At 42.4% G+C, this 144,179-nt stretch overlaps 1 protein-coding gene across 4 annotated transcripts; it reads left to right on the forward strand.

The window, feature by feature from the left end:
- The first annotated feature begins 48,006 nt into the window (after window positions 1–48,006).
- Window positions 48,007–97,229, forward strand: LOC121277420 (SWI/SNF-related matrix-associated actin-dependent regulator of chromatin subfamily E member 1-related-like). Of its 4 annotated transcripts, none has more exons than XM_041186857.1 (10): window positions 48,007–48,115; window positions 51,035–51,116; window positions 53,865–53,988; window positions 57,023–57,232; window positions 70,039–70,159; window positions 70,413–70,450; window positions 71,181–71,262; window positions 75,772–75,987; window positions 90,215–90,350; window positions 91,710–97,229. In XM_041186857.1, the coding sequence occupies exons 2-10, from the start codon at window positions 51,094–51,096 to the stop codon at window positions 91,720–91,722; spliced, it is 963 nt and encodes a 320-aa protein (XP_041042791.1). In that variant the 5' UTR covers window positions 48,007–48,115; window positions 51,035–51,093; the 3' UTR covers window positions 91,723–97,229. The 4 variants fall into 4 exon arrangements, with proteins under 4 accessions (XP_041042791.1, XP_041042793.1, XP_041042792.1 ...); XM_041186859.1 differs by having other exon boundaries at window positions 91,802–97,229; XM_041186858.1 differs by having other exon boundaries at window positions 57,026–57,232.
- Window positions 97,230–144,179: the final 46,950 nt, after the last annotated feature.

A 144,179-nucleotide genomic window follows, 5' to 3' on the forward strand; every position in this document is an offset into this window, starting at 1 on the left:
TTCTTTTCAGAAATCAAGGTTGATTTCCCCTAGCCAATTTCACCTCAGAAGGCTTGGTCCTCTGCCTCTCAATGCCAACATTGGTAGCTTTGCCAATTGGCTTCCATAATGGACAGTTACTCTGCTTATGCCGCTTACTTGAATGTCTTCACCCATATATGTTTTTAGGTTGGCATCTGTTTCTTCTAAACTTAATTGATGTTCACCATCATTCAAATATCTGATGGTATGTTCCCCAATTACTATAGTGGAAGTTCTCATGTCCTCTTCCATTCTAACAGGTTTGCCATTTACTTTCACTGTAACAAACATTGGTTATGTTTTTCCAACTTTCAGATTAAACAATAAGTAAATGTCTGAATTTGTTGTTTCAGGCTCTTCTACCTTGTAGATTTCATTGGGCTTCTTCTTTTGTTTACAAGCCTGCTTTAAACTTTCCTTACAGTGCTTCATCATATGTCAATTTCCATGACAATAGTAGCATTCGATTTTTTTAAACTGCCAATTGCTAAAAGACTGATTGTTTCCATCTCTATTAAAATTATTCTTCTATTTTGCTGCTAATTTATTTTTCTTTAATCTTCGGCTAGTGGGGCTGTTTTGCGCTTCTCGGCAGGGTCTCGCTTTTTCGCACCTTTTTCAGCTATAGTTTCCTGCCTGATGTGGAGGACGGCACCATATTGCACACTCTGTATTGCTTTTGAATCTCTTACTGTGCTTCCCATGGCCAGTGCTATCTCTAGCATCTTCTTGAAATCCAGATTCACTTCAGATGATAATCTTTTCTGAAAAGTATCCTCTTTCACACCATACACCAAACGATCTCTGAGTATGTCATTCAGAGTTGTACCAGACTCACAATGTTCCGTTAGCTGCTTCAAATTTGCCACATAGCAAGCGACTGTTTCACCCGGGGCTGTATTTCATGAATTAAACCTAAACCTCTGCATCGTGACTAAGGGTTTGGGTTGAAAATGACCCTTTACGAGGTCCACCAATTCATCGAAATTCTTCGAATCTTGAGCACTGGGTGCCTTCAAACTTCGAATCAAACCATATGTTTTGCTCCCACAAGTACTCAAGAGGATCGCTCGCCTCTTCTCTTCCCCCATAACAGCATGCACTTGAAAAAGAACATGAGGCATTCTATGTATTGAGACCAATCATCTATGGCAGGTTCAAAAGGATCGATTCTCCAAAATTGTGGATTTTTGAGAGGGGATAAGTTCTTCAATTCAAATGGAGCTTGGTACTTACAGTCACTGGGTGAGGTACAGTGCCAATTTCTTTCTAGCTTGATTTCTCCTGTTCAATCCTGTTTTATCCTCATCACCAGTTTGTTGTAGGGTGGCTGACTTACACTATTAATGAAAGAGTTGATCAGCAGACACCCCTTAGGTGGGAACATTAAGTTTATTTACATTATACCCAGTAGCAATGACACATGTGCTTTCAACTCAAACTCTATCTCGACACTGACTGCTGAGGAAGCCTGCGCTACTCTCCTATTGGTTATTACAGATCATGTGATCTTCCTTAATAAGCATTATTCTTAAATGTACATTACACACTAAATAAAACCATAATTACCACAGGACCATTGCTTGTAGCACAGAATTTGAGTATTGGTGAAAAAAGAGACATGTTCTCATGTCCACACTTTGCGTCTTTTCCAACCAAACAAATGCTTAGGGAAGAGTCATTCCTGGGTTCATTCCCCAGTGCAATGCATTGACTGATCAGAGTTGACCTGCCTGGTTTGAGTTTGAACAAAGCTGGGCAGTTAACTGTTCCATGCTGCATTCTCCATGGCAACGCCTCCACCAATCAGACTCCACTTGCCAACTAATCAGCATTCTCCTCTCCTGCATTGTAAATTGTTGCTTCCCTGTTAAAATTGGTAAATTCTTGTGACCTATCCTCTTGAGTGCAATACAAAAGGTTTTGATGTCTCTTTTTCAGCATTACTCAAAGATACAGATGAGTTCTTACCTGTTCAAAGCCTTTGCAGAAATCTTTTGCCCACTGCCCACAGCTCTCATTTACCAGCAAATAATTATCATAGCCAATTTAAAGTTGTTGTAATTCCAGCATAGCTCCACATTTCTTTAAACATTGTGTAATATAAAAATCCTGAAGGTATGTAACACAAAGCAAGGTTCTACTCCAGGTTCTTAATGACCCTATAGCAAATACCACAACTGCACACAAGGAATTAGTGGATTGTAATTGGAATTTGGATAACTTTTAAAATATTTTTCATGGGATGTGGACATCACTGGCAAGGCCAGCATTTATTGCCCATCCATAATTGCCCTTGAGAAGGTGGCGGTGAGCTGCCTTCTTGAACCGCTGTAGTCCATGTGGTTTAGGTACCCCCACAGTGCTGTTGGAGAGGGAGTTCCAGTATTTTGACCTAATGGCAATGAAGGAATGGCGATATGTTTCCAAGTCAGGATGGTGAGTGGCTTGGAGGGGAACTTGCAGGTGATGGTGTCCCCATGTGTCAGCTGCCCGTGTACTTCTAGATGGCAGTTGTTGTGGGTTTGGAAGGTGCTGTCAAAGGAGCCTAGGTGAGTTCTTGCAGTGCATCTTGTAGATGGTACACACTGCTGCCATGTTCATCATTGGCTGAGGCAGTGATTGTTTGTGGATGTGGTGCCAATCAATTGGGCTGCTTTGTCCTGGACAGTGTCAAGCTTCTTGAGTGTTGTTGGAACTGCATTCACCCAGGCAAGTGGAGAGTATTCCATCACACTCCTGACTTGTGCCTTGTAGATTCTGAACAGGATTTGGGGAGTCAGGAGGTGATTTACTCTCCTCAGAATTCCAAGCCTCTGGCCTGCTCTTGTAGGCACAATATTTATACGGTTAGCCCAGCTCAGCTTCTGGGCAATGGTGACCCCCAGGATGTTTTTAGTAGAGGATTCAGTGATTGCAATGCTGATGAAGATCATGCAGTACCACTTAAACTAGCTATTAAAATTCACCATTACTGTAGCACAATTTAAATTAATGGGACAATACCTTAATTTTCAACTCATTTCCTCGAGATAACATTTCTGGGTTTTGCCAGTTAGGCTTTTGCATAGTATGCATATTCAGGGTAGTCATTGCATGCCAGATGTAATTGGCCACGTGAAGCAGTTCATGATGTTTCAGCGACATAACAGTAACTAAGTAAATGTAATGTTATTTACTTTGTGCTAACAGAAAAATTAAGTGTAACTTATAGAAAATTATTTAAAAATGGAAAGAAAATTACTGCAGCATGTGTTTAACATGTGGCTAACATTTGTCATAGTGTGAATATAATGGAAGTAAGACCGTAATATGCAGATGTCATTTCTAACACGTCTTTGACTCTGAGTAAGCTGGCTCACTCTCCTGATAATTTTGACAACACAAAATGATGCACAAGGGTACTGGGGAGAGTGCCTTTTGCTGCTCAGTTTCAGAGGAATGGGATTGAACTCAGTTAAAGGTAATTTGAACGGAGAGCTGAATAAAACTAGAACTAAAAATAGTCACTAAAGCTGCTCCCTGTGCTGACAAGAATTCCAAGGTGACAATGTAGAGGTTGAAAGAAGTCCAAGCTTTACTTGCCTGAGCTGCAAAATGTTTATTTGATGTAAAATTAACTTGGCTCAAGTTTGCAGGGGTAGCTTTTTTTTTCTCAATTACATTGTGTTTTATTTTTGTCAAAGGAAGGCACGCTGATTGCAGGAATTAAGCATTTTTTAAAAATCTTGTGGCAATACAGCACCCCATGAAGTGCAGAACGGGTTATTTTTTATTCATTCACAGGATATGGGTTTTGCTGGCTAGGCCAGCATTTATTGCCCATCCCTAGTTGGCCTTGAGAAGGTGGTGGTGAGTTGCCTCCTTGAACTGCTGCAGTCCATCTAGTGTAGGTACACCCAGAGTGCTGTTAGGAATGGAGTTCCAGGATTTTGACCCAGCAACAGTGAAGGAAAGGTGATATATTTCCAAGTCAGGATGGTGAGTGACTTGGAGGGGAACTTCCAGGTGGTGGTGTTCCCATTTATCTGCTGCCCTTGTCCTTCTAGATGATAGTGGTGGTGGGTTTGGAAGGTGCTGCCGAAGGAGTAAATATTCTACACCAACCATCCAGGTTGGCAGTTTGATACTGTAAATAAAAACATGAGGAACAGAGAATGACTAGATCATACGGTCCATCGAGCCTGTTTCACCATTCAGCACGATCATGGCTGACCTTCTGCTTCAACTTCACTTTCCTGCCTGCTCACCATATCCCTTAATTCCCCGAGAGATCAAAAATCTTTCTGCCTCAGCCTTAAATATACTTAACGATGGAGCATCCACAGCCCTCTGGGTTAGAGAATTCCAAAGATTCACAATTCTTTGAGTGAAAAAACATTCTCCTTATCTCAGTCCTAAATGATCAATCCATTATCTTGAGTTTGTGCTGATTGATTATGTATCCTGAGGCCAAGTTGATTCACCCCTTATTCTGAGGCTGTGCTATTTCTGCCCATTAGAATTTAGATCGGCAACACACAATGACATCACAAATCCTTACCAGAATGAAGATGATTGGGTAGCGTAAAGAGTTAACAGCAGGAGCACCTGATACTGATGTAACTATTGTGTAACTGTGTTGCAATGTCTCATGTTTAAGTAACTGAGATCTGGTGACCATCTGAAGTAGAACCTTGTATATAGTAGAGATGTACATATGTATCTATAAATGAACAAGAATGGTTTTTTTTTTACAAGTAACAGCCTTAAGTAGCAGTCTTAGGGTAACAAACAAATCCTAAAGAAACTCTGACCAAGACCCAAACCCAAGACAGAACATGGTGGCAGCTTACAGAGCATAAAAGACCCAAGAGAAAGTCAAAGTGAAGATTACAGACCTGAGAGACCTCCAAATCCTTGGGAAAAGGACAAGATGAAAATTGAACACTGGGCTGAGAATGGAAATCATGGGTGCAGCAGATGCAAACTCCAGACAGCAATGACTCTGGATCACAGTCTAACAGCCTGACTTTGGAAGCAGGAACAGAGCCAGAGATTAATGGAAGCATGGAGTCCACATTGCCATTCCCAGAACTGAAGGCTCGCAACAGGCTCAACAGTAGGAGAATTGGAGGAAGAGATTATTCAGACACAGAACAGCTTCGGGTTTGCACAAGGAGGAACTGAAGGATAAGGTCAGTACTTTACTCTATGCAGTAGGGGCAACGACATTATTGTAAGACAGGGCATCAATGAGGCTTCAAGCTCATATGATGCAGTCCTCTAGGCATTTGATCCGTACTTATTGTCCTTAAACATTTGATCTTTGAGCGAGCAAAATTTAATAAGAGGAGACAAAAACCAGGTGAATCCATTGGTTCATTCATAAATGATCCCTACAGACTACAAATAGTATGCCAGGCTGAGCTTAGGAAGCAAAACAGTCCAGTTGTTCATGGAAAAAGCGATGTCCCTTAGAAAAGAAACATGAAACCATTCAATATGTTGGACAAAAAAACAAGAAGGCACAGTAAAGTAAAAGCCCATGAAATCAGGAAAACGTGTGCCAAACACCACCTTGAGATGCTGTCAGTGTGGCAGGAAAACCCTGCACAAGCGGGAAGAATTCCCAGCAGGAGCAGCAGAGTGCCACAGCTATGGGAAGTTAGGACATTTTAAAATTGTCTTCCAATCTAAAGTACCAAAAGCTCATAGGAAGAAAGAGAAAATAATGGAGCCAAGTCAAATCCAAGAAGTGTAGGAGCCACAGAAAAAGAATGTAGCCTTCTTAGGAAAAAATAACAAAGTAGAAAATAATTATTGGAGCATTCAATTAGAAGTTGATGGTCACCCCACAGAATTCAAGCTAGACACTGCACAGGGGCTTCAGTATTATCTGATGAAGTAAAGTGGCTTAAAAATATCACATTATAACCATCCACTTGCAATGTCCAGGCGGAACTACACTGAAAGTAATAGGCCCATGCTTGGCAAGGTTAAGATTTTGGGATTAAGAAATAGTTGAACCCTTGTATGTGACAAAGAACCAGGAGTCATCATTATTGAGCTGAAAAGCATGTTTGCAGTTGAGTTTCATTCACACGGTTGCTGACAAGAAGTCTAATAATGTATTCAGGAATAAATTTCCATCACTATTTTCATAAATCCCTAAGGGCAGTTGCTACACATTTATGGCTCTTCACAGTGAGGGAGATCCTTCACCCACTCTTGGATAAAATCAAGAGTGATTTTGAGCACATGTTACAATAAGGAGTTATCTCTTCAGTAATCATACCAACACAAAGTGGTGTTCTGGAATGGTCACAGTATTTGGTACTGTGCCTAGTGGTTCAATTGGAATCTGTGTGGACTTGACTCAATTAAACAAGTCGGCAGAGTGTGAGATCCACTTGATGGCATCAGTGGATCAAAGGCTTGCCGAATTAGCAATAAACACTCTCTTCACAAAATGGATTGCTAAAAGCAGCTCTTGGCAGTTGCCTCAGGACAATGAATCAAGATTGTTAGCAAGGTAAATCAAGTGGTCAAATTTTTACCTAATCTGGCAGAAATCAATGAGCCATTGCAACAGCTGTTGAGACAAGGACAACAGCGGTGCTGGAACATCGACCAACAAAATGCTTTTGACAAAATCAAAAGTCTCCTAATTTCACAAAGATTCTCGTCTACTATGACTCAAAGTTTCCAAAGATTATAGTAGCAGATACATCATCTACAGGCTTAGGCACAGCGCTGTTTTAAGTTCAAAAAGATAGAAAAAGAAGACCAGTGTATTATGCCTCAAGATCTCTCATGAACATGAGGAAAAGGTATGCAACCATTGGAAAAGGAGCATTAGCAGTTACATGGTCCTGCAAGAAATTCTCTGATTACCTCATGGGTTTAAAGTTTAAAATTGAAACCAACCACAAGCCTTTGGTTACCCCCCTTAACCTAATTGGCATTAGAATTAATTGTTTTTGATGAGATTCATGAGATATGATTCAGTTACTGAGTGCGTTCAGAGAAAGTACCAGACGACTGCAGATACATTGTCAAAAATTCCAATAGGGGGAATACAATTGGAAAACGTAAATTTTATTGAAGAATTGGAAGCATATACTTCACTCAGCACAAAACACTTATCAGCCACTGAGAATAGGCTATATAAGATCAAAGTAGCACAACATCAGGATGACGAGTGCATAAAAATAAAAGAGTATTGCCAGAATGGATGGTCAGAGCACACTCTAAATAACTCTGTACTTGGCCAATACTTTGAGCAGAGAAAACAAGTTACAATCATCAATGATTTATTGTTTTTTTTAACAACAGACTAGTCATCCCAAAAATCACTTTGATTGGACATTCTCTAGAAAATCCACCAAGGACAATTGGGAATTGCAAATTGCAGAGCAAATGCCCAACAGTCACTTTGGTGGACAGGCATCAGTCATTCCACTGAAGAGTTAATAACTAATTACCTTACATGTGCAGTGCATAGCCAATAGCAGAGCCAACCACTTGTCCCATGCACCTTTCTTTGTAGCTATGGGAGTGCCTAGGGATGGATATATTCAAGTTTAAAAGCAAAGTTTTCCCCATCGTCATTGATTATTACTTCAGATGGTTTGAAGTGATTAGATTACACAGCATCACTATGGAGATGGTTGTTCCATCACTAAAAAGAGTATTCTCGACATTCTGGATATTGTGGTGTCAGACAATGCCTTCAGTTTGTGAACAAACTATTCCACAACTTTGCACAGGAATATGGCTTCATGCGTGTGACTAGATTCGCTTAGAGAGCCCAGTCAAATGGAGAAGCAAAAGGAGGAGTTCAAACAGTCAAGTAATTAATGAAAAAGAGCGAAGGTATTAACTTAGCTCTTCTTAACTGCAGAATGTCACCACTAAAGAATAGGTTCTTGCCTTCAGAAGCATTGTGGGAAGACAGCTGCGAACACAACATTCATCTTTACAACAAAAATTACAACCTAACATTACCTCAGATGATCATGAGAGAGCTAGGAAGTGTGGGGAGGAACAAAGAAATAGTCAAGCATATAACTTCAACTTAAGGCACAGGACGCAAGACTTCAAGTGCTACAGCCTGCTGAGAGAGTGTGCATATAAGATCAACAAAAAGAAGAAATTATGCTAGAAAGAGCTCCATAGCCAAAACCTTATGGAATTGGATGGACCAGGGAAACATCAGAAGGAACCAAAGAGCTTTGTTATCACTGGGAAGGAAGCCTATTGAATCTTGGACATACTATTTAGATTCAGATAAAGACAAGGAACCAGAAATAAGTAGAAACTATACTAAAACCTAGGTGGAAAACATTTGGAAGAAGAGAAAGTGCAGTTCATTCTCAACCTTGAAATGAAATCATGACCAGATCAGGGAGAATTGACCAAGGTACCACAGAGACTAATCCTGTGAAGACTGAGACTTTGAGGAGAGATGTAGGAGGATGTAAACATGATGGGGCTAAAGACTTGTGGGGAGATGAAAAGTAAAGGGTTAACATCAGGAGTACCTGATACTGATGTAACTACTAAGGTAACTGTGATGCAATGTTGCATGGTTAAGTAACTGAGACCTGCTGGGAAGCAGAGGTTGACCCTCATGTATTGCACTGTGTGACAAAAGTATAAGAATTTTCATAATGCTTTTCTGGTTTATTGTTAAGTAGGTTTATTGATGTAACTATAGGTGATTCTATCTATGTGATGTAATTACACTTGGAGTCAAGTAGACTGCAAGCTTGAAATCATCAAAATAAGCTCGGTGTACAACTGTGCATGACAAGCTAATGAGTAAACATGGATGCTGGCTTATCATCTAAAGTGTGAAGGAAATTTGCATTTGTTTAAAAAATGAAGGGATTGTTTAAATTTCAAAGATATCTTAGTTTGTTTACAACTAGCCAGATAAGCAAGGCTAATGAGTGTGTTTATTTTTCCCGAAGGTTACTGACAATATTGGCAATCTGAAAGTTTTTATATATGAGGAAGATACAGTTTCAAAGACACATGGAGCAATAGAATTTACATATTAAAGAGAGAGAAACATATATACAGGAGAATGAAAGGCTATGTGAGGAGAGGGCCATGTAAGATCTAACCAGAGTGTGTGAAACAGCCTTCAAGAAGCCTCTGGCCATTTGTACATAAGCCTACTATATGAAGTAACTGAAGTTGGGGAAACCATTTGAAATTCCACTGTCAAGTGGGTAGTGTGTTAACTTGCTGGTTTTGTTTTAAATCTAAAATCCATTTTGGACTGTAGCCCTAAAGGGGGTGTGTAACTGGGAGTCAGGTTAATTAGGAATTTTAGGAGTTGTTATCATAGTAAGTAATTGTAGCCTTATGTATATGCTTGAAAGCTTTTATTTTGTTAATAAATATTCTATCTTAATTTTTAAAATCTCTATAGGTGTAGCGGACTTATTACTTCTGAAATCAGTGCGCACAACTTCTTGTAATAAATACAAATTGCAAAACCATTGTGCTAGCACAACCAAGTTTCCCTTGTGGATTTGGTCCACCAAGCGCACATCATCTGCCACGTCACAACAACTGAGATGAACATATATACCTGTAAATAAACAAGAATGGCTTTTACGATTAATAGCCTATAGTAGCATTCTTATGATAACAAGTAAACACTAAAGAAATCCCAACCAAGACCCAAACCCAAGGCGAAACAGGTAGTATACGATCAATCACATCTGGAGACCACATTGTTGTAAATAACTGGGATTAAATTGATGCATATAATCTGTATTATGTAACTATCCTCCACTCACTGCATTTTGCTGTAGAAATAAGCTTGCTTTTTTCTGGAGACTTTGCTATAGTTTCACTCATGAACTCTTTTCTGTAGCTTGTAGAGACTCCTTCACTGAACAGTCAGTCTGTTTTATGGCAAACATAAGCCTTGCCATTTCACACTTTGTGAGAACTTTCAAAAACAAACTTTATAATGAAAAACTCTAGTTCATTTCCTTTACGATTTTTCCATAGCATGTAAAAGTTTGAGGATGTACAACCTACAGCAATGTTGACATTGTGGAGGGCAAAGGCATTACTTATCACAAAGGATGCTGCCATAGAGCTCTTGACCATATGTAAAAGGGCAAGAATCAGCTGAGCAATTATTGAATGTAACAAAAGGAAATGACCAGCCTATGTCATGCTGCATGCAAGATTTACGAGCTGCTCGTCCACTGGTAGTGATTTTTCTCATGCAAAATGTGCAAGTGCTCTTGTAAGATGGTAAATATTATCCAATCAGGATATTTCTCCATTTTCCTGCTCATTCTTTCCCAGCATTATGAACACCCATTTAAAATGGACATAAAGGAGGAGCAAGATTATTGCCCGTCAACGTTTCTTGCCATTCCACCGAAATGTAGGAAGATTGTTTTTAACTTCACTCAATCTCAGCATTTCATGCAAGAGGATAGGATAACACAAAGAAGCCAGAACCAGCAAATCAGGTCAGCCAGAGTCAGACTATCCACATCCTATGCTGTGCTATCCATCACATCTAAGCACAGCTGCCCTGCCACATTTTCAGGTTGAGCAACGGGTAATTGTAGAGTTACATCCTCTGCTGCAAGGAGATTTAAAGAAATAAAAGAACAACTTGCATTAATATAGCACCTACCGCATGCTCTGGATGTTTGAAAGTGCTTTACCACCAGTAAATTACTCCTGAACTGCTTTAATATAGGAAATGCAGCTGTCAATTTGCACACAGCAAGCTCCCACCAACAGAAATGTGACAATGATCAGATAATTTCTTCTTGTCATGATAATTACGGGATAAATATTGGCCAAGATCCTGTTCTTCTTTGTATTAGCACCAGGGGATCCTTGACATCCACCAGAGTAGACAGATGAGGCCTTGGTTTAATATTGCATCCCACAGACAGCACAACACTCCATCAGTGCTGTAATGACTGTCAGCCTTGATTTTTCATTCAAGCCCTGGAGCGGGACTTAAACCCAGACCTTGTGATTCAGTGGTGAGTATGCTACCAACTGAGCCACAGCTTATAGGTAACCCTGAGCAGTGGAGTGGCAGTACCAATAACCATCAATATTATCCTGGACCAGAAATTGAATATGTCTCCTTCCAGGCTTTTTAAAAAATATATGTGGGCATCACTGGCTAAGCCAGCTTTTATTGTCCATCCTTCATTGTCATTGAGAAGGCGATGGCACGTCAGATTCTTGGACTGCTGCAGTCCATGTGGTGTAGGTGCTGTTAGGAAGTCTAGCTTAGGGGATATCTGCAGTAGCAAACAATTTACAAACAATGGGTATGTAAAACCCATGACAGTAGCACCCAAAGTACAGGGCTTGTTTAAACAGATCTTTCCTTTCAATGTGTTGTAGAAAATGTTTTGGTATCTGCAATGTATGCCTCTAAGTGAACAGTAAGTAACTGAGTGAAAATGGAAACTAAAAGTGACAAGAGCAGTATGAGCCCTTAAGCACGGAAGAAGCTGAGGTGCTATTGATTGTCTCCCATACAGCACAAGACTCTGCTCTCCCATCCTGTTCCTGCAACCCCTATTTGGCATCATGGCTCAGAGAGATGAAAAAAACAATGTTTATCTAGTGATGCAGACCATTATTATAGTGCAATTTGGCCAGCTTGTTGTGAAGAAGAGATATCCCACAAATTGTAAGTTGCCAGAAAATGTTGGACAATTTGCATTGTTTCACCATTAGCTTCCTGAAAATGTAATCTTATAATTTACCTTCCTGTGAGTTTGATCATGTTGCTATTTCACACATTAATTGCCCATTGGTTAAGTCCAGCAATTAATGTCACAAGTACCCATTTAACAGTGATAATTGTTAATAACTACCAATTAATCTGTCTTGCCCAAAAAATGAACAATTAAAAGTGCTGAGTCTCATTCCTTGAGGTAACGAATTATTGTTGGAGGTTTTTAAAGTGCTAAGTTTTATTTTTAAGTCTTACTTTTGCTTTCTGTCTCTTTTTTCTCTCTTTCTCTCTTGACCAGTTTTTCCCTTTACCTTTCTTTATTTATCTGTCTGTACCTGATATGAATCAAATTTACTCTCCTCAGTTCTTCCTCAGCTTTTTCCTCAATCCTTTAATTTCATTAGTTAAGGAGGTAGCCTGTTGTTCCCATCAATCATCAATATTGCAGATGCCTTATTGCCTGTCACTGTACTGTTATCAGCCCATACTTCCAGCAATTTTTATAAAACCTAAATGAGTTCAGGCAAGTCTAGCTATAGGGGCACACAAAGAGATGCCCCACTTCAGCAATACGTGGCCCACATTTCACCACTTAATGAAACTTCAGAAAAAAACAGCCCTTTAAAGTTATTTTTTCTTATTTAGTTGTTTTTTTCAGGGTATTGTTATGACCTGTACCCGGGGTGGTCCTCACAATTTCTTATGATCCTGGATGAGTTACCCCAAATTGTTAACTTCCCAAATGGACCCCAATTTTGTTATTCTCCCAGGTGAGGAGGAATGAGCTGCCCCCCATCACCCGCCCCCCCCTTCTTTATTCAACCCCCTCATTTGGTCGCAACAAGGTTTGATTTCAAAGAGATCCCTTCCCTCGTGGATACTTTTTCCCCATCCAGTTATATTTATGTTTTAGAATGAGCTAATTTAACCAGGCTTTCTTGAGTCAAAGAAAGAGTAAGATTATTAGTTAATTAAAACCCAAGGAAAAATAATAAAATGCAACACACATGCATACAGATCAGAAATGGGAAGTTGAGCCCAAATATAAAAGTTAAAAATAGATATACGAATCAGTCCTTGACTTGTCCTTGAGGACTAGGTGACGAAATGTTGCGGCCATTAAGTTGGGTGATTCCGGTAAAGCTGACTTTGTCAGCCGAGCAGTTGGTTTGGAGAAACTTGGTTCTACAGGTTAGCTGGAGGAGCTGTCCTGTTTCCTTTTTGACTGTGGCTTTGCTGATTTGTGACTTGCTTCCAGCAACAGAGAGGAGAGAGAAACTATTACCTGCAAGCAGATATTTGCTGTTCCTCTGTTGTGACCTTCACAACACACACTCGCACACCAGAACTAGAACACACAGATCAGGTTTGCTGATGACTTTTTAACCTCTTTTCTTGTGCATTCCTGGAAGGGAAAAACAAACATGGTCTTTCACCAAGAATCTGCTTTCTTTCAACTCAGATCATTTCTACATTCTGAAATATAACTCAACAGGAGATCATTTCTGCTGAGATGTGGTGATCAGTCTCCATTATCCCCGCAATCACAGGAGGTTAAAGTTCGGTCTTGTGCATTGTGTGTCTCTATCTGAAATGAGTCTTGACACTGTTTTAGATGTGACATTCCAGGGCGTCTCTGGACTAGTCGGCCAAGTATAATCCACGTAGGAATTTTCCAGAAAGTGGTTACTTTACAGTATCAGCCAGCTTTTGCTTGTATGTCCTTTGTAAAAAAACATATGTCTTCCTCAAAAAGTTCATTATGCCCAAAAGTAATTTTGGCTATGATCCACTATATGACAGTATAAATTTAAGGAATCACTATGAAAGTAATTTAATCTTTAGATACATTTTAGGTACTTAGGTTTGCCTCATTTCCATCTGCAGATTTCATCCTGCTATTATTAAGTAAATATAAAATTCAAATTCAAATTTCCCGCTAATTTATTTTTAGCAGATGAAGACATCAGTCACCAGATATTAGGAAAAAATATACATTGTAATATTTGATATTTAAAATGTGTAAGTTAAGGACACAGATAAACACTATTTTAAATTGAGGACTGCTACACAATTGAAAACTCAATTTGAGCATCATTTTACATTCACCAGTCACACTTATATGTTTTGACTTGATAAATGAAATAGAAAGATTTTCCTGGGACTGTGTTCAACTGCAGTGGACCGTTTGGGTGGAGAAAATATCAGAGTCTCAGGGGGATGAGAGTGTGCATCTGCAAAAGTATCCTGCTTGACTGAAAGAGAATCAGGCAGGTTCCTTTACAGGCCTGTGCTTTATTTTAAAATTCTCATCTTTATTTTCAAATCCCTCCATGGCCTTACTCCCTCCTTACCTCTTTACAACTGTCTAAGATATCTGCCCTTCTCTAATTCTGGTTTCTTGAGCATCCATGACTTTAATGCTCCATGACTGGTGGCCGTACCTTCGGCTGTCAAACCCCTAAAATCTAAGTCCCACACCCTATCCAGCCTCAGCCACTAAACCTCCAACACCCTCCACTTCTATTCCCTCCTTGAAGAAGCGGCTTAAACCTGCTTCATAATGCTCCTGTAAAGCACTTTCGAGCAATATATTATGTTAAAGGCGGCATATAAATGCAAGTTGTTGTTGTTGCACACTAATATACCTGATTTTACAATGCTCACTGTGCCCAGGTGATCCAGTGGCTAAGCAGAAAGCTAGAAAAAATCTCCCGTACTTACTTAACAAAGTGCCAACTGAAGATGCCAACCGAATCCCATCAGTGTTGCTAAGTGACAAATACACAATCAGCTATTGCAGTAGAAGTATATAATCAGATGAAAGCTTGGAATGTTCACAGCTTGAACCTAATTGAACGCCTTTAAGCTGACTAGAGTGGTGCTGCAGTGTTCCGGCTGTGTAGGCGTTAGACTTAATCTCCAGCTGCCACCTGCTGAAATTCCATAAAACTGCAAACACACAACGTGAGCCACAAAAAGGACTTCTTTAAAATCTAAAGGCCTGCATTTCCGTGGTCCAAAAGTTTTAGGTTCGTTGCTGACTTTTCTCATGCAAACTGTAAACAACCAGAATTTTCCGTAGTAATTAATACGGTAATAATTAAAAGGTGCGAAAAGCACAGTCAGAACAAAGAGATTGGAATGAAACAGTTTGCGATTAAATGTATTCCAGGAAGTTTCATCTCATGACTTGCCCTAGGCTCCAGCCATTAGTCGGCCAACATATCCATCCTTGTGACGTACAGCTTTCCTACACAATTGGAAAGCAAAATAACTCATTAACCTATCGGATGATGCTTGCCTGTCAGCCATACAGCCTTTCCTACGCCCCCCCCCACTCCCCCCATTTTCAATATTATCAAACAGAAATGTTTGAAGAAATTGACAAAAGCAAACATCTTTTTAATGTCCCTATGTTATTTCTCCAGGGTTGCACACAGCAGTGTCCTGGGGATTGATCTTCAATTCTTGGAGACTCCAGGGCAATCCTGGAGGGTTGGCAACCCTGGAATTAAAGGTGATTCTGCAGTGTTTTAAATTGTTTTGTGGGTAGGCTTCTAAAAGTGATTGACCTTGAATTTTCTGAAGGTAGACATCATGCAGCATACATCAGACCATTCTGTTAGACCCTTCTCCTTCACCTTTCAGCTCAGGATGTTTTTGCTGCACAAGTTGCTGGAAATGTGGGCTGATAACAGGGCAACAGGGCATCTGGGCTCTGATGAATGATAGGTCTACCTCCTGAACCAATAAGATTTAAGGACGCAGAATGAGTGGAATGAAGAGAAGGAAATAGGGTGGATTGGAGTCAAATTAGGTACAGAATGAGAAAGAAAGAGGGGGAAAGAAGACTGGATTAAGGGAGAGAGAAAAAAAAAGACAGAATGGTAAACTAATTTTGTTTAAACTTAAAACTTAAATATCTCTAGGAACAATTTACCATGTGCAGGAATGAAAATCCATTTTTTCAATTGTTCCCTTTCTGGTCCAGAGAATCTGAGTAGCAGGAACATAAATCCCCTCCTTAAAAGGACTTTTCTAAAGGTACTTTGCTAAGTACCAGCACTAACATTCTGCAGTGAGATTAATTTGTTTTAACAGTGAAGATACAGCAACAAGGACCAAGGAGATTTGATGTCAAGTGATTCACAACTCATGGTGTATCTTTTCCTTGTCACAAATTTTTGGGTTCATTACACACTAATAGCACACTAAAAACAGCATGCACACTTTAACTTGCAGCTTTTAGGCCAAATTATTTGTCAGATTATTCTGTTCTTCGGATCACTTATTCTGGTTACGTACAAAATAGTTCCACCTTTCTCATCATTGCAAAAATGTGGAACATGCCACTTTAATTCACCCCCACCCGCACCCCCATTCTACCAAGTGGCAAAAGATTTTGAGTTTGAATTTCTGCAAAGGGATAGGGGCAGAGAGTGATTGTCAGGGTTCAGGAAGTAGAATCATAGAATCGTAGAATGGTTAGAGCACATAAGGAACCATTCAGCCCTGGCTTTCCTGCAGACCAACTCACTTAGTCCCACTCCCCCACTTTTTCCCCGTAGCCCTGCAAATTCTTTAGCTTCAGACAATTATCCAATTCTCTTTCAAAGGCCAAGGCTGAATTTTCCTCCACCACACTCTCAGGACGGAATCATCCAGGATATGCACTAAACATGATTTTACCAACTAGCTGTGATGGCAGGTTTTTACACCGTATTGTCCCAGACCCGCCGCATTGCTTATGCATTCCCAGGACACACGCTGTTTCCAAGGCGGGTGGGCTCTCATTCGCCCGCCACAGCATCAACTCGCTGTTTCATCATGGCGGGTGCCATATTTGAAGTCCAGCCGCATTTGGTGCTTCCAGCCCAGGGCTGCAGCAAAGAAGACATGGCCCCAAAAGGCAAGAAGACTGCAGCCCTCGAGCACCATTTGGATGCCATGAAAGCCCTCTGTGATGTCCTTTACCCCCACTCTGGCTGCAGGAGGGGCAGCAACATTAGCATTCTAGCTTGGTAGGTGATGGCAGTGGTGATCAGTGCACAGAAGAGGTTGGCTATCCAATGCAGCTGAGGATGAATGATCTCATCCCTGCAGCTAGGGAATGGCAACCATCCCATCACTCTAAACTCACACACTCAAGCCCATCAAACATTCACTGGCATCTCAGTCACTGCCAGCTCAAGGGACATTACCACCCATTGTCACACACATACCCTCACATGTCCATCTTACCTAATCTCCTCTGGAGACTGCCTCCTCAGCCCTCACCATCTTGAGGCCACTTGCACAGATCAACATGTAACCCCAGGCACACGCTGGGTTACCCTCCTTCCCAGTACAGCCCTCGGCCTGCAGCCTGAGGCCACTTCTCCCCTTCCCCAAGCAAGCCTTAGCCCTGCAGCCATTGAAAAGCCACCCACATATGGCTGATCTGATAGACAGGGACCTGCCCGTGAGCCCCCCTAAAAATGATGTGGTGCTGCCTGTGAAACCTGGCGCTGATGACTGCGAGTGCTGACTGAAGCAAAGCAGGCAAATAAACCTTGAGGTCCCGAGTGAAGTGCAGCCCCTCAGCTGCACATCGCTTATGTGCTGTTGTGAAACACATCAGCGTGCTTTCCTGCCAACATGGGCGGAAGATCCAGCGGGGAGGGACGAGTCAGGCCGGCTGGCCTTATAACGATATGCTGATGTATTTCAATGAGTTTGCTGATGTCCAATGGTGGAGAATGCGGCCTTCCATTGGCGGGCTGAGCGAATGATCGCTAACTGGTTTCACGGTTCCATGAAACCAATTGCGCCATATTGTCCGCTCACGTCATCAAACATACCCGACACCGGCAAGCATGGAAAATCCTGGCCTCAGAAAGAGAATTCTAGGTCCTTAACCATGGGCTGTGTAAAAGTGTTTTTCCTTATGTCACTGTTGCTTCTTTTGCCAATCACCTTAAGTTGGTGTCCTCTGGTTCTCAACCCTTCCACCAATGGAACAGTTTTTCCATATCCGACCTGACCAGATCACTCATGGTTTTTGAAATCTCTGTTCAACCTCTCTCAACCTTCTCTTCTCCTGGGAGAACAGCCACAGCTTCTCTATTCTATCCACAAGTAACATTCACACCACGCAAATGCCGGGCAATGCCCATCTTCAACAAGAGGGAATCTAATCATCGCCTGTTGACATTCAACGGTATTACCAAGACTGAATCCCCCACTATCAACATCCTGGGGGGGTACCATTGACCAAAAACTGAACTGCAATAGCCATATAAATACTATGGCTACAGGAGCAGGTCAGAGGCTGGGAATAGTGTGACGAGCAACTCACCTCCTGACTCCCCAAGTCCTGTCCACCATCTACAAGGCACAAGTCAGGAGTGTGATGGGAATACTTTCCACTTACCTGGATGAGTGCAGCTCCACAACAGGACAAAGCAGCCTATTTGATTGGCACCCCATCCACAAACATTCACTATCTCCGCCATCGACGCACAGTAGAAGCAGTATGTACCATCTACAAGATGCATTGCAGCAGCCCACCAAGGCTCCTTCGACAGCACCTTCCAAACCCATGACCACTACGATATGGAAGGACAAGAGCAGCAGATAGATGGGAACACCACCACCTGGAAGTTCCCCTCCAAATCACTCACCATCCTGACTTGGAAATATATCACTGTTCCTTCACTGCCATTGAGTCAAAATCCTGGAACTCCCTCCCTAACTGCATTGTGGGTGTATCTACGCCGCATGAACTGCAGCCGTTCAAGAAGGCAGCTCCACACCAACTTCTCAAGACAATTAGGGGTGGGCAATAAATGTTGGCCTAGCCAGCGATGCCCACATCATATGAATGAATAAAAGTAAAATGTCAAGTGACAAGGGCGGGCTTGACCGAGGGTATATACGTTCACTTCCAAACACATGGCATTCATTTCAACCTGCGGCGACTATTGGTATATCCTAAAATCACAGAAGAGCTTATTGTGAAGCTTCTGTTTGCTGATGATCGTGCCTTCTAGACCACAAGGAGGCGGCAATGCAGGTCATTATAAACTGTTTCTCTGAGGTAGCAAACGCCTTTGGTTTTACCTCCAGCCATATAAATTCTGTGGCTCCAAAAGCAAGTTAGAGGCTCGGAACCTCTCACCTCCTGACTCTCCAAAGCCTGTCCCCCATTTACAATGCACAAATCAGGAGTGTGATAGAATACTGTCAGCTTTCCTGGATGAGTGCAGCTCCAACAATACTCAAGAAGCTCAACATCATCCAGGGCAAAGCAGCTCACTTAATTGATATCCCATTACCACCTTCAACTTTCACTCCCCCCACCACCTGCATACAGTGTCAGCAATGTCTACAATATACAAGATGCACTCCAACATTTCGCCAAGGCACCTGTGACAGCAACTTCCAAACTTGTGACCTCTACGACTAGGGAGAGGGCAACAGACGAATGGCAACACTAGCTCCTGCAAGTTCCCCTCCAAGCCCAGACCATCCAGACTTGGAATTACACCAGTGTTCCTTCACTGCTGCTAGGTCAAAAATCTGGAACTCCCTTCCGAACAGCATTGTGGATGCAATTATGCATCACTAGCATTGCAGCAGTTCAAGGAGGTGGCTCAGCATCACCTTCTCAAGGGCAATTAGGAATGAGTAAATGCTGGCCTTGCCAGCGCCCATATCTCATGAAAGAATTTTAAAAAGCAATTAATAAATAGAGATTTTATGTTCTTCTTTCAAATGAGCAGTGTTTATAGGGTGGAGTTGTGAAAAGGAAATCAATCATAGGCAGAATTGAAAGATGAAGGTCAGCTTGTGTGAACAGAAATGAGCACCATGTACTTGAAGTATAATGTGTGGGTGTTCATATAGTTAAATAAATTTGTTCAGAGACAAAATTATGCAGTATAACATTTTGGAAATTTTGGTTAGACTTTAGAAAAATACCCTGGTTCAGCAGCTGATATAATCAAACAGTTGCTTAAGTATCCCCAAGCTGTGCTCCACAGGTTTTATTATATCTGCATAGTGCTGTTTTGTGGGGCTTCCTGAATGGGGTTATCAGTAAATGCTGCAAATGGCAGGAAGTTGTTCCAGTTGCAGTGTTGGGGGAGGTTGCAGGGTGGGGCAAGGCGGGGGGAGGTGGTGTGGGGCTGATTTCATTGCAAGAGAGGTGCAGTGCAGCAGTAGTAAAGGAGAGAAATGGATTTGTTGAAAGTCTTTTCCCATGAATGAGGAAACTTGTATTACCTAAAATAAATGCTAAACAGTATTTATTTTAATCAGTATAACAATTATAACAATTCCCCAGTCACTGACATAACTCATGCATGTTCCCCATCAGATACATCTCCCCTATTATCCCCGATACTCTCATATCCCAGGGTCTCAGTGGAACCACATCTTACAATCACTCAACAACATTTCAAGATCAATCCACACACTAAACTCATTCACAATAACCTACTTCCCTCACATACCTTCATCACTCTCCCTACAATACCACCTAATCCTTTTTCTTTCACCACTGCATTCCAACACTTGTACTCACACATCTGATTATGGTGCTTCCACTGGTAGATAAATTGAATGGGATTGAAGATAGTTAGTTCAGGCTGAATTAACTGACCATTTTATTCTTGGCCTCTAGAAAGACATACTCAGAGAACAGTTTATGCAAATAGCCAAAATCTGATCAGAAACCCAAGTACACAGAATGGAAACTGGAACCTTTCATCGAGGAGGTTAAGGCCAGAAGTTCCTCTTCAGTGACTCAGAGGGAACAACATGAAAACTGCTTGGATTGCCTAACTACTGCCTGTTCCTCTCTTCTGTTCTTTAAGCAGCCAAAGAAAATAATTAAGCAATTTGGGAAACCTGCTTAGTAGAATTAATTGTATGTGTCAGTTTAATTTTGGCAGTTGAGTGTAAAATATTCTCCCTGGAATCCTGCTCAGCAGATATGCATTTATGATTTCAACATTTCCAACAGCCAACACTGAGGTTGGAGGAGAGATGCAATGATGCTTAAGCTTACTGGTACTTCATGTGAAAATGGTTTTGACTCTGAAATTTAGTAAAAGTCTTGGGTTTATAGACTCATAGACCTCTGCAGCACAGAAGGAGGCCATTCAGCCCATCATGTCCATGCCGGTTAACAAAGTTCTGACTACACTAATCCCATTTTCCAGTGCTTGGTCCATAGCCCTGGCAATGCAAGTGAATATCTAAACACTTCTTAAATGTTACGAGAGTTTCTGACTCAACCACCCTTTCAGGCAGTGAGTTCCAGACCACCCTCTGGGTGAAAAAGATTCCTCCTCAACCTCCCTCTTAGCCTTCTACCTCTTAACTTAAAACTAGTCTCCTGGTTATTGACCCTTCTATTAATGGAAAAAGTGCCTTCCTATCCACCCTATCTATGCCCCTCAAAATCTTATACATCTCTATCAGGTCCCCTCTCAACCTTCGCTGCTCCAAGGAAAACAACCCCAGCTCAGACGCTCCAGCTCAGGCAGCATCCTGGTGAATCTCCTCTGCACCCTCTTCAGCGCAATCACATCCTTCCTATAATGTGGTGACCAGAACTGTACACAGTACTCCATTGTGGCCTAAACAGCATATTATATAGTTCCAGCATAGCCTCCCTGCTCTTGTATTCTACACCTCGGCTAATAAAGGCAAGGATCCCATATGCCTTCTTAACCACTTTATCTACCTGCCCTGCTACATCCAGAGACCTCTGGATATGCATACCAAGGTCCCTCTGATCTTCAGTACGTTCCAGGGTCCCACCATTCATACTGTAATCCTTTGCCTTGTTTGCCCTCTCCAAGTGCATTACCTCACACTTTTCCATGTTGAATTCCATTTGCCACTGCTCTGCCCACCTGACCAGTCCATTGATATCCTCCTGTGGTTAACCTCCTCACTATTTACCACCCTACCAATTTACAAAGCATCAGCGTACTTCTGGATCATACCCCCTACATTTAAGTCCAAATCATTTACATACACCACAAACAGCAAGGGCACCAGCACTGAGCCCTGCAGAACCCCGCTTCCAGTCACAGAAACATCCCTCTACCATCATACTCTGTTTCTAGCCTCTCAGCCAATTTTGGATCCAACGTGCCATTTTGCCTTCAATCCCGGGGGCCCTTACTTTCTTGCTCAGTCTGCCATGATGGTCCTTATCAAAAGCCTTGCTAAGGTCCATGTAAACCACATCAAATGCATTACCTTCAGCAACAATCCCGGTTACCTCCTCAAAAAATTTGTTCAAGTTTGTCGAACATGATCTTCCCTTAACAAATCCATGTTGACTATCCCTGATTAATCCATGTCTATTCAAATGCAGATATATTCTGTCCCTCAGAATTCTTTCTAGTAACTTCCCCACCACTGAGGGTAGACTGACTGGCCTGTAATTTCCTGGTATATCCTTTCCTCACTTTTTTAATAATGGGACAATGTTAGCAGTCCTCCAATCCTCTGGCACCTCACCTGTGGCCAGAGGGGATTTGAAAATTACTCCCAGGCCCCCGATATCTCTTCCCTTACCTCCCTCAACAGCCTGGGGTACATCTCATCTGGGCCTGCAGATTTATCCACTTTTAAGGCAACTAAACCCGTGAGTACCTCCTCTCTCTCTATGTTAATTTCCTCTAATCTTTCACAGTCCTCCACCCTTATGTCTATACCTGCGTCATCCTTTTCCATTGTGAAGACCAATGCAAAGTATTATTGAGGGTTATACCCACATCTTCTGGGTCCACACACAGGTTACCACTATGGTCCCTAATTGGCCCTACACTTTGCCTTGTTATTCTCTTTGTTCTTTGTATATTTAAAAAAACCCATTGGGATTTTCTTTATTGTACCCTCCAATGCTTTCTCATACACTCTCTTAATTTTCCTAATTTCCTTTTTAAGCTCCCCCTGCACTTCTTCAACTCCTCTAGGGACTCTGCCATATTGTGCCCTCAGTATCTGCCATAAGCTTCTCTTTTTTTCTTAATCCTAACCTTTATGTCCCTTGACATCCAGAGTTCTCCAGATTGCTCCCCCCACTTTATCTTTAAGGGAACGTAATTGTCCTGTATTCTTGGATTTCTTCCTTGAATGCCTCCCACTGCTCTGGCACAGTTTTATCCGCAAGTAGCTGTTCCTAGTCCACTTGGGCCAAATCGTATCTCATCTTCGTAAAATTAGCCTTTCCCCAGTATAAAATTTCTATTCCCGGCCCAACTTTATCCTTTTCCATAACTATCCTAAATCTAACTTAGTTATGATCACTATCTCTAAAATGCTCCCCCACTGATATGCCTTTCACCTGCCCGGGCCCATTTCCGAATATTAGGTCCAGAACTGCCCCATCCCTTGTTGGGCTTTCTACATACTGGCTAAAAAAGTTCTCCTGGATGCAGCTTAAGAATTTTGCTCCCTCCCTAGTTTGCACACTAAAACTATCCCAGTTAATATTTGGATAGTTAAAATCCCCTATTACTGCCCTATTATTCTTACATTCTCTGAAATTTTATTACATATTTGACCCTCTATCTCTCTCTGACTGTGTGGGTGCCTACAGTACACAGCGTGTTTGTCCCTTTTGTGTTTTTTACTTCTCATATGGCCTCATTTGATGATCCTTCCAGGATATCATCCCTCTGCACTGCTAGAATTGATTCCTTGATCAATATTGCAACACCCCCTCCTCTTCTATTCCCCTCTCTATCTTGTCTGAATACCTAATAATCAGGAATGTTGAGCTGCCAATCCTGACCTTTTAGCCAAGTCTCGGTCATAACTATGATATCATACTCCCATGTGCCTAGCTGTGCCCTCAGCTCATCTGTCTTATTCCTCGAGCTCCAAAATATATTCCATTTAGCCTTGTAAAACTCACTTCTTTATAATCTGGCCTATGTTTCCTTTGCCTTCCAGACTCATTTACTAGCGTTTTAACTTCTAATTCCGTCTCAGCTTCTCTCCCGTCTGAACTACTTTTCAGGATCCCATCTTCCTGCCAATTTAGTTTAAATCCACCCCACCCCAACTGTCCCCATGATGGTGTTGGTCCCGTTCCTGTTCAGATATAACAAGTCCAACTTGTAAAGGTCCCACCTCACCCAGAAACGTCCCAATGCCCTAGAATTTAAAGCTGTCCCTCCTGCACTATCTCTCCAGCCATGCATTCATCTGCTCCATTCTTCTGTTCCTATACTCACTCCTGCGTGGCACTGGGAGTAATCTGGAGATTGCTACCTTTGAAGAACTGCTTTTCAATTTCCTATCTAATCCCCTGAATTCTGCTTGCAGAACTTCATTTCTCTTTCTTCCTATGTCATTGGTCCCAACATAGACCACAACATCTGGATATTCACCCTCCCACTTCAGAATGCCTGCAGCCGTTCCATGACATGCTTGACCCTGGCACCCAGGAGGCAACACAGCATCCTGGAGTTACGCCTACGGCCGCAGAAGTGGCTTTCTACTCCCCTCGCTAATGAATCCCCTACAACTATTTCCCTTGCACACTTTTTCCCACCAGTCTGAGCAGCAGGACCACCTGCAATGCCATGGACTTGGCCCTGTTTGGCCTACACAGAGGAACCGTCACTCTCACCATTTTACAAGGCCGAAAAGCGATTTGCAAGTGAGATGCACTTAGCAGATTCCCTCACTACCTGCCTGGACCTCTTCTTCTGTCTGGTGGTCACCCATTCCCTTTCTGCTTACACTTCCATAAGCTGCGGAGTGACCATATCCTGAAACATGCTATCCAAGAATCTCTTAACTTCATGAATGCACCGTAGTGTCCCCAGCTGACGCTCAAGCTCCAAAACTCTGAGCTCGGGTTGCTCCAGTTGGAGGCACCTCCTGCACGCATGGTCATCCAGACTGCCAGGAGCATCCAGGATGTCCCACATAATGCAGGATGTGCAAATCATGGGACTGAGCTCCCCAGACACATCTTAACTAAATAGAAAATTTCTCGTTATCTTGACTCCCTTCTCTCTCCCCTTGTCCAGTCCCTTCCCACCTACATCCGTGATTCCTCTGACATCTTACGTCACATCAACAATTTCCAGTTCCCTGGCCCCTACCGCTTCCTCTTCACCATGGACGTCCAATCCCTCTACACCTCCATCCCCCACCAGGATGGTCTGAGGGCCCTTAGCTTCTTCCTCGAACAGAGGCCCGAACAATCCCCATCCACCACTACTCTCCTCCGTCTGGCTGAACTTGTTCTCACGCTGAACAATTTCTCCTTCAACTCCTCTCACTTCCTCCAAATAAAAGGTGTGGCTATGGGTACCCGCATGGGCCCCAGCTATGCCTGTCTCTTTATGGGGTATGTGGAACATTCCTTGTTGCAGTCCTACTCCGGCACCCTTCCACAACTCTTTCTCCGGTACATCGATGATTATTTCGGTGCCGCTTCATGCTCTCGTCAGGACTTGGAAAAATTTATTAATTTTGCTTCCAATCTCCACCCCTCCATCATTTTCACGTGGTCCATCTCTGACACTTCCCTTCCCTTCCTTGACCTCTCTGTCTCAATCTCTGGTGATAGACTGTCCACCAATATCCATTACAAACCCACCGACTCCCACAGCTATCTCGACTACAGCTCCTCACACCCCACTTCCTGTAAGGACTCCATCCCATTCTCTCAGTTCCTTCGCCTCCGTCGCATCTGTTCCGATGATGCTACATTCAAAAACAGTTCCTCTGACATGTCCTCCTTCTTCCTTAACCGAGGTTTTCCACCCACGGTCGTTGACAGGGCCCTCAACCGTGTCCGGCCCATCTCCCGCGCATCCGCCCTCACTCCTTCTCCTCCCTCCCAGAAACATGATAGGGTCCCCCTTGTCCTCACTTATCACCCCACCAGCCTCCGCATTCAAAGGATCATCCTCCGCCATTTCCGCCAACTCCAGCATGATGCCATCACCAAACACATCTTCCCTTCACCCCCCTTATCGGCATTCCGTAGGGATCGCTCCCTCCGGGACACCCTGGTCCACTCCTCCATCACCCCCTACTCCTCAACCCCCTCCTATGGCACAACCCCATGCCCACGCAAAAGATGCAACACCTGCCCCTTCACTTCCTCTCTCCTCACCGTCCAAGGACCCAAACACTCCTTTCAAGTGAAGCAGCATTTCACTTGCATTTCCCCCAACTTAGTCTACTGCATTCGTTGCTCCCAATGTGGTCTCCTCTACATTGGAGAGACCAAACGTAAGCTGGGCGACCGCTTTGCAGAACACCTGCGGTCTGTCCGCAAGAATGACCCAAACCTCCCTGTCGCTTGCCATTTTAACACTCCACCCTGCTCTCTTGCCCACATGTCTGTCCTTGGCTTGCTGCATTGTTCCAGTGAAGCCCAATGCAAACTGGAGGAACAACACCTCATCTTCCGACTAGGGACTTTACAGCCTTCTGGACTGAATATTGAATTCAACAACTTTAGGTCGTGAGCTCCCTCCCCCATCCCCACCCCCTTTCTGTTTCCCCCTTCTTTTTTTTTTCCAATAAATTATAAAGATTTTCCTTTTCCCACCTATTTCTATTATTAAAAAAAAAACCCACTAGAGCTATACCTTGAGTGCCCTACCATCCATTCTTAATTAGCACATTCGTTTAGATAATATCACCAACTTTTAACTTTAACACCTATGTGTTCTATTGTACTATTGTCATTGACATCTTTTGATGATCTGCTTCTATCACTGCTTGTTTGTCCCTACAACCACACCAACCCCCTCCACCTCTCTGTCTCTCTATCTCTCCGCCCCCCACACACACACCTTAAACCAGCTTATATTTCAGCTCTTTCCTGGACTCGAACTCAAGTTCTGTCGAAGGGTCATGAGGACTCGAAACGTCAACTCTTTTCTTCTCCGCCGATGCTGCCAGACCTGCTGAGTTTTTCCAGGTAATTCTGTTTTTGTTTTAGAAAATGGACTCTTGCTTTTATTTTACCCTTGCTCCTACTTGAGTATAGGCTAGATGCTAGATCCTCTAGATGTTTTTTTTTACATTTTCCACAAGATTTAGCCAACATAATGTAATGGCACCACCATCACCATCCCTGGGTATGTCCTGTCCCACCGGCAGGACCGACCCAGCAGAAGATGGCACCGTGGTTGGTATACAGTCAGGAGGGAGTTACCCAGGGAATTCTCAACATCAGCTCTGGACCCTATGAAGTGTTATGGCATCAAGTCAAACATGGGCAAGGAAACCTCCTGCCAATTATCATGTACCGCCCTCCCTCAGCTGATGGATCAATGCTCCTCCATGTCAAACACTGCTTGGAGGAAGCACTGAGGGTGGCAAGGGTGCAGAATGTACTCTGGGTGGGGAAATTCAATGTCCATCACCAAGAGTGGCTTGGTAGCACCACTACTGACCAAGCTGGCCGAGTCCTAAATGACATAGCTGCTGGACCAGGCCTGCGTCAGGTGGTGGGGGAACCAACAAGAGGGAAAAACATACTTGGCCTCATCCTCACCAACCTGCCTGCCGCAGATGCATCTGTCCATGACAGTCATGGTAGGAGTGACCACAACACAGTCCTTATAGAGACAAAGTCCCATCTTCACATTGAGGATACCCTCCATCATAATAATAAAAACAAAAAAACTGCAGATGCTGGAAATCCAAAACAAAAACAGAATTACCTGGAAAAACTCAGCAGGTCTGGCAGCATCGGCGGAGAAGAAAAGAGTTGACGTTTCAAGTCCTCATGACCTTTTCACCCCTTTCTTGGATTCACTCAAGTTCTGTCGAAGGGTCGTGAGGACTCGAAACATCAACTCTTTTCTTCTCCACCGATGCTGCCAGACCTGCTGAGTTTTTCCAGGTAATTCTGTTTTTGTTATACCCTCCATCATGTTATGTGACACTTCCACCATGCTAAATGGGATAGATTTTGAACAGATCTAGCAGCTCAAGACTGGACATCTATGAGGTGCTGTGGGCCATCAGCAGCAGCAGAAATGCATTCGATCAGAATCTATAACCTCATGGCTCACCATTACCATCAAGCCAAGGGATCAACCCTGGTTCAATGAAGACTGCGGGAGGGCATGCCAGGACCAGCACTAGGCATACCTAAAAATGAGGTGTCAATCTGGTGAAGCTACTTCCATGCCAAACAAAATAAGCAACAAGTGATAGACAGAGCTAAGTGATCCGACAACCAATGGATCAGATCTAAGCTCTGCAGTCCTGCCATATCCAGACGTGAATGGTGGAGGACAATTAAATAACTCACTGGAGGAGGAGGCTCCACAAATAGCCCCAACCTCAATGATGGGGGACCCCAGCACATCAGTGTAAAAGATAAGGGTGAAGCATTTGCTACGATCTTCAGCCAGAGGTACCGAGTGGATGATCCATCTCGGCCACCTCCGGACGTCCCCAGCATCACAGATGTCAGTCCTCAGCCAATTCAATTCACTCCATGTGATATCAAGAAACCGCTGAAGGCACTGAATAGAGCAAATGCCACGGGCCCTGACAAAAGTCCAGCAATAGTACTGAAGACTTGTGCTCCAGAAATTGCTGCTCCCCTAGCCAAGCTGTCCCAGTACATCTACAACTCTGGCATCTACCCTGCTATGTGGAAAATTGCCCAGGTATGTCCTGTACACAAAAAGCAGCACAAATCCAACCCGTACCATCATCAGTCTACTCTCCATCATCAGTAATGGAAGGGAATCATCAGCAGCGTTATCAAGCGGCACTTGCTTAGCAATAACCTGCTCACTGACACCAACTTGGGTTCTGCCAGGGCCACTCAGATCCTGACATCATTATAGCCTTGGTTCAAACATGGACAAAAGAGCTGAACTCCCGAGGTGAGGTGACAGTGACTGCCTTTGACATCAAGGTTGCATTTGATCTATTGTGGCATGAAGGAGCCCTGCAAAACTGGAGTTAATAGGAATAAGGGGAAAAGCTCTCCACTGTTTGGAGTCATACCTAGCACAAAGGAAGATGGTTGTGGTTGTTGGAGGTTAGTCATCTCAGCTCCAGGACACCAGTGCAGGAGTTCTTCAGGGTAGTATCCTCAGCCCAACCATCTTCAGCTGCTTCATCCATGACCTTCCTTCCCTCATATGGTCAGAAGTGGGGATGTTCGCTGATGATTGCACAATGTTTAGCACCATTCGCGACTCCTCAGATACTGAAGCAGTCCATGTCCAAATGCAGCAAGACCTGGACAATATCCAGGCTTGGGCTGACAAGTGGCAAGAAACATTCATGCCACACAAGTGCCAGGCAATGGCCATCTCCAACAAGAGGGCATCTAACCATTGCCCCTTGACATTCAATGTCATTACCCTCACTGAACCCTCCACTATCAACATCCTGGGGGTTACCATTGACCAGAAACTGAAGTGAGCTAACCATATAAATAATGTGGCAGATCAGAAGCTAGGAATTCTGCGACGAGTAACTTGCCTCCTGACTCCCCAAAGCCTGCAAGGCACAAGGCACAATCTACAAGGCACAAGTCAGGACTGTGATGGAATACTCCCCACTTGCCTGGATAAGTGCAGCTCCCACAACACTGAAGAAGCTGGACACCATCCAGGACAAAGCAGTCCACTTGATTGGCACCACATCCACAAACGTTCATTCCCTCCACCACTGGCACACCGTAGCAGTACTATATACCATCTACAAGATGCACTGCAGAAACTCACCTAGGCTCCTTAGGCAGCACTTTCCAAAGCCACGACTGCTACCATCTAGAAGGACAAGGGCAGCAGATAATGGGAACACCATTACCTGAAAGTTCCCCTCCAAGCCACTCAAGTTCCTGACTTGGAAATATATTGCCATTCCTTCAAAATTCACTGGGTCAAAATGCTGGAACTCCCTCCCCAACAGCACTGTGGAGGTACTTACACGACATGGACCGCAGCAGTTCAAGAAGGCAGCTCACCACCACCTTCTCAAGGGGAACTAGGGATGGGCAATAAATGCTGGCCCAGTCAGCGAAGCCCACATCCCATGAATGAAAAAAAATGCAATGTTAATAATTTAAAAATTCAGTGTGAAGGATAATTCTGAAGGATACTGAAATGTCAATTTTGTGCTAAAGGAGTTCAAGGCATGAATTCAACAAAGGATTTGTGAACATCAGGTGCAGTGGTATCAAGTTATTTTAAAGTATATGCAAGAGAGGGAGTGTGGAAAAGCACCAGTATGTTTTTGCCAGTGATTGAATCACAGAATTACAGAATTGTTATGGTGTAGAAGGCCATTTGGCCCATCATATCTGTACCGACTCTCTGAACATTTTAACTTAGTGCCAATCTCCTGCCTTTTCCCCATAACTCTGCACATTGTTTCTATTTAAATAATCATCCAATGCCCTCTTGAATGTCTCAATTGAACCTGCCTCCACCACACCTCCAGGCACTGCATTCCAAACCCTAAAAATTTTTTCTCACCTCGCATTTACTTCTTTTGCAAAATATTTTAAAACCGTGCCCTCAGGTTCCCAATCCATTTACAAGTGAGAACAGTTTCTCCCTATGTCCTCTGTCCAGGCGTCTCATTATTTTGAAAACTTCTATCAAGTCTCTTCTCAGCCTTCTCCTCTCCAATGAAAACAGTCCCAACTTCTCCAATCTTTCCTCATAGCTGAATCTCGTAAACCTCTTCTGCACTCTCTCCAATACGTTCACATCCTTCTTACCGTGTGGCACCCAGAACTGTACATAATACTCCAGTTGAGATCTAACAAGTGTCTTATATAAGTTCATCATAAACTTCCTGCTCTTGTATTCTATGCCCCAATTAATTAAGCCTAGAATACATTATGTTTTAGAAATAGGTCTCTCTACCTGTCCTGCCACCTTTAATGACTTATGTACATATACATCCTCTCTACTCCTGAACACCCTTTAGAATAGTACCCTTTATTTTATACTGTGTCTCCGTGTTGTTTGTACCAAAGAGTATCACCTCACACTTCTCCATACTGAATTTCATCTGCCACCTATTTGCCCACTCCACCAAAGTGTCAATGTCCTTTTGAAGTTCTACACTGTCCTCACAGTTTACAATTCTCCCAAGTTTTGTGTCATCCCCAAACTTTGAAATTGTCCCCTGCACACCAAGATCTTGATCATTTATATATATCAGGAAGAGCAAGGCTCCCAATACAGACCCCTGGGGAACTCCACTGCAAACATTCTTCCAGCCTGAGAAGTACCCATGAATCATTACACTCTATTTCCTATCCCTCAGCCAATTTTGTTTCCATGTTGCTACTGTCCCTTTTATTCCATGACCTATAACTTTCCTCAGAAGTCTGTTGTGTGACACTGTATCAAAGGCCTTTTGGAAGTCCATATACACCACATCAATGCCCTTGTCCTCATCAACAATCTCTGTTAACCCTTTAAAAAACTCCTGAAAATTAATTAGACATGATTTTCCTTTAACAAATCCATGCTGACTCATCTGAATCAATCCAAATTTTTCCATCTGACTATTAAGTCTATCTCGAATAACTGTTTCTAGAAGTTTGCCCACCACTGAAGTTAAACTGACTGGTCTGTAATTGCAGGGCAGATCTTTACAACCTTTTTTGAACTAGGGCATAATGTTTGCAATTCTCCAGTCCTCGGGTACCTCCTCTGAATCCAGGGAACATTGAAGGATTATTGCCAGTGCCTCTGCAATTTACCACTCTCACTTCCCTCAATATTTTTGGATACATCTCATCCTGTCCTGGTGCCTTGTCAACTTTAAGTACTGACGGCTTATCCAATACCTCCTCCTTATCAATTTTAAACCCTTTTAGTGACTGAGTTTCCTACTCTGTCATCATGGCCTGGGCAGCATCTATCTTGAAGGTAAAGACAGATACAAAACATTCATTTAACAGCTCAGCCATGCTTCTTGCCTCTATGTGTAAATCCCCTTTTTGGTCCCTAATCAGCCCTACTCCTCCTTTTACCACCCTTTTACTATTGATGTGCTCATAGAATACTTTGGGATTTCCTTTTATGTTAGCTGCCAATATTTTCTCATAATTCCTCTTTGCTTCTCATACTTGCTTTTTTACATCCCTTCTGAACCTCCTGTATTCAGCTTGGTTGTCAATTGTATTTGCTACTTGACACCTGTCATAAGCACACTTTCTCTTCTTTAACTTAATTTCTATCTCCTTTGTCATCGAGGGAGCTCTGGATTTGTTTGTCCTCCCCTTCTCTTTTGAGGGAACATACCTTGACTGAGCCAAACCATCTCCTCTTTGAAGGTAGCCCATTGTTCAGCTTCTGTTTCTCCCATCAACCTTTGGTTCCAGCTTATCCGGCGCAGCTCCGCTCTTGCCCCATTGATGTCCGCTCTCTGCCAGTTGATTATTCTTACTCTGGATTGACCAATATCCTTTTCCACCATCATCCTAAACCTTATGATAGAATGATCACTGTCCCCTAAATGTTCCCCCACTGTCACTTGATCTACTTGGCCCACCTCATTCCCAAGAATCAGATCCAGCAGTGCCTCCTTTCTTGTTGGACTGGACACATACTCCTGTAGGAAATTTTCCTGAACACAATCTAAGAACACTTGTCCCTCACTGCCCCTTACGCTACCACTATCCCAGTCTATATACAAGTAATTAAAGTCCCCCGTTATAACTATTCTACTATGTTTACACCTCTCTGTAATTTCCTTGCAGATTTGTTCCTCTATATCCTTCCCACTAGGCAGTAGTTTATACATTACACCGAGCAAAGTAATTGCACCCTTCTTTTTCCTTAGCTCTAGCCAAATCGATTCTGTCCTTGAATCCTCTGAGACATCCTTTTTCTCTAGTACTGCAATACTCCCCTTAGACAAAAATGCCACCCCTCCTTTTTTCCCTTTCCTATCTTTTCTGAACACCTTGTAACCAGGAATATTTAGCACCCAGATCTGCCCTTCCTTAAACCAGGTCTCCAGTATCACCACAACATCATAATCCCACAAGGCAATCTGTGCCTGTAACTCCCCAATTTTATTAACTATACTCTGTGCATTCACATACATGCAGTGTAACCCTGAATTAGACTTCATTACTTGCTCCCTTACTCCAACTCCATCTATTAACTTACTAGTCTCCATTTTAGTACTATCTGCCTCTCTCAACATTCCGTACACCCTGGTATTACTTTCTAATATTCTCTCCTGGTTCCCTGCTGAGTTAGTTTAAACCCTCTCCAACAGCACGAGCAAAACAACCCGCAAGGAACTCAGTCCGGCTCTGTTCAGGTGTAACCCGTCCAGCTTGTATAGGTGCCACCTCCACCAGAGCTTGTCCCAGTATCCCAGGAATATAAAGCCCTCCCTCCTGTACCATCTTTCCAGCCACGCATTCATCTGTCATATCTTCTTGTTGAAGAGGCAGTTCATGAATCCAATCAGAAATAGTTTACAATGTAGTATAAAGAGCTAAGAGATGGGATATGCTAATGTTTGATGTAGATGATGATGTACCACTGACATTAGTCAGTCATGTGTTTGACTCTCAAGAGACTGAAGAGAGCGAGAGGTTGGAATCATGCCTAAGAGCTACAAGCATACTCTGTAACCTGTTTAGAAGTAGTACTAATAGACAAGTGTTAAGCAGATACCCGAGTATATCTGCAGTATGTTTAAGAACCAAGTTCCATGTCTAGAGTCCAAGATAGAAGGGCCCAATCTCAGAAGATGGTGGCAGCAATGAAGGCATCGGTGTAAAAGACTTCGATGTTATCGAAGGAACCACAGAGTGCAGAAACCTTTGAAAGCAGCTCGAGAAATTTTGGCAGTAGAAGAAGGCGCAATGGAGAAAGGTAACAGTGACCATATAAGTCCCTGTCCTTGACCCATCCATTTGACTGCCTTGAGGGCCCACAGAGAGGCCAGCAGGGGGAGCTAAGGAAACACCATTTTCTCCGGTACCAAGCAGCATCAGGTCTTCATGAAAAAAGAGCCAAAACTCAAGTTAGTTCCTTTCTTTATGTAGCAGCCGGCGTTCTCCTAAAGCTGGGTGCGCAGGCGTCCACTGTGGATTTTGATTCCATTATTAAAGCCTTTGATAACTTTTTTAACCCACCACACAGCCTCCTTATTGAGCAGGCAGTTAAGTGCGTGAAGCAGCCCCAACTTCGAGCAACTAATTGGGCTGTGATTCATGGTGACTCTGAGGCTACACATGACCCGTAGATTGGGTAGGCCCACGGGCAGCGGCCATACAAAAGCCCGCCAAACAAACCGAAAGGGTGGGAAACTCCATGCCGACAACCATTTTGATATGCTTGCGTTGTGGTGCAAAAATCCAGCATGGATGGCAAGACTGCCCAGCAGGGGTCACGGAATGAGTTCAGTGTGGCAAAACTGGACATTTCAAGTGTTTCTGCAAATCCAGCAATTTCAATCAAAGTCACAGGCCAGCAAGTATTTATGAGACACATTCCTTCCAAGAAATGGAAAGTCTAGAAAATGACGACCCTACATAGTTCCTAGGGGAAGTAGATAGTCTTAATCCAGATTACTGGTCAGTTAGGTACTAAAATTGGTACTGGAGTAGCCGTTAACATATTAGCAGATGACCTCGATTGTCTTCAGCTGATGACCCTTTATCCATCAGACATCAAGTTACAAGGTCCAGGTGGCACAGACCTTCCATTTAAAGGCAGGATTATTGTTCCTCTTATATTACAAGGGTTAACAGATTATTGATTCTCTCTGTGTTCTTCATAATCAATGTACATCCTTATCAAGTGCTGGTATTTGCATACTTCTAGGAACCCTAAATAATCAAATGATGCTTCTCATTTGAATAACTCACTGTCCTTCATGCAACTTAGAAGTCATGAAAATTCATTCTTCAGAAGCTGAATGGGTTTATACACTGATCATTAAGTTCCTTTTTTTCACAGAGGCATCATCCACTAGACCCAGGGCAGACAAGGAAGTTATGAATCTTTCAGTTCTTCATGAAGTAAGGCCAGAGATGGAGGATACAAAAGGCACTGCAGCAGATGGTGACCAACCTCATGAAGACCTGCTGGACCTGAATTGGCTCTTCCTCAAGAGTGATGAGGAATAATCCCTTGCAGTGCTGAGTGATCGCTTAGAGAATGATTTGTCTTTCCCATCAGTGGATGCATCTTATGACATCTCTGTTGCCTTTTTAGAAGAATCAACTGTGCTTTTAGTGGCTGAGCAGCATTCAGGCTTTAGTTCCACTGAATCTACCGAGTTATTGCCTACTTTGTCTCCTGTTGTTCATCAAGAGTCTTCCAGAGAGAATGCTTTGCTTGAGTCCAACTTAGAGGCCATAAAGGATCACACTGCTCAAGAGCTGGAACCTTCCCAGGGTGCAAGTCAATTGTCATCCATGCTTTATTCCCAACTTCTTCTTCCCTTCATAACTGGAGGACAACAGAGAAGGTGCAGCAGAATCTTTAGCACTTTTGAAGCTGTAGAATCCTGTACAGCCAGGAAAATCCCAAGGTTTATTGTCAACAAGAAACTCCACTTTTTACAGAAGATGAGGCTGTCTTGTCTCCTTATTCTCAGTAATTCTTCCCATTGCCCAAAGTGGAACTACCTCATACAGTAAAAAATGTGACTGTCTTATCACTGCCTACAGGATGTAGACGGTCCGCTTGAGAAATCTTTGGGAAATCATCTCTTCTTCTTTTCCTGACATTCTTACAGGAAGTTGGTTGTTTTTCTTTTCCTTTGTCGTCTAAGTTCATTGGAATCTCAGATCTTCAATGCATTTCCAGTTTTTGATGCAGCAGTTGATACTGCTGTGACAGTTTTCCCAGGAGTTGAAGATCATTCCTCTTCTGAAGCTTCTTTTCAGAGTCCTTTGAGGGAGTAACAAGTTCCTCAGAGTGTCCTGAGTTCATCTCTTCTAGTCCAAGAGCTCCAAAGATCAATTCTTTTCAGTAGTCTCTTTCGAATCAGTCTTTCATTGAAAAGTTTTCATTGTCCTTGTAGTTCAGTCATTCTGAAAACTACACTCAGCTTCCCAGCTATGCTGACAGCAATGATAATAAACTGTTGTCCTATTCTGCAGATGTTGACACCCTACCAGTTGTAGAAGAAACTCTCATGTCTTCAAGCTGTCTTCCCTGAGGGCTGAGAATACTGAGGGGGATTGAAGCCTCCAGGACTGTGGAGTGGGAGGGGTAGAATAGGATTTGGAGTGGCTAGAATCTTTAGTTAGTGAAAAGGGAGTTACAGAAATGTAATGTAAATAATTAAAGACATAAGCTGAGATTTTCCAGACCCACTGTGAGAGATGCAGCGGATCAGCAAAAGTCCATTGACTTTTGGCTAGACCAGACGATCCCAGTGACGGGCAAGGCTGGAAAATCCCACCCATAGTTTCATTTGTTAAAAAGTAGGAAAGCATACTGGGGGGAGGTGTAGTATAAGGGGTTAACAGAAGGGATATGCCAATGTATGACATAGATGATGATGTATCACTGACATCACTCAGTCATGTTTAAAGCACTCTAGAGAGAGATTGGAATCATGCCTAAGAGCTATGTGCCTATTTTGTAACGTGTTTAGAAGTAGTGCTACAAACAAGTGTTTGGCAGATACCAAGGCATATCTACAGTTTGTCTAAGAACCAAGCCCCACTCCTAGAGTCCTAGAAGGATCCAATCTCAGAACACACAAGACTGACCAGAGAGAGCCCACACTACTAACTAGGGATAATTCACAAGGCTGATCAGAGATAGTCCATTATACTAATCATACATTCTAGAAGGCCACCACACAGGCTAGAGAATTAACCCCTCAGTCTCCTGAAGGAAATGAATTGCCAGTTGTGAGATTTGAGTTGTATGCACCTCTATCCGCAAAACTTGTTGTACTTCAATATTCGTAAAACTAATTGTATAGAAAAGTTTGTGCCTTGGATAAACTTATCTCTTCTTCTAAAGAATGAAGAGAGTTGAAAGGAAAGCCCAATGGCTCTAAAGTAGAACTACAGAAAATGGGGTGGACACCGTTCAGGGTCAGATAAAATCTTTGGCTGGAATTTCCTGACCCCTCCTGACTGCAGGATCTTCCAGTCCCATTGAAGTCAACAGACATTTGAATGGCTTTCCATATTTTTGGGCCAGGCCCCTGCCAAGACAGGGCCAGAAAATTCTGCCCAATGTATACAACAGTGTAATGAAACTCTCTGATACTTGTAGAATTAAGTTTCTGACAACATCACAAAAGCTTTTTTCTACTTGCAATATAAGTAATGCTAACCTAATTTTATTCTACTTTATCCTTACACTGTCATACAACTACAAACATATGTATTTAATAATAGAGGTAATAAAGGTCTGGATTTTGTGGTCCACAGCTAAGGAATGACACTCACCATTCATTATTCTTAGGGCAGAATTTTGTCATTGGCGAGCAGGGGGCGGGGCCTGCTCGCTAATGCATAAAAGGACGTGGGATGATGTCGGTGGGAACGCCCGACGTCATTCCGCCCCATTTAAATTTTCAGGAAGGTGGGGGCGCAGCAAAATCAGCTGCGGCACCGCTGACCTGTCAATGGTCAATTGAGGCCATTGGCAGGATCATTTAAACAATTAAAGGACCTGCCCTTAAGGTTGGCGGGCAGGCCAGGAGCCCCGGCGGCAACTAGAAAAAACATGAAACCTCATCCAACAGCAGGATGAAGTTTCATGTAGGGTTTTAAAAAGTTTAATAAACTTATTATGTAAATTATGAACATGTCCCATCTCATGTGACATTGTCACATGAGGGGGACATGTTAGGAAATTTTTTTTTCTACTTTTCATATTTTTAAAAGTGTAAGTGATCTCCCTGAGGCAACACTTTGCCTCAGGGAGATGTGCGCTCTTTCGTGCGCATGAGCAAAAGAGCGCACTCTCACTTTTGGAGAATCACATAGCGCTTCCCGCCATACATCATGCTGGGCGGGTCTTAATTGGCCCGCCCACGTAAAATGGCAGCGGAGCCCGCCTCTCCAGTGGGGCTTGGCTCCCCACCCGCCAGAGATTGGGTCAGGCCCACCCGCCCGACAGGCCAAAAATTCCGCCCTTAGAGTTGCTCACAGACCTTTCATGGGCCTTTGAGCCACAAACTTACAATAGTTTGAAATCTTTCTCATCACAGCTCCCTGTACAGGGGATCTGCGTTGTAAAAGAAGGGTCAAGCAACACTCTGCCTCTTGAACCAATGAGGAATTATTCATTGAGACATGCTAAAGTAAAATCAGGAAGTATAAACCATGTGCATTAAATTTAATTATTTGCAAAATTATGTATGGAAAGCAAAATAAACAGAGGGAAAATGATGAGTTAAACAGAGAAAAAAGAAACAAAATTTAAACTAAAGTCAATTTTGATTCTTTTTAAATCTCGAACAATAATTAATTTCTGAAGGTATAAAACTCCAATCTTGTGAAATGATGGCTTTCAGTTCCAAAGAGGTTGCTCACAAGTAATCATGACTTAACATACTATTGAATACTCACATGAAGCTGAACGGGCAATTCCTAACTTTTGTCATGTGTCTTTAGGGGTAAATGGGTAAATACTGCAACTTCACCCCTTTTCAATGGGAAACCTATTGGCAAGATACGGGGTGTAGCAAGACGTGTGGAGGAGAAGACATCTGAGATAGCAACTTCTGGACTTTTGCGCTTAACAAAAATGTGCGGATCCTGGAAGTTGCTGTCCAATTTACACCATAAGGGCGGTGAGCACTGATAGCCTCACCCTTATGCTTACTGTAAAATCCAAGACATTAATCTTGGCCAGAATTTTACGTCTTGCAGCTGGTTGCGAGCCCAACCTGAACGGACATGAAATAGCACAAGATGACGTCAGGCTAGTGTCCCAATGTCATCCCACATGCAAGCAGTCTTCAGGTTGGCGGACGTGCGCGGGTGTTGGAGCCACACCCTCAAACAATTAAAGGGCCACTTAAGGCAATTAAAAAAGCAATTGACCCCAATTGTACGTAGCCAATATGATTTTGCGCTCATCGCATGGGCAAAACGGACAGGTGGACAGCCCACTTTTAACGAAACCTCATCCAAGGGCAAGATAAAAAGGGTGAGCAGCATTGCCATAATGAGTAGTGAGGTGATTAGGAGATAGATTGCTGCTGGTTGCTTATTTGAATTTGACATCTTCATCTGGTTCTGAGATTCAGTCTTAGCATTTCTAGGCTTCATTTCAGGATTCATTGGTGTCTCCAAGGCCCCTGGAGGATTTTGAACATGTGGACCCTTCCAGGCACCAGATAACCTTCTGTTACACTGGTAATGGGGATTGTACTCTCCACTGGTGGACCCTCCTCATCTGAGGAAGAGAGGGGCAGAAAAGAAAGGAGGCCAGGTGTCCCTATATGGCTTCCAGGGGAGGGGCCTGTGGGAGGAGAGGCGCAGGCACAGGGGGTGCAGGGCCAGCTGGAGTCCAAGGTGGAAGGGGCCACAGAAGATGCCACTATCCTGCGACAGTGATGCAGCTACCTTAACATGTCCGAGGTGCAATGCCGAAGGAGGCTCCATCTCGCCAGGGAGACTGACCTCAATTTGTCAGATGATTGGGCCTGAGATCGCCTTCAACTGTGTGGGTGGACACCCAATGCCAATGGCTCTAAAGGTCACAGTGGCTCTCAAGTTCTATGCCTCCGGCACTTTCCAGGGCGATCAGTGGGGAATCTGTGTGGAGTGTCCCAATCAGCTATCCACAGTTGCACCAAGCTGGTGACTGATGCACTGTTCAGGTGGGTAATGACATTTATTCATTTCCGTATGGATGAGGCCAGCCAGCCAGAGGGTTTACAGCGATTGCTGGGTTCCCCTACATCCAAGGTGCAATTGACTGCACACATGTGGCCATCAAGGCACCAACAAGTCAGTCGGGTGCCTTTGTCAGTAGGAAGAGCTACCACTCGATGAATGTCCAGATAGTTGGTGACACAAGACATAGATTCTGCAAGTCTGTACAAGGTACCCTGGCAGCTCCCACGATGCTTACATCCTCAGGCACCCCCAGGTGCCAAGGCTATTCAGTGCTCCAGCTCGACTGGATGGATGGCTGTTGGGTGACAAAGGCTATCCATTGGAAAAAGTGGCTCATGACGCCTCTCCGCCACCCAAGAACAGAGGCAAAGCAGCTTTATAATAGGACTCATGCCCCCACAAAGACAGTGATAGAGAGGACCATAGGTCCTTTGAAGATGTGCTCCCAATGCCTGAACCGTTCAGGAGGAGCATGCAATAACCCCCAAAGCGGGTGTCATTGATATTGGTTGCATGTTGCGGTCTCCACAATCTGACTCTGGCAAGGGGGACCCACGGGAGGAAGAGCATCTTGACGCAACACCACAGGCCACAGAGGATGAATCCAGTGGTGTGTCAGGAGGGGAGCACAGTGTTTAGAATAGTGAGGACATGGAGGCAGACCTCTGGATCCTTCAGGGAGGCAGAGACACCAGGGGTTCCTTGATCCAAAGCTCTTTCAGCTAGATTGCCAAAGATACTGGTGTGCCCAGCACTCACAAAATAAGTGAAGGCCATTAAGACAAAAGCAAAATTTATATCAAGTTGGCACTCACATCAAATGAACAGAACAATATATGGTGTTAATAGTCACACCAGTAAACATATTAACAAAACATGGCAGATTAGAAGATCACCCATGAATAGTCCCTCATGTGCTCATGGTGCCTTAAACTTATGTTGCCAATGGCACATCTTGTTGCCCTTCCCCCCCTCACTGGCGGCGACACTGGGGACAGCCTGCTGACTGTGCTGTCTTGTTGGCCTTGATTACCTTGGTAGTCTTCCTCTGGCCAGTGGAGCCTGTGCTGGCCCCGCCTGGGAGAGAATGGCCAGTGCCACGGATGGCATCTCTCCAGTTGCCGCAGCCTCATCAGATGCCGTGGTCATTGGCAGAGGGGCAGAGGAGCTGTTGCTGTCACCCAGAGCGCCATGAGAAGAGCTCGCAGAGATGACATGCAGTTTTTGCGCCAATGTGAGGTCGCTCTGGACCTCCCTTAATGGATTGGCACCTAGGTGGGGTACTGGGTGCCTCATCCATCTCCCAAACTGGTAGTGACTTCCTGAGGTCAGTGCCTGTGTGAGGGCTTGCAGGTCCAAGCACAGCCCCAGGAACCACTGATTCTGTCCCTAGAGTTGCCTCTCCATGAGAGTTGCCGCTCTCTCAATGGAGGAGGCAGTGCTCTTGGCGATGAGGGTCAACACAGTTCTCGTGCTCCGCATGCACTCCTCCACAACAGAGACAATGGCTTACATACCCTCACGGATCTCCGCCAGATCCTGCTGCACATCCCGCTGCATCTGCCCCCCAATGGACGGCTCCAGAGGCTCATCATCTTCGAATCAGCAAGGTCCTGGTCTCCAGCTGTCCTCCGACTGCCGGCGCCCTGGGTACACTCTGCCTCCGCCTGCTCCTCAAGCAAGTGTGAAGTGTCCTCACAGACATTCTAGCCAACGATCTAATGCCCACCAAGGTGCTGGTATTTGCGCTTGTGCCTGGTTCAGAGAGGAGGTGTGACGCAGGTGTATCTAAAGACCAATGGCCCTCTGGCATCATGGGTGGCTCTTTGGGATCCCACATTCATTGGTGAGCTGGCAATTCTCGGGGAGAACAATGACATGTCATTAGTTTAAGTCATTACACTGTCACTGTGCATGCCAGGCATCCTGGTGAGACAATGGAGATCTGCAACATAGTGCCATCGTCTTTCAATGATCAATGGGGTCTCAAGATTTGAGGCTTCCGTTAATGGTGAGACTACGCAAGAATGTTTATACAATCCAACACTCTCACCTCTGTGCAATGTGCTCTTACCTTCATCAGAGGCCCCTGCCTCTCCACGACCAGCTGCCGAGGTGGGTGGTGGCTGTCCAGCTCCAAGGCATCTATCTGGTACTTCATTAGAATGAGGAGGTTTGGGGGTCCTCCGCCTGTCTTAGTTCTTTCGTTGGCATTATGGCTTCTCTTCTCCTGAAAGGGCAGAGGAGCATTGATTTGTCCATTCTACCTGCAGCACCCATTGCAGCCTGTTAACCCACCCTACCCACCCCCCTCCCCCACTGACCCACCTTGCAGGGTACATCTGAGTTGTGGCCCTCGAACCACAAGACTCTCAGGCCAAGTAGCCAGGGCTCACCCCCATGGCCGGTGCCGCTGTCAGTGACAGTTGGCACTCAGACTCTAACTCCCCTGAGCTCCATTGAGGGATGGCCAGCCCTTAACACTTCTCCAAACTGATCCCTGCCAACTCAGTACTCACCCTTGCCAAGTGCAGTGGATCGTCGAACCTTTTGCAGCACTGCACACATATGCACCGCACAACGTCATGGCTGCTGACATCGGCTGCCACCTCCATCCCAGGCTTTTTTGGTCAGTTGCTGTGGCCTCCTCCTGCCATCCCTGGGTACTAGAGTGTCCTGCCTGACACCAACCTCCTCCGCAAGGGCTGCGGGGAACTCGTCTGAGAAAGGTGGGGGGGCCCGAGTGCCTACCCGACTTGCCTTCCCGCCTGACATCTCCAGCCACTGGTGAGGCCATTGTTCGAATTATACGGTTTCCTGGGCAAACCCCAAAGATTCTCCCCCAGCAGCCTTCAGGGAGCTGATTCTCCCTGTTTTAAAGCGCTCACCGGGTCGCCATTGGGCAGGCGCCTGGCAGCCTCCCGCCTCCGCCCGGCCCTTCCCGACCATTGAGAGGACGCATTTCATGCCGGGTTGATCTTAATTGGCCATCCAGCGTGAAATTGTGTTTGCAATGCGGCCGCGGCCAGGAGCGGATTCCACATCCGCTTCCTCTCCCGCCGGCTTGGTGCGCAGGCCAAGTGTGAAATTCAGGCCCTTATCTTTCAAGAGATTGTGGTTGAAAATTGGTTATAATTACAAATATTCTGAGATCTGAGGAATAATTGTGCAACATATATTCAACGTTGTAGCTTTAAACTTTGACAGTACAAGCCTCTATACTAAGAAGAGCGCATTTTACTAAGTGTGTAGCTTTATGATGCAGCTGCTCAGCTATAATCTATTTCAATTTAATAACACGTACCAAATGATGATTTTTGCTTACTGAACAAGGTGACTTTTCAATATACCCCTCTAGACTATCAACACAAACTCTACTGGCCCTACATTCAGACTGCCAGAGATAATTGTGCAAGATTACACCTTAGACAAATAAGGCAGCATTGTCATTTGCATCGCAAATGTTTACTTTGAAAAGCATTAAATAAAGGGACTGAGACTATTTCCATTTGAGCAGAGAGTCTCTGAAGAGTTAATGGAAGAAATCAAAATTATAAAAGGATGTGATGGGATGGCTAGGCATTAGTAACAAGGGGTCATCAAGTTAAAATGATCACTGAGAGAATGGGAAGAGATGTTAGGACAACATTATTTATGCAGAGAGGAGTTGGGCAGCCAGGAATGCTTTGCCACAGGGACTAGTTGAGAGAGAGGTTATTGCATCTTTTAAGGGAGGAGCAGATTAACATTTGAAGCAGAGGAAAACACAAGGATTTTGGGAGACTAAAAAAAGCAGAAAATGCTGGAAAAACTCAGCAGGTCAGGGAGTATCTGTACAGAGGACAGAGGAGTTAACATTTCAGGCGTGGAGCCTTTATCAAAAGTGTAATTGGAGGGCTAGGCAATAGGGATTAGATTTTTTTGAATCTCTAGCAATCAGTTGTCACAGACATGTTGAATCAAATGCTGTCCTTTGTACTGGCAGTAATTATTAATGTTAATAAAATGGTAACATTTTCTACTGTTTTACACACCTATGCCACTATAGCTAGAAATCTCATTGCTCCAGACTTTTTTTTAACTTTATACCAGGGTTTAGGGTTTAAAAGGCAAAATAAATCCAACTCATCCAATTACTGCCAGCCTACTCAATCATCGGTAATGTGATGGAAGGAGTCATCAACGGTGCTAGAAAGCTCACCAATAACCTGCTCACCTTGTATTCCACCAGGAACACTTGACTCCAGACTCCAGTATAGCCTTGGCATAACCATGAATTCAAGATCAAAGTACTACAGGTGCAGGAAAACTGAATTAACAACAGAAAATACTGCAAATACTCAGAGGGCCTCGCAGCATCTGTGGAGGGAGAAACAAAGCTAATGGGCTGGATTTCAGATTTCCGTCACTCACTCTACGCCTTTACTCACTTGCCTCACACAATTGCCTTCTCTCCATATCTTTTCTAAGAAGATCTAGGACATCTAAACTTTTTGCCTACCGGATTTCAGAGCTAGTGCCATAAAAAGGGGGAACGGCTTTTGTGTCGATTCTCTGCGCTGCTTCCTGTAGATTTTTTGTACTCAGTCAGTTTTCAGCCATCCTCCATCAGGAAAGCACTGAGAAAATCCAATGGAAGGTAAGCATACATTATTTCTTCTGAGCAGGAGATGGGGTCTTTGATCCTGATCAAAAGACCTAGGCCATTATTACTGCTTGATTGTTTCCACAATCTGTCATTATTACAGTGGGGGAGGTGGGAAGCGGGCTGTAAGTTCACAGTTCCGTTGACAACTCAAAGAGGTTACTAAAGGATTAACTGTCTTTGATGTGGGGTTACAAATACAAATGTTTGTTTGTATAAAGGATTAAGTGCTTGAGGGGACTTAACTGCACTGACTGGGCCTTTATGAATGCAAGTGTTTTTGTATAGTTAATTCTATAATAGATATTTATAATTTGATTGTATTTCATCTCAGCATGGCTCCTGAGGTCTGCCCTTGGTGTATAGTGGGTGAGTTGGCATGGAGGATGTAAGGGCAAAGAATGATGGGTGGGGGCACATGAGTTGGCACTAAATTAACACAGGGGCTATAAGGGGCCATGGGGATGAGTTGGGGGTTCATGAATTGGTATGAAGTTGGCATGGGTCATAAGGGGCGAAGGGGAATAGTGGGGGCAAGGGTTGGCATGGAGGCCTTGAGGGGCCCATGGGGGGTGGGTGGAGGGGCATGGGTAGGCATGGAGGTTATGAGGAATCATTGGGGCATGGGTTGGCATGATGGGGCATGGGGAGTGGCTGAGGGGGTGTGAGGGGTGAGGGCTTGAGGCCCTAATATTTAACAACACAACTGAGATGAAGTCCCAGAGAACCAAGGTGGAGGGACGGGTATTGAGAAACTGTTGAAGATGAGGAACTCCTGCAGCAATATTCTGGGGCTGAGATGATTGACAACAACCTTTGTGCAAGACATGACTCCAGCCGCTGGAGCATTTTCTCCCTGATTGCCATTTACTTCAGCTTAACCAGGGCTCCTTGGTGTAATCCTCAGTCAAATTTATTCGGCACACGGAAACCCATGTGGCCATCTACGATTTCCGTCCGGGGAGTAGCAGACCTAGTCCATTCTACAATGCTCCCCCAATTGCACCACACCTTCCTTCCCCAACCCTCAAAGTAAAAATTGAGCCGCTTGGGCGCCTTTTCACAGGGCAGATGTGCCAAGCGGGGAAATTTCACAACTCCAGTTATTCGTCTCTGAGATGAAAATCCAGCCCAATGTGTCATTCTATTTCATGGACACTGGAGCTGAATTCCAGAGATGAGGTAAGAGTGATTACCCTTAGCACCTTGAATAAATTTGACTGAGGATTACACCAAAGAGCCCTGGTTAAGCTGAAGTAAATGGCAATCAGGGAGAAAATGCTCCAACGGCTGGAGTCATGTCTTGCACAAAGGTTGTTGTCAATCATCTCAGCCCCAGAATATTGCTGCAGGAGTTCCTCATCTTCAACAGTTTCTCAATACCTGTCCCTCCATCTGAAGGTCAGAAGTGATGATTGCATGGTATTCAGTTCCATTTGAAATTCATCAGACAATGGAGTAGTTCTTGTCTACATGCAGTAAGGTCTGGACATCATCTGGGCTGATTCCCACAAGTGCCAGGCAATTACCATCTGCAAGACAGAGGCTAATCGACTAACCACCTCTCTTTGGCATTTAAAGATCAAACCACCATCAAACTTCCCTATCATTAACATTCTGGGGGGTCACTATTGACCAGAAACACAACCGGACCAGCCACATAAATGCTTCACGAGCAGGTCGTAAGCTGGGTGTTCTGTGGAAATTCGCTCACCTCTGATTCCCAAACTCTTTCACTACCTATCGGGTGCAAGACAGGAGTGTGATAGAATGCTCAGCACTTGCCTGCAGGGATGAAGCCGCAACAGCACTCAAGAGCAAAGTGGTCCACTTGATTGTCACCCAACCCACCAGCTTAAACATTTACTTACTTGTACATTGGCATTTTGTGGCTGTCATGTGCATGATTGACATTGCAGCAATGCACCAAAGCTTCTTTGGCAGTACGCCCTAAATCCACAATTTCCCGAATCTAAAAGGATATAAGCAGCAAACGCATGAAAACAACTTCACCTCCATGTTCCCTTCTAATTCATACACTATATTGGACATATATCACAGTTTCTTCAAAATCCTAGAACTCCTCACCTAACAACACAGTGGGAATATCTTCACCACACATTTTGCAACAATACCCACCTCAAGTTTCTCAAGGGCAATTAGGAATGAGGAATACATGCTGGCCTTGCCAGTGAAGCCCACATCCTGTGAACGAATATGTTAAAATGGCAACTTTGTGCAATACACATTTGGCCCATGTTATTGTAAACACAATAGAAATGGTTGTTTCATTGTGTATTATTATGAGACATTAGATATTGTTTATGCCCCCTAAGCTGAATTTGTTTAGTTTATAATATTTCCTTAATGCTAAATGCAGCATTTTTCTCAATAATGAGACAGGAGTGGGGGATTACTCTCAATAATAGTGACTTAAAGTGTTAATTAGGTTTTCAACGGGATGACCACTGCATACAATCTTAAACATAACTGACTTTTGCGAGTCTGAGGGTCAGGTATTATTCCATCCCATTTGTACATCTTGTGGCTTAGATAAAACAGATCCTTGAATAGTCCCGCATATCAAAGGATAGGAATTCACTGCAGGCTTGCAATGTGACTGACAGCCCAGTGGAACAAAGTTCCCCCATCTCATCAACTCAATTCACACTTTGGATCCTAGGAGATGTGAAGTCCATTTACGCAAGGCTGAACCTAAAAGAATGTCTAGTGCAAAATAGAAAAAGGGTGGTAATACATAACAGAGCACTTGAAGCTTGAGTAGAAAACAGTTAAGTATCACATTCTCCATTCCAATATTACTTCATTGGAATGTCCTGAATCACAAAAGTTACTGCATGTCAGCTGTAACTCAATAGCTTACCTCTAAGTCAGAAGCTTCTGGGTTCAAGTCCTACTGCAGGATGTAAGCACAAACGTGAAGTACTAGCATTCCTAGTGTAGTACTGATGTTAAGATGAGCCCTGTCTGCCTGCCCTCTCAGGTGGTTACAAAAGATCCATTTTGAAGAAGAGCAGGAGAATTATTGATACATGTACTGGCCAATATTTATTCCTCAGTCAACCTCAGAAAAACAGATTATCTCACAATTAACACCTTGCTGTTTGTGGTAGTTTACTGTGTGCAAATTAACTGCCTTGTTTCGTACATCACCACAGTGACAACACTTCAAAAGTACTTCATTGGCGGCGAAGCACTTTGAGATGTCCAGTGATCTTGAAAGGTGCTATACCAATGAAAGTCTTTCCTTTCCAATTTCCAAATTGTAACCAGCAAAAATGAAAAACAACACATACTATGTTCATATTTAAAGCAGAAGGAATTTCCAGCCAGATACAGCCGTATTTACTTCTAACATTGAGAGAGAGAGAAACAGGACAACATTTTAAAATCGAGATTGTCATTTTTAATGGGAAGGCCCATACGATTGGTGAAAGGGTGCTTTCTTATACTGCACCTTTGTTTTGTCTCTAAGAGTCAAGGGATGTAACTGCAACATTTGTGCGTGCTTGTATAATATGTTGCAAACATGTTGCTGCTCAGAGAGAGGGATTGCAACCCAAGAGTCAGAGTCAGAGTCATACCCTCTCAAAGCACTGCACTGCAGCCATGGAGTGCACTGGGGACCTGCTGTAGGGGAAAGAGAACCTCCCGCCAGCGGCGGCGCCAAAGAGCCGCTCTGCCCATGACTGCGTGCGTGACCTTTTGCCTGCCTGCCTTCCGGTAAGCCGGAAGTAAAACACAAGTCGGCTGGGGTTGCGACGTCGTTGTGTTGTTTACGGATGGATTTAAACAGAAAAGACCGGTAAAAATCAACAGCGCCGCACAGGCCGCTCTGGAGAGTCGGGGAGTGACCGTGAGTAACTGTAACATGGGCACATGGACAGAACCACAGTGTCTCAGAAAGGAACATGCATTAATATATTGCGTTATAGCGAATAAAACAAATGTGAGCAAATATATAAGCTATAATGCAGACAGACATTTAAAACATGATTTAGTTATAGTGTTAGTAACATTCCAATGTATGCAAATAGTGGGTATGACAACAATATATACCAGCAGCTCATATACAATACATCTACACCCTTTTTATTATTAGCAACATACAAGTGGGTGAACAAATCCTGAATAAATCATAGTATATAACTATTGTGTTAATGTATGTAGCATCATATGTAAATCTCTAAGCCATAATGTATACAACAGCAACATTCAGAGCATGATTTAATTATAGTGTATATAACATTGTGATGTGTATATATTAGAAGCTATAGTATGTAAAACACAATAACATAAAAAGGATATGGGTATAGTGTATATAACAGTAACGCACACAAATGAATTGAACAATTGCTGTTAGATCATAGCAACGTGTATTAAACTTTTATTAGTACCTAAAACATTGCCTGGGGTACATAACATAGTGACATACATTAAGACGTGGGTAGTTGGTCAGGTGGTGAACCCAGGTTGGGTTTGGGGTGGTAGGGGAAGTTGGGTAGTGAAGCAGATTTGGTTGGGGGGGGGGGTTGGTTGGACGATGAGGTTGGCTCGGGGGTATTGGGAAGCTGTGGGTGGGGAGTCAAGCGGTGACTTTGGGTCAGGTAGGGTTGAGTGGGACTTGGGGTTCAGGGGGTCATGGGGGTGGAATGAGGGTGAGTCACCGTGAATGACTGGGGAGGTCAGCTGTATATAGATACCCAGCAGTTTGACTAGGATTTTTCTGTCTAACATTCCCTGGGTAAATTTCCAGGTAAGTAGGTTGTAACTTCTGAAGTCTCCGACTCTAACTGAGAGTTGGAGACTTTTTTGGAGGTCCTGGGGAGCAGGAAAATTATCCATCGGAAGTTCAGGCTATCTAGGCAATTCCCACAGAGTCAGTGCGTTGGAACATCCATGGGGCCCCAATGTGCAGCATATGGGGGGCATCTGGTGATCTGGAGACTGGAAGATCTGGGCCATAATGTATAAAACAGAACATTAAAAAGGATATGGGTGTTCTGTACATAAAAACAACATATATTCATATAACATTGCAACATTTAGAAAGGTTAGCGTTATAGTTCATACATCAGCAATATAGCCAAATGTATAAGCTATCAGCAGGATGATCCTTCCAAAGAAAGCACTGCCACCTATGAATAGTCATAAGATTCCCATTAATCATCGCTTCAAATTAGTATTGCTTGGTACAATTAAGTTATATCTAGCTTTATATCATTTGTTGTCAATACGTCTATCTAGAGTGCATTATAGTGTCATCTCTCAAGGCAACACATTTTAAAGTGTTACATCTCAATTATATCTATAAAGCTCACACCACCATTGTTAATTTAAACATACTGATAGCACTTTGAGCCTATGTGCAAAGCAGTCAAAAACAATTCTACTTCTGAAACAGATTATCTGTCATTATCACATTGCTGTTTATGGGGGCTTGCTTTGCACAAATTTTCTGCTGCATTTCCTGCATTATGACAGTGACTACACTCAAAAGCAGCTCATTGCCTGTAAAGTGCGCTGGGATATCCTGGGGTTGTGAAAGGTGTGAGAAAATGAATATTTTTTTTAAAGATGGGGAAAGCTTGTAATTAAAAACCAACTAACCAAACATATCGCTTAGTTTTTAGATCTGCCATATTTGAGTGGTTATATTTCATTACAAACCCTAGTGCTAGCATGTACAAAATAAAAATAAATTAAAACTACATCATTTTGGTAGGGACAAAACATGAAATTCACATACTTGCAGTGCAGGTGATACAGCGAAGGTTCACTAAATTGGTTCATGGGATGAGGGGTTGTCCTATGACTAGAGGCTGAGTAAATTGGGCTCATATTCTTTAGAGTTGAGAAGAATGAGAGGTGACCTCATTGAAACCTGCAAAATTCTGAAGGGGCTTGCTAGTGGGTAAATGCTGAGAGATTGTTTCTGTTGGTTGGGGGATCTAAAATGTGGGGACGCAGTCTCAGGATGAGGGACCAATCATTCAGGACTGATGAGGTGAAATTACTTCCCTCAAAGGGTTGTGGATCTTTGGAATTCTCTATCCCAGAAGGCTGTGGTTGCCCCATCGTTGAATACATTTAAGGCTGGGAGTGACAGATTTTTGCTCTCAGGGATTTGAGGGATATGGGGAGCGGGTGTGAAAGCGGAGTTAAAGCCCAAGATCAGCCATGATTGTATTGATTGGCGGAGTGGGCTCGACAGGCCATATGGTCTACTCCTGTTCCTATTTCTTGTGTTCATCCCTTAAGTTAGCTGTTATGTATTAGAAAGACTTTTAGTAAAGTTGTTCCTGCATCTCCCCTACTTTTTGCAGCATGGTAATGGAGCAGTGCAATGTTAGTGGAGCTTGAATTCTTTAGCTAGAGAGGGGTGAACCAGTGTTGTAATTTGTTTATTCGATATGGGCATCACTGGTATTGCTGACATTTATTGCCCACCCGAATTTCTCATAAAATTGGTGTGCACATCAAATTTTTTTTATGGTTACTGTCAAACTAAAATTACCCATTTTTCTTAACTACTGCAGTGTACAATCATTCACCAATCAAAAGTGACATAATAAAACATGCAGTCATAAATTAAATGAGTACCTGTTAAGAACTGTAAGAATCCACTTGTAGAACTTTTCCATCTGCTTGAAAAGAGTAACACAAATTTAATGGTTCGGACTTGTACACGACTTTATTGAGCTTCAACCTGGAAAAGTGAAGACATTTTAACCTTCAAGTAATAATGCAACATGTTTTTAAATTCTCCTTGCAGACATTTTACTGTAAACCCAGCTGTTCTGGATCCTGTTCAATCGGGTGTGTGTACCAGTGATGGACTGCGCACCAGACTCTGGGTATGTTCAATATTTGGTATGGAAATATCAGGACAATTGCAAGTGTAATTATGTGCAAAATCTTAAAGTTTTGTTCACCGTTTCCTATCACTAAATATTGGGAAGACAGAAGCACTTGATTTTGATCGCTATCACGAAGTCCATTCTCTTGCCACCAACTCCATCCCTGTTCCCGGCAATTGTCTGAAGCTGAACTAGGCTGTTCACAAACTCAGTATTGTATTTGGCCTCGAGTTGAGCTTCTGAACACACATCCGCGCCATCACTAGGACCACTTCTGTAACATCACCCAACTCCACCCTTACTTGGCTTACAGAAACCCTCATCCATTTATCTCCAGACTTGACTATTTCAATGCCCTCTTACCTAGCATCCCCTGTTCTACCCTCCGCGAACTTGAGGTCATTCAAAACTGCCGCCTGAGCCCTAACTCGCACTATATCCCATTCACCAATCTCCCTGTGCTACATTGACTATCAGTTAACCAACACCTCGATTTTAAAATTCTCATTTTGTTTTCAAATCTCTCCCTGGCCTTGCCCCTTCCTATATTTGTAATTTTCTCCAGCCTTACAGCTCTCCCCCCCCCCCCCCACCCCACACACACACACACACACACACACACACACACACACACACACACACACAGACCTCTGTGCTCTGCCAGTTCTGGCCTCTTGAGTATCCCTGATTTGTAATCTTAACAGCATTGGTGACTATGCCTTCAGCTACCTCAATCCTAAACTCTGCATTTCCCTCTCTAAACCTCTTCTCTTTTTCTCTTTCCTCCTTAAAGAGCCTGCTTAATACCTTTCTTTTTGACTAAGCTTTTGGTCATCAGGCCTAATATCTCCTTATGTGGCTTGGTGTCAAATTTTGTTCTATAATGACCCTGTGTAGAATCCTGGGAGGTTTAATTACATTAAACATGCTACATAAATTCAAGTTTCTGTTGTTATCGGTAATGATTAATTGTTTTGATTTTCCATTTCACAGCTTTTGCACAGCAACTATCTTTTTCACTGACACTACATTAGAAATATTTGCTGAAGACTCACCTTAAAATCTGCCTCTTTGGCCTAGATCCTGATATACTTTTATGTCTTTGACAGTTTTATTGTCTGATTATGCTTATGGGAAGTGTGACGAAATGCTTCCTATATTAAATGTGCTATATAAATGCAAATTGATGTTGATGCATGCTGCCTGAACTGCTGTGTATTTTTTACATTGTGATTTTGTAAATAGCCTGATTGAAAGCTAATTTTTTTTCAAGTAAACCAGCAGGCTATTTCTTGGGACAGTCTGTCCATTAATCAATTTGTTACCACGAGTTTGACCTAAAAAAAACTGTTCTATAAATTTCCTCGAGCTTGATCAATTCAGAAGTGGCAGTTTTTTTTTAATATTTCCGCCTTCCCTACGAAAAGGAATACCTTGGAAAGTGACTAATTGTCCTGTCTGAATGCTTCATTATAGTCTTCACCAAGCTTTGCCTCTGCTTCCCAAACATAAAACTTGTTTTTTTTCAACGTGGAGTTGGTGAATCTCCAGTTGGTGTCTTTGTATTAATTCACCTTTATCACATTTCCAAAGAAAAGCTAGTCTGTGTCTATGTATCATATTTTGAATCATTTTTAGAATTGCTCAGATTTTGGGAGTGAATGTGGCAAGTAGTGATAAACTGATTGCAAGTTTGAATTGTTGCTTCGTCTTTGTTTGTTGACACAGCCGCCGGACACTGGCGTTTGGTGGGTACGTTAGTCGAAAAGTGCGCCCACTCTGTATGCACACTTCCACTTGTTTGAAGTTTCTCTGTCTGCCATTTTGGTCATGTGTTAACCTGTGTATCTTAATTGGCTTGCAAATCTAGGAGCCAGAGGAATATCATAGGAACTGATTGTATTTGTTTTCTAGGTTGATGTTGCATACAAGCAGGAGATTTTCTATAAGGCTTGATAAATTTCCATTAAGCTGCCTTGGCTTACAAAATGGATATGCTGCGGTGTCTTGTGCATTTTCTCATTTTAAAATATGAAAGAGTTATCCTGGAGTGCTTAATCAGATTTTGCCATAATTCTATGTATAATCATTAAGGGAGTGGCATACTTTCATTCTACAATTCTACCATCTTTGCTGAGTGAGTTTTCAACAGAAGTCAGATTTTTTTGGCCAGATAGTCCAATGCTCAGTGTAGTTATTTCTTGTAAATGGGATCTGTCTGTAAATGTGTGGATGTATATCCCTCAGCCCAGCAGGACTGCAGGTGGTAACTCTAGCAGTTTGAATGACATTTTCCCTTTTCGTGAAAGATTTTTCAAGAAATTTTATTTGAGAAATTGGTAAGAGGATTGCATTGGTATATATTTCACTACCAGCAGCTCTGTACTGAGGCATGGAACCTTAGGACTTGCTTTTTTTATGCCATCTTATCTACCGTTACTCTTGAGCCATTTTTGAGGGGAATGTTCACTTTTCTAATTGCTAACTTTTTCTCTGCTAAATGATGTGTAAATGTGGCCTATTTGTTTTCATTAAGTTTGATAAAGCCTAGCGACCTCCTATGTAATGACATTAATAGACTGATTATACTTCAATTTGTGGCCCGCATAAGCAAAAATGGACCATTATGAAGTGGAGCCTATTTCAGTTTGACAGTACAGCATTGTTTTAATGCAACATTGTGCCTTTTGCAAATATCTACTGTGAATTTGAAAGCAAAATTGTTCTCATGCATTGGTTTTCTAGATGCTCAACTACTCCAGGATCACCACATGGAGCAAAACAGGATGGAAGTGAACCATCCAAAGGCCACAATACCTACAATGGATCACAGAAAAATGAAAAGCGAGGTGAAAAGAAAAATGAGGAGGTAAGTAATGTTATATGAAGGGCATGTGTATCTAACAGCTATTTTCGTACAACCTATTTTACTTTCCTTGTTTTCGGCCCCTCACCCTTCAAATTCCCTTTCCTCATGAGGGCACTCCATCCCTCTCCCTGGAAACAGTTAAGTTGAAGTCAATCCGCTCACAACCTTTGTGACACATTTGATCCTGAGATGAGTTTCTGATCTTATATTCGCGTCATCACTAAGGTCATCTATTTCCACCTCAGTAACATTATTCAACTTCACCCCTGTTTCAGCTTATCTGCTGCTGAAATCCTCATCCATGACTTCATTGCCTCTAGATTTAACTGTTCCAATGCACTCTTGGCTGGTCGCCAACATTCTACTCTCCATAAACTTGAGTTCATACAAAGGTCTGTTGCCCATATCTTAACTCACAACAAGTCCCGTTCCCCTATCGCCCCTGTGCTCACTGACCTGCATTGATTCTCGGTCAAGCAACATCTTAATTTTAAAATTCTCCTCCTTGTTTTCAAATTCCTTCATGGCTTTTCCCCTTCCCATCTCTGTAATCTTCTCCAATCCCATAATCCTCCAAGATATCATTGCTTCTCTAATTCTGGCCTCTTGTGCATTTCCAATTATTATTGTTCCACCACTGGTGGCTGTCCCTTCAGCTGCCTAGTCCCTAAGTTCTGTAATTCTTTCCCCATATTTCTCTGCCTCTATCTTACTTTCCTCCTTTAAGACTCTCCCTAAAACACCTCTTTGTCAAGCTTTTGCACTCTGACCTAACATGTCCCCGTGTGGTTGGGTGTCACACTTTATCTTATAATGCTCCTGTGAATTGCCTTGGGGCATTCCATTATGTTAAAGGTGCCATATAGATTAAGGCTGTTGTTTTTTATCTCATCGCTCTGTTTTTGCACGTTTGTATTTCCAGCAGTAATCCCTGAACAGTGAGCCCAGGTGTTTTCTTTAACTCTGAACATAGGGTCACGCACAGTGGTAGTGTTTCCACTCTCACATCAAACAAATGGAATAACTCAACTGATGGATTTAACCTCATCAGGTGAGGTTGGCATCCCACCAGGACAATGTGCAGGATTTGTTTCACAAAGGGTCAGACAACTCCCAACAGTAGGTAAAACAGCGTTGGTATTTTCCATAGTTAGTGTTGTTCTGACCTGAGACCACAAATCCACACTGTTTCAGTTTCTTTTAACGGATTTTACAATTTCATTAAGTTCAGAACATATTTTCCATTTTACTGTCTGCCACAGAGATCAGAGTTAGATTGTGTCATTTTTATTAAGTCGATTCTGTAAGTACCTCGAGTTATGTTCCTTGTTCAGACCAACAAGCTAATCTTGACCATTCTAATGCTGAAGGGATTTAAGGTAAATTGGTGACTAAACATCAGATAATAGGTGAATAAATTGTTCAGTGCTGCCAGAGAAGATGACACTTGGGCAGACTAGGAATCAGTCCCCTATTCTAAAGTTGCTTCATGGGTATCTGTCAACTGGAGGCCTATTGATATCATAAGCAATGTTGCAGCATGGTAAAATCATTTTGCTAACCATTGCTGTCTCGATTTAATTGCAGTAGTTGATGACCTTTGGCAAATTGGTCTTATAGTTAATGTGTCGGACCCTGCACCTTGCTGAAATTGCAGAACTTCAGCATTTCAGTATGTTTCTCTGGGCATACAGGATTAATAAGAAAAATAGCTGTCAACCTTAGTAGCTTACAGCACGAAGGAGATCTATTTGACCCAATGTGTCTGTGGTGACTATCGAAAAATAATCTCACTGCCCTGCTGTTTTCTGTATGTCTGTATTTCTTTGCTTCAAATGTTTACCTACACTTCCCTTAAAAGATTTACCATCCCCATCTCAACTATTCCCCATGACAAAGCATTCCATGCATCAACAACCATCTGTAAATTCTATAAATTCTCCCTAACCTGCTTTTTAGGAACATATTCATCCTTTGATTGATGTATACATCTTTTACACATCTATCCTTCTACTCATCAATGCCTTCAGAATTAAAAGTTTGGGTAAAGTGATTGGTTAATTTTAGACCCAAATGAACCAGCACAATGGCTCAGGTCCTGGGACTTTATAAGACAGTTGAGTCATAACAGTGGCATGTTTGTGTGTGTTGTCAACACATTGATCTGTGTCAATCATCAGGCTGGGTTTTCCTTTTGTGATGTCCTCTGTAAAATAAAAATTTAGGCGCTCATTTCATATGACAATACTAACGGCCCAAAAGCACTATTCATTACACTATTAGCTGGAGTTTTTATTGAAGTGAGAAGGACAATTTAAAACAAATTTATTACCCTGTGTCTTGAGACTCAACGGAGCACTGAATTGGCATGCAAAACTCTCAACTTAATTTACTTCAGATCAACTGATGGAATGAGCATCTCATTTCTCTGACTGTTGTTAGGGCCTAAATAAATTGAGTTTAGGTAGTCTTAATGCTATGGATCCACAATATAAGTCTGTTCAAAGTTCAGCACGAGGTTGTCAGGTTCACTCAGAAGGGCCATCAGGATGGAAAATGTGGTTCTTGTTCCTTGGGGTGTTCTGAAAATTGAGTTAAAATGATTACTGGGACAGAGCTACCTGATTTTTTTTTTTGAAGGCTTGATGCCGTCATGAATGGAAAAAAATGGATAAGCAGATATTTTTTGCCATAGTTTTTAAAAGTAGTTATGATTTTTATGTTTCTTTGAACATTCGGCTGTTAAATGTGCACTTCTTCCCTTGGTGCAGATATAAACATAAGCATCTAATCAAATCCGTTGTACTGATATTTGTGATGAATGCCATTATTTCAGATGCTATACTTTTATCTAAACTCGAACTTGTAAGTACTTGTTTGATCAATTGATTAATGTCTACATCTGGCATCTTTTAGTGAAAATTCATACTGTTATTTGTAGGGCTTACTGTTTTAAATACAATGCGTTAAACAAGCAAACATTTCATACCTCACTTTCCGCTGGAATTTAAACACTTTTTTTCATTCTTGTCAGCAGCGTGTGACTAAGAAGAGAGGTTGGCCGAAGGGCAAAAAACGTAAAAAGAATATACCCAATGGTCCCAAAGCTCCACTGACAGGCTATATGCGATTCTTGAATGAACGGCGTGAACAGTTACGGGCACAGCAACCAGATTTACCTTTTCCAGAAATCACCAAGACTTTGGGCAGTGAATGGAGCAAACTTCCACCTGAAGATAAACAGGTTTGTGGCATTTAATGTACAATCCAATTATGGCACAGTTAATGAGAGATTACTGGCATGGATTTGTTAAAGGCAAATCATGCCTGACTAACCTGAGTGAGTTCTTTGAAGAAGTAACAGAGAGGGCCAATGAAGGTAGTGCAGTAGATGTTGTACTATTGGTTTCATAACAGACCGTTATGATGCGGCAGATGATGTGTGCCAGGCAGATCAAATCCATGAGGGAAATGGCGGTCACAACCGTTGTGCAATTTGCATTTTGTTTCGAGACACATGCCCTGAATTCAGAAGTAATATCTATCACAGCTTCATAGATTTTTTGGAAAACTAAATTAAACATTGATTAACAAGAGAAAAGATTTCAAGCACATACATAGAACTACAAATTACTACTATAATAACTCCTAAAACCCTTAATTAATCTGGCTTCCAGTTATATCCCCCATTAAGGCAACGGTAAAAGAGTAGACTTAAACAGATCCAGCGAGTCAATACAATACCCTGTAAAGTAAAATTCAAAGTGGCTTTTCCTAGTTTTTGTAGACAGCAGCTTAATGCATAAATACTGGAGGCTTTTCATACTTCTGGTAGATCTTGCAATGCCTTTCTCTCTGACACACAGCTTCTTCTTTATACATATTTCTCCCTTTTAATGCAAATTTCATCGTCCCCATATGTCTTTGGAACTTTATTTTTCTCATAATATAAATCTTTTCATGGTGCTGATATTAGAAGTAACCTTTGAGAAAAATAAATACAATCCTTGGCCTAGCTTTTCTGGCTAGGTGTAACATCCTCCCATCTCTTCGAAGTTCAAACTACACTGATTTATCAACAAATGCAAATTCTCCTCACCTCACATTCTAAAACTTCAGCCATTTTTATGCATTTAGCATTTCAAACTTAGCTTCTTTTGATGAGTCAAAGCCTCCAGCCCAGCAGCCTCCAACTCAATTAAATCCGTCCCCTCCCCCACACACACACACACACACACACACACACAATCTATCCAAACCCCACTAGTAACCTACTTTTGCAATAAATCGCAATAATATTGAGAATTATTATACTTTCATAACGACCCCTCCTTACGAGAAAGTGAACCATCATCATTTAAAAAGACGGCATCGTTTTCTTAACCCATCTTACACCACCTCCTGTACTTATCTATATACTCGCACTATTACGTTACCAGATGCACGCGTTAACATAATATATACATACAAATCCTTGGGATCAACAGAAGCCATTTCAGTCCAGTGTCCAGGTTCTAGATGTCCAATTTTTCTTTGAGCTTTAAACTCTCGACTGTGCATCTGCAATCAGATTTTCTCGCTAGCCACACGTATAATCTGTAGATTAATTGGTAGCAGCAATAAACTCCATCTGAATAGCCTTGCACTTCAGTCTCGAAATTTGTCCGGAAACTTTAAAGGATTGCGGTTTGTATAAACAGTTGTTTCTGACGAATTCTTTGTAACGTAAATCTCGAAATACTACAATGCTAACACCAGACCCAGTGTCGTCTTTTTGATCATTGAATATCTTCTGTGTTGTACATTCAACTTCCGTGAAAAATAACCCTATCAATTTCTCAATTCCAGTTTCATCATCTTGCAACAGCACGGCCCCAATGCCTGTATCGCTTGCTTCGATGGCCAACTTAAATTGCTTGGCATAATTGGGTATTGACAAAACTGGTGTCGTGGTCAATGCAGTTTTTAAACTGTCAAATGCCTTTTGACACTCCTATGACCATTGAAACTTCTTGTTCTTTTTTAATAGTTCAGCCAATGGAGCAACCACACTGCTAAAATTTGGTGCAAACGTCCAGTAAAACCCACTAATGCCCAGAAATCTCAAAACTTCTAATTTTGTTGTAGGCACGGGGAAATCCATGATAGCTTTAACTTTCACATCACTTGGAGCCATCTTACTATATCCATTGGTATGGCCTAGATATGTAACTTGCGCTTTTGCAAATTCATTTTTAGCCAAGTTCATCACCAGATTAACTCCCTGTAGTCAACTAAATAATTCTTCCAAATGTTGTAAATGCTCCTCCCACATTTGACTGGAAACTATCAAGTTGTCCATATAAACAGCACAATTATTCAGCCCTGTAAATTACTTTGTCAGTCTCTGAAATGTTGCAGGTGCATTTTTCATAACAAATGGCATGATTTTAAACTGATATAGTCCATCTGGCGTTACAAAAGCCGATATCATCTTTGATCTCTCCAATGCCTATATCCTCTCTGCAAGTTATTCTTTGTGATAAATTTTAATTGTCCCACATTCTCAATGCAATCTTCCAACACTGGTATAGGACATGAATCTGTATTTGTCATTGCATTCACCTTTCGATAGTGCACACACAGTCTTTGTGTTCCATCTGGTTCCATCACAGTTGGCGAACTCCAGTTACTGCAACTAGACTCAATGATGTAATTTTGAAGCATGAATTTAATTTCTTTCTGTACCTGTGATAACTTTGCTGGATTTAATTTATTGGGATGTTTCCTTATCAAAGATGAAACTTCTATACTCACATCATGTATAGCTAAATTTGTCCTCCCCAGCTTATTCCCACAAATATCTTTGTGCAACTGCAATAGCTTCTCCAAATCACTTTGACACTTGTCTGGAAGGTAACTCGATATTACATTTAAATTTTTAAGTAACCCCTCATTATCCAATTTGATCACAGAAAAATCAATTTTTGAATCCTTCATTTCTACCTCTTTCTCCTTATCTACCACCACTAATACCTCCTTTTGGTCCTATTCCCTGTCAAAGTACTATTTAAGCTTATTTACGTGACACACCCTCTGCTTCTATCTGGAGTATTTATTAAATAATTTACTTCACTCAGTTTCTTTTCAATCCTGTAAGGCCAGTTAAACATTTGCCTTTAACGAGTCACCCAGTACTGGTAACAGAACTGCTACTTGTTCCCCAGCAACAAAACCATGAGCTGTGGCTCTCCTTTCTGCCTTCACTTTCCTCACTGGCTGTGATATCTTTAAATGTTCCTTAGCTAACTCAAGTGCTCTGTCCAATCTTTCCCTGAAGTTTGATGCATAATCCAGGAGAGTAGTTTCTGAATTTAGACCCACTAATTATTCATGAATCAATTTCAGTGGTCCCCTTACCTCATAACCATAAACTAATTCAAAATGACTAAATCCAGTCGATGCATTAGGAGCATCCCTAATAGCAAATAACAAGAATAGAATTACCTGATCCCAATCCCGTGGATAGTCCTGACTATACACCCTCACCACAGTTTTTAAAGTTTGATGCCGTCTTTCCTAAGCCCCTTGTGATTCAGGATGGTAAGCTGTTGACTTAAACTGTTTTATCCCCAAGCTGTTCACTACTTCCTTAAACAGATGTGACGTGAAATTTGAACCCTGATCTGACCTATTTCTTTTGGTAAACCATGTCTTGTAAAAAAAAAATTTAGTCAACTCTTCCACAATTCTCTGTGTTGTAATATTTCTAAGGCATCGCTTCAGGCAATCTTGTAGACACACCCATTATTGTCAGTAAGTACTGATTTCTGCTTTTAACCTTAGGCAGATGCCCTACACAAGCAGTCATGGCCCTAGTAAAAGGTTCTTCAAATGTTTGAACTGGGATTAAAGTTGCTAGCTAAATCATTGCTTGTGGCTTCCCTATCACCTGATGTGTGATATGTTCTACAGAATTTAACTACATCTCTATGCAATCCAGGTGAATATAAATGTTTTTATATTTTCGCCTGTGTCTTTCTAATTCCTAAATGTCCCCCCATTGGAATTTCATGAGCTGTTCTCAGGATCTCATTTCTATATCCAAACGGTATAACAATCTGATGTACTTTCCTCCAGCTTTCATCTGCTGAAACTTGATACGGCCACCACTTTCTCATTAACACGTTACCCTTAAGATAATAACATTCTGGAATACATTCTGCCACTGTTTCTGAGTAAGCTGTCTGATATAACTGTTTTATTTATCGATCCTTTTTCTGTAACTCTACCAACTGTGTTGAGCTAAGTCCCTCAGCTGCATTACCTTCCATTCTTTCTTCCTGAACAATCTTATCAATGACAGTGCCAGCTAATTGAATTTCAACACCTTCCTGCCATTTAACTTTCTGTTCTTCCTGCTTCAACGTGTGAGCTTATAATCTTGTTACCATGCAACCTGGAAACAATCCAGGATGCTCTTTCTGCAACACTTCTGTTGAAAACACCTCTACAGGCTGCCCAACTACCATAGACATCACCCACGTCTGTGAACCAGCTATATAATTACCTAAAGTAAATTGAACCTCTGCAATGGACAATGTTTCCACTTCTCCAACAATCACCTCACCTGTTTCACAATTACTCTTTAAATTTACCTTCCACAATGAACTAGGCTTAGCATCTCCATGAACCTCACTCATTATCACCTGTTCCTGCAATACCCCCTCTGAACAACAAATATCACTATCCCACGATATTAAGGATTGACCAGCTCCTATGTCTTATAAAATTTTAACATCTTTACCTACTCCACCCTGTATACATAGAAAGACTTCCTCTTCACATGCAAAATCTTTAAACATTTCTGCAACCTGCTCCTCAGAAGTCCCTTGGGTAAATTGTGAACACATTCCCACTTCTTTGTTTCTCACTGATTCTTCTTCTTTTACCTGTACACAAACCACTTGTTTTTCCTGTGCCTGCACCTCCAAACCTACAGTACTTTTACTTCCAGAACTTTTCTGCATCCCAATAATTCCAACAGATTTTCCCTATAATTTCCAACCATTGACTTTGTGTGCCCAACTTTATTACAATGAAAACACCTCAATTTTCGAGTGTCACTTCTACTCCCAGCAGCTTCCTTCTTAGTCTGAGAGAAAACTTACTGGGAATTTCCACCCACTCCTTCTTCCCTGACTATCTACCTTCCTTTCATCTTTCCACTTTCTACCCTTCTCTGATTTAAAAGGGTGACGATAAAAAGTTTAGCTCTATGAACTAACTCATGATGATCAGCTATCTCTGCTGTTTGCCTTACAGAATCAACCCTCTGTTTGTCCATATCAGTTCTCACCACAGAATTAATTGAATCTTTAAATTCTTCCAAAAGTCTTACTTCTCTAAAAGCTGTATATGTCGTATCTTCTTTAATGCCTGTGTCCACCGGTCGAAATTACTTTTTGTTTTGCTCTCTCAAACTCGATATAAGTTTGCCCAGGCTGTTTTCTCATATTCCTAAATATCTGCCTGTATGCCTCAGGAACAAACTCATAAGCACTCAAAATAGCCTTTTTTTAACCACATCATAGTCCACGGACTTTTCTTTTGGCAGTGAAGCATAAACCTCATGTGCTCTATCCACTACTCTAGATTGTTGTAACAATGTCCAGTTTTCTTGTGGCCATTTCATATGTTTAGCTATCTTCTCAAATGAAATGAAGAAGGCCTCCATATCTCTTCCTTCAAACTTCAGATTAACTTGTACAAATTAAACATCTCCGCACTGGGTTTAGGCTAACAGTTTTTTCATCATCAGAACTTTCCTCAGCATCTGATGTCTCTTTTAAAGTCCAATTTTTTAAAGTCAGTACTCTCTGCCCTTTTTCCTTCCCTCTGTCTTCCATTGCTAAATTTTCCCTCTGGCGATCAAGTTTTCACGTTTCCATTTCTTTTTGAAATAATCTCTCTTCCCTTTTTCTGCTGCTTCTAGTTCCAGTTTTCTTTCATTTCCAAATCTTTTTCCTTTTCTTTTGCCTCCAATTCCAGTTTTTTTTCATTTCCAAATCTTTTTCCTTTACTTTTGCCTCCAATTCAAGTTTTTTCTCAGTTTCTTTTGTTTGTTCAAATCCAAGTTTCTTCATTTCTTACTGAAGTCTCACTACCTCCAGCTGTGACTCACTAGTGCCAGGTGAGTGCGAGTCTTAGAGGCTGTGTTGCTTGCCTGGTGCCAGGGTTAAGTACATCTCCTCAGGGCTGGAGAAGAACTTGGAGTGGGAGGGGAGGGAGCCAGTTTTTGTCATCCATGTTGGTACCAATGACATTGGTAGGGCTAAAAAGGAGGTTCTGCTGAAAGAATTTGAACAATAAGCTAAATTAAAAAACAACCTCCAAGGTAATAATCTCAGGATTACTACCTGAGCCACAGACAAACTGGCATAGGGTAAATAAAGTCAAGTTAAATGCGTGGCTCAAAGATTGGTGTGGGAGGAATGGGCTTCAGTTCATGGGGCACTGGCACCAGGACTGGGGTAGAAGGGAGCTGTTCTGGTGGGACGGGTTTCACTTTAGCTGGGACCAATGTCCTGGCAAATTGAATAACTAGGGCTGTAGAGAGGGCTTTAAACTAAATAGAGGAAGTGAGGGTTCCGGAGAGGCGATACGTAGACTTACAAAGCAGAAGGATATGGCAGCATTGTGGGACTGCTACTTAGGCAGTGATTCCCAGAGTATGACAGGAAGGGACAGAGTGTACAAACATAAAATGCAGCAAATAGGGTCAAAGGGGGGAAAACTGGTCAAAAGGCAAAATTAATGGCTCTTTACTTAAATGCATTTAGCAATCGGAACAAAATAAATGAATTAACAACAAAATTGAGGTTAATGGGTCTGATGTTGTAGCCATTATGGGGACATGGTTACAAGTAGATGAAAGCTGGGAGCTAAATATTCTGGGGTATGTGACTTTTTGAAAGGACAGGCAGGAAGTTCAGGATGGTGGAGTAGCTTTGTTAGTACGAGATGGAATAAGTATGACAGCAAGAAGTGATCTTGGATCGGAAGGGTGGAGGTAAGAAATAACAAGGAGGAGAAGACACTGATGGGAGTAGTCTATAGGCCCTCTAACAGTAGCTATATACTGTAGGACAGATAATAAATCAGGAGATAATGAGGGCATGTAAAAAAGGCAGTGCTTTAATCATGGGTGACTTTAATCTTTATGTAGATTGGGAAAATCAAATTGGCAGAGGTAGCCACGAGCAAGAATTCATAGTGCATTTGGGACAGTTTTCTAGAACAATATGTTGGAGATACAACCAGGAATCAGGCTGTTTTGGATCTGGTTATGTATTATGAGGCAGGTTTAATATATGATCTAGAGTAAAAGATCCCATAGGAAACAGTGACCATGTCAAGGTAGAATTTAGCATTTAGTTTGAGAGTGAGAAACATGGGTCAGAACCAACTGTGCTAAACTTAAATAAGGGTAATTACAAAGAAATGAGGGCAGAATTGGCTGCAGTGGACTTGGAAAGTGGTTTAGCAGAAAAGATGGTTGATGAACAATGGCAGATGTTTAAGAAAATAGCTCATGACTCAAAACAAAGATATATCCCAGTGAGGAAGAAGGATTCTAGGAAGGGAATAAACCAACCATGGTTAACCAAGCAAGTTAAGGATTGCATCAAATTGAAAGAAACAAAAAACATACAATGTTGCAAATATTAGTGGTAAGCCAGAGGATTGGGAAAGCTTTTTAAAAAAACAAAAGATGACCAAAAAATAATGAAGCGAGAGAAAATAAACTTTGAGGATAAACTAGCAAGTAATGTGAAAATGGACAGTGAGACCTTCTTTAAATATATAAAAAAGAAGGGAGAGGCCAAAGTGAACATAAGCTCCTTAGAGATTGAGCCTGGGGAAATAATAATGTGGAGCCAGAAATTGGCAGAGGAGTTGAATAAATACTTTGCACCAGTCTTCACAGTAGAAGATACTAATAGTCTTGCAAAAATACTGAATAATCAAGAGGCAAGCGTTGGGGGAGAAGGAAATAAATACAATAACTATCACTAGAGAAAAAGTACTAGGGAAAATAATGGGGCTAAAGGCCGATAAGCCCCCTGAACCTGATGGGTTGCATCCTAGGATATTAAAGGAAGTAGCTACAGAGATAATGTTTGCACTCGTAGTAATTTTTAAAGAATCCTTAGATTCTGGAAAAGTCCCAGAGGATTGGAAAACTGCGAATGTAACCCCCTTATTCAAAAAGGTAGGGAGACAAAAAGCAGGTAACTATAGGCCAGTTAACTTAACATCTGTCATTGGGAAAATGTTAGAGCCTATTACAAAGGATGTAATAGCAGAGCATTTAGAAATGCATAATATAATCAAGCAGAGTTGGCATGGCTTCATGAAGGGGAACTCATACCTGATAAATTTATTGGAATTATTTAGGTAAGTAACAAGCAGGATAGATAAAGGGGAACCAGAAGATGTAATATATTTGGATTTCCAAAAGATGCTTGATAAGGTACCGCATATAAGGCTATTTATTAAGGTAAGAGCCCATGGTGTTGGGGGCAGTATATTAGCATGGATTGGCTAACTTATAGAAGACAGAGTTGAGATAAGGGAGACACTTTCAGGATGGCAACATGTAACTAGTGGAGTGCCACAGGGATCAGTGCTGGGGGCACAATTATTTACAATATATATTAATAACTTGGATGAGGGAAGTGAATGTACTATCACCAAGTTGGTGCATGACACAGAAATAGGTGGGAAGGCAAGTGGTGAGGATAACAGAATAGAGGAGTTGAATATTATTTAAAAGGAGAAAGACTGCAGAAAGCTGCAGCACAGGGATTTGGGGGTCCTCATGCATGCATCACAAAAAGCTAGCATACAAGTTCAGCAGGTAATATTATGAGAAGGCAAATGGAATGTTGGCCTTTTAGTTCAAAGATAACAGAGTATACAAATAGGAGGAAGCGTTGCTAAAACTATGCAAGGCACTAGTTAGACCACACCTAGAATACTATGAACAGGTTTGGTTGTCTTATCTAAGGAAAGATATACTGGCAATGGAGGCAGTCCAGAGAAAGTTCACTAGGTTGATTCCGGATATGGAGCGATTTTCTTATGAGGGTAGGTTGGACCTGTACCCATTGGAGTTTAGAAGAATGAGAGGCAACCTTATTGAAACATAAGATATTTAGGGGGCTTGACAGAGTAGATGCTGAGAGGTTGCTTACCCTTGTGGGAGAGTCTAGGACCATAGGGCATAATCTCACAGTAAGGGGTCGCCATTTAAGACAGAGATGAGGAGGAATATCTTCTCTCAGGGGCTAGTGAATCTGTGGAATTCTTTGCCACAGAGGGGTCGAGAGGCTGGGTTGTTAAGTATATTCAAGGCTGGGATAGACAGATTTTTAATCAGTAAGGGAATCAAGAGTTATGGGGAAAAGGCAGGAAAGTGGAGTTGAGGATTATCAGATCGGCCATGATCTCATTGGATGGCAGAGTAGACTCGATGGGCCAGATGGCCTACTTCTCCTCCTACGTCTTATGGTCTTATGATCACTTACAGTTTCAAATGGTGTGCTATCACTTCAATTATTTCTGCTTTTTTTGTCCTTAACAGGTAACCTCAGCTGCAACTTATCCAACAACTCTGTTAACTTTTAGATACTTTTTGTAACCCAATCAGAGTTATATCTTCTACTTCCAAAAAAGTTTTAGCCGTGGATACAGCCATTTTTGCAGTCTCACCACTTTAAAAAATTCCTCATACCAACTCCGAATTCAAAGTGCTTCTCGTACTTGTAAACTTAAGGTTCACCAACTCCAAACCAATCAAGGAATTTCAAATATCCCAGACGAACCCCCAGTTTGTTATGACTCGGCAGATGATGTGTGCCAGGCGGATCAATTTATGAGAGAAACTTGATCATGTAGTCACAACGGTTTTGCAATTTGCATTTTATTTTGAGATGTATTCCCTGAATTCTGAAGTAATAAGTTTACCATGACTTCAGAGATTTTTAGAAAACTAAATTGAACATTTATTAACAAAAGAAAAGGTTGTAAGCACATACATATGTCTACAAATTATTACTATAATAATTCCTAAAACCCCCTAATTAATCTGGCTTCCAGTTATACCCCCGTTAAGGCAACAGTAAAAAGTAAATAAATAGATTTAAACAGATCCAGGCAATACCCTAGAAAGTAGAATTCAAAGTGGCTTTTCCCAGCTTTGGTTTCTGTAGACAACAGCTTAATGCACAAATACTGGAGGTTTTTCACACAGCTGGTAGATCTTACAATGCCTTTCTCTCTGACACACAGCCTCTTTTCCTTTATACATGTTTCCACGTTTTAATGCAAATTCTATTGTTCCCATATGTCTTTGGAACTTTATCTTTCTCATAATATAAATCTTTTCATGGTGCTAAAATTGAAGTAACCTTTGGGAAAAGTAAACACATTCCTTGACCTAGCTTCTTTGGCTGGCTAGATATAAACACCCTCCCGTCTCTTTGAAATTCAAACTGCCCTGATTTATCTACAAATGCAAATTCTCCTCACCCCACATTCTAAAACTTCAGCCATGTTTACATATTTAGCATTTCAAATCTAGTTTCTTTTGATGAGTCAAGGCCTCTAGACTAGCTGTCTCCAATTCAATTAAATGGTGCATACACACACACACAAACTATCCAAACACCACTATTAACCTACTTTTACAATAAATCACAATAATATTTATAAGAATTGTTATACTTTCGTGACACAAACCTGTTCAGAAAATGGAAGCACATGCTACTAAATGGATGGTTGTCACTCTTTAGCTCTGATGAAGAGATATGGACTTGAAGCGTTAAGTCTGTTTTTCTCTCCACTGATGCTGCCTGACCTGCTGAGATTTTACAGCATTTTCTGTATTTACTTCAGATTTCCAGCATCCACAGTATTGTGATTTTATCTTTGGGTTGGTGTGGAGGGGGGCAGGGGGTAGTTTCTTTCCGATGGTTAGAGTCCTATCTAGCACAAAGGAAGATGGTCGTGGTTGCAGGCCAATCATCTTAGCCCCAGGAACCACTGCAGGAGTTCCTCGGAGTAGTGTCCTAGGCCCAAGCATCTTCAGCTGCTTCATTAATGACATTCTGTCCAACAACAATTCAGAAGTGTGGATGCTCGCTGGCAATTGTGGTGTTCAGTACCATTTTGCTACTTCTCAGGCACTGAAGCAGTCTGCTCCATGTGCAGCAAGACCTGGACAGCATTTCAAGCTTGGGCTAACAAGTGGCAAGTAACATTTGTGCGACTGAAGTATTAGACAGTGACCATCTCCAACAACAGAGAATTCAACCATCTGCCTTTGCCATTCAATGGCATTATTACCTCTGAATCCTCACGATCAGCATCTTGAGAGTTATCGTTGACCAGAAGCTTAACTGGACCAGCCACATTAATACTGTGGTTACAAGAGTAGGTCAGAGGCTGGGAGTTTTTCAGCAAGTAACATACCTTCTGACTCCCCAAAAAGGCTTTCCAGCATCTATAAGGCACAAGTCAGGGGAAAGTGCTGGAATACTCTCCAAACACCTGGATGAGTGCAGCTCCGACAACACTCAAGAAGCTCAACACCATCTAGAACAAAGCAGCTCGGATGACCAGCACCACGTACACATTAAATAGTCACTCCCGCCACACGAGGCGCAGAGTGCTGGATATGTGTACTATCCAAGCAATGTATTGCAGCAATTGACCTAAGCCTCCTTTGACAGCACCTTCCAAACCTGCAACCTCTACAACCTCAAAGAGTGAGGGCAACAAATGCATGGGAACACCACCTTATGCAAACTCCCCCTCCAAAGTGCAACACAACGTCCTGACTTGGAACTATATCGCCGTGCCTTCAGTATGGCTGGGTCAAAAATATCAACTCCTAACTGCACTGTGGGTGCACATGGACCATATGGACTGCAGTGGTTCAAGCCTGAGGGGCAGTTAGGAATAGGCAATAAATGTTGGCCTTGCCAGTGACATTCGTATCCCATGAATTAATAAAAAATAAACTTCTCTGAAAGCAAAATGTCATAATCATTTTTTACAGTGATGGCATCCAGCTCTAACTTGTTGTCAACCACCTGGCTGAACTCCTCCACTGTCTCTTTGTTGTCACACTGCTTGTTTGACATCCAGTCCTGCATAAGCAGCAATTTCCTCCAGTTGAAAGCACCGATTCCATCCCTCTTCCTGGCCACTAACTTAGGCTGAACCAGACTACTAGCGACCTTAGCTTTAACACTGAGCTAAGTTTCCAAACCCACAACTGTTTCTCTTACAAGGACAGCCCACTCCACCTCCATCACCTTGCCTTTCTCCACCCCACCCCAGCTTACGTGCTACTGAGTACTTTGTTGCCTCTAGATTTTGAATATTGCAGTGCTTTCCTGGTCAACCTCTCATTTTTCAACATCCAGGAATTTACTCAGGTCCAAAACTCTGCTGCCCTTATCCTAACTTGCACTAAGTGCCATTCATCCATCCCCCTTGTGTTGGTTGACCTACATTGGCTGTGGTCCGCTGTGATTTGATTTTAACATTCTCATCCTTGTGTTTAAATTCCTCCATGGCCTTACCTCTGTCACCACCTCCAGCTTCACTCTCCTCCAACTTTTGCCTTTTGTGCCAGTGTGAATTTCTTACTTTCCACACCTTGTGTTCGTTCGTTCTCCCTCTCTCTCTCTCTCTTTCACTCTTTCGCTCTCTCATATCCTAGTTTCCCTCTCCCTATCAGACAAGAGATTTTATTACATCTGGCTATTTCATGGTCTTACAATTGTATTTTAGCCTACATTTACTTTAGTCAATACTACAAATTATTTTGAGAAGATTTATTTTCCTTGAGGTTTATTCTCAACCTGTGCAGCTGACAGTATGTCAAACTGGTTTTCTCTTACCTGTTAGTTAAAAGCAGTAGGCCCTAGCTATGGGATCAGTGGAATCTTGAATCCTTGTATTTTTTTTATGAAGGTCTTTTTGTTCATTTTTAAGTGCTACCTTGATGAAGCTGAACGGGCAAAACAACAGTACATGAAAGAACTACAGGAGTATCAACAAACTGAAGCTTACAAAATGAGCGCGATAGCTGTCCAGGAAAAGAAGTTGAGGAAAGGTAGCCCTGCTTTGTTTATTTTTATCACTAAATATAATGTACTAATTACAAAATATTTGATTTGTTTAAGAACTGGATTATGAGTAGCGCACTAAAAATAGATGTTTACTGATGTGTATCTTTTCATTGTACGTCAGATTGCAAAAGAAAAAAAACCTAAGGTACAGTAAGACACTGGTGGAAATTTTATGGATCAATGTTTTTCCATGATTGTGCGTTTCTCAATTAACTAGCATTCTGTGCCTTTTTTCAGAATCCACTCATTCACTGTCAAATGGCATGCATGCTGAGGTAAGAAATTTTAGAATTTATTTCTTTATTACAACAAATGGCTCAATTAGATTTTTTTAAAATGAGGTTCAGCCTTATTTCAAGCTGTTTTTCATCATCGTAGTTTCTGCTTATGATACCTTTTTTTTAAAAAAAAAGCCTTGAATGATTTTGAGACAGTACCGCGCCCTGTCAAGCAGGTTGTGTGCATTAAAATCTGCATTCAGTATTGACAACTGTCTCCATGTTGCAGCTTAGTTAAGTTGCTACAACATCTAGCTCTATCAATTGTACAGTAATTGACTGTATGCAGTATAGAAAACTGACTCCAGATGGCTCTATAACACAAGTCAATTTTGCCCAGAAACGAAGGGTCCAAACAAAAAAAAATGTCTGTGTTTCAACTAATATGCACAATTGTAACCTATCCTTATACAGAACACGCAGAACAGTGTCCTTGAAGTAAACTATAGCAGTAGCATTTGCTTACTACTGCTGAAGAGCGCATTTAATCAATGCAGTTAGGCCAGAAGTATAGAAAGACTGAAAAAGTGGTACGGGCTTCTATTTAAAATCTGTCTTGCATGGCAGTAGGAATCAGCTCTAGTAATGTGCAAAGCAATTCCAAATAAAATGGCTACTCGGCTAGCTTTCAGACTGAGAAACAAGACCTGTTATGTTAAGCATATTTTTGATTTTTTATAATAAAGAATCTCTTCTTTGAGTTAATTTGTCTGCTTTCTTCCCCCAGAAGAACGACAACGAGCAGCAAGGAAGAATGTCTATGTTTAATATTCCAATATTTACAGAAGAGTTTCTTGATCATAATAAAGGTAGGGAAGTTAATTAAGTCACCAATTTTTTTGGATTGCACATACGTGTTCAAATGCTTAAAGTAAAATGAAACAAAGTTGCACTTCTGTAGTGCCATGCATGTGAAAAAATGGCTTGATGTTTAAAGAAAAGGACACAGCCAAAATAAGAAGTGGTTAAAGAGGTTTTTATAGGTGGTTTTAATTGAGAAGCAGGAGTTGGAGGTGTTTAGAGATGGAATTCTGAAAAATTAGATTTCAATGGCTGAAGGCATAACCAGGAACAAAAGGGGTAGTATATATGAGGCCAAATTCGGACAGGCAGAGAATAGGGGAGGTGCAGTTGTAAAGACAAAGGAGTTAGATGAGGAGCAGCGGAGCAGTGAGGCACTCAAAGGATTTATACACAAGGGTACAAATATTAAATTTGAGGCATTAAAGAGAGCAAAAATCAATGTAAGGGCAGGCATGATGGGCAAGTATTACTTGTGGGATAGGATATGGGCAACAAAGTCTCAAGAAGCTGAAGTTGGAGGGTCAGAATCCAGCAGGAAAACATTGGAGTAATCAAGTGAGCAGGTAGTAAAGAGGTAAATGAGCATTTCAGGAGCAGATAGGCTAAGAGAGGCAATGGCAAGTGATGATGTGCAGATGGAAGTAAGCAGTCTTTGTGACAGAGAAGATATGTGGGTGTGTGCTCAACTTGGGGTTAAATAGGGCTCGGGTTGTGAATAGCAGAGACAGTGGCCAAGGAGGAGAATGAAGTGAAAGGTGTGAGTGCATCGTTTGATGGTTGCTTTGGCCCTGCCGATGTTTAGCTGGTGGAAGCTTTGGCCCATGTGAGGCGGAACAATCAGACAGAGACATCATGGTTTTGTGAGAGAGAAATTGTGTTTAATGTATTAGAGTTCTTTGAGGAAGTAACAAGTAGAGTGGATAAAGAGAAACTAGTAGATGTAGTGTATTTGCTTCCAAAATGCTTTTTGATATAGTGCCCCACAGAAGGTTACGGCACAAGATAAGAGCATACGGCTTTTGGGGATGATGTATTAGCCTGGAATAGAGTGTGGCAAATTAACAGGAAAAACAGTCAGGCTAAGTGGATCATTTTCAGATGGCAAACTGTAATTAGTAGAGTACTACAGGGATCAGTGCTGGGGCTTCAACTATTAATCTAGTTAATGACTTGGATGAAGGGACCAACTGTTTTGCGATCACATTTGCCCACGATACGAAGATAGGTGGGAGAATAATTGTGAGGAGGATGCAAAGCACCTGCAAAAGGATATAGATGGGTTAAGAAAGTGGGCAAAAATTTGACAGATGGAGTATCATGTGGGAAAGTGCGAGGTTGTAAATGAAAGAGGGACTGCAGAATGCTGTGGCACAGAGGAATCAGGGTGTCCTTGTATATGAATCACAAAGCATGCAGGTACAGCAAACAATTAAGAAGGCAAATGGAATGTTGCCTTTTTATTGCGCAGGGGATGGAGTATAAAATAGGGAAATCTTGCTGCAACAGTACAGGACATTGGTGGGACCACACCTAGAGTACTGTGTGCATTTTTGGTCACCTTACTTAAGCGGGGCATACTTGCATTGGAGGCAGTTCTGAGAAGATCCACTAGATTGATTCTTGGGATGAAGGGCTTTCTTATGAGAAAAGGATGAGCAGGCTGGACCATACTCTTGAGTTAAGAAGAATGAGAGGTTATGTTAATGAAATATAACGTTCTGAAGGGGCTCGATGGGTGGATACTGAGAATGCTTCCTGTCGTAGGTGAATTTGGAATTAGAGGGTACTGTTTCAAAATAAGGAGTCTGCAATTTAAGATTGAGTTGAGGAGATATTTTTCTCGAGGGCTGCTGGTGAATAGAATTCTCTCCCCCAGTCAGCAGTGGAGGCTGGGTTGGACAGATTTTTATTGACAAGGGAGTCCAGGATTATGGGGAACAGGCAGGAAAGGGGAGTTAAGGCCACATCAGATCAGTGATGAGCTTATTATCTGGCGGAGCAGGCTCGAGGCATCGAATAGCACACTCTTGCTCCTATTTCTTATGCTCTTGTATTGGAAAAGTGATCAGATGTCACTGAGACATTGGAGGTCCATGCAGCATACATGGGTCGTCTAGCAATTTGGTAAATGAGTTGCATTTGGACTTTAGTAGGACCTCTAGAAATCCATTGTACCTATGCCTAGGTTACCTGAACATCATGTTTTTAAATGAAATATTTATTTTACCTGCCTTCAATACACAATGCTCATAATGCTAGAAATGGAATTTCCCAGTTTTTTATTGGGTTGCTCACTCTGTTGACTTGGCTAAGTCTGTACACCTTTTGCCTCAGTACAAGCGAGTGCTAAACTCCTTCATATGAGATATTTTACTGAGGGCCCTGTCTTTGTGTTCCACTGGTTCAGGTAGGTGGTGACAATCTTGTGCCACTCGTTTGAAGAAGAGCAGGGCTTTCTCCTGATCTATGTTCTTCCCTCAATAAACTCCATCATTCATTTCATGATTGTTGGTGGGATCTTACATGGGCTGACCTATTTGCCTACATTTGAACACTCGCTGTACATGAGGGGCTTTGAGATGTTTGAGAGACTTAAGGTGCTACATAAGTGTAGATCGTTTATTTAAAATAATGTCCTTGGGATTGCGTAAGACCGTTTAACAAACCACATGTTTAATAGACAATCTCCATTGTGAAGGAATCCTTGAAAGCATGATATGCCTGGAGATCTTGATCTGTTGGAAGGTTCTTGTTCCTTGGCATGTTAAAGTGAATGTATCAGAAATCAAAACCTGACGCATGCAATGTTGACCAGGGTTCACATTGTTCAAGTAATATATTTGCAAGTCATTTTATAATCATTTTGTAAGCTGTTGAAAATGTATCTGTGTAAAATGTGTGCTTTATAAGTTTATGGTTCTGATAATTTAAATGTATTTATGAAATGGTATAATCAATAGTGTACTCCATGCAATTAAATTCAGAGATCTTGGTATTCAAAGACCAATGGGTCAGATGATTTTAGAACGTTGTCAGTAATTATGGATTACCATTGTGCTAGAAATTATAAAGGAAAAAGCTGCAAAGAAATGATTGCACACCAATCTTAAATGACATAGCAAGTGCTTATGTTCAGTGAAAAAAACCTGCTTAATAAGCCGAACAAAATTAGTTGAATTTTGGCACTATATAATTCACAGAATATTTAAGCAAAAAGGAAATCTTGTAATAAAGCGCCTGAAGCAAAAATAGATGATACTGGGAATGGTTACATTTTACCAATAATCCATTGTTAAAAATGAAAATTGAAACTTAAGTTAGTTCATTTTAGTAAAATTCTTGGGAAATGGGCAGAAAAAAACAGATACTCCAGTGATGGAAAGTTAGTGGATTGAGTGGCCTGCAAACTGATTAAAAATAAAACTGGTAGATGAAACAAAAGTACTTCTGGGTGAGGCAATATCACTACACCAAATAAGAAAGTCGCAGGAGTCCCAGAGAATCATAAGCTGCCCTCTCATTAGAGAGAACTGACAGGTGGTGAGTTTAACCTGAGGGTCACCACACCCCAGGCAAGGGGTGAGTTTGAGAAGGCCATGCATGACCTCAGCCAGTACAGGAATTGAACCCACGCTGTTGGACTCCAAGTATCGTAAGGGTAAAGCAGAAGAAAAAAGCAAGAAATAGTGCAAATTGGATAAAGAATGGGGAGAAAAGGTGCAGCCAAAAGAAGTCTGGAATGGATCAAGAATGAGAAAGCACAGATTTAAAGTGATTTGCAAAAAAAAAAAAGCAAATGCATCGTGATAAAAAAAACTTTTACACACAAGAAGTGGTTCGGGTCTGGAAGTGTGGTGGAGGCAGGTTCAATTGAGGTATTTAAGAGGGTATTAGATGATTATTTGAATAAAAACAAGATGCGGGGTATGGGGAAATGGCAGGGCAATGGCACTAGGACATAATGCTCAGTTGGAGAGCTGGTGCAGACACGATGGGCCGAATGGCCTCCTGTGCCATTAAGATTCTGTGATTCTGCTGTATCTACTCTAGAAGAGGCAAAAAAACGAGCTAGCACTCTGGTTCAGATTCCTTCAACCCTGCAGGAAATATGTTCCAGTAGACAGTCTCTACCTCCCACCCCTGCATAGATACTGCCTGACCAATGCTGTATCACCAATAGCCCCATCCCAAGAAAATAAGGGAGAAAGCTACAGTCTGATGTTGCTAAAGTCAACATTCAGACTGCTGTATTCTCAGTGGAGAAATGTTGTAACTGGTTAGGCCAAAGACTGGGTGCTCAGATTGGGAATGATGGGGGTGGATATTGAGGGAGGGGAGGAAATAAATTGATGAGCCACAGGGAATCGGATTCACATTTGCGGTCGAATGGCGGTGTTTGGTGAAAGTGTTCTTTGTCCCATTCTGTGTTGGTCTCCCTGATTTGTAAAGGAGACTACACTTGAGGAGCAAGTAAATTAAATACATGGAATTTGTTGAACCATTTTGTTTTGCAGCTCGAGAAGCAGAGTTGAGAAAGTTACGAAAGACTAATATTGAATATGAAGAGCAGAACGCAGTCTTGCAGAAGCACATTGATAACATGAGAAGTGCGAAAGAAAAACTGGAGGAGGAGCTGGCTGAAGAACAGAGCCAGAATGCAACTCTACACAAACATCTCGAGAATTTACGGCAGATGTTAACAACTAGCTTCAGTAATATTTCTCTACCAGGTCAGTGTGTCAAATATGTTATTGTGGTCAAGCAACCCATTTAATCATCTCTTATTTACACCGTGTGTAGAAAATATTGGATTGCTGGGGTTTCAGGGACCTCATTAGTTGTAAAGGCTGTTTTTGTTCAGCAACATCTAGGTGAACAGCTGCTGGATTCAAGGCCTGACACCCAGTGTTTTTTTTATTAAAAATGGTCAAAATCATTGTGTAGATCCTCAAAATGGATAATAGAGGATAAAGTAAATAAATTTACCTGAGCGGATTTTTTTAAAGCATACACAAGTCGTGAATTTGTACATGGATGATCTAGGTATTTAGGTATTTTAAGAAAATGTAATACAAAGGACAATGTTACTAAATTTTTGCAATAGAAACCCTTTTGCGAGACTAGCAGTATCTTCGTGGAATGCTAAAAGATTGTGTTCTGCAATTTTCCTCACTTGCTCCTTATAGTTTTTTTTGTGTGCAAATGTTTTCTGCTTGTCTTGATGTAGAATTTTCTTTCCCTGGATATCATCATCTTGAGTTCTCTGCCCGAAGTCAGGTCTGACCCACAGCCCCGTGATCTCCACCATGGGTAGGTCAAGGTGGCAGGTCCCGATTCCGCCTCAAGCGAAACGAGGATCGAATGTCATGCTGTTGGCAACAATCTGATCCACACTGGCCCCTTAAGGAGTTCAAGTTCCTGTGGCAGCACACACTTTTATATGCATGTTGTAGCCTGAAGCTATGATTAGCAATGGTAGGGGTCCCAATTTCTATCCATCACGTGACTGACCAGGAATCTTTCCTGCTCTTACCGCCTGCTATAAGTGCAGATTGGAAGGATTTTCAAATTGATGCGCAACCTGTTTGGTTGCATTATGAACGCACCTTCCTTGGCCATCAAGAACTGGAGTGGGACTTGAACCTGGAGCTTCAGGCTCAGAGGCAGGGGTGCCACACATAGTCATTATACCTCCTCTTCCCTGGATGTGGCTTTGTATTTTACATTCACTTTTGTTACACAGAATTAGTAATCTGGTTCTAATACATGATCCTAATCCAGCCATAATGCTTCTGTTAGCTTTATGCTATTTTGTTGGTGCTTAAAATTGGTAAAGGAACATCTTGCAAATAAGGTGATTGAATTTGATGTTAGGTTTAAAAGGGAAGAGGGAGAGTCATAAACCAAGGCTTTAGATTTAATTAAGTCAAACTTCAAAGAGATCAAAAATTAATTGGCCACAGTAAACTGGGTTGAACTGTTAATGAGTAAATTAGTCATTGAGTGTATTTAAAACAGAGATTGATAGATTTCTAGATATTAAAGATATCAAGCGATAGGGGGATAGTGTGGTAAAATGGCATTGAGGTAAAAGATCGGCCATGATCTAGTTGAATGGCAGTGCAGGCTGAAGGGGCTGAATGGCCAATTCCTCCTATTTCCTAGGTTCCTATGTTCCTAAACCTACAGACAAACAGAGGGAAGTATTCAAGGTGGTATTTGGTAGAATACATAACCTTAGATCACAGTTGCACGTGTTGGGCCAATTAGTTTAACATCTATCATAAGAAATTGCTAGAATCCATTATTGAGGAGATTATAGCAGAATACTTAGGAAATCATAATGGGATCAGGCAGAGTCAACATGGTTTTGTGAAAGGAAAATCCTGTTTAATTTATTGGAGTTCTTTTAGGAAGTAACAAGCAAGGTGGATAAAGGGGAACCTGCAGATTTGGATTTCCAAAAGGCATATGATAAGGCCCAAAGTTTCCTGCTTTCTGTCTGCTTCCTTTCTTGGATGAAGATGTTACATCTGCTATTTTCCAATCTGCTGGGACCCTTTCAGAATCTAAGGAATTTTGGAAGGTTATAACCAATGCTTCTACTATCTCAGCAGCCACTTCTATTAAGACCCTATGGTGCATGCCACCAGGCCCAGCCTTGTCAGTCTTTAGATCTAAAAAAAAATTTCACAGTTCCTTTTTGCTGGTGATGGTAGCTGTTTTAAGTTCCTCTCTCCCTTTCACCTCTTGATTTTCAAGCATCTTTGGGAAGTTTTCTAAGTCTTCTACAGTGAAGACAGACACACACTATCAATTCAACGCTTCCACCATTTTCTTGTTTTCCATTATCAATTTCCCAGACTTGCTCTCTAGAAGACCAACACTTTACTTAGTTACTCATTTACTACTTAAACATTAGAAACTCTTACTATCTGTTTTTGTATTTCTATCTAACTTTCTCTCATACCTTACTTTTTTCCCTCTTTATTTTATTTTTAGTCATTTTTTGTTGGCTCTTAAAATCTGTCTAATCTCCTAATTTACTATTAATCTTTGCCGATTTGTACAGTATTTCTTTCAATTTGATATTATCCTTAACTTCCTTATTTAGCCATTGATCATGCATCCTTCTCGAAGAGTCTTTCTTTCTCACTGGAAGAAGATGAGACTTGGCCTGAAGATGATGGCTGTGCTCTTGCCAGTCTTAAATTGGAGGAAACTTGATTCAACTGAGACTAGATGTAGGCAAGCAATCTGACAATAATAGGCGGGAATGTGGTGATGAGGTAGAGCTGGATGTCATCAGTGTACATGCAAACAGTAAAATGTTAACTATTAGGGCACACTCATTTTGAAACCAATGGCAATGATCATTTTCCTGCATTTAAGTCAGTTTTCATGCCACTGCTTGGACTTGAGAGCAATGAAACTAGAGATCTGACGGTGATGTAACTTGTAGACTTATATGTGAGGAAGGATATTTGAGGCAATGAGAAGCTTGATTTCCCAGGTTGTAAGAGTCTTTGCAGAGCACAGTACAGTTCACATACACATTATTGCCTATTGGCCAAATTAGCATGTAATGGCAAACAATCTAAGTAATTTGGATCTTTCTCCTAATCAATCCAAAGCTGTGGACTTTGTGAGATATATTCATGTCTCCTAAATCCAAGAAAAATACTGATCACAGTCCATCACTATTATGCCATAGAAATTCTGCCCTTAATGAGAACATAAGCCATATATGACCCAACACAATGATGGAGTTACCTGAAATTAAAAACTTGCACAAATAAATACTTGTTTTAATTATTTATCAGATGTTTAAAACAATAATTTTCACAAGGAAAGCAACATATAAACATATAATTTCTAATTGGAGATCAAAAATATCTTAGCAAGAAAACAGAATTATTTGTCTCTCTTTAAATGTTATCCACAGAACTAAATTTAAGTGGTATGTTTCTAACTACTGCAGCCAAAGATGTGAGGCAGTAATTAAATTAGCAGCAATTACTTGTCTTTTGATTAGTAGTAAATTAGCTTTTCCTCTAAAAACACTTGTACAACAAGCAGCTATAAACAAGATTGTTTATCTTTCCTTTAATATCTTTCTATTCTCAATCACAGCTCTGAAGTTGATCTCTAGATTAACCTTTTACATGCAGAATTCCACTGCCCCAAAACTCTTTTCCTACAATGGCTTATCTTTTTTGTCATGAAATTAAGTTAAATTTTGGGTGTAAATAACAGATGTTCAGGAATCCAGTGCAGTTTGTCAAATTTGGATTATCTAGTGGCCTGATAATAGTACAAGTAATAATGTAGACAAGTTTTTAAATCAGTCTTTCCCATTTTCAACCTCTCTATTTTGCTATAATTCTTTTAAAACCAGCTTGATGAAGAAATTGCCTTAATTTATTCACTTCAGTTTCATTTTGTATTAGATTTTGGGCAAAAGACAGTTTTTACAGTAGCCCCTTGAATTCAAAGATAAAACATAGCATTAGCTGTGGGATTAGCACATTGTTTGCTTCATATTTGCTGCTACACTTGCTGTGGCTATCCTAACTAGAGAGGCAGGAAACTTTGAAATAAGTGATTGATGCAATAGGTGCAGCAAATGGTTGAGTTTGCTATCTCCATTGCAAGAAAACCTAGGCCATGGTATTAAGCTTAAAAAAAAGGCTTGCATAAATACCAGGGAAAGTGGAACTCCAGTGAACTGGGTGAACTACAAAAAGCAACAATGGTTTACAAGGAGTGCAAAAATGAATTATGAGGTGTGGTGGGGGGAAATTGACATCCAAGACTGTCAAAGTTTTTACAGCATAAGCTTTTATAGCAATATTACAAGAGACTAATGAAGGGGAGCATGGGCCCGTTGAAGAAAGAAAGACTTGTATAGCTTTATTTATGACTTCCAGATGTTTCAAAGTGTTCTACAGCCACTGAAGTATTTTTTGAAGCATAATCATTGTTGTAACCTAGCAGCCAATTTGTGTACAGCAAATTCTTACATGGTAATGTGATAATGACCAGATAATCTGCTTATGTGATGTTTATTGAGATATGAATATTGGCCAGAACACTGGGGATAACTCCTCAGCTCTTCTTCGCAGTAGTGCTATGGAAACCTTTACATCCACCTGAGAAGACATATGGAACCTTAGTTTAACGTCTGATCTGAAAGATGGCACCTCTGATAGTGCATTCTCCCTCAATATTGCATGGAGTGTTAGTTTTGATTGTTGTGCTCAAGCCCTGGAGTGGGACTTGAACTTACAACCTTCTGCCTCAGAGATATGAGTGCTATCAGTCTGGAGGTGAGACTGTGATGGGCACTAAGGAAATGGCAGAGTTGTTAACTGAGTAACTTGCATCCCTGTTCATACTGGAGAAAGAGGACAAAACACCAGCAGTGAGAGGGAACCTAAATGTATGTCAAGGAAGAGCCTTGTGGATTGAATGTATATTAAAGGAATGGTAGTGAAAATAATGGCACTTAAGATATACAATTCTCTAGGACCTAAGATAACTTCCGCCTCAAAATATGAAGATGTATTAGTTAGAATTTTCCAAATCGCTAGATTTATGAATTGTGTCTTGGATTCAAACATGGAAAATGTACCTTCATTAACAAGGTAATTATAGATCTGTCAGTTTAACATCAGTTGCGAGGAAGTTACTGCAATCCGTTATCAGCAGTAGATTAACTGAGCATTTGGACATATGAACTGATCAGAGTTAGGGCGGATTTGCAGGGAGTGAGCCCTAACAACATCCTGGCAGAAGTATTGAATTCTCGTGCTCCAGGACTTGCCATGCTCCTAGCTAAGCTGTTCCAGTATTTCTGTAACACTGGCATCTAACTGACAGTATGGAAAATTGCCCAGGTATGTCCTGTCCACAAAAAGCAGGAAAAATTCAGTTTGGCCAATTAACCCCCATCAGTCTACTCGCAATCGTCAACAAAGTGATGGAAGCTGTTGTTGATAGTGCTGTCAAGTGGCAATTAAGTCACAATAACTGAATCATTGATGCTCAGTTTGAGTTCTGTCAGGGCTACTCTGCTTCTGACTTAATGGAACCTTGGTCCAAACATGGGCATAAGTGCTGAACTCAAGAGGTGAGGCGAGAGTGACTGCCCTTGACATCAAAGGCATCAATCAGCCCTAGCAAATTTGAAGTCAGTTGGAATTGTGACTGATTGAAGTTATACCTAGCACAAAGGGAGGTTCTGGTTGTTGGAGGCCAAACATCTCAGCCCCAGGACATCATTGCAGGAGTTTCTCAGTGGGTCCAAACATCTTCAGCTACATTATCAATGATTATAAGGTCAGAGGTAGCAATTTTTGTTGATGATTTCACAGTGTTCAGTACCATTTGCGACTCCTTAGATACTGAAGCAGTCCATACCATCATGTAGCAAGACCGAGACAACATTCAGATTTGGGCTGATAACGTTTGCACCACACAAGCGTCAGGCAATGACAACCTCCAACAAAGAATCTAATAAAATTTCCCATGACATTCAATGACATTACCATCATTGAATCACCCACTATCAATATCCTGCGGCTTACCATTGACCAAAATATTAACCGGACCAACCATATAAATATTGTGGCTATAAGAGCAGGTTAACGGCTGAGAGTTCTCCAGTAAGTAACTTGCCTCCTGACTCCCCAAAGCCTGTCCACCATCTACAAAGCACAAGTCAGGCATGTGTTGGAATCCTCTCCAGTTGCCTGGATAAGTGCAGCTACACCATCACTCAAGAGGCTTAATAATGCCCAGGACAAAGAAGCCCACTTGATTGGCACCCCATCCACCACCTTAAGCATTCACTCACTATACTACCAATGCACAGTGGCAGCAGTGTGTACCATCTACAAGATGCACTGCAGCAGCTCACCAAAGCCACTTCGACAGTACCTTCCAAACCCATGATCCCTTAGCATCTAGAAAGACAAGGGCAGCAGCTGTTTGGGAACACCACCGCCTGTAAGTTGCCCTCCAAACCAGACAGTATTCTTACTTGGAACTATATCCCCGTTCCTTCACTGTTGCTAGGTAAAAATCCTGGAGTTCTCTTCTGATCCGCACTATGGGTGTGCCTACCTGAGATGAACTGCAATGGTTCAAGAAGGTGGTTCATCAACACCTTTCTGAAGGGCTTTTATGTATGGGCAGCAAACACTGGCCTTGCAAAAACACTCATACCCCATGAAAGAATAAAAAAAAATTGGAGGAGACATTTTGACTTCACTTGGTAATTGGAAGCTAGGAGACTGAGAGTAGGGGTAAATGTGATATTTGCTGATTGGCAGGATGTGACAAATGGTATTCCCCAGTGATCTGCTTTTGGACCTTGTCTTTCCCCATTTATATTACTGGCGTGGATAATGGAATGGCGAGTTGTAGATCCAGGTTTGTAAATGACACTAAGTTAAGAGGAATAGCAAGTAGTGTAGATGGGAGCAAGAAGTTACAAAGGATATAGACGGACTTGCCTGAACTCCATCTGTCACAGCTTTGCCCAATTGGGGAAAATGTAAGATCATCCACTTTGGCTGCAAGAAAAATAAATTAAACTATCCTTAATGGTAAACATGAGGAAAGCGACTTAGGTGTCCATGTACACAAATCACTAACCGTCAGTGTAGCTATAAAAAGTAATTAAAAAGGCAAATGGCATGTTGGCTTTTATTACAAGGGAGTTAGATATGAAAGTGAATAAATGAAGCTTCAGTGTTTCAGAGCGTTTACTTTTTGGACCCCAAACCGCATGAAAGAAATTGCCCTTGGAGGCGATACAGTGCAGATTCAACAGGAGTATATCAGGACTTCAAGGATTAATCTAAGAGACGTGCTTTATAAACCTAGTTTATACAGTACCCTTGAGATTAGAAGGTTGAGGGATGATGTAATTGACGTCTTTCAAATTATTAAATGGAGTAGATAGAGGAACTATTTCCTGTGGTGGCTGAATCCAGAGCAAGGGAGATTCAAAAATATAAACTAGACCAGAAATGTTGTGCATAACAAGTTTTGTGATGGCTCATGTCCTGGTTTACCTAGTAATGCTCCAGACTGACTCCTGAGCTGGTCAAAGGCTGGTAGATGTAAATCTACATTAGGCAGTTCTTGGTTGCAGAGCTGTCTGTCAAATGATTCCCCCTTCTCCCTCCTTAAGAACCTTGACCCAGGACGAAAGAGAGTTTCCCTTTCTGGGAAGTTAATTAATCCATGTGAAAACACTTTGGATGATCTGTGGGATGGGTTCCCATCTGAAAACTTCAGCAATGCTAAACATCTACATAAGAACGTCATCATGAATGATACTACTTCTCTGCCCCATCTTGATGTATGAATCAACCAGATTGGGCAATTTTCTACAACTAAGCCTAATTTTAGCTGTGTATACCTTGATCAGCAGATAGCAGTCAATAAATATAATCTCTCAAAAACAAATGGTCACTTTTCATCACAATTTTCAAGGAATGCATTATATGTGAAGCAGTTACCAGATACTGCTATCATAATCCTGAAGAATTGTGCTATTCTACCAATTTTGATCAAAAACTACAGTATTCAATTTGACTGAATGTTCTTATATATTAACAAGCCCCTCATTAATGAGCACGAGCATGTAAATAATGAGGATTAATTGACAACAGCATCTGGGAAATACAAAAGCAAAATGCCATGACTGATGGAAATCTGAAATGTTTCATATTCGAGTTCAGAATAACTCATATTCAGATTGTAAACAAAAACAGAATTACCTGGAAAAACTCTGCAGGTCTGGCAGCATCGGCGGAGAAGAAAAGAGTTGACGTTTCGAGTCCTCATGACCCTTCGACAGAACTTGAGTTCGAGTCCAAGAAAGAGTTGAAATATAAGCTGGTTTAAGGTGTGTGTGTGGGGGGCAGAGAGAGAGAGAGAGGTGGAGGGGGCAGGGTGTGGTTGTAGGGACAAACAAGCAGTGATAGAAGCAGATCATCAAAAGATGTCAACAACAATAGTACAAAAGAACACAGGTGTTAAAGTTGGTGATATTATCTAAACGAATGTGCTAATTAAGAATGGATGGTAGGGCACTCAAGGTATAGCTCTAGTGGGGGTGTTTTTTTTTAAATAATGGAAATAGGTGGGAAAAGGAAAATCTTTATAATTTATTGGAAAAAAAAGAAAAGGAAGGGGGAAACAGAAAGGGGGTGGGGATGGGGGAGGGAGCTCATGACCTTAAGTTGTTGAATTCAATATTCAGTCCAGAAGGCTGTAAAGTGCCTAATCGGAAGATGAGGTGTTGTTCCTCCAGTTTGCGTTGGGCTTCACTGGAACAATGCAGCAAGCCAAGGACAGACATGTGGGCAAGAGAGCAGGGTGGAGTGTTAAAATGGCAAGCGACAGGGAGGTTTGGGTCATTCTTGCAGACAGACCGCAGGTGTTCTGCAAAACGGTCGCCCAGTTTACGTTTGGTCTCTCCAATGTAGAGGAGACCACATTGGGAGCAACGAATGCAGTAGACTAAATTGGGGGAAATGTAAGTGAAATGCTGCTTCACTTGAAAGGAGTGTTTGGGTCCTTGGACGGTGAGGAGAGAGGAAGTGAAGGGGCAGGTGTTGCATCTTTTGCGTGGGCATGGGGTGGTGCCATAGGAGGGGGTTGAGGAGTAGTGGGTGATGGAGGAGTGGACCAGGGTCTCCTGGGGGAGCGATCCCTACGGAATGCCGATTGGGGGGGTGAAGGGAAGATGTGTTTGGTGGTGGCATCATGCTGGAGTTGGTGGAAATGGCGGAGGATGATCCTTTGAATGCGGAGGCTGGTGGGGTGATAAGTGAGGACAAGGGGGACCCTATCATGTTTCTGGGAGGGAGGAGAAGGCGTGAGGGCGGATGCGCGGGAGATGGGCCGGACACGGTTGAGGGCCCTGTCAACGACCGTGGGTGGAAAACCTCGGTTAAGGAAGAAGGAGGACATGTCAGAGGAACTGTTTTTGAAGGTAGCATCATCGGAACAGATGCGATGGAGGCGAAGGAACTGAGAAAATGGGATGGAGTCCTTACAGGAAGCGGGGTGTGAGGAGCTGTAGTCGAGATAGCTGTGGGAGTCGGTGGGTTTGTAATGGATATTGATGGACAGTCTATCACTAGAGATTGAGACAGAGAGGTCAAGGAAGGGAAGGGAAATGTCAGAGATGGACCACGTGAAAATGATGGAGGGGTGGAGATTGGAAGCAAACTTAATAAATTTTTCCAAGTCCCGACGAGAGCATGAAGCGGCACCGAAGTAATCATCGATGTACCGGAGAAAGAGTTGTGGAAGGGGGCCGGAGTAGGACGGCAACAAGGAATGTTCCACATACCCCATAAAGAGACAGGCATAGCTGGGGCCCATGCGGGTACCCATAGCCACACCTTTTATTTGGAGGAAGTGAGCGGAGTTGAAGGAGAAATTGTTCAGCGTGAGAACAAGTTCAGCCAGACGGAGGAGAGTAGTGGTGGATGGGGATTGTTCGGGCCTCTGTTCGAGGAAGAAGCTAAGGGCCCTCAGACCATCCTGGTGGGGGATGGAGGTGTAGAGGGATTGGACGTCCATGATGAAGAGGAAGTGGTTGGGGCCAGGGAACTGGAAATTGTTGATGTGATGTAAGGTGTCAGGAATCACGGATGTAGGTGGGAAGGGACTGGACAAGGGGAAGAGAGAAGGGAGTCAAGATAACGAGAAATGAGTTCTGTGGGGCAGGAGCAAGCTGAGACGATCGGTCTACCGGGGCAGTTCTGTTTGTGGATTTTGGGTAGGAGATAGAAGCGGGCCGTCCGAGGTTAGGCGACTATCAGGTTGGAAGCTGTGGGAGGGAGATCCCCAGAGGAGATGAGGTCACTGACAGTCCTGGAAACAATGGCTTGATGTTCAGTGGTGGGGTCATGGTCCAGGGAGAGGTAGGAGGAAGTGTCTGCGAGTTGACGCTCAGCCTCCATGAGTTAGAGATCAGTGCGCCAGACAACAACAGCACCACCCTTGTCAGCGGGTTTGATGACAAATGCTGCCAGACCTGCTGAGTTTTTCCAGGTAATTCTGTTTTTGTTTTTGTTTTGGATTTCCAGCATCCGCAGTTTTTTTGTTTTTATCATATTCAGATTGTGTTTGATTCAAATTCGCATTTAGAATGATTCAGAATGAATCATACAAGCATAAGAATTAGGAGCATGGCTAGGCCACTCGGCTCCTCGAGCCTGCTCTGCCATTCAATAAGATCATGGCTGATCTGAATGTAACCTCAACCCCCAATAACCTTTCTTCCCCTTGTTATCAAGAATCTATCCAGTTCTGCCTTAAAAATATTCAAAGACTCTGCTTCCACCACCTTTTGAGGAAGAGAGTTCCAAAAATTCTCAACTCAGAGAAAATTTCTCACCACCTCTGTCTTAAATGAGTGACCCCTTATTTTTAAACAGTGACCCCTAGTTCTAGATTCTCCTGCAAGAGGAAACATCCTCTCCACATCCATCATGTCAAGACCCCTCAGGATCTTAAAGGTTTCAAGTAAGTCACCTCTTACTCTTCTAAATTCCAGTGGATACAAGCCTAACCTGTCCAGCCTTTCCTCATTGGACAACCCGCCCATTCCTGGTATTAGTCTAGTAAACCTTCTCTGAACTGCTAATGCATTTACATTTTTCTTTAAATAAGGAAACCAGTACCGTACACACTACTCCAGATGTGGTCTCACCAATGCCCTGTACAGCTGAAGCATAACCTCCTGACTTTTGTAATCAGTTTCCCCTCATAATAAATGATAACATCCATTTAGCTTTCTTAATTACCTGCTGTACCTGCATACTAACCTTTTGTGATTCATGCACTAGGACACCCAGATCCCTCTGAATTTCAGAGCTCTGCAATCTCTCACTATTTAAATAATAAGCTTTCTTATTCTCCTGCCAAAATGAACGATTTCACATTTGCCCACATTATACTCCATGTGCAAGATCTTTGCCCACTCACTTAACCTATCCATGTCACTTTGTAGCCTCCTTACGCCCTCTTCATAATTTACTTTCCTATCTATCTTTGTGTCGTCAGCAAATTTAGCAACCATTCCTTCGGCCCATTCAAGTCATTTATATAAATTGTAAAAAGTTGAGGCCCCAGCACTGATCCCTGTAGCACACCAGTCGTCACATCCTGCCAACCAGAAAAAGACCCATTTATGCCAACTCTCTGCCCCCTGTTAGCTAGCCAATCTTCTATCCATGCCGATATGTTATCCCCTCCCTACACCATGAGCTTTTATTTTCTGCAATAACCTTTAATGTGGCACTATATCAAATGCCTTCTGGAAACCTAACTACAGTACATCCACAGGTTCCCGTTTGTCCATAGCACATGTGACTCCTTCAAAGAACTCCAATAAATTGGTTAAACATGATTTCCCTTTCACAAGTTGACTGCCTGATTGCCTTGAACTTTTCTAAGTGTCCTGCTATAACATCTTTAATAATAGCTTCTAACACTTTCCTTATGACAGAGGTTAGGCTAACTTAAACATAACTTAGGTTACGGTTTCTGCTTTCTATTTCCCTTCCTTTTTGAATAAAGGAGTTATATTTGCTATTTTCCAATCTAATGGAACCTTTCCTGAATCTAGGGAATTTTGGAAAATTAAAACCAGTGCATCAACTATCTCACTAGCCACTTCTTTCAAGACCTTAGGGTGAAGTCCATCCGATCCTGGGGATTTGTCAGCCTGCAGCCCCAACAATTTGCTCAATACCACTTCCCTGGTGACCGTAATTTTCCCCGGGTTCCTCCCCCGCTTCCACTTCCTAACTTACAGCTATTTCCAGGATGTTACTTGTGTCCTCTATAGTGAAGACCGAAGCAAAATACCTGTTTAATACATCCGCTATCTCCCTATTTTCCTTTATCAATTTCTCTATAGGACTAATGCTCACTTTGTTAACTCTTATTTAAATATCTATAGAAACTCTTACTATCTGTCTTTGTCACTAGCTAGCTTTCTCTCATAGTCTTAATTTTTCCCTTCTTATTAATCTTTTTGTTATTCTTTGCTGTTCTTTTTACTCATTCCAATCTTTTGACCTGCCACCCATCCTTGCATAATTATGTGCTTTTTCTTTAAATTTGATACATTCTTTAATATTTTTAGTTAACTGTGGATGGTGGGTTCTCCCCTTGGAATTTTTCTTTCTCGTTGGAATGTATATATTCTGTGTATCTGAAATATCTCTTTAAATGCCTGCCACTGAACCTCTATTGACATATCCCTTAACCTCATTTTCCAGTTCACTTTAGCTAGCTCTGCTTACATGCCCTTAAGTTTAAAATACTAGTCTTGGACGCACTTGTTTCTCCCTCAAAATGAATGTAAAATTCAGTCATATGATCACTGCTACCTAGTGGTGCCTTCTGTAGGAGTTCATCAATTAATCCTATCTCGTTGCATAATAACAGGCCTCGTATAGACTGCTCTCTGGCTGCAGAACGTGCTGTTCTAAGAAACTATCTCAAAAAACTTTCTATGAACCCCTCATATAGGCTATCTTTGCCTGTCTGACCTTTCCAGTCTATATGTAGATTAAAATCTCCCATGATTATTTCTGTACCTTTCTGGCAAGTGCCCTGATCTCTTGCTTTTATACTCTGTCCTATTGTGTAGTTACAATTAGGGGGCCTGTACACCACTCCCACATGTGAATTCTTGCCTCCTTCATTCCGCATCTCAACCCAAACCTCTTTTACATCCTGGTTTCCTGAACTTGGGTCATCCCTCTTTAATGTGCTAATACCATCATGAATTAACAGAGCCACCCCTCCACCTTTTCCTAAATTCCTGTCCTTCTTAAAGGTCACATAGCTTTCAATATTCAGGTCCCAATCTATGTCATCCAGTAGCCATTTCTCTGCAGTGGCTTTCAAACGTAGTTATTTTTTTCTATTTGCACTATCAGTTCATCTGCTTTGTTTTGAATGCTATGTGTGCTTATATACCAGAGCCTTTAGTTTTGTCCTTTTATTATTTGTGTAACACCTAGCCTTATCTGCTGATTTATTGTTAGATTTGTACTCTATCCCTTCCTGTCACAGCCTGTTTATCATTTCCCATATTAATAACTGTCTCACCTGCCTTGTCCCTACTCTTTGACTTACCACATCTTCCCAAATTTGAAACCTTGTCCCCACTACTCAGTTTAAAACCTTCTCTACTTCCCTAGCTCGCGAGTACATCAGCCCCAGCACGGTTCAGGTATAGAATGCCCCAACAGTACAGATCTCACTTTCCCTAATACTGGTGCCAGTGCCTCACAAACTGGAACCCATTTCTCCCACACCAGTCTTTGCGCCACGCATTCACCTCTCTGATCTTATTTATCCTATGCCAATTTGCATGTGGCTCAGATAATCCAAAATTTATTATCTTTGACGTTCTGCTTCTTAATTTGGTGCCTAGTTCATCATCCTGGAAATACACTGCAGGCCTGGCAGCATCAGTGGAGAGAGAGAACGAAACAGTTAAAGTTTCAATTTGATGACCTTTCATCAGAATTTGGATGACTTAGAGATGTAATAGATTTTAAGGAAATGAAGCTGGGTCGTGTGGAGACAGAATGGGAAAATGAACAAAAGAGAATGTCTGTGATCCAGTAGAATGTAGGAGAGATTAAGTGACAAAGTAGATGATGATACAAGGCCAAAGAAATGGCTGCCAGACCTGCTGAGTATTTCCAGCGTCTTCTGTTCTTAAGTCTGGGCAATACTTAGACTGGTCAAGAGAAATAAACTTTTTCTTGTTTTTAAGGTAAATGCGGCAGATAAAGGCATCTATACCATCTTTCAAGAGTCATTATAAGCATTTGTGTGTTTTTCAATTGCAATACAGTCCAACATGACTTTTGCTTTTTGTCTTTCCTCAATCCTTAGGTAGTGGAGAAAATGTGACATTAGACACAGTTGACTGCTTTATGTCTAAACTCCACAGTATTATAGATGAGGACCCTCAACAGAATGAGAAGCTTGTGAGAAAGGTGCAAGAGATAATAAGCAGTCTGGGCAACAGGTAAATATATCTAGGCAGGGACAGCAAAACTTTAATCAATTAGTTGCTGTCCAGATTTATTCATTTTCCACAGGACTGTCAATTGTGTTGGAGTTGTTAATTCTTTACATTTTTTTTTCTACTTTTTTCTCTTCTTGGGTATGGTTCGGAAGCATGCTGTTTTAATTTTTATGTACTGTTAATATGATTCCATACCTTTCTGCTAAACCATTTTGTAACATAAAGAGTTAGAAATTTACAATAGAAGTTATTGTACCTGTTTTTTCATCAGAAGCAATTTAGAATATTGCCAAAGCTGCTAATTACCCTCTTTATTCAGAGTTCAAACTATATCTCTCGAACTGTGCAGCCTGAGGAAAAAATCAATTCTCATAACTTTGATTGTGGAATTATTCTACGAGTCACTCATAAAAAGCAAGAGATTGTGTATTAGGTATTAATTTGAGATCAGTATGAATTTAAATTAGAATAAACACTGAATCCTCGTGGGGAATGTAGTGAAGGGTATTTAAAATGGCATCGGTGTTAAAGTAAGTTGCGGTGTTTGCGTGTTTACTATTTATTCAGCGCTCAAGTTCCCATTACTAAAGTGAAATATTTCCTGAAGTAATGAAGAGCTTGAAAGAATGATAACCATTCATGCATTATGAAAAAACAGAGGTATATCTGATGAAAGAATAACATGGATAAAATTAAAAGATAGTGTTAGATTTTCAGATTTGATAGTCGTCCTTTGTAGCAACTCACTGTACCATGAAGTTATTTAATGTGGCTGCATAATGTGGTCCCTAACTCTCTGGATGATGATGATGATTTAGTTGACCTAGGCAGAATCCTAATCTCCACGGGTGTTTTCAATTCCGTTTTGATTAAGGGTTTGATGTGCTGTTCTAAAAGAGGTATGAAAACATAAATTTAAGTTAAGCTAAAAAAAAATTAAAGTTGAGGAATGCAATTTGGCTTATCCAGCTCATCCTTCTTCTGAGAAATTTTTGGTTAGCTGATAATATCTAGCTGTGCTTCTTGAATAGCTTCATTTTTGATGCAGATGATTGCTGCTATTAGTCACTGTTTGTGCTTTGAAATTCTGAACTTTCTGCCTTTTTCCTGTGGTTTGATTTGAAATATTATACTAGATGAACGCTTTCTATTCCACTTTGTATCTTGCATAAGGGTCCCTTGAGGACAATGCCAAACATGATAGGATAAGTGCTGTATCTAAAACATCAGACTGTCGGAGTTTTCTGTCCTCTGCCATAACTCGGAATTAAGAATGTCTTGATCTAAGTTAGTTTAATTTTTGTTTTATTGCTAGGCGTGCATTAACAAACTGCCTAAAGTTGTATTTTCTTGTTTTAGTGATGGTCCTTAAAACAATATGAACTTCATCAGAGAAGATGCTTCACAGGTGTCCATGTTGGCTGAAATCTCAGTTTTCTTTATCTTCTTAGAACTTAATCAAGAGATTGCTGCAACTCCGTGAAGAAGGTGCAGTTATTCTTTTGTACTAGGGATTAATTATACAGATCTACAAGCCTACGCATCGTTCAAGATCAAAGCAAGTGGATTTGAATGGAACAACAGACTAAACACTAAATGCTTTTAAGAAGAAAGCTGAAGTTAAATTAAAAGAAACAAGTAGGATTATTGGTTGAAGATTTAGTGACTAGGCTACTGAAAGCAATTTATTATTACATTTACAACTTTTTTGTCAACTATGGCATCATGCAGGTTGTGACCTCCGAGTTGATTTTGTAGTTTTTATTAACTTTTATAATTAGTATGCCTTTGTGCTTGTACATTCTATAGGTTTAGAAATTGCATTGTAAAGTTAACTGTTACCATTTTGTTATGGTTAAGTTACGTTTGTATTAACATTTTGTAGCCAAACCTGAAACTCTGTTAGATAAGGAAAAGAGTATGCCAGATTTGAAAGCAGCCATTAGTTCTGTGAAGGGAGGGATGTAGGCAGTGCCATTTCCAACTTGATGTACTCATATTTGTAACCAGTAAATTATAAGCTAATGATCTTTTACTACTTAGAGCCAGCTTGAGGGAAAAATCCCGGTAAAGTGAAATCCATCACAAATTAATTTCTTTTTAAATTTAGGATTTATACCAGTTCGTTTTCTTTCAAATTATAACTCTAAACAGATTAAATTATTGTTGAGGATAAATTTTTCTTTAGTAAGATAGAGTTAATTGTTTTGCAGACCTTCTGGGTGTATAGTAACAGTTGTTTGCATGTGTGGGGTTTATATAGGAAAAGCTCATATTTTGGATTATTTTGTAAAGTGATATACATTGAAGTTCGGTGACACCGTAAAGTATGATGGTGAACCTTGAAGGGTCTTGCCACTTCATCAGAACTCTGACATGTGTTGCTATCTGGAGAGCAATCTTTTAATGTGTTCTGTTAAACTAAGATATTATTGTATTAAAGCCAATAGAACAGTTTTGTGATAGGTTTCCAGACAGTAAGGTCCTGCACATAATACTTTTTTACTATGTACTCATATGTAGCACTAGGCAGACTTTTATTTCAAATGATTGTTATAGGGTGGTGATATTTCTTAAAACGTATTAAAGGCCATGATACAGTCTGAGGTGGTTTTCAATAGATGGAAATCAAAATGCAAGTCTGATTAGTAATTCCCTCCCTTCTTCTGACCCACCAGGCCAAACTTTCTCTAAGGTTGCCCCCTTCTGCAACCTTGATGTTTTACCTTTCCCTAGTTTCTCTCTTATCACTTCTTATTTCTCTCCAACTCCATCTTGTTCACGAGATCCACCTCAATGTTTGAATCCCTCCTATTAGGTTTCTGCCCCGGCCACAATGTCAAAATGGTTATTATGGAAGTGATGCATGACACCGAGTAACTGACAAAAGTAAACTATTCCTTCTTGACCTATCTGCCGCCTTTCAAATAGTTGACCACACCCTCTTCCTCTAAAGCTTCTCCACCATCATCAAGTTGAGTGGGACTACACTGTCCTGGATTCAGTCTTATCCAATTAGTCGTAGCTGGAGAATCACCTGCAATAGTTTCTCTTCACATTTCCAGACCGTTACCTTTCAAAACACAGGGTCACTTTCCCTATGATGGCAGCCATCTCTACTTCCTTGACCCCTCCAATGTCTGTAAGTTATCAGACTGCTCATAAGGCATCCAGTGCTCAATGAGCAGAAATTTTTTCAAATATTGGGAAAACCAAAGCCATTGCTTTCAGTCCCCTTCACAAACACTGTTTCCAAGACACTGACTTCATCAATCTCCTCTGCAATTTCTGAAGCTGAACCAGCCTGTACACAACCTTGGTGTCATATTTGACCCTGAGATGACCTTCTGACCACACATCATGCTATCACTTAGACCACTTACTTCCATCTCTGTAGCATTGCCTGATCCTTGCCCTGACTCAGCTCACCTGTTGTTGAAATGCTCATCTTACCTTTGTTACCTCTAGACTTAACTATTCTAATACACCTCTGACCTGCCTCCCACATCCTATGCTCAGTAAACTTGAGGCCATCCAAAACTCACTGGTCATGTCCTAACTTGCACAAAGCCCTTTTTCACCTGACCTACGTTGGCTTTCATTTAAGCACACCTCAATTATAAAATTTTCATCCTTGTTTTCAAATCTCACCATGGCTTCACCCCACCCTATCTTTGTAGCCTCCTGCGGTCTAGAAGCTTCCGAGATATCTGTGCTCCACCAATTATGACCTGTTCATCACTTTTAATCACTGCACCATTGACAGCTATGCCTTCAGCTGCCAAGGCCCTAAGTGCTGCCATTCCCCCTATAAAAGTCTCTGCCACTCTTGCTCTTTTCCGTTCTTTAATACACTCCTTAAAACTCTTTGGCCAGATTTTGGTCATCTTCCCTAATATCTTGTGGACTGATGTCAAATTTTGTTTGAGAATGCCCCTGTGAAGTGCTTTGGGATGGTTTACTATGTTAAAGGTGCAATATAAGTTCAAACTGTTTTGTTGCTTTTTGAATTTTCAGATTCTGTTAAGTACTGTCAGGTAGCTATTGTTAGTATAATTTGTACAACAGGATTCAGGGATGTTAGCTAAAATGTTGACCCCCATGGTAATTTGTTGAGCACAGCTGAGACATCTCTAGGATGGGTACTTTACAAAATGTGTGACTGATCAGTGTTCAGTCAACCAATGCCATTGTGTATGTCACGGAATCCTAGACTGGAGCCTAAAGCGCTTGTTGAGTCATGCTGAAGTGTGACTCCATGCTTGAGCAGCCATCTGAACCTCTCGTAAGTGTTCATTCTCCACATAGTAGCCAAAGCAGAGGACAGCCAGGTTATTTAAATGTGGGGCATCCCATCCGAGCTTAATTCTGTTTATTCCTGGCATTATATGCATGTACACATTCCAGCAGATGTCACCGGATAGATTTCAAGAACAGAACTCTGGAATCCCCCCACTCCTAACCCTCCCAGCTCAAGGGCACTGAAGCCAGTTTTAATTCTCCTGCTTTCTCCGCAGAGATCAGTGAACTCGGCTAAGAAAAGGGATCAGATTTGTTAGCTTGCTGCTATGGAAATCAGTAGCGGCCCATAGGACAGAGAGAAAAATTGCAGTGTACGTTGACCATAGGATTATGTTATCGTTCTCCTCGTTGTCCAGAGAGCAGAGGTCTGGGGGCAAGTACTCACCTTCAGCGCCTCACTCCATGAATGGCCTTTGGACATCAAGAATTACAAATTGCATTCTAGGGTAAATATCATCACCTCAAAGGGTGTTCTTAAACGCTATACTAAAAATTTTAATAAAAATTACTATTCTTTATGAAAAACAAGCACTGCAGTCAGGCACTTGTGGAGCAGTTTCACAAATCCTCTTTCACTGGCTTTTTTTCCAACCAGCAAGTGGCTGGAAGGTGAGCAATTTATTGAGTTATTCAGAAAATTCTTCAAATTCATGAAGCAGGATGTTAGCTACTCTTGGAGGTGCAGCCTGGAATAGCCCAATGGCTTTATTATTTGGGCTTAGAAGGACACCTGTGGAGAAGCAAAAGGCATCACTTATGTTATTGGGGAATATTAAACCTGAGTAAATTTGATCAAGACCTCTTGTATGAAGAAAGTATACAGGATCAATCCAGAGCATTCTATTATTCTTCATCATGTATTCTAGTGGAATGTATGAGCAAAGGTGCTAATAGTTACTTGCTGTTGAGCAATTTGTTGCTTTGTGTGTTTTAATATCATGGAGGATGCTTACAACTTGGGTTTATTTATTTTACTGTTGCAAGGTTTTGTTATTTGGGTTATTTGTTACTGCCATGAGATGTTTAAAGCAAATTCGGAGCGATTACGGCAGCATGAGAGACCGCTCAGCCCATTGCACCTCTTAGTGCTTGCTATGTAACTCTAATTCATTTTTCTGTACCCTTTTGTTTTCTGCCATTTTAAATCCTGATCCAATTCCCTTTTCAGTGATGTTGTCTGCCTCTGCGGTCACCTTTTTATAAAGCATTCATTTTTCATGAGTTTTATTTGTGATTCCACATGCAGCAAAAATAAACTTTTACTGTTAGTCATCTCAAAATCTCCCATAGCTTTGAAAATCTGTAGTGGCTTTCTTCATTGCCCGTGTTTGTGGGGGGGAGGGTGTGGGCCGGGAAGCCGCAGTTTTTCAATCATTGCTAAAATTCCTGATGTAATCTGTGAATTTTTCCCCACCATATCCTTTCTATAATGAGGTGCGCACAGCTTATTGCTGTATTACAACTGGTAACCTAATTAATGTCAATAACGCTTACAAGCTTTTACAGTAAATTCCCCATGAATCACTTAGAACCAAGAAGCTCATTTTCCTATTTAATGCTTTTATATCTACTAAGCATCTGTCCATCAGTACTCCTGAACCGCCCTGTGTAGTGTCATGCGGAAAATTTTCCTCTTTAATGCTTGCGTGTAAAGCATCAGCTGGGTGAAGTACATTTTTTTTAACAAGGGTGGGTAGGGTAGTGTCCCATAATGGACCCTATGTGATTTCCTTCCCCATTATAAATTGAAAATTAGATGGGCTGTACTGCAGGATTTCAATACACCCCACCTGAGTTTCTTCTCTCTGCTATGCCCAGGTAATGCTTCATGCCCAATTGCTGAAAAGAAACACATACTCTCTACTGCTTAGGGTGAATTCCTTTTTTTGCTCTTATGTCCCAAAATATGCAACCTAATTTTTCTATGTGGAACTACAGATGCTGCCCAATCTGCCATCTATCTCTTTCTGCAGAGTCTTGGCTTTCTTCTTGACAGTTTGCCTTGCCCCTAGTTTGATATTGTTGGCAAACTTCAACATCATTCTGTGCATATTTCCAGATAAGTTAGATGCATGCAGCTTTGGACTTTGGGTTAAAAGAGCGATAGTTCAAGCATAGTGGTGAAAGCTTTTTGATATAGCTAGATTACATAATGGAAGCATAGAGATGCTGCAAGGTGACTGGTTAATGTTACATTATTTTTTAACAGGTGTAAACACTGCTGTAAATGCTGTAGTATGTACTTGACATGTGAAAGACTTGGCTGCATAGCAAGTTATGTTTGATTGTGACAGCAGTATAATCTTTGGGATCAGTTGTATGATTTCAAAGATTTCTTATGTGTTTGTATTTGGTAAGAACACCATTCAGTCTTGTGATTGATATACTTTTCAAGGAATGTAGTGCGTTTGATTAATTCCAGTTAAGTGAATTTCTTTTACTTCATCAAGTTTACTGGTGTTTTTATTAACAAGCTGTTTTATCAGCTATATTTGTCAATTAATTTTCTAATGTAGTTCAGTATGATGGTAAAAATGTAGCAGTTGGTTATACAACATGCAATAAACATCTAATACTGTTTGTCTCAATATGCCAGGACTGATGGTAGGAATGATTTTCACTCTAGTCCAATTGTGTATTTTTCTAAAATTTCATATGCTAAAACACTAAGAACAATAACTATTAAGGTTGAGCCGTTATCCATAAATCCAAAAGCCAAACACATCCAAAAACCATACTTTTTTCAGCCTCATCGACCTTCAGAGTGGGAAGTCACTGGCTCGTGCTGACATGAACCTCGTTGGCTGCACCTGACCTTTAGTATGGAAAGTCTAGTTGTTTGTCTGCACTGTTTACCTTACGATTTTTGTGGTGAACATGTCAAAAAAGATCATCAGAAAACCTGATGACTAACACGAAAAGGAAGCATAATTTATTAACGATTGCCAAGAAAGTAGAGTTGTTGCAGAAACTTGAACATGGCATGTCTGAGACAACTGAGTGAGGAACATGGGGTGGGTATCACCACCATATATGATTTAAAGAAGCAGAAAGGCAAATTGTCGAAATTTTATTTCTTTTTGATTTGTTCGTGGGATGTGGGCGTCACTGGCTAGGCCAGCAATTCATTGCCCATCCCTAATTGTCTTTTTTTGAGTCAACCACATTGCTGTGGGTCTGGAGTCACATGTCAGCCAGACCAGGTAAGGACAGCAGATTTCCTTCCCTAAAAAACATTAGTGAACCAGGTGAGTTTTTACAACAATCGACAATGTTTCATGGTCATCATTAGACTTTTAATTCCAGATTTTTATTGAATTCAAATTCCACCATCTGTCGTGGTGGGATTCGAACCCGGGTCTCCAGAGCATTACCCTGGGTCTCTGGATTACCAGCCCAGCAACAATACCACTATCTGCCACTATGAAAAATAGGAATACTTTGGATAGGTCGAAAAATTATTACCATGATTGTGTTATGATGGAGTGGATATGTCAGGGCAGAAGTGAAAGGTTCATTGATCATGCAGCAAGCCAAGATCTATCACAAAGAACTGAGGCTTGAAGATGCATGTGAATATACACCAAGTTGGTTGCACAAGTTCAAGAAGAGTCATGGTGTCAAGTTTTTGAAAGTTTGTGGTGATAAAGCATCTCTAGACCATTATGCTGCTGAAACATTTATTGCTGAGTTTGCTATGCTAATTTCAGACAAAAACCTTTCACCTGAATAAATTTACAATGCTGGCGGTACACCCCTAGGAAAATACTAACAGGCTGAGGAGAATGCACCAACGAGTGTTAAGGATGGGTTGACTGTCCTTGGTTGTGCTAATGAGGCTGTCACACAAACGCACATGTAAATTGGCTGTAGTCAGGAAGAACAAATGTCCCAGGTGCTTTAAGGGTATTCGGACATTACCTGTTCACTACTATACTAATAAGAAAGCCTGGGTAACCAGGGGCGTGTTTTCTGATAAGTGCAAAGCAGTTGTGAAACCAAAAGCATATGTGCATTGTCAGGTAGCTGGACTTGATGAAAGGTGTCAAACCACGTGGTTCCTGGACAATTGCTCAGTACACCCTCTGCTGAACTGTTGGTGAACAACAATGTTTTCATTGTTTGCTTTCTCCTCAACGTAACGTCATCAATTCAGCTGATGGACCCAGGCATTTTTCGGTCCATGAAATGTAAATATAGATGACTCCATCTTGAATAGTATGTTTGGTGCTGCGAACAGAGGCCTGGGGGTGGAAGACTTCCAAAGGAGTTTACAGCTAAGGGCACCTGGCGCCTTCTTAATAAAGACACCTTGACCTATGGCTGGCACAACCTTTGGTCCGCAACAATGTTCATTGAAGATGATAATATTGACAAAGACTTTGAAGGTTTTTGTGTGAACAAGGAAAAAAAAAACCTGGTAAACCAACTCATTGAATATGCAAAAGTATATCGATGGAATGTGTAAATACGCTGAAGGCTGAGGAAGTGTTCAACTCTGATAACAATGTTCCCGTCGTGCATTCTTTGACTGACGGGGAGATTGCAGAAATGGTGTAACGTCAGGATCAACTTGATAAAAACAGTAATAATGAGGATGATATAGTGAATACGGTAGAGAAAATACCCATAGACAATATTAAAATGGGTGCCGGGTTGATAGATGCACTCAAACAATGCACATTTATAAGTGAGCAAGAAATAATGTAAATCTGTAAAATAAAAGATAAACTTATGAAATAAAAAAACGTTGATGAGGCTGGAAGAACCCTCTCCTTCAAGCAGAATCCCAGATGGCACCAAGGCTGGGAACTTATTACAGGTACCCTGGATTTATGATTTATCATAGGGGATGAGCACTGCAGGACAGGAGAAAGTTGACTGGAAAAATAGACACCGGCCATTGTAGCTTTGCCAATCAAAGTTAAAGCAGAAGAGGTTGTAGGGCGCTAAATATTTGTTATAAAAGTTCAAAGGCTCCCAAGTCTGTCAGGAAGCATTCATCTGATAATGAAAATAAAACAGAAACCGTGCTGCGTACAATACAAAGTGATTTCTCTGAAACAGTTTATGTATTTTGCAATAGACAAGCTTTCAGTTAAGATCTTCCCCAGTTCAGACTAAAGCTATTATGTAGTATCAGAAAACTGAAATTATCCGGTATGCGATCGCCTCTGAGGATTTCGGACAACAAATATTCAACCTGTGGTATTCCTCTCTGGTTGTTGGTACTGAGAGGAAACGGGTAAGATACCCAAATAGCAACAAAGTACGAATATTCCTCTATTTGGTATTGTAGCAGATGCATCAACAATATGAGTTACATTTTATTTAGATTTCAATGGGTAAAATATTTAGCTCGGCGGGCGCGTAGATGCCCGCCCCGACTGAGCGTAAAATGACGTGATGAGGTTGGGTGTGCATCCCGCTATCATCGCACATTCGCGTGACATTTTGATCAGTGAGTGTGCGCCTGAGTTGCCAGCACGCCCGCTGACTGTTAAAAGGCCTACTAAGACCATTAAAAAGTTAATTGAAAGAAATTTTTTGCTGACCGTCCAATCTTACCTTTGGCGGGCAAGCCAAAAGGCCAACTGGCATTTGCACTTTTTTGGGAACCTCATCCACAGACGGGATGAGGTTTCCAAAATCAAATAAAAATGTTATTTTTTTCATTAATAACGTCCCTGCTCATATGACAGAGTCGCATAAGGGGACATGTTTCATAACATTTATAAAATTTTAATTTTTTTTAAAAATCAGTTCACCTCCCTGAGGCAGCTGTCTGCCTCAGGGAGGTTATAAAGTGTGCACTCGCATGTATGCGCAAAGGTCGCACTCGCCCCGCTTGCTCCCCTCCCCCCATCCACACAGGCAGCGTTTTATAAATGTTATGAAACATGTCCCCTCATGCGACTCTGTCATATGAGCAGGGACATGTTATTAATGAAAAAAATAACATTTTTATTTGATTTTGGAAACCTCATCCCGCCCGTGGTTGAGTTTCCCAAGAAAGTGCAAATGCCACTTTGCCTTTTGGCCTGCCCGCCAACGGTAAGGTTGGACGAGCAGCAAAAAATTTCTTTAAATTAACTTTTTAAGGTCATGGATTCAGGCCCCACTCCAGATGCTTGAGCACATAATTTAGATTAAATTTTCAGTCAATACTGAGCGAAGGCAGTACTGTTGGTACTGATTTTTAGACAATTGAAACAAAGGTATCGACAAGAGGCATGCACAGCCAGGCAGTATGTGTAAAGATACCTGAATAAGAGAGCTTCTTTGCCTTTGAAAACAAAACTTCAAATCATTGTTGACTTGACCATAAAGAAAAAGCCCTCACCTTTGTAAAGAATACTATTTGGCAAACAGATGAGAAATCAAGTTTGCAATCGTGGGAGATGAATTGTTGCTCCTGAGGTGACAAATCTATACTGTGACTCGAAGATTGTGATCAGGTGTTTATCACTGACTTAAAATGGCCAGAGGCAATAATATATAAATGTCTCTAGTGATGTGTTATGTGCAAGGGCCTATTCTTTAGGCATCAATATCAAATGTTGAAATGGATGCCTGGATCACTTTAGCAGCATGGTTTCAAATTTAAGGCAGCCATTGGTGAAAAAGCTGAAGGTAATTAGCAATTGCCTGCCTGATGGATGTTTATCCATCTGTCAATTAGAACATAAGTCCAAGAAACATTTATAATATTAAATTTGGATTTTTATTTTTAGCAGCTGCTGCTGCGTGCAACGCACAGCTGCTGACCTTTAATTGGTCAGCAGCTCACTGGGAGGGCAGGTTTGCGTCCCCAGGCTCCTTGATCCTTGGGAAGGCCTGCTGTCCATTTAATGCAGTGGGCCTTTCCCAAAGTGGGCAACGGAGGTGGGGGGAGGGAGGAAGGGTAGTGGGAGGAGAGGGGTGGCTCTCACTAGCCCACCAGTGAACATATGAAACCCCTGGCACCTGCATTAAATACTGCCCATAGAGAGTTAATTAGCCACTCTGAAATGTGAGAGTTCAGATTCAATCATTCATCAAAGTTGAGGTCAGTAATTTTGTTTCACAGATGTTTATTATCGTAATGAATGTGCCTCTAGTTTGGTTCATAGTTAAATTCTGGTACCACTACCTCAAAAGATTGATCCCATAATAAAATGGATAATTGGGATTACAACATGCACTGCCCAGTACCTGGCCAAGAAACAAATTATAGCTACATATACATGAAGGATCAGCTCATCATGAACTTATGAAGAGCCAACTTTGTTTGCTATTTCACCCTAATAATTAAAAATATCTGTTGAATCTTCAGAAACTGCAATGATTTTGTTATTAAAGCTCTGGAGCAGAAGAGTTGCAAAGTAAGTGCACACATTGCAAAATACCAGACCAGAAGCGTGAATATTCAGCTGTAAATTACTCTTTAAAGATATAAAATAAAATGGAAAACATCCCTGTTACATATCTTAATTTGTATCATTGTTTTCCATTTTCTATCAGGGAATAGCATGCTAATGACTTCAGTGTTCTGGATAAATTAATTCAACAGCATTTTGTGTATCTAAGTACTGTTGCTAAACCTGTTGCTTAAATACTAAAGTAAAAATAAAGATGTTAATCCCATTCTGAAGAATAGAAATGATAGAAGCAAAAGCGAAGCAGCAAACTTGTACAGCCTGAATCACTGCTATGGCAACGCTAAGTTTTGAAGAATGGATTTTCAGGTCTTAGCCATTTAAGTAAATCATTGATTTTTGCATGTTATTCCTATTTAGAAATCGAAACCCAAAATTAAACTATAGCATGGTGAAAATCTATTAACAGCATTATCCACAGTAGTGAGGCACATTGAGAAGTCTCAATAAAATGAAATCATTGGGAATTGGACAAATTGGTTGGAGTTGTACCGAACACTAAGGATGATGGTTGTGGTTTTGGAGACCAAACATCTCAGCTTCAGGACACTGGAGTTCCTCAACACCATGTCCTAGGTCCAAGTACATTCAGCTGCTTCATGACTTTCCCTTCATCAAAAGGCCAGAAGTTGGGTTGTTCACTGATGCTCAATGTTTAATACCATTTACAACTCCTCAGATACTAAAGCAGTCTATGCCCATGTGTAGCAATACTTCGGCAATGTTCAAGCTTGGGCTGATAATTGGTAAGTAGCATTCGTGACACACAAGTGCTAGGTAAACATCGCCAACAGAAAGTCTAACTACCTCTTGATATTCAATGGCACTACCATTGCTAATTTGCCCTACCATCAGTATCTAGGGGTCATCATTGACCATCTAAATAAGTATAGTGGCTATAGGAGCAAGTCAGAGTCTCTGACTTTTGCGGTGAGTAACATCCCGATTCCTCAAAGCCTTTCAAGCATCTTCAAGGCCTAAGTTTGGACTATACCAGAATACCTTCCAGTTGCCTACATGAGTCAGTCGACTTCCAACAACATTCAAGAAGCGACCATCCAGGACAAAGCAGCGCACTTGACTGGCACCTCATCCATGCAGGCACACAATAGTTGCAGTGTGTACCATCTACAAAACACACTACAGAAACTCACCAAGTCTACAACACCACCTTCCAAACTCATCACCCCTACCCCCTCTCACTCCCTCACGGAACAATTGTATTATCCAGTTCGGAAGCCAATGTTACCAGAAATCTACCAGTGAACCGAGATCTTGTAATAATTGTAACATTTACATCTGACTGCATCCATGAAACCAGCTAATCCAAATCGGCCAAAACATTAAAAAATCTATGCTTCAAGGACAATCAAAAGATACTTAAAAAAAGATAACCACATATTATTTTATTGGTGTCTAACTCCCCTTGTTTCTGATAGCTATGTGTGTGATGTCATTTTTTTTTATTATTTTCCCTCTGCTTTAGTGGCTAATAACCTTGTTTGACTGACTCCTTATTTCTCACAGCTTATACAGTTAGTTTGAATTCTGAAAAGGCATACCCTTGTGAAAAAGAAACTTAAACCTTTGCTGTGACCAACTGAGGAAGTTGAATAAAGGGAGCCAGTCAACCTTCTCACCTGGTCATAACAATGTCAGTGTTGCTCACATCCCATGATTTTTTTTTAAATGCTAATCTGTTTTGAGGGGCATAATTTTCACTGCTTGTGTATCTTTGTCAAAGGATCCATATTTTAAATATTTTGGGCAATCTCTGTTTTTATCTGCATAGAATATACAGCACATAAACAGGCCAGTCAGCCCAATCAGCCCATGTTGGTGCTTATGGTCCACTTGAGCCCCCTTCCCATCCTTCCTCAGCTAACTGTATTAGCATAATCCCTTTCTCCCTCATATGCTTATTTAGTTCCTGAAATGCATCTAAACTCTTTGCCTCAACTACTCACAGTGGTAGCGAGTCCAACATCCTCACCACTCTCAGGGTAAGGATGTTTCTTCTGAATTCCCTGTTTGATTTCTTGGTGGCGATCAGACTAATGGCCTCTAGTTTTCTTCTTTCCCACAAGCGGAAACAATCTCTATATCTGACAAAACCTTTCATGATTTTAAAGACATCTATTAGGTCTACCCTCAGGTTTCTCGTTTCAGGAGAAAAGAAACCCAGCCTGTTTTTCCTGTCTTGATCAGTATAACATGATACAGTGATTTTAAAACTAGAATATTGCAGTGTGTGAAACAAATATTTCCCTTGGGTGTTCCTACTTGTATGTACACAAGACAATCACAGAATAAGAGTGGAAAACATACAGTATGATTACAATCTGAGAGCAAAGTAATGAAAAGAAAGACCAACATATCTTCGTACCTTAAAATATTTCATTAAAGTTGTATACAGTTCAATTTTCTAACAACTGCCTGTATACCGTTTAGTTTTATATAAGCTGCAAGCGTGTGCAGTTCCATTCTATCCAATCAGAACAACCACTGGAGATCTTGATAAAGCAACAGAATTTATTTTCCATCAGTGAAAACTGACAGTATGCAGCCTGTGAGACTAGGGCCTTTTATTGAAATCTGCCAACCTGAAAAAAAGGAAATATATATTTTTAAATGCTCCCCACAGTGTACTCTGTGGTGTGAAGGCAAGAAGCATTGGCCTGGATTTTGCTATGATAATCATAATGAGCGCTGTCATTGCAGAGTCAATTTGACAGCGCCTTCCAACATCTGCATACACATATTTGAAAACACATGTACTGAAGTTTCTGTCAGAGATATCCCCATTCTCCAAACAATGCACTGTAACTGTTTTATTGAAATCAATGTAATGGCCTGAGATTGCTATACTTACCCACTAAACATGCCAGAAAGCAGTAGAGCTGCTACATTTAGGAGCACATTATTTTTTAACTATGTTAAGTGGTTATTATTACCAAACAGCCTCTCTGGCCCTGAAAGATTAATTTTAGAAATGGGCAGTTTAATTCTTTCAGGATTTAATTAGTGTTGGAGATTTTTAAAAATACTTTTTCTTTCTGTCACTTTTATCTGTGCCTTTTAGTCCTATATTTCATCCCAATTTTTATTTGGCTTCCTGTATTATAATTTGTCTAATTTATAAGTTTAGATTCTGCATGTTGCAGGTTTTATACTCTTCAAACAAAAATCAATAAATTAAACAAAAAATCAGTAAATGAGAGGGGGTGACAGCCCCTGGTGGGGTACTGTAACTAAAACAAAAATGTGAAAGGAAACTTACAAGATCAACTCAAAATATCATTTCCAGGGATGATGATGCACCCCAGCCCCCGTGATCGCGGAAGTCCTATAGCATACAGGTGGACACCACGTGCTCCCTCTCCAGGGCCACCGGCTGTGAACATAGCCGCGGAAAAGGGGCAGACATTTGGGCCAGACTGCCTGTTGCCTGGACTTGTTGATGGCCACCTTGGCCAGGCCTTTATATATGGAGTATTTTAATTTAACTTAATTCTTAATTATGCAATTATCTGACTGACTTCAGATCAAACCAATAAAGCCCAAAAAGTCTTTTGCTTTGAACAAGACGGAACCATAAGCCAAGATGGACTCTTGAGTAGCAAATTAAAAGAGAACATTTATTTCAAAAGGAAAAAGCGTACTTAACAACACAAGGTAGATTATGCAGCTTCAAACGAATGGTCAGGTCACTGAAGAGTAAAGTTGTCCTCTGGTTCCTTCATTGACAATAATTCTTTCAAATTTTGCCTCAGGAACATCCAGTACATGGCTAGCTAGCAAAGTTGTAAATCAAAGCTCTTACTTTATTTCCCTAAATTATCAATACCTCAGCTCAGCCCATCCATGCCTGTGCAGTTTCATAATTGGTTAATTTAATTATTAGTTTGTTTTAATTGGATTTTGACTACCTATTTACATTGTCTCTTGAAAGGACAATGTTTCTTTTGCAGTGTCTTTTGTTACCTGACTTTGCACAATTGTTTATTGTTTATTTGATGATGGTTTCTGCCGGGCTTAGCACAAAATACCTGATTTGATACTTATCCAAAGCAGAATCTTACAGTGCTGTTTAAACTTAAAAGCTTTTAAATCCAGCCTTAACATAATACTTGATTGATTTACTATTTCTTCAATTGCAACTTAATTGAGGTACACTACTTGATTCCTAATTATGTAATAACTTTTAACTAACTGAGTGATTATAAAATACAGAACACAAAATGGCTTCTTATCTCTGTTAGCACAAAATGGCATTTTGACCTTTGTTAGCTTATTACAATGAATATAACAGGAAATTAGTCTTAAAAATGGTCAAGTTAGACTAGAATCTACTTACCAGGATTACTTATAATAGCTCCGAATGAGTTATTCAATCTTATTGGTTGATGAGCTTTGCCATTTCTTGTCCTGTTCACAATCCCTGTGCCCCCTCCACAGCCCCCTCCCCTCTCAATATATGAAGCGATGTTGGATCACCATAAACTCTGGACACCTGTCAGCATGCTGAACGGCGAGCACTGTTCCTTTTGCCTAAACAAAATTCGAGCCATTGATTCTGGTATCTTACTTACAGCATGCAGTCCATTTGGAGCCTTGATGATTTGCTTTCAGTGCCAAACATCATCACAATAAAGGCTAATTTTAGTCATTGGTGGTAGAGGAAGTCAGGTGTTAGCGGATCACCAAAGCATTAAACATCCTGCCCAACCTTCTATGCACTGCACCCATTGACTTCAGCTGGTGTGGGAGCCAAATAGTCCTCCCCTGTACTTTTGTCTATGGCAGTAATACACCGAATATGAACATCCCCCATGCCCCTGCCATCACATTTTCCTCTACCTTCCAGAACCCTTGTCCTCACTTCTCACCCCACCAGCCTTTGTATTCAAAGGATCATCCTCCGCCATTTCTCCTAACTCCAGCATGGTTCCACCACCAAACACACCTTCATCTCACCCCCCCCACGCCCATCAGCATTCCGTAAGAACCATTCCCTCTAAGACACCCTGGTCTACTCCTCCATCACCCCCAACACCTCATCCCCTTCCCATGGCACATTCCCATGCAACCGCAGAAGGTGCAACACCTGCCCCTTTACCTCCTCCCTCCTCACGGTCCAAGGACCCAAACACTCCTTTCAGATGAAGCAGTGCTTCATTTGCACCTCCTTCAATTTAGTCTACTGCATTCACTGCTCCAAATGCGGCCTCCTCTACATTGGAGAGACCAAACACAGACTGGGTGACCGCTTTGCGGAACACATTTAGTCTGTCCGCAAGCACCACCCAGACTTTCCTGTCGCTTGCCATTTCAACACACCATCTTTCTCTCATGACCCCATGTCCGTCCTTGGCTTGCTGCAATGTTCCAGTGCAGCCCAACACAAACTGGAGGAACAGCACCTCATCTTCTGATTAGGCACTTTATAGCCTTCCGGACTTAACATTGAGTTCAACAACTTCAGACCATGAATTCCCTCCTCTATCTGCACCCCTTTTTAATCCCATTTTTCAAAATTCATTTTTATTTTTTACCCACTTGTTTTATTTCTATTAAATTTTATTTTCATTCATTTATTCATTATCTTATCCCTGTTTCTTATGCCCCTTTTTTACCCCATTTTGGACCCCTTTTTTCCCCCAGCATTGCCCCTTCCCCCCCACCCCATCCCTACAAGGGCCATCTGTTACTTGTTTGTGTTGTTCTTTCACAGAGTGCTTACCCTTGTCCTGCTATTATCACATTCTGCTTTCTCACCTTAATGCCACTATCAGCACCTATTTTAGCCCTTACCACTACTATTAACACCCTCTTTGTCCTTTTATTCATGACATTTTTGTTAATCTCTCCTTCACCCCCACCTATCACTGACCTTCTATCCAGCTTCACCTGCTCCACCCCCCTTAAACAGTATCAATTTCATCACATTTCTACTTCTCTGTAGCTCTGAAGAAGAGTCACATGGGCTTGAAATGTTAACTTTGTTTCTCTCTCCACAGATGCTGTCAAACCGGCTGAGTTTTTCAGCATTTTTTCTTTTTTATACAATGAATATGAAACTGCTAAAATAAATAAATTCTTGGCCAACCATGGCCTCCAAGCCATAAGCTGGAGCACTACCCTTAGAAGATATTCAAACAGTCAGGCTCTATGATTTTGAAACAATAACAGAAATACCTGGAAAAACTCAGCAGGTCTGGCAGCATCAGTGGAGAATAAAAGAGTTGACGTTTCGAGTCCTCATGACCCTTCGACAGAACTAGGTGAATCCAAGGAAAGGGTGAAATATAAGCTGGTTTAAGGTGTGGGTGGGTGGGTTGGGTGGGGGGAGAGAAGTGGAGGTGGGTGGTGTGGTTGTAGGGACAAATAAGCAGTGATAGAAGCAGATCATCAAAAGATGTCACAGACAACAGAACAAAAGAACACATAGGTGTTAAAGTTGGTGATATTATCTAAACAAATGTGCTAATTAAGAATGGATGGTAGGACACTCAAGGTATAGCTCTAGAGGGGGTGGGGGGAGCATAAAAGATTTAAAAATATTTAAAAATAATGGAAATAGGTGGGAAAAAGAAAAATCTATATAATTTATTGGAAAAAAACAAAAGGAAGGGGGAAGAAACAGAAAGGGGCTGGGGATGGAGGAGGGAGGTCAAGATCTAAAGTTGTTGAATTCAATATTCAGTCCGGAAGGCTGTAAAGAGCCTAGTAGGAAGATGAGGTGTTGTTCCTCCAGTTTGCGTTGGGCTTCACTGGAGCAATGCAGCAAGCCAAGGACAGACATGTGGGCAAGAGAGCAGGGTGGAGTGTTGAAATGACAAGCGACAGGGAGGTTTGGGTCATTCTTGCAGACAGACCGCAGGTGTTCTGCAAAGCGTCGCCCAGTTTACGTTTGGTCTCTCCAATGTAGAGGAGACCGCATTGGGAGCAACGAATGCAGTAGACTAAGTTGGGGGAAATGCAAGTGAAATGTTGCTTCACTTGAAAGGAGTGTTTGGGCCCTTGGACGGTGAGGAGAGAGGAAGTGAAGGAGCAGGTGTTACATCTTTTGCATGGGCATGGGGTGGTGCCATAGGTGGGGGTTGAGGAGTAGGGGGTGATGGAGGAGTGGACCAGGGTGTCCCAGAGGGAATGATCCCTATGGAATGCCAACAGTGGGGGTGAAGGGAAGATGTGTTTGGTAGTGGCATCATGCTGGATTTGGCAGAAATGGCGGAGGATGATCCTTTGAATGCGGATGCTGGTGGGGTGATACGTGAGGACAAGGGGGACCCTATCATATTTCTGGGAGGGAGGAGGAGGCGTGAGGGCGGATGTGCGGGAGATGGGCTGGACACGGTTGAGGGCCCTGTCAACAAACGTGAGTGGAAAACCTCGGTTAAGGAAGAAGGAGGACATGTCAGAGGAACTGTTTTTGAAGGTAGCCTCATCGGAACAGATGCAATGGAGGCGAAGGATGAGAGAATGGGATGGAGTCCTTATAGAAAGCGGCGTGTGAGGAGCTGTAGTTAAGGTAGCTGTGGGAGTCGGTAGGCTTGGAATGGATATTGGTGAACAGTCTATCACCAGAGATTGAGACAGCGAGGTCAAGGAAGGGAAGGGAAGTGTCAGAGATGGACCACGTGAAAATGATGGAGGGGTGGAGATTGGAAACAAAATTGATAAATTTTTCCAAGTCCCGATGAGAGCACGAAGAAGCACCGAAGTAATCATCGATGTACCGGAGAAAGAGTTGTGGAATCTGCTCTCGTCGGGACTTGGAAAAATTTATCAATTTTGCTTCCAATCTCCACCCCTCCATCATTTTCACGTGGTCCATTTCTGACACTTCCCTTCCCTTCCTTGACCTCGCTGTTTCAATCTCTGGTCCACCAATATCCATTACAAGCCTACCGACTCCCACAGCTACCTTGACTACAGTTCTTCACACCCCGCTTCCTGTAAGGACTCCATCCCATTCTCTCAGTTCCTTCGCCTCCGTTGCATCTGTTCCGATGATGCTACCTTCAAAAACAGTTCCTCTGACATGTCCTCCTTCTTCCTTAACCGAGGTTTTCCACCCACGGTCGTTGACAGGGCCCTCAACCGTGTCCGGCCCATCTCCCGCGCATCCGCCCTCACGCCTCCTCCTCCCTCCCAGAAACATGATAGGGTCCCCCTTGTCCTCACTTATCACCCCACCAGCCTCCGCATTCAAAGGATCATCCTCCGCCATTTCCGCCAACTCCAGCATGATGCCACTACCAAACACATCTTCCCTTCACCCCCACTGTCGGCATTCCGTAGGGATCGTTCCCTCCGGGACACCCTGGTCCACTCCTCCATCACCCCCTACTCCTCAACCCCCACCTATGGCACCACCCCATGCCCACGCAAAAGATGTAACACCTGCCCCTTCACTTCCTCTCTCCTCACCGTCCAAGGGCCCAAACACTCCTTTCAAGTGAAGCAACATTTCACTTGCATTTCCCCCAACTTAGTCTACTGCATTCGTTGCTCCCAATGTGGTCTCCTCTACATTGGAGAGACCAAACGTAAACTGGGCGACCGCTATGCAGAATACCTGCAGTCTGTCTGCAAGAATGACCCAAACCTCCCTGTCGCTTGTCATTTCAACACTCCAACCTGCTCTCTTGCCCACATATCTGTCCTTGGCTTGCTGCATTGTTCCAGTGACGCCCAACGCAAACTGGAGGAATAACACCTCATCTTCCGACTAGGCACTTTACAGCCTTCCGGACTGAATATTGAATTCAACAACTTTAGATCTTGAGCTCCCTCCTCCATCCCCACCCCCTTTCTGTTTCTTCCCCCTTCCTTTTGTTATTTTCCAATAAATTATATAGATTTTTCTTTTTCCCACCTATTTCCATTATTTTTAAATATTTTTAAATCTTTTATGCTCCCCCCACCCCCACTAGAGCTATACCTTGAGTGCCCTACCATCCACTCTTAATTAGCACATTTGTTTAGATAATATCACCAACTTTAACACCTATGTGTTCTTTTGTTCTGTTGTCTGTGACATCTTTTGATGATCTGCTTCTACCACTGCTTATTTGTCCCTACAACCACACCACCCCCCTCCACTTCTCTCCCCCCACCCAACCCACCCTCCCCCCAATACCTTAAACCAGCTTATATTTCACCCCTTCCTTGGATTCACCTAGTTTTGTCGAAGGGTCATGAGGACTCGAAACGTCAACTCTTTTATTCTCCACCGATACTGCCAGACCTGCTGAGTTTTTCCAGGTAATTCTGTTTTTGTTTTGGATTTCCAGCATCTGCAGTTTTTTGTTTTTATCTCTATGATTTTGAAGTTAGTGGCTCCACTGAACTCTGGGAGACATTGAGAGTGGAAGATAGTGCATGTTGCCTTTTGGTGCTGGGGGTCTGGGGTTGACATTTCATTTTTGTTTGGCTGTCTCAATGGGTACAGCAACTGAAGGCATGCATTCATTGTTGAAGGAGCAAAGTATCATGAAGTTAATCTATTGCCGCAGTGCCAGGAATACCTTACCATCAGGATTCACACAGGTGTGTGCTGCTGGAGGGGGGTGGGTAACGAGAAGTAAATAAACATTGGCCCAAATTTTTCAGCCTCTGGATCCTCGGAGACCAGATGTACATGGAAGACGGGCGCCAGGATCCTGCGGATGTCCTGACAAGTGGAGCTATGTAGGAATTGCCTGGTACGTTTACACTTCCGATTGGTAAATCCTTGCTGCCTGGGACACTATACAAATGTCTCTGACTCTGAGATCCATTTGGAGACTTGGGATGGGCCCATGTGACTTACCTTTATAGTTACCAGGAAATGTTAGATAGTTTAAACCCTGGTCTAACACCTGGGCAATTCTACCACCAACCCCCTCAATCAACACCCACCCCCCCCATACCCAATCAGACCCAACTACCGCACCTCCCCAACCTGACCCCATCCAACTAACCCTGACTAACAGACTATCTCTCGTGACCCAACTGTTACCTTTTTCTCTTCATTGTAAACATACCAATCATACATAAGGATTGGTGAAACAATAATGTGAGTTTTTTATTTGAAGGTAAGACTATATGTAGGTCATGTTCACTGGGAGACTATGTATAATGCATCAAATGTCTACTACTGCTGCTTGCAGACTGATTAAAAATTATGGGAGTAATACATCATATCCTGTGTCAGTGGTAGTAGTAATTGACAGTTACAGTTACATACCCTTAAAGATAAATGCACATCGCAACACTGACTACACGTTTACCTAGCTTACCCATTCACCCAGCCACCTCACCCACCTCCCCACTCAGCCATTCATTCATTCACTCATTCGTTCATCCATTCACCAAACTAGACTGAAAGGCTGGACCTTTAAACTTAATTGAATACGGCAGCTGGTGCCATAAAAGGGGGCGTTTCCTCTCTTTCCCCAGTTGTACCCTGTTCCAATGGAGTTCTCCTTTATGTTGCGCTGCACAGTCCTTCTTCAGCCGGGATTGGAAGTACCTGGAAGAAATGCACAGTAGTATCAGGCCAGGAAAATCTTCACAGGCAGCAGCATTGCACCCCGATTACTGGAAGATTCAGACCGATTATATCATTATTTGGGGTTGCTGTACTACGGTTTTCAGTATTTATTTTTGGCTCAGTCTGTGAGTTGAAAAGTGGCTGGCTCAGAGAACCTCAAATTGCCAGACAGCTGAAACAAAACCTGAATCCAGCTAACCCAACAGAAACCAGTCAGGTAAAAACACACCAGATCTAAAGTAAACTTAGGTCTGTGTGCCCCAGGAGCTAAACTCAATCTTAACCTGTGGTGTGATTTTTTTCTCCTATTTTTTCATACGAGGCATCTTTGAGTCATTTCTCAGACAGAATGCTTGGTGCTAGATGGTGAACAAATCTGTGTGTTTGGCTAGCATTCAGTATGAGCTGGATTGCAACTGCATGAGACTCATTTTAGGTTGGATTATTTAAGCAAGCAAACTGGGCTGAAATCAGACGTGGATCCCAGAGGTGAAAATGTGCACTGATTGACTGCATCATTCCACTGTGCCTTTACAGCACTACTTCAGTGTTTTATTTCATTATCTGCTTTCCCACCAGGATTGAAATCCAGATTTGTTCTTTATTTGAAGAAACCCTGAGGTAGAGTTGAAGTTGTTAGAGTATAGCCTGGGAGAGGACACAGAGAAGATTTACTAGACTCGCATCACGGATGTGGGACTTCAGTTGCGTGGAGAGACAAGACAAAGTGGTCTTTATGATATTGTACAGAACAGCTGCAGGCCATTTAGTGCATTGTGCCTATGCTGGCTCTTTGGTAGTCCACCCTCTCAGGCAGATGTAAAATACTCCATGGCACTATTTTGAAGAAGAGCTACCTCTGGTAGCATTACCTCCTGGTCAATATTTATCTCTCAATCAACATCACAAGAACAGATTATCTGTTCATTATGACATTGCTGTTTGTGGGAGCTTGTGTGCAAATTGGCTTCTGTGTTTCCTATGTTAAAAAGATGACTACACTTCAAAAGTACTTCATTAGCTGTAAAGTGCTTTGAGATGCCTGATGGACATGAAAGTACTTTATAGATGCTATTCTTTCTTTCCTGAGTTTGGACGGATTATCTGGAGACTATCAGGAAATGCACCCAATTAAAGCTGGTGGATTAGCGTGACAGAATTTCTTGCTAATCAGACATTAGAGATTTCAGTTATCAGAGACAAGACTCCAAAATGCGCATAACTTCATCTGAAAAGCCCTAGATATGATTTGAACTGGAACATTCATCTTCAACAGCACAACACAACGCTCAAGGCAGAAAAACTTTCTTTTCCACACTATTTCAAACTTTAGGCTGCACCTTCACTCTTCAGGCTCTTTATCCAGAGTACACTGCTGAATCAGACACCAAATTGGGAATAAGGTGCTTCTGTCTGCCAATGAAACCATTTAGATGTCCCAGACTGAACTTTTGTGTTGCCTCATGAAGATGTTATGGACACAAAGGAATGGGGAGGTGGTATTAATTTAAAAAGCACGAATTTCCCCTCTCACCACCTACTCGTAAACAGAAAGGTATTTTGATTTGCTTCCCCCTTTTATAAGCGGTGGCGTATTTCCCACCCCTCAGTTTTGGCATGATCCAATTTCGTACTATTAACCCCACAGCAAACTCGAGATAGGATGAACCCAAAGGATTAGTTTATTTGCACACACTCAAACCACGGGAGGAAGGTAGCAACATTGCCTCCTTTGCTTTAATACAATAAAAGAGGGATAGAGAAAAGAAAGATTTGCAGTGCAGAGGTCACAGAGAAATGAAATATTTGGTGGAATCATCCCAGATTTGCATTAAGTGCGGTAGCGGATGGGAAAAACGGCACTTTACCCACCGGCTGCTATGGCAGCTTCTCACGCCATATCGTCCCAAACCGGCCACATTAATTATGCATTCTTGGAAAACATGCCCTTTCGATGGTGGGTGGGCATCGATTTGCCCGCCACATTGTCAGCCCGCCACTTCATCACATTGGGCACCACAGTTAAAGTGTAGACATGTGCACAGCTCTCAGTGCTTCCAGCCCAGGATTGTTGCAAATAAGACATGACCCTGAAAGGCAGGAAGACTGCACCCCCACAGTTTAGTGATGTGCCCCTTGAGCATGTTTTGGAGGCCTGCCATGATGTCCTCTACTCCTGCTCTGGCTGCAGGAGGGGCAGCAGCATTACCATTCTGGCTTGGTCAGCGATGGCAGTGATGATCAATGCCAATGCTGCACAGAAGAGGTTGGCCATCCAATGCTGATGGAGGATGAATGATCTCATCTGTGCTGCCAACGTAAGGCAACCATCTTATCACTCTAAACTCACACACTCAAGCCCATCACACATTCATTAACATCTCACTCACTACCAGCTCAAGGGACATCACTGTTCATTCTTTCACACATACCCTCACATCTCCATCTGGCCTCATCTGCTCTGGCGACTGCCTTCTCAGCCCTCACCATCTTGAGGCCACTTGCACAGATCAACTTGTGCCCTGGGAAACCCCCCATTCTTCAGTACAGCCCTCAACCTGCAGCCTCTTGCATTGCCTGAGGCTACTTCTCCCCTTTCCCCAAGCAAGCCCTAGCCCTGCAGCCGTACAAAGTCACCCCCACCTTATGGTGGGTCTGGTGGGTAGAGACCTGCTCGTGAGCCCCCCCTAAAAGTGCTGTGGTGCTGTTTGTGAAACCTGGTGCTGATGATTGCAAGTGCTGCCCAAAGCTATGTAGACAAATAAATCTTGAAGTCCTGAGCGAAGTGTAGCTCGCCAGGTGCATGTCACTTATGTGCAGTTGTGAAACACATCGACGTGCACGGACGATCCAGCGGGGATGATGATTCCAGCGGGTTGGCCTTATAATGATATGCTGATGTATTACAGTGAGGTTCCTGACATCTGATGGCAGGTAATGCAGCCCACCATCGACAGGCTGAGCGGACAATCGCAAACTGGTTTCACGATGTCATGAAACTGATTTTTGGCCTCCTTGCCATATTGTTTGCTCATGCCATCGAGCACACCCGACACCAGCGGGCACATAAAATTCCACCCATTGTTTCACGTGGGTCCAGAGTTAAAGTTCAATGAAGTATTCCTTCATGGAGATCGACATGCAGAAAACCGATGCTGTATAATTTACTTTTCCGATGGTGACTTCACAGAATGAGATAGGCATGCAGAGATAAATCAGTCTTGTAGGTGATGGTACAGAATTTCCAGCAAAAATCAGTGTAGATGGGGCAGGTATTTGACCTGGACAGAGCTTCTTTTCTGTGAGGCTGCTTGTGGGAAGGTAAAATGGCAGACTGAAATTTTACAGTACAACAAGGCAATATTACAGGCTCCACCAGCTAGAAATCCATGTCACATGACTCCCATCTCTCCACACCACCTTTGACAAAGTGCATGTATCCCTCGTTTGGGTCCCTGAGATTGTTAAATGTCCCAGCCATTAAGAATTGATAGGAAGGTTGCAGGGCTCCTTGTCCAAGCAGACGAGTAGACTCCGGTTGCCCTGCCTGGGTTCTGAAATGCAGATAGCCTTTGTATAGTACACTTTGAATTTGGTCTGTGCAACCCACAGGGTTAGTGTCCCTTCAGAGATAACAAGGTGTGAGTTTCCCTGATACTGCCAGGTAGCTCCTTTTGTTTGACAGTAACAGACAGACATAATTTCAGCCATTTTAAAAGGTCTTTGTTCAGTTTTAAAATTTTAGAAATAGCCATGAGGATATTGATATATATTTTATAAAGTGAGGTCTTAATCTCCTCACGAGGAGGTCTAGAGACTTGTATGGTTGAACAATGTACTTATTAATAACACATAACTATATACATATGTACAGGGTATAGTCCGAATTAGGTGCTAGCTTCATGCCGACTTCTCCTGGACTCACTGCTAAACTCTACCATTCCCATATGACTTGCTACATCATAGTGTAGATGGCACTGTTTCTCCAATCCCACATTAACCCTTACATTCCTGATCACCCTAATATCACACCTCCCCCCCCCCACCCCAGTCTTTACCCAAATGGATTTACAATAATATTTACATGCTACCTCTTCTCCCCCAAAATCTCTAACTTTATAGATTCTCTGTCAAGGTCCCTCATCCAAACTTTGTCGCCTCTGTTTAGCCTGGGCCAGTTTCTAGTACAATAACTCCTATTGTAAATGTAAATTTATTGTTGTCCATAGGACTGTTCTCAGTTCTGAATCTTCTGATAGTCCCTGACAGCCATCCTCAGGATTAATTTATTCGGTTGCATGGCAAATTGAGTGTGAAGTTTTCTGCCTATCAGCAGTTCTAATGGGGAAAATCCACATTGTGGGGGAGTGGATATATATGACAAAAGCACTGTTGGAAAGTCGTAATTCTTCTTCAAGAGGGTTTTAATAGTGCAGATGCCCCTTTCCGCCTTTCCGTTACATTGTGGATACCTTGGGGACCTGGTGAGATGTTGAAATCCATAATTCCTGGAAAAATGAGTGAAGTATTCATTAGCGAATTGTAGGCTGTTGTTGGACACCACCTGGGTCTGGAATACCATGGATTGCAAAGATTTATTTCAATGACCTAATGACCAACTCTATGATCGTCGTGTTTAAACGCTTCACCTTTATTCACCAAGAGAATTAATCAAAAATGAGGAGGGAGTACTTGCTGTTGTATATGAGTAGATCCATTCCCAAATGTTCCCATGGTCTGGTAGGGAACTGTACGGGGATAAGTGGCTTCCTGTGGACTGGTTTGTGCAGTGTGCACATACCTGGCAGTTCAAAATCATCTCTTCAATTGCTCTTGATATTTCTGGCCACCAAACGGCAGACTGAGCTCATGCTCTGCACTTTGTGATGCCCAAGTGTCCTTGGTAGATTTGTTGCAGTATCCCTGGCCGGAATGAGACGGGAATGACTGACTGCTCATCATACACTAGCAGATCATCAATTACAGTGATGTGTCCCTGCTTTTCAGTGTAAATTTTCATAAGATTGCTGCCTGTACACTGCAGTGGCCAACTTTGTGGGCACTACTGATGGATGTGGACATACTCTTCATCTCGCGTTTGCTCCTGACATATCCGTTGAAACCTTTTGGAGCTCACCAGCAGCTGTGATGAAACAAACTGAGAATATCATTAAGCTCATTGACCAGATTGACATTGTGTGTCACAGGGTGGTAGACTGTGGCCCTGGACAGTCTGCTTGCAGTCGTTTTATGCTTCCCCTCAACATACTCTGTCTTGTGTGCAAAGTGCATGAGATGCAAGAAGAATCTCTGGATTCTGGGGGACATCCTGGTGAATTCTTTCTCATCCCATAGTGAGACCAATGGTTTTTGATCTTTCTTGATGATCACTTGCAGCCCAACAATACAGGGAACTTCTCACAAGCTCATGTTACTGCAAGCGATTCTTTTTCAATAGCTGCATATCACATCTCTGTGTCTGACAGCCCCCTAGATGTGTCTTATACTGGTCGGTGGCATCCATCCAGCTGCTTTGGAACAAAACTGCCGCTAAGCCTGTTGGTGAGGCATCCACAGCGATCGTAATTGGCAGGATGGCTCTTAGTGAGCCAGGATATCTGATGAGAGCAGCATATCTTTGATCTGGTGGGTTGCTTGCTCTTGGTGCGCATCCCAGCACCATGCTGGGGCCATTTTGAGAAGGTGCCACAGTGGCTCTGTGACCTGCACCAATTTGTGCAGAAATTTCACTAACTGGTTCACCATACCCAGGAACCTATGGAGGCCTGGAATGGATGACGGGGTTGGAAACTCATTGATTGTCTTCATTTTGCGTGGGTCCCATATGATGTATTTGCTGCTCACAATATGAATAAGAGCTGAATAGAGATCTTAAAGAACTTGCACTTATCATTCGCTGTCAATCCTGCTTCTGCAAGCATTTCAAGACAGCCATGAGCCTACTGTTGTGTTCCTTGACAGTCGTACTGCGGACAAGGGCATCATCCTTACGGCAGATGATTCCTTTCAGGCCTTGTAAGATGGCTGACATCATGCACTGAAAAATTTCTGATGCCAAGGTAATGCCGAAGTGTAAACAATTAAAGCAGAATCTGCCAAATGGGGTGATAAGAGTTATCAGCTACTTGGATTTATCATCTACCGGGACCTGCCAGAAGTGGCTGTTAGCATCAAATTTCATGAACACTGTTCTTGCAGAGTTTGGTCAAGCTGTCATGCACTGAGGGCATCCAGTGGATTTCCCTTGCCACTGCCTTGTTGAGCTGTGTTAGGTCGACACAGATGCAAATGGACCCGATTGGCTTCAGAATTGAGACCATCCCGGAACACCATTCTGTCGAATGAGTGTTGGGGAGATGACCCTCATCGTGGACATCCCATCAAGTTGTTGTTGGACTTGATTCATAAGTGGGTGATGTATTTTCAGTGGTGTAAACGAGCCCACAGGTTTGACATCATGTCTCAATTTTATGCCTTTATGCAGTCTTCAGTCACCCCAGCTCTGCGAAAAGTTTGGGAAAACCCTTTTTAAAATTGGAGTCAAATCCGTGCTGGCTTCGTCGGTATTTAGGATGAGGTTGAGGTCAATGCAGGTTTTCCTGCTCAGGGGAGAAAATTCTTGGTTGTGGAGCATATGTATCATCTCCTGTATTTGTTGTTTTTATATTTGAGTGTTGCTTGCAATGTACCTTTGACCTGGATCTTGATGCCTCCTGGTCCATATAACTGTGTTGTAGGTGGCTTCAGACATTGTTTCACTAGCCACGGTTCCTTATCCAACACAAATCATCACACTGACTCCTGCGTCTGATTTGAAATTTGACCATTTACAGATTTGCCAGCATTCCAAAATGAATATCTGGGATCCTTAATTTCTCCACAGAAGCATTGTTGGACTTCTTCTTGGAATGACTCATCTATCTCATGGACTTGATTGGGATCCTCTGCACCTCTCGAGATTTTGGACTTACACATCTTTCCAAAGTGTCTCAGATGGCTGCAGTGAAAGCTCAGCACAGTGATTGCTGGACACTGCTCCTGCCTATGAGGTCTTTTGGTGCCACAGCTCTTACATGGTCTGCCACCATCTTGTGTTTTGCTTGGGTATTGCTTTCCTTGCCCTGGAGTCTCCTTGCCCTTTTGTTGCTTTATGAGCTGGACTGTTGGGGTTGCTCATACAGAATAGATTGATTTTGCTGGTGGACTTCTGATTGTCTGATGATTTGGATGGCTTTTTCCAAAGTCAGATCTTCTTTAGATTGGAGTACACCTGAATGAGTATCATCAGCTACTTTCACTACTATTCAGTCTCTTATGAGCTCTGAATTAAGGCCTTCAGCCAATCTGTGTAACTCATTTTTGAAAGAGTCTACAGGTTCCCTGAGCTTTTGTACTCTTGTGAAAATTTGCTCGCTTCAAAATTTTATTGCTTCTTTGGTTAAGATAGGTATCAGAGGGCATCATGACCTCTTCAAAGTTACTGGAAGATTTATTTATTCCTTGTCTGGTAATTATGTCATCGGCAATTGGGTCTACTGAATATAATAGTGTATTCACTTGTTCAGCCTCTGTTTTCTTATTCAAGCCTGATGTTATCAGATATCTTAAAAATCTTCTTCTCTATAATGCTCAATGTTGTGCCTGGTCTGGCCCTTCCATCTGCCTCAATTGGTCTGGCAGTGTTGATTTATCATCCATGGCTCTTTTCAGCATAGGGGAGTATGATTTTATTTTTTTAATGGTGCTGCGGTAATCGATTTATTTTCTTCCTGTACTTGTCAGGATTTGGTAGGCTCCTATTATGGTTACAGAGCCATATTAAATTTCAGCAATTCTGCACAAAATTTTTTGAATTGAATTGTTTTGGCAAGCTAGTTGCTTTCCTGAGCTTCGAGAATCAAATTGAAGCTAATTATGTTTTTGCTCTGACTTCCCTTTAATTTTTGTTTTCAATTGTGCGCAGTTGCCAGTGTTTTGGTGCCAACTCTGGATCCTGGCTGCAGCATCTTCAAGTCACGCTCATTAACAATCGGTCTGCCAGCACTGCCTGATTATTGCACCAAATTTTAAAATCCTATTTCAGCCTTTTTTGGAGCTTGCTCATCCTTTTGTGATCTGGCAAGGTCCTTTGACTCTGCTTTCGATCGGGTCTTGCAATGGATCTCCATGTGCTCTGGTGGAGTCCTTTAGTGTTGCACAGTGGATATTTCCTTCTGCCTTTCAGCCTCCATGCCTGTAGTGGAGCTTTATTGACGATCTCCAGCCAAACATTCAAGGTCTTCAAGTTAGATGCACTCAGGTCAGACTGCAGTTTTTTACTTCTTCATTCTTAGGGATTTTGGGGTCCTTTACCTGCTGCCACTATGTTGTAAGGTTTTCTGTTGTCTCAAGAAGAGGTCTAAAGGCTTGTAGGGTTGAACAATAACAGTTCATTAATAACACATAACTATATAAGTATATATACAGCATACAGTGCTGATGACTAGGTGCTATTTTCATGCTGATTTCTACCAGATTTAGCACTACGTGGTACTACTCCCGCATGACCCTCTACATCTTAATGTGCGTGGTACTGTTTCCTCAGTCCCACATTAACCCTTAGAGTCCCAAACACCCTAATACTACATCTTGAACTTTAGACATCATTGGAAGGAGATCCAAATCACCTTTTCCATCTCCTGGATTTTCTGGAACGACAACAGCTAATGCGTGACCCAGGAGGCAACCAGAAATGGACAGTATAATTAGCATCTAGTCATTTTGTTAAATCATGACAGCTAGAACTTAAGCACCTTGATGGACAACAACAAGAGAAGACTCAAATCCTTTCTCAATTAGTCTTTCAAAAATCAAGGGATAGTCTATGTATGTTATAATAACACACTCTGAGACTTGGTGAAGAAACCTTGAGAAGTGTCCTATAAAGGCTTCAAGAGTGAAGGAGGCATTAATTTAGACTTAGGTTTGAGTAACTTTAACCCATGAGTGATTGAACATGGAGCAATTAAATGACTATTGGCTTTCCATTCCACAGGACTGAGAATTTGACTATATTTGAAGCTTACCTTAGACACATTGAGTGCTGCCTGGAAAACGTTACATGAAATAACAGTTGGGAATTGCCTGACAATGTTCCTCAGAGTTCCACAATCCTTAATTTGTGGAGGGGATGTTTTGTTTTTTAATCAGTAGGATTTAAAACTGAATCAGAATAGCAATGAATGTAGTCTTGGTTATCACGCAAATACAGTGTGCACACATAGATTGGTTAATACTTTGGGTGGAGCCACTTCATATGAAATTAGAGAAGGCAGACAGGAGCGCAGGCTAGAACTGGTTAAAGCAAAATGGGTGGGAGGGCAAAGGGTGAAATTCATATGCCAAATATGCTAAAAACTAATTTCAATAACATTTTCTACTGATTGGAGGATCATAGCATCTTACAACTTAGAAGGAGGCCATTCAGCCCATTGTGATTGTGCCAGGTCTTTTAAAGGGCTATCCAATTATCGTGCTCCTCTGATCTTCCTCACAGCCTTGTAATTTTCTTTCCTTCAAACATTTATCAAATTCCCCTTTGAGAATTACCATTGAATTGGTTTCCACCATGCTATCAAGCAGTGCATTCCAGACCATAATAACTCACTGCATTTTTAAAAAAGTCCTCATCTCACCTCTGGCTGTTTTACCAATTCACTTAAATGTTTACCACATTTGAGTTGTGAGCAGTATTTTCTACTTTTATTTCAAATTCCCAGCATTTTCAGTTTTTTCTTTCTACCTTTTCAATTTATGCAGAATACTGTACACCCTTTCCATCCATAATTTTTGTTTAATGTAGATCGCACAGTATTTGTCATCTCATCTCGAGTACAGCAAATACTGTCTATTAACTCCTCCAATATGATTTTATGTGCTGTCTGGAAACAAAGATTAAACATAATCTGGCACATCTTCCAAGACATTACTCACGGTGAGTTAGAGAATATGCTGTTTTCTAAAAATAAAGATATTATGCCATGTACTGCAAAATGCATTATCATGATCATTGGATTCTGCTCTCTGAATAGTATTCTAACCAGCAAACAGAACAGAGCTATGGCCTGATAAAGCTGGGTTGACATCCAGTGGGGCACTGGCATCCAACAGGTCCATTGTGTAGACCACCATGCTCATCATAGCCAATTCTTCCAGTCAGGCACTGTGAATCAGGCTAACGACCTGCCCATCTAAAAGGGTCTTCATTATGGAAACAATGCAGAGTATAATCGCTGCTAGATGTAAAAGCAGTTCGAGAAGTGGCTTGCCTCTTGTACCTCGCAGCATGGAGGAAAGAAAAATGGGATTCTGGACATTTTCCTTTCAGCTTTAGGCTTCTCACCTTCCAGTCAGAACTGCCTTATATCGATAAATAAATAGGGCTTTTGTTTCAAAGGTACTTTAACCTCTTCCTTAGTACCTCCCCTGTCCCCACCAGCAGCCCTTCTGACACTGCCAACCACTACCCCATCCAAAACTCCCTTTCCTTTCTAACGCTAATTGCCTCCTCATGCTCCTTTCATTGCCTCCCACCTCTGAGCTTATAACTTGTCCTATAACTTCCTGATTGAATCTCTCCGATATTACTTGCACCTCTCTCATAGCAATGAAACAGCACTAATCAAAATCACAAGATACATCATCTATGATTATGTGCACCAGACCCACCCTTGACCTTGTTGCAAAGTTCAAGATGGTTGACTGTGCAATCCTCCTCTGACATACGGCATCAAAATGCATGGGAATTGTTTCAATCTTAATCATCTGAATGCAACATGTGCAACTCCACCCATGGCTCTTCTTCCCTCCCCTACACTGTTCCCCCCAGAATCTTCCAAGCAGCCCTCTCCTCTTCCTCATCTACATGCTGTTGCTCACTGACATGAGTGGAAATATGGGGTCAGCTTCTTTATGCCAATGACAACCAGCTCCATCTTTTTAGTATCTCCCTCAATTCCTCGATTGCCTCTCACTGTTGGATGTCTTGTCTGAGATTGAGTCTTGGATGACCCTCAACTTTCTCCAGCTCAACAGTGGGAAGAGCAAAACCAATGTCTTCATCTACCCCCATGATCCTTGCACATTTACTGACAAGAGTCTCACTCTCAGCCAGCACATTAGCAACCTCAGCATCTGACCATGAGCTGAGTTTTGGATCCAAAACCTTCTTTATCACTAAGATTGCTTACTTTCACCTCCCTAACATTGCCCTCATCTACCTCTCTATCAGACCCTTCCCTGCTGCAATTCTTATACATGTCTTTGTCATTTTGTCACTTTCTGAGACTTGACTGCTTCAATGCAGTCCCAGCTGACCTTCCTCCTCCAAACCTCTGTAAACTCCAAGATCTCCAAAATTCTGATGCACGTATTCAATTCCACACTTAGTCCTCTCACCTATCATTGACTTATTTTAGCTCCCAGTCCCCCAACAAATGTCAAGTCTTCAAGTCAATGTTCTCATTCCACTTTATCTCTGCCATATTTTACAGCCCTGTATTCCCCACTCAAATGTTCTGCGTTACTCTGGTCTTTTGTAGACCTATGGTGGCAGAGTCTTCAATTGCATGGGAGCTTCTCCCTGGAGTTCACTCTCTCTCAACCCATTTGCCTCCCCTTCTTGCTCTCTTTCTTTAAAAAATGCTACTTACATGTGATGAGTGAAAAATTCCAAAATCTGTACTAAAGATTTCTTGAAAAAAAAATTTTAGAAAACCACTGGGCTGAACTTTACATCCCGTGGGCGGACGCATGCCCGACCCGATTGGGCATAAAGTCATGCAGGAAGTCCTTGGGTGAACGTCCCGACAAGCTTGCACACTCACATGATAGTTCACTCAGTGGGCGCGCTTCCGACTTATGCGTGCGCCCGCCAACAATTGAGAGGGCAGTTAAGCCCATTAATGGCGCAACTGTGCAATTTTTCATGGTCCGTCCAACCTTATGGTTGGCAGATGGGCAAATTGGCCAGGTGGGCTTTGCATTTTTCATCAAACCCCATCCAAGGCCGGGATGAGATTTCCATCATGAAATAAAATCAAAACCAAAATCTGTCGAGAGCATTTTTATGCGTTATATTCTCAGGGGCTTGATTGTGATGCATGGACATTTTTTTCAGCTTTTTAAACCTTTATTTAATCATTTGAAGGCCTGCAGCTCCCTGAGGCAGCTGCCTGCCCTCAGGGGGTTCTCTTGCCGTGCTCACCTGCACCTGCGGTGATGTCACCACCCACCCTCTTCCGGCCCCCACCCCGGCAGCACTGAGCTTTTCAAAGGTTTGACCAAGGTTTTGAACATCCCTCCTGCTCTCTTTCTTGGCTTTGCATTTTTTTTTCCTCATACCTGCCTATGAAGTGTAAAGGCATTATAGAAATGTAGGGGTACTGCTGTAATACTCCTTTGTCTGTGAATTTATTTTTTAACCTTTTTCTTTTTTTAATTTCATTGATACAGGACCAAAGGACATGTCGATGTAGCAAGCTGGGCATAGGCACCTGCTGTTTAGAAACACTTGGGGCATGTGGAGATCCATGACGCTAAAGTTTCTGGCCAATGTCAGCGGGCCTTGAGGTTATATCCGAAGTGGCATTTGTGGCCAACTGCCTCATGTTAATGAGGTTCCCCTCCTATTTGCCCCACAGACTCTGGTGAGTTTAGCACTATATGGTATTGTTGAGTGTGTTTGTGGCCTTACCACTGGGAATTTCTTTACACCACTTCCACTGTTTAGCTGGAATGTGAAGATGCTGCCTGAAAACTACCCAAACCTGCAGAGAAAGCTGAGAAGAAGAATGGTTGACTTGAATATCAAGTTAGTATACAATTACCTTTTGTATAGGTTTTAGAATTTTTCACTCACCACAAGTGAAACAGCATTTCACATATCCACAGCAGGTATATATTAAACTCTTATATGATTAAAGATAAGCAACAGCATTGTGTTACTATTACAAGTCTGTTCTTTCTAACCGACTTCATCTAGATTATTTTGACTCTAGTATCTTAGCTTGATGACTATCAACAATCCATTGCTTTGAGAGGGTTTATCTTTGCCTGAAGATCTTGATAAGTTTTGCTATCACGTCTGAAACACACAGCAAACCCTGTCAGGTAGTTCCTTTAATTATTAACTTCTCTTATATCTTCATAAATCTCACTGTTCTTATGACTCTGGGAAAAAAACATTAATATTTAAAGAGAAATTTGAAATCCCCGTTATCTATTGAAAGAATAAAGCCACAAAATTTGATGGGTTAAACAGATGGTTTTATTGTACGAGAGTCAAACAAAGCAAACAATACTAACTAAACACTAGCTTAGGTTTCAATTGTACTATAGACTCAAAAAATGATAAACACGATCAACTGCACTTCAAAGCTGAAATCCTCAACTGAACCTCTCCCTTTCCACTTTGACATCCTGCATTTCCCCACCCCCCCACTCCTGGCCCCCAGAAAGCCTTTGGCTACTTTTCAGGCTCCTGAAGGTTCCTTCACTTCCTGGGACCAAGCCAAAGTGCCACAGCAGGAATTAGCTTTGACTGTCCTCAGTGTTCCTGCTATCCTTTGAGGTACGAGCTTTCTTGGGTTTCTTCCAGTAGCCTCCAGCTAAGCAACCCTCCACCATTGATTAAGCACCTCATGACTGTGGACACTCCAGTTCAAGCATGGCCTTCACTCCACTCTGGTTCTGTGCCTCCACCTTAGAAATACCATTGATCCATGGATTCCTGATAGCCCCTTTGCTTCTAGTCTACAGCTGTTTTTCAGCTCTTAGCAGACTCTGCCTCTCTGCCTCCTAAACTCAGGGTTTATATCCACCAGTTTGGGTGCTTAAAGCACTAGCCCTAAACATCTCGAAAAATCCCACAGACAACTTCCCATAATTCCAGCCCAGGTTCCACCCTGAAATTCTCTATGGCAACAGAGGTTAGTTTGGATGTCCAATAGACATGAATTAACTTGTTAGCTTCAAACCCAAGCCTCTTGATCATGAGGTCTGCATGAATAATTGAATTTCTAATGAAGTCAGGACAATTCTCCTCAGACTTACTGTTTGTGGTTCCCCATATAAATGAAGGTCACCTGCTGTTTTATGGCTTTCACCTTCCTAGCTCCAATCTCATAAATACACACGGGGAAGAATTTTCCTGTCGGGGAGTGGGGGTGGTTCCCGCTCGCCGACTTGTAAAATGACTTGTGGTGATGTCGGACGGGTGTCCCGGCGCCACCGCTCGGCATTTAGATTGCCAGTTCAATGGGTGCTCAGCCACGTCGGCTGTGCGCCCACCAAGCTGTCAAAGGCCTATTAAGACTATTAACAAAGTAATTAAAGTTGTTAAGAATGCTGCCCGTCCAACCTTAAGGTTGGCGGGCAGGCGAAGAGCCCAGGCGGCCCTCGCATTTTTCATGAAACCTCATCCACGGGCGGGATGAGGTTTCATGAAGAGTTTATTAATTACATAAAAATTTTTGAAAAAGTTAATGGACATGTCCCAATTCATGTGACAGTTTCACATGAGGGGACATGTCCTTAAAATTTTTTTTCATCTTTATTAAATACTCCAGAACTTAAACTGATCTCCGTGCCTCAGGGATATTTCTGCGCTCTTTTGCACGCATGTGCAAAAAAACGCAGATCTGGACTCAGGGAATCCTCCCCGGCCCACACAGGGATTGCACAGCACTTCCGGGTGTGCATCACACTGCATGGGCCTTAATTGGCCCGCCCATGTAAAATGGTGGCGCGCATCCGATTGGGGCCGCTGATCGGGTTCGCGCCCGCCCCTGCCCACCCTCGCACAACACCCCTGACAGGGGGAAACTTTTTCTCATGGAAACTTTGAACTGCCATTATGAACGTGTGAATTAAGACCAGAGTAGGCCGTTTGGCCCTTCAAGCCTGCTCCGCCGTTCAGTGAAATCATAGCTGATTTGGTTGTGGCCTCAATGCCACTTCCTGCTGATATCCTTTAACTCCTTGTTAGCCAGGAATCTATCTATCTCTGCCTTGAAAATATTCAATGACCCGGCCTCTACCACTTTCTGGAGGAGAGTTCCACAGACTCATGACCCTCTGAGAGAAAAAAATTCTCCTTGCCTCCATTTTAAGTGGGCGAACTCTTATTTTAAAACTGTGCCCCCTAATTCTAGTCTATCTCATAATGGGAAACATCGCCTCACTATCCACTCTATCAAGTTATATATCTCAATAAGATCACCTCTCATTCTTTGAAACTCATAGGATAACCCCCTCATTCCTGGAATCAGATGAGTGAAACTTCTCTGAATTGCTTCTAATGCAATTATGTCAGTTCTTTAAAAAGTAGACCAGAACTCTACACAGTGCTCCAGATGTGGTCTTACCAATGTCCTTCAGAACTGTAGCCAAACATTCCGACTTTTATATTCCATTCCATTTTGGATTCCATTCCCCTTATAATAAATGACAACATTTCATTTGCTGTGCTAATCACTTGCTGCACCTGCATACTCACCTTTTGTGATTCATGTATTGAGCACCCAGATCCCTCTGTGCTGCAGAGTTCTGCAATCTCTCTCTATTTAGATAAAATGCTGTTTTCCTATTCTTCCTGCCAAAGCGGACAATTTTCCCACATTATACTCCATCTGCCAAACTTTTGCCCACTCACTTAACCTTATCTATATCCCTTTACAGAACCCTTATGTCCCTTTCACAACTTACTTTCTTAGCTATCTTTGTGTCATCAGCAAATTTAGCAACTATACATTCAGCCCCTTCATTCATGTCATTGATATATATTGTAGATAGTTGAGTCCCCAGCACTGATCCCTATGGCACTCCACTTGTTATATCTTGCCAATCTGAAAATGACTCTCTCTGTTTCCTGTTGGCTAATCAATCCTCTGTCCATGCTAATATGTTAACCCCTACACTATGAGCTTTTATTTGAGTGGTAACCTTTGAGTGTCAACTTGTCAAGTGTCTTCAGGAAATCTAAGTACACCACATCTACAGGTTCCCCTTTATCCACGTTGCTTTTTTCAGGTTGAAGGCCTTTCATCAGAACTGAAGAAAGTTAGGAATGTAAGCGTTTTAAGCCAGTAGAAGCAGGGAGGGGCAGGAAGAACAGAGGAGCTGTTGAAGCAGGCATTTTTTTTAAGATATCTGATAAAACATAAGGAGAGAAATAGAAAACAAAGCACGTGAATGTATTAGCTATGGTCTTATTTAGTGTGTAGTGCACCTTTATGAGTAATACTTGTTAAGGAAGATCAGATGATCTGTATTAACCACTAGGAGAATACCGCGGGCTACCTCGGCAGTCAGTGTAGAGATGGAGTTGAAGCTGAAAGCACATATGTAGTTGCTGCTGAGTAAATTGTAAATAAACTGAATGTTTCCACCCAAGAAGTGTTTGCAGATCAATTCTATCATTGATAGTACAACTCGGTCACCCCGCAACAAACTGGCGAGAAGGAGAAAATAGGAGTGAACAGAAGAAATCAAGTTAAAAAGAAAGGGAGATATACTCACCAGGTATGCTGTCGCCCCAATCCAAATCGCTGAGAAATCTCCCAGAGCACTCCTGACACTGAAAGAGTAGTACAGGAGTTGTAGGACCCCTGAGTGAGAGTCCACAGGATGGATGAGCAAAACATTGGAAAAGGGAGAGAATCTGTACCTGGATTGCAAAATAGGCGGTAGCCCTGAAGGCTCAGTAGGTTAAAGAATCTGGCACATAGCTTGCAAGTTAAAAAAAAGCAGCAATCAGAGCAGAAAGCATTGCTGCCATTTTAAATTTTTAAAAAACGGTCTGATTGAAACATGAGGCTGCTGGGTCTTCAGAAACAAGGGACGTCCAACATCAAAAGAGCCTGTGGAGTAAAAGGGAAAATCCCTGCAGAATCACCCAGAAAAGGGAGAGGAAATCACTACTGTTTTTTTCTCGAAAAGGAACAAAATTTCACGGGTTAAAAGATAAGGAGGCCCGTGATCGCAGCGATCCCACAAAAATGGAAAAGCATGGGAAACACAAACACAGCAGAGAAAAGCTGACAGCTGCAGAGACTGCTCAAGATAAAAAAAGGTGACTGCTTTTAAAGCGGTAATACATTTAAAGTGGTAAATGCAAGAAAAATGGCTATGGACAGAAAGTTAGAAGAGACCCCAGAGAGGGGGCAACCCTTCTGAAGGGAATAAGACCCCAGAGAGAAGGCAACTCTGTGGAAGGCAGCAAGAGACCCCAGAGAGAGGACAACTCTGCCGAAGGGAACAATAGTACCCAGAGAGAATGCAGCTCCATCAAGGGCAACAGGTGTCCCCAGAGAAGGCTCAGAGGAAGCCATGGTAATTAGAGAGGGCTCAGAGAAGCCTTAGTGATTGAAGAGGGCTTTGGAGAAGCCCTCATGAATGAAGAGGGCTCAGGAGAAGCCCTGGTAATCAAATAGGGCTCGGGGAAGCCCTATTGATCGAAGAGGGCTCAGGGAAAGTCCTGGTAATTGGAGAGGGCTCAAGAGAAGCCCTGGTGATTGAATAGGGCTCAGGGGAAGCCCTGGTAATTGGAAAGGACTCACAAGAAGTCCTGAATACAGCCAGGAGACAGGAGTTTGGGGAAACTCCAAGGCAGTGCCAGCACAGTGATGGTAACTGTCTAGCAAAGAGCTGAAGAATCAGCAAAATGAAACCAAGAGGCTTTGGAAGCAAAAGTCACAGAATTTTCCAAGAAGCAGACAGATGATGACATTTTGGGAGACTCAGCCACTGAGCTCAGACAAAGTGAGCTTGCAGCTGAGAGAAGTCTGGCCAATAGTGAAGTCAAAAAGAAGACCGAGATTAAAGTCTGTGCTAGATAGAAGAAGGCACGTCAAAACAAAATACATAAATACTAATAGGGCCTCCAACCCATTGAGGAGAAAGTGAGAGCCATAAGAGAGCACCTGCACCAAAGAACACCTCAGAGCTCAAATCATTCTTAGGAATGATCAACTATTATGGGCGGTTCTTACAAAATTTGTCTACAGTCCTGCTCACCGCAGTGGAAAAGGGATACTTGAAGATAGATAGAGAAGGCCTGTCCATCATCTTTGGTGTCAAGAAATTTCACCAGTATGTACACAAACACCATTTTACAATCGTTTCAGACCACAAAACATTGCTAGGATTGTTTAGTGAGAACAAGGCCATAGCCTCAGCAAGAATACAATGATGGGCTTTAATTCTGGCAGCATATGAAGACACTTGCGTACATAGGCCTGGCATTCAAATCGCAAATGCTGGCACCCTTACTAGTTTGCCTTTACAAGAAAATGATGTGCATGTCCAGATCCACAGTAACTTGTTTTATTGTTAAATTTCTTAGATACCTCTCTGGTGTGTTCCCACCAGATCAGAGACTGGACAAGTCGGGACCCAGTCCTATCTCAAGTACGAGAACAAGTACTACATGATTGGTCACAGGAGCCCGTATTTGAGGAAATGAAACCATACCTCACAGAAGACATGAAACAACCAACCAGGATGGCACCTTATTATGGCAAGCATGAGTGACAGTTCCTCCAAAAGAAGGGAGCCACTTTTAATTGAACTGCACAGTGCCCATCGAGGAATTTCCTGAATGAAGACCACACCACTATCTATGGTGGCCTGGGAAGGATGGCAAAATGGACAGTTTGGTAAAGCACTGTGTTCAATGTCAGCAACTGCAAAAGTTGCCAGTGACAGCTCCATTACACCCATAGGATTGGCCAGGTAGATCCTGGGTGCGGTTACACATTGACTACTTTGGATCTTTCCTGGGAACAATGTTTCCGCTCATTGTCAACGCCCATGGGCATATATGAGGTGAAGTCACCAATATCGGCCACTACAATTGAGAGGCTACATCAGAATTTTGCCATTCACGGACTACCAGAAGTAATCGTTTCCGATAACAGCACGGCATTTGCGAGTGCTGAGTTTCAACAGTTTATCAGCCTCAACGGTATCACTCATGTGAAAACTGTACCGTACCACCCTTCCTCAAACGGGCCAGCCAAAAGGACGGTTCAAACATTCAGGACAGACATGAGAAAGCTAACTGGTGATTCCTTGGCATCCAAGATAGCATGCTTTCCTTTTCATTACACAACTACCACTCACACAACAACAGGTGTTACACCTGCAGAGTTTTTGTTGAGCTTAATCAGTTCTGGCCAACTGTGAAGTCAGTGCCCAGCAGCCTTACCTAAAAGCAGCAAGAAGCTAATAGTAATATTATAATGAGCAACATAATGAATTGCCAAAGACATACTTCTATGTTTTGTGCCAAAGGTATCTCTAGTGCAACTATCTCCTCTTGAAAAGGGACATTCAAAGTTTTGGAAAGTATAAAGGAAGTAAAGACTTCCCCTAAATCCCCACTTCAAAGTAAGATAGGACTGAGCAGGGCAATTTAGAAAGTCATTTTGCGCAACTTATTTTTACATGCTTTCCCTTCAAAAAGTATGCAAGGGGCTTTCCACCTTCCTCTTAATTTGGAGCTGCCAACATAGCATTTCCAACATGAAGCCCATAGAAGGGAAGCACAGGCGAAGGATGGGCCCCCAACAGGGCAGTTTCCACTGCAGGTACATTTGCCATATCCTCCAAGCTGCACATATTAGCTTTCAGTAGTGCACCGGTATGTCAGTGCGGACTTCTGTACTCAAATTTCTGGCGTGGACCTTGAACCTGCAACCTACTGACTCAGTGTTAAGAGTGCTACCAACTGAACTACACCACAACATGGGCTGTCACCAACTGCAATGCAACTTTATTTACTCTTCGATGTGACCTTGTACGTTAAAGTATCGTAAGAAATTATGAATATTGATTTATTTGATCAAATAGTAAACTAAAACATTGGGCCTCTGTAACTCTGTCAAGTCGAATGATTTGATCAACAGTTCAGTCAGGATAAAGCCTTGAGGTGAATGGGTCGCCTTCTTGTTAAAATTGGTATTCATTAAGCAAATAAATAATTATTTAATAACATATGAATTTGAGAAAAAATATATAAAGAAAGATGTTAGAACAAATGTTTCAGAATTTGACAATTTAGGCCAAGGCAACTAAAAAAGAAAATGAAAAAAACAGTAACTATAAATAAGACCATCCATTCCCTAAATTAACAGAGAATTACAGGCCTCCCACCTACAAACCCATCAGAGCTTCCATATAAATGTGGTTATTTTTGCTATATAAGTTTGTATTCTCTACCTCCCTGGAACTGTTCAGTTTTTTTGTGCTTGATGAATCAGAAACACGATGGTTTATTTTGTGATGCTGAACAACAGGCAGTCATTTCCTGTTGAAGCCATTTCCCCCATTTGGAATGCCAGTTTAATCTGGGGATGATGCTATTGTAATAGGTGACCCGTTATCCACAGCACTCTCAAACATGATCCTGGTCTTCTTGTAAGTTTGTTGCTTTTAATCTGGTAAACTTCCTCTAACTCAAGTGGAAATGTAGTCTATCAAACTGTCCCATGACAGAAGTTAAAGCTGAAACAGTGTGTTATGTTTATCAGCAGCTTTCAATCACTTCTTATTGCCCTGTGGAATGTGTCAGTAATACAGGTTGCAAACAAACATTTTGTGCAGAATCCTTCCTTCAGTGTTGTCAGTATTAGTGAAGGGCCTTATATGATGTTTATGAATCAGACAAATGGTAATTAAATACTACGGGCGGAATTTTCCAAGAATTGTACTAACTGTGGTAGCGGGTGGGTAAAATGGAGTCCTACCCACCAACGAAAATGGTGAGTTTTCATGCTGTATTGTCCTGAGCCCACCTCATTATTTATTCACTCCTGCGGAACATGGCGTTTCCACGGTGAGCGGGCTCTCATTTGCCTGCCCGCCATCACCCTGCTGTTGCATCACACCGGCCACCATATTTAAAAGGCAGCCACCAGCAAAGTGCTCATCGCCAGCAGCTCACCACCGCTGCCCAGGAGACGTGGCCAGCAAAGGAAAAAAGACTGCAGTCCCTCCCCCCACCACTTCAAAGGCGGGTCCCTCGAGCGACTGCTGGATGCCATGGAGGCCCTCCGGGATGTCGTGTACCCCCGTTCTGGCTGCAGGATGGGCAACAAAATCACCAACCTGGCTTGGGAGGTGGTGGCAGCGGTGATCAGCGCGAAAGTCCTGCAGAAAAGGACAGCCACCCAGTGCCGCAAAAGGATGAATGATCTCCTCCGTTCCGCTAGGGTAAGTCACTCCTGTCATCACTACCAACTCACACACTCACAAACCCATCACATATCCACAGGGCCCTCACTCACTGCCAGTTCAAGGGACATCACCATTCACTCTTTCAGGCACACTGTCATTATCCTCATCCTGTCCATGGGACCACTCACCACCCACATAGACCAGGCATACTTATCTTCTGCCCAGCAGGCGTCCTGGTACACTCAACCCATCTCTATCCATGCAATGTAAACTGGTGCACAACAGGAGGGTAAAGTCGCAGACAGGTGGAGGGATGCCAGAGATCAAAGTTCTGACAGAATTTGAAAACAGAGCCAGCCAGCTGGCCAGTGATGACTGGGGCTGGTCCTGTACTGATGGTGAGGTCAGCGCTGTTCTACAAAATGAGGATCCAGCAGTGCAACATCCATCAGACAACCATGTTGTGAGTAGTGTTTTCTCTTTCACAGGCCACTGCCACGCAATAGTTATCTCCCCTTGCTTTCGCAGGCACATCTGCCAAACAGCCGACAGAGTCCACGACTCAGGATCTCCAACCCAAGCCCCGAAGAGTCCTCTGGAGAGGAATCTAGAGGCACCCTCCATGAAGACATGTCACAGCGCTCATCCATACCCTCCAACAGCGTAGAAACACACACCTCGGTGGAACCTAGCTTTAGAGTAGCCTTGGGATCACAATCTGGTGAGTAATTGGCACTTTCTGATCCACAGCAGGTGGAGGCAGGGACTTCCCAGGTCCCTGGCACTCAGAGGATTGCTGGAGGCCAGAATGTTGCTGAGTCTGAGTCAGATGATGAGCCTCTGGACTCAGTCATGTCACAGTTGCAATGGCAAGCAAGGAACATCAGGAGGGGATGTCCACTGCACTCCTCAGATTGCAAGGCACATTGGAGGAGTCCGTCCGTCTCCAGGCTGAGGTGATAGTACTGGCATTGCTACACACCGAAGTCAACACTGGCAGGATGGAGGCCACCATGAAGGACTTGGTCCAGGACTTCGCTCCTGCACTGCTGCATGGGCTTAACTCCATCGCTGATGCCATAGTTGGCCTCCAACAGCGTGTACGTAAGAGGGGTGCTGGGCAGTTTGATCTCACTCCAGCCACCCCTGCTCCTCAAGGAGTCAACCAGGGGCCCTCAGGCACCTAAAGGAAAGAGGATCAGCAGCTGCACACTCCGGGGCCATCCACCCAGGTGACTCTGGGACTGACCAGCCCATCCGAATCTCCTCTTCTTGTAACCTCAGCAGCTCCAGCTTCACAGGCTGAGGAAGGTGACACTGCCACAGAGCAGGACCCCGAAAGCAGGCTGGGGACCTCCAACTCTCAGCCCTCCAGTGGACCCCCACCAAAGTCATCACAGGCAGTCAGCAGGCTGCCTCCACCTCTGCCGTGGATGTCCAGGGAGCACCAAAACGTGGCAGCAGGGTTAAGAAAGTTACCTGGGCATGGGTGTTGATCACTTGTACATACTATTCACTATTGTCAATAAACACCCAAGAATGTCTCTCTGCTTGTGGCTCCTTGCTCTAATGAGCAGTGTTCTTGTCACTCAGATGTGAAGTCTTTCTGCACAAGATAAACGCAGATGTCTCAGTCCAGGGCCTCTTCCCTGTGCTCTGTGCAGCCATCAGGCCACAGTGATGGTCCGGCCTCACACTCCCTGGAAACATTACTGATGCCTGTACCTCGGCGGTGCTGGTCATTGCTACCAGGCACCGCAGAATCCTCTCATTCTCTCTATGTTCTCTCAGGACTTTTAAGATGGGGCTGGCCCCCATCTCTTCAGCATCTGTGACCAGTCATGCTGTGCATCAGCTCCTGAAGGGCTGAGGTGCTGAAGGTGGACACAGCATCAGATGTGCCTAAAGTTTCAGGCTGCGTCTTTGAGATGGCCCTGATCATGGAGGGCAAGCGAGCTGCCCTCGGCCAGACAGGAGTCAGACATCCTCAGAGACTTTGTGGAAATCAATGGAGTGTCTTCATTGCATGTTGTCATCATCCTCCTGAGATTGAGCGACTATTAGGGCCTTCACTACATCTCCATGACAGGAGCATTCTCACGGAGGGTATTGGTGCTGCCATAAGCCAGGCTGGAGTCAAACATTCACAACTGTGATATGAGGATCTATGGGGACACCTCACTGCATGTCGTCATCATCCTCCACAAACCTGGCAGCTACGAGGGCCTCCCGACCACGCCTGCCTCATCTAGCCAGTGTGAGGGCCTCATCCCCATCATCGTCACCACTGAGGACTCTCTCACCCTCATTCCCACTGGTGTCCTCCTCATCTAAGGAGACCTTCTGCTCCTCCATCTCCTCCTCAGCCAGCTTCTCTCCCCAGTACAGTGCCAGGTTATAAAGGGCACAGCAAATGATGATGATATGTGACACCCTCTGCGGGATGTATTGCAGGGACACACCAGACCAGTCCAGGCATTAGAACTGCATCTTCAGTATCCTTATGGTCCACAAGTTGCAAGCTGCTGCATGAGCCTCTCTATAGCGTTGCTCTGCTGCAGTCTGAAGCCGCTGCATGGGTGTCATCAGCCACAGCCTCTACAGGTAGCCCTTGTCCCCAAGGAGCCAACCCTGCAGCTTCTGTGGACCCTGGAAGACTGCAGGGATCTGCGAGCGATTCAGGATGTGGGCGTCGTGCACACTGCCTGGAAACTATGTGCACACCTACAGGATGTGTTTCTGGTAGTTTCATACCAGCTGCTCGTTCAGTGACTGGAAGCACTTGTGGTTGATGAAGTCCACCGAGTGTAGCAAGGGAGACCTGATCGCCATATGAGTGCAATCAATCACACCCTGCACCTGTGGGAATCCCAAGATCAGGGCAAATCCAATAGCCCTTGTATCCTGGCTGTCCCGGTCCCGGGCGACATGCACAAAATTGTGTGCCATGGAGAAGATGGCATCTGTGACCTCATGGATGCATTTGTGGGTGGCAGATTGTGAAATCCCACAGAGGTCACCTGCGGAGCCCTGAAAGGAGCCACTGGCTTAGGAATTGAGCACCGTGGTCACTTTCAGAGCCACTGGCAGTGGATGCCCTCCAACCCCCTTTGGCGCCAAGTCCTGCAGTAAGTGGCCGATGTGAGCCGCCAGGTCCTTAGGCATGCACAGTTATCTGCGACACTGGTTCTCAGTCATCTGCAGGAATGGCAGGCCGGTGTCTATAGACCATGGGTGTCGCTAGGCACCGACCAGCCACAGCTCACTGTCGCTCTTGGGCAGAGTGTGAGAGAGCCCCTGCAGCCTTTTCTTCATGAGTTTGCTGCTCCTGCCTTTGTGCAGCCAGAAGCCTCAGTTACTTTCTCCTCCGTCTTCTATGGCCTCTGTAGGCCTTCAGGCATACAGCTAGGTCACTAGGATCCATGATCCTGACATGGTCCTCCTGCAGCATGAAAGAGAGAGAGAGAGGCGTGGTTAGCATGGGTGTACTTCTTAGCACCTTTCTTGGCCCTGTGTGACTGCCCCTTAATGCTTCCGGGAGAGTGCTGGTCACCCCTCTGAAGGCCAGAGATTTGTGCGCAGCATGGCTGCCCTGTCAGCCTGTGATATGGGGGACACTGGTACAAACTGTGATGCTGAGATTGCAAGCGGGCTGCGAGCGCCTCCAGCAGTGACTGCAACATAGCCAGCATTGGTGAGGAGATTGTACAATGTGTTCAGTCCAACTGCTCCGTGGTCCAATGAAGCAGTGGCGGACTCGAAGTGGGGGGCGGCACTTGGAGATAAGGTCTGGAGCGCTTGGTGGCCCTTTGGTGCCTCTGCGTTGCTTGCATGGTGGGCAGGCTAGGAGCCTGACCCCAATCATATCACTGTCGCTGCGCCCGATCTGTCTCAGTTGCAGAGTCATGGTCAGTTTATACAGGCGTCCCTAATGCGTGACCACTTCTCTCGCTTATCCTGACCCCCATCTCGATTGCCTATGCCTGGGATGCAGCGTCAGGGCAGCACTTGCCCCCACCCGATAGTGGTCGCCTCCGAGGCTGGCTAGCACTTGCCCCCACCCGCCGGTGCCCCTGTGGCCTGTAAATGATGGGTGAGCTGTGGAGAATGCTACTGTTCACTTGCCTCAATTCCCCCAAAGTGAAGGCCGCCAAGTGCACCTCGCCTGCGTGCTGTTGTGAAACAAGTCGGGGTGCTTTCCCGCCAATGTGGACGTGGTCAGGGATCCAAGAGCCTGGCGGGAGGGCCTTTTAATTATATGCTGATGTATTACAATTAGCTCCCTGCTGACTGATGACAGGAAACGCTGCCCACTGTCGGGGGGCTGAGCAGACGATCGCGACCTGCCTTCACGCCGTCGTGAAACAGTTCTCGCCATATTTTCCACACATACCACCTATCACACCCGCCACCAGCGGGCTCAGAAAATTCTGCCCTACATCATACTACCAGTCTGTTTGCTGCTTTGTTGAATTATTTTAACAAACTGTTCAACTTCCTTCTTGCCTTTTTCTCCTCTTTAGTTCCTGTCTTTCTTCACTTCTCAAAATTCCTTTCTCTATCTTCTCCTCCATTTTTGACTGGCCTACATTCCTTCACATATATCACCCACTTCTGTGTTTGTTTTATCTCCCCATTCTTTTCATTTTTCTCCTCTATTCCACTCGGTAATTTTTCCACTCTTCTGCAAGGGAGGAATAGGCAACAGCATCAGAATCCTGGGAGCTTCAGAAGCTGTATCTCACTAGGATCCATGCAGGTCAGAGGTGAGAGTGCTGGGTAACAGGCAGTGGCACAAAGTATGGACTTGTTGGAGGCGGTAGCATGACTGGCTACCATTTATTTATTCTTTCATGGGATGTGGGCATTGCAGGCTAGACCAGCATTTGTTGCCCATCCCTAATTGTCCTGGAACTGAATGGCTTGCTAGGCCATTTCAGAGGGCAGTTAAGGGTCAACCACATTGTTGTGAGTCTGGAGTAACATGTAGGCCAGATCAGGTACGGGCGGCAGATTTCCGACCCTAAAGGACATTAGTGAACCAGATGGGTTTTTTGTTTTACAATAATCAATTATAATTTCATGGTCATTATCACTAAGACTAGCTTTCAATTTCCAGATTTTATTGATTGAATTTAAATTCCACCAGCTGCCGTGGTGAGATTTGAACCTGTGTTCCCAAAGCATTAGCCTGGACTCCTGGTCCAAAGACATTACCATTACGCCATTGTTCCCACCCCTAGATCCAGCGCTTAGTGCAAAGGGATGCTGGAGACCCATGCATACATGAGGAGTGGGATGGGTGAGTCTGAGTGCATCTTGGCTTCTAGCCTCACATTTGGCCTCATCCTGTTGCTGGGCAGGAGTGCTTAGGCTCAGCAGCCCCATCATCGTTGCCTAAGTGCTATGCCAAATGGTATAGGCGACAATGGTCTTTCAAACTTTCAGATAATAACAACCGTGGATGAGCTGGGTGCTGGAGTTCTGGTTAAGCCAGTCTTTAATCTTGTCTAGTTGCTTTCTTCACTGTCGGCCTCTTGCTCTTCTTCCATTAACCCTTTTGGTGATGATTAGGTGCTCCAACACTTCTACATGTGCAAGCTGTCTGGCGAACTCCATTTCTCTTCTTTTGTTATTATTTAAGAGTTCTCTTGTTCTGCTGGCCTCATTCAGTGCTTCTTCATTAGCTCTTTTCTCCTCAGTTTACCCTCAGGATCTTCTTAAGCACAACGTTTCAAAGTTGTTGATTTTCTTTACTTTCATTTTCCCCAATGCTAAAAACATCACATGCCTTGTAGCCCAATGCAAGTCTTTTTAATGGCTTTTTAAAGTTGCTGTTAGGCAATCTGTAAATCCTGAAGCAATTTTCACTTTGCAGGATTTTCCATTCCAGAGGCAACTATGCCAGATAAAGTACAATGACCAGGCCAGACCAGGCAAGGTAAGCAGTCTCTGGGCTTACCAAGTTTTCAGAAGTCAGTATTTTATTCAGGCCAACAAAGAAAAATAAGCAAAAGCCGCCCAATTTTTCCCCCAAAAGGTAGGAGCAAGAAAGGTGTTTTCCTTTTAATGTAGTAATTGGTGACATAAATTCGGAAGGTATTTTGACTGAAATGTTTCTTTTTTACACTGGGCAGAACCCAAAGTCAATTTCAAATCACAAAAGGGCTGATATGGAAGGGTAACAAGATCATGGCCTCCCTCCCTGAACTCAGAGATTCTCTTGTCACATTGCTCCATCAGGGACATGCCACATTTAATGAAGTCGGATGCCCTACACCAGGGTCTGTCACCTGTTGAATGCAAGCTCCTTGACTGATGTTAAGGTGGTGCCCAACGTCTAACTGCAAGAGAACAGAGTAGAAATTGGGGATCATCATCCTTACACTGACAAGGCTGTACAGGTCCTCCTGTAGCATTTCACAATGAAAACCAATTGCTTCCCTGGTGATGTATAGTCACTGCATGCAGTTCGTGTGACATTGCCTTGAATAAAATATGCTCCCATACACTCTTAAGAAAGATTGGAGTAGTAATGAGTTTGGTACAGCCTGCGACCATAGTAGTTCATGCCCTTTCATCCATTTGACTTTCTTAGTGCACAGCTGTAGGGGTAGGGGCCCTGTAACTATTGCTTTCAGATATGTACAGGACTCAGGGTGGAATTGGTGGCAAAACTGAGAGAATCAGGGAAGTAAATCTGCAAACTATTCTCAGTTGGCCAGGATGAGGCACCACAGTTTTAATCACCCTTCTTCTAAGCTCCAAGGCTGAGAGCCACAGGTGAGTCAGAAATCATATTAATACCAGGTCTCTGGCACCATTAATTTTCAGTCGCAGTATATGTGCTGAGGGAACGGATTGGAATCCTAGAAACCCGTAATCACTGTTGATTGCTATGGTGAGCGGACCTATTTTGATGAGCGTTTTTCATTTTGGTTATTCTATCGATGGAGATGAGTGCATTAAGTCCCAGGAGATTAAGACTCAGCTTACATAATGGTGCCATGCAAATAATTATTTCTTGGAACCTCGATGGTAGAATAATGGCATGCTACTAGGAAACTCTGTGTCAATTTATTGCAACTAACTGGTGCACTATTTCCCATTACTGTTTCAATCGTATGTTTCTATCTTGGATCTCAACTTCATCAAGTTTTTCACATGGATTTAATAAAAAGAGGAGAGCGGTTTGTGGATAATTTTCCCATCCCTCATGTCAGCGGACAGAAATGTTTTGGTGTCGCACAAGAAAATCTTAATGTCGAATCAGTGGTGCCTCTGATTTGGTGTTCTGAAGTGAAGAAACAAATAGAGCAGCAAAGGGTGACAACTATTCTTCTTCAGTTCTCTGCCCAAAGGCAGGTCTGACCCACAGTACTGCAACCTCCACCACAGGTAAGGCAAGGATGCAGGTCTCAAACCCACCCCAGTCAAAAAGGGATTGAACCATAAGCTGATGGGACCAATCTGATATACACTGGCTGTCCAGCCAACTGCCCCCTCACCCCCAAAAGGAGTCAAAATTGATGTGACAACATACATTTTTGCATACATGTTATAGTCTGGAGCTATGGATAGTGATGTTAGAGGCTTCAATTTCTTTCCATCATATGGCTGACTACAAATCTCTCCTGCTCTTACTGCCTGCCATTAGCATAGAAGGATTTACAAGTTGATATTCAATATATATGGCTGCATTACAAACATCCCTTCCTTAGTTGAAGTGGGACTTGAATCCAGAGCTTCTGGCTCAGAGGCAGGGACTCTATCGACTGTGCTACAAGACCTCCTTGCTACAGCTATAAGTGTGTCAATTCCAAACCCTTGCCACAATACTGTTCTCTTGTTACTGACTCCATCCCTTTGATATCTGCAAATTTCTCATAACAAAATTCTAACAATATTGGAACAATTGAAATTTTCAAGGATAACAGTTGCTTTTTACAGGAGCTAGATGGCTGTCCCTCCTTGTTTGGGTTGAATAAAATCATGTCAGAGCTTAGTATTCTCTTTGGTGCAGAGCTTTAAATTCCACATCCTATCTATTAGCAAGATTTCTTATTCCATTACTGCAACATAATCCATTTCCACCTCTTCTACAGCCTCTGTTACTGAAACCCTTATCCATGCTTTTGCCTCCTCTAGACTTCTCTTTCCAGATGTTTGAACCTTCTATGGACTCCAAATGATCCAAAAGCCAACCACCCAGTGATCTGTCCTGTACTAAATTCCACTTGTCCATTGCCCACATCCTTGCTAATCTACACTGGTTCCCAGTCTCTCAGTACATTAAATTTGAATTCCTTACCTGCATCTCATGGACCCACACCACCTTTTTTCTGTGGCTTCCTCCAGTGTCATGTATGCCCTTCTGCAACGTTCAGTTGTCAATTGGTCTTTATCCATTCTCCACCTGCCTTGGAGCATCTATTTCCATTATCCCATAGCCTTCAATTGTCTCAGCCCCACTCAGCGGAACTCCATCTCAAAGCCTTCCTCCCCTCTCCACGTACAAAAACCTTCACAACAACCCATCACGTTGAGCAAGCTTTCACATATCATTTCTAATTACTCCTTCCTAAAATCGGTTTGCCGTCTCTTCTTACCCATATTAATCCTTTCCCCCACTAACCCCCACTCTGCAAATTACTTGGGTCATTTTACTGGTAAAGGTACCATATAAGGTTGTTGCTGTCACGAGATTACTCTTGTTTTCAACAGGGCAATTTAGTAAACAGTAATTCCGCTTTAAGACTGGGAATTAATATACGGACTCCCCACCTGATTCTACAAATGATTGCCTAAAGCATCCCAGTGATCCACCAGTAATCCATATTTTAACAACTTGCCTGAAGTAAACATTGTAAGCAGAAAATTTAAAAAAAACCCACTATAGCTGATAATCTGAAAGCAAAATAGGAATTGCTAGAAGCACTCAGATCTGGCAGCAACTGTGAAGGGAACAGAAGAGATGATGTGTCAAGCTAGAATATCAACTCATGGTTTTTCCACAGCAACTAGACCTGCTGATGTTTCCAGATTTTTTCCTTTGTATTAATTGAACGTGCACTTTCGTACTTTTGCAGGTGACTTGGCATTTTGTTTATTTGTTTTAGTGGGAGTGGATGGTTATTTGTTCAAGAATTTTAAATATGTAATTAGTTATATAATTTTAAAAAAAATTCTATGCCCTCAGGTACACTGTTAGAAAAATTGCAGCAGCAGACTTATAATAGGTACATAAGGAACATTATTAGTCTCTGCGTAGAGTTCAGTGGTTAAAACCATGAGTTAAAACTATAAGAAAATGCCCTGTTCGACTCTGCTTGGACCCCTAGTGAAGGTTCAAATATTTCCATTGTTCAGTGGAGTTCACCTTAGTCACCCCCTAAAGTTGAGATTTTCTTAGCAATAAAATTACTCCATAAGTGAACATTTCTATCAATTGGTAGTTAACTCCCCCTGAACCACTAAGCATATTCACACTTAGAATGGATCAAATTGTAGTTTCCAACTCCCTTGACCTGCAGCTGACTGGGAGAATAAGCAGAGGTGATACCGAGGGGGCAAGCTGCTTGAAGAGGGAGGAAGAGGCAGGGGAGAAGTGCTTTCAGTAGGAGGCCATGTCTGCCAGGGTGTCCATTCTGCTACCTCAACCTCAGCATGGAAAAGTGCATTTCACCAATGAAGTGCTCACTGAAATCTGCCATCTTTTGCGGGCAGACATGCAACCTCAGAGCAAGGTAAGGATGGCACTGCCAGTGACTGTGAAGAAGTTTGTAGTCATGAGCTTCTTTATATTGAGTTCCTAGCAGGCTGGAGTGGTTGATGTCTCCAACTTTTCATAGTTTGACATGCCGTGCCTTATAAGGGCATAGTGATTGAGCTACGCTGTGCAAAGAAAGTGGAATATATTGTCTCCTCTCTTTCCAAAGAGAAGCAGACAGAGTGAGCACCTGACTTTGCCAGGATAATGAGTTTCCTCATGGTGCAGGGTCCCTTTGACAATGCACACATTACTTTGTGAATGCCACATCTAAATTCAGAGGTGTAACACAGCTACAAATGGTTCCACTCCCTCAATGTCCAGCTGGTGTGCAACTGTGTTGAGTGCATCATGAAGGTAAATCCCTGTCCACAGTCCTGATGCCTTTATTCTGCACTAGTCCGCTGTACCGGCATAAGAGACCAGTGGGTGGCTACTAGATGACTAGGGCTATCTGCTGACCACCTGGCTCATGTCTCCAGTCCCCAACACATGTGGGCAACTTGTTTTTAATGGGGGCCATGCTGCCACATACCGAACCTCTTTGGAGGAACTCTGCA

This window comes from Carcharodon carcharias, chromosome 4, assembly GCF_017639515.1.
Source record: "Carcharodon carcharias isolate sCarCar2 chromosome 4, sCarCar2.pri, whole genome shotgun sequence".
NCBI classification, from domain to species: Eukaryota; Metazoa; Chordata; class Chondrichthyes; order Lamniformes; family Lamnidae; genus Carcharodon; species Carcharodon carcharias.

What these genes read in the sequence shown, in the direction of transcription:
- LOC121277420 (XM_041186857.1), top strand. Translation starts at nt 51,094, where the DNA reads ATGGACTGCGCACCAGACTCTGG. An exon ending in GACTGCGCACCAGACTCTGG is followed by an intron (nt 51,117 to 53,864) that starts GTATGTTCAATA and finishes TTGGTTTTCTAG; the next exon opens with ATGCTCAACTACTCCAGGAT. An exon ending in GGAAAAGAAGTTGAGGAAAG is followed by an intron (nt 70,160 to 70,412) that starts GTAGCCCTGCTT and finishes GCCTTTTTTCAG; the next exon opens with AATCCACTCATTCACTGTCA.